We start from the raw sequence: 144,179 nt of genomic DNA, 5'->3' as shown, positions 1-144,179 counted from the left end.
GGTCCTCGGTGAAGTCTCAGGTTTAACCAGATGCTTGGTGTAAGCGAAGGGCTTAAGGTTTGCACCTTTGAATTTGTGACTAGCTGAAGAAAGGCTTTTCTGGTGGGATCCCTGAAGTCCTGGGCTTTGTCTTGGGTAAGAGTTAAAATTGGCTCAACCACTGCAGGGAGGTGCTATAGCAGAGGGTGAAAGTGAACAAGAAGGTTCACTTTATAGAGGTAGAATACAGCCTTGGGGATACTCAGTATCTGAGAGTAGTTTTAGGCTTGGAGAGAGCTTATCAAATCTGCCTGTTATTCTGGCCATGTGCTATTCCACTGCAGGGTAGGATCTGGTTCACATCACCTCGTCCCATCACCCACATCACCTGAACAATTCTTTTGAATTAAGCATTAGTCCTTTCACTGACAACAGGGGACTACAAACACGGCAAAGAGGTCCTGAGCAGGCATCGGGAAGGAATGGAATGAAAAATGGCAGGATTCATTCATAGAAAGGGCATATTTCAGATTGCTGAGTGGAATTACAGATTGGAAGACTGAAAACTAGGCATTTAGAATGTGTTTTAAATTAGTGCTTCAGAAAACATTTGCCTTCTAGGGAAGATAGACTTTGAACATTGTGAAATAGAAGTGAATTTGCCTTGGATGTGTTTGTTCATAATCGTTCTCTTTCTTTGTGTTAATAACTGAGGCTACTGCTGCTTAAGGCCTTGATCCCTTGCAGCCTGTCTTGTTCTCTCTCCTTGATCCTGCAGTGAAGTCATAATAATGCATTTTTGGTGATCTTATGATTATTTCCATGGCAACAGACTGATGTCCAAAGTATGGGATCACAACTTTTAGCGTGGGATCAAGCAAGAGGAAATAAAGTCCTTATTGAAATACACTTTGTCAATAAGATGAAAAGGAACTCATAAAAGATCCATTTATTTTATTATGTATTTCCTCCTCCAGCTGAGCACAAGTGCAAATGAAAAGCACTTCTTTTAAGGAGCTGTTTGCTTTTTACTTGTTTATGTTGATCAATAAAATGCTGGTTTGAGAGGAAACATGAACTGAAGAACTGCAGCTATAACATATACAAAAACTCACTCAAACTCCTGGTGGAAAATATTCCTTTGAAACAGAAGTCTGCTTTCTATTACCAGTAGACCTCTATAGAGCAAATACCATGACAGGTTGCTTGGCAGACCTTCCCTGTGAAAGATTACCTTTATGATTTATTTGTAGGACCCTTAGGAGCTTCCTGGTCCACCCCAGCTGTAGCTATGCCCCATTAGGCTCCCCTAGTCATGTTATTTCCCTCCTGCAACATCCCTAGCAATTGTTCTGCCTCCAGTCAGCCACAGCAGGAAAAGAGAAAACACTGCCCCAGAGCCCTGTTCTGCACGCTCTTGCATGTGCTTAGCAGAGAAAGCCATCTCCTGCCCTGCTTTGGAATACCTACCCTGAACCCAGGAGGTATTTTGGAGGGTATCATAGAGGCCAGGCAATATTAAAAGAATCCCATCTGCTACTGGCAGTCCAAAGGCATCAAACTTAGCAAATGAAGACTCTGCCAGGGTTACTTTGCTTTGTGTGTTCCCTTTCCCTAGAACCTGGGCTGGTTTGGAGAGGACGCTCCACAAACACTTCCTACGTATTTCCAAATAGGAGCAAGAAAGAGGTGAAAGCATATTCTGGTTTAGTAGTCCAATACTCCAAAAGATGCCCTTGATGCCAAGAGGTTGGCTGATTCGTCTTCTGTCACGCAGTGTTTCAGAGAGAGTCTCTTTCTGAACATGAGGCTATTTTCAGCCCTACTTCCTCCAAGACCTTGCTCTGATCAGCAAGGAAATTCCAAGTTAACTGTACTCCTGTGAAGTACATGCAGAGGAGATGCAGGTATGGCTGGCCAGCCTCTGGCTGAGATGAGGGGTGGAGAGGTGAGGATGGCTGAGTTTGGAGCATGAGTCCCAAACTGTCCCTTGTTATCAGCTTCTGAGGAGCCATCCTGAGCCATCCTTTGTTACTCAAAACCCTCTTTCTGACTTTTGCCAGCAGGCTAAGGCATCAGGTTCTCTCTTCTCATCCCACAGGCCTGATTCTCCTCTCACTTGCACTGAGGCATGCTGAAGCACTCCCCCTGAGGCCAATATATTGGTGTAAATGAGAAGAGAATCAAGCAGTGGGCAGACAGTTGTAGGCTTCAGGATCTGTTCTCCCTTTGGTGCCTGCTGTGATTTATGCACGGGACTCCTATTAGCACCAGTGAGACGAGAGATGCTTACACTGCTAAACAGGATTTTTTTTCTCAGCTGCCTGGAGCTACTCAGCGTAAGCATGTTGTGAAAGTGATTGGAGATTTAGGGGAAGGAATGCCAAAGAGAAATCAGAAAAACAGAACTAATTCTAAACTAAACAACTGTAAGAACTGGTGGGGGGGTGGGGAGTGTTTGCTGTTGTTTTTTCTTGAAACCTGGAGGGTTTTTTAACTAAATAACTGTTCTTAATAGTCCTGAACTTTTAGGGAGGCTTGGTGGGAGGGGATTCGCCCAGCCACTGGTAAGAGGGGAGGTAAAAGGACAAGGAAAGTTGAAAGTGGAAAAGCTGGAATCGCTTCTCTGCTTGTTTCCTTCGTTGCAGTTTGCCTCACAACAGTTAGACCTCTGTGGAAATGCAGCCCTTGCTGTTTTGCAAACCATGTTTTGCTCCTTTTTCCTTTTAACAGAAATGTAACTTTTGAGACAGCTTCAGAACCATTAGAATTAGGTTCTTCCTCTCTTCTGCATTCTCTGCAATGTCTTCAAAATTTCTAAGTCTTACAAACTTCTAGCCTCTTTAACAAAAGGCTTATTCTCTTGCCTTAGGATTTATGCATAAGGGCAAAGTTCCTCCTCGGCATTATAGGGCAGAATCTACTAGTTCTGCTATTATCCAAGTCCAGGCATGCCTACAAACTCAGCAAGAGTTAATCTTTATTAAGGAAAAGCATGTAGAACCCACACAGGCTCCACGGTCGCACTGTATTCTCCCGCTTACCATTTCCTTTATTGATTTGCCTGTCTAAATGACTACTTCTAAACTCTGTGGGTGTTTTCCAATTAGATAAAAGGCAATTCATGTCACCCTGCTGCATGCTGTATGCTCTTTAACAGGCATAACCAAGGCAGTGAACTGAGGAGTTCTCAGCAGAACAACCCAGTTTAATCAAGGTGGCCTCCTTCAGCGCTCCTTCATCCTCACAAGCAACGCTTCCTTTATTGGAACTGTTAAAGGAATGGGCTGTAGATACACCAACAGCAGTGGCTGCTCTTCATGGGCCAGCTATATGGTTAGAGAAGATGCATGAGCTTCCCTTTTCCAGGCTGTCTTGGGAAAGTGCTGCTTCTCCAAGGACAGCTTGGGTGTGATGGATGCAGAGCCTGGCTCCAGTAAAAGCTGACAGCAGCATCGCCCTTTCCAAAGGGGCTTATGTGCTGCTGCTGTGTGAGCTGAATCTGATAAACTCCTGAACAGTCAGAGCTGAGCAGATGTTTCCTGGGTGTTGTGCATCACAGATTGTCTTTTGTGGGAGAAGCATGTTTTCTTGCATCCCAGAGAGCTCCTGTGCTCCTCTTTCCAAAACTGTGCACAGCTGATGGACAGTCCTTTGGGCATGGCTGAAGATACCACAAAGGAAACAGAGGGTTTCAATCCCAAACTCTGTTTAGCTTAGCACTCTGCATCCTACCCTGCTTTGACCCTTTGAATTTCCCCTTCCTGCTGCCTTTCACACTCCTCATAGACCACCCAGCTGAAAGGCTTGAGGCAGATGTTTCCCTTCTCACCTTAACAGGGTCCCTGTGCTTCTTGCTTTACTATCCAGCACCCTGTCCCCACCACTCCTGTTGACTGACACATCCCACCTGATCTCCAGATAAGCCATGCATATCTCAGCCTGTTTGTAACCCTTGCGTAGGGCCGCTGGAGTCAATCTCTGGTAGGATGGAGCGAGCAACCAGCTGTTCCCTATGCATCAGGTAGAGCTCTGAGAGAGACATGGAAGGCATAATTGGCCCCATGTAGTTGTTATGAAGTGAGAAACATGGCTGGGTACACAGAATTTAATTGGCATTGCTTTCTACCTGTAGTCCTCTTGGAAGATACCATGGCTTCATGGAAACTGCGAATTGCTGTGTGGCTCTGAGCTAAAGGAAGGGGGATGTGTTTCTCTTTGTGTAATCCACGGTCTCATTTACTATCTGCTGTATGATAAAGTATATCCAGAAAGGGCTTTTAGCTTAAACTGTAGAGGGCAGAAGTGACAGAATGTAAACTCAGGTGCAGATACTGGGCAGAGCTGACATTTCTTTACCTGTGTATTCAGTTCTCTGTTCAGCGTGAGCAGAGCGCTCCTAGCAGCGTTCTCCTCCCATTCCCATGTGTTGGCCACGCTGAACACTGCAGCAGCTCTGCCGTCTGCTCCCCTACAGCCCCTTTTCAGAGTACATTGACCGGCTGCTTTCACAAGTCCCATTACTGCTGCCCCTCTTTGCAAGACTACTTTCATTCTTCCATCATGCACCATGCCCCGTAGGTGGGATGCGTCCAAGCCACAACTCCCGATCCTCGGAGGTGCTGCAATTTTCGCAGGAGACGGTGCTGGGATCTGGCTGGCAAAGCTTGCCCATTGGGAGCATTGAGGTACACTGCCAGTGAGAAAATGTACTGTGATATGTCCCTCCTCTCTCCATCACCACCAGAACCACCTGGCCAACCTGGAGCTTCCCATTGCAGGTACATTAATGCCATCTGGCTGCTGTAAGCAGAATGGGAGATGGCTCTGCTCTCCTTGCCTTTCTTCTGAGGTGTCAGTGGCCACTCTAATTCATGTCTGTCTTCTCTAGCCTGCCTGTTTTTCCATTAAACTTGTAGGAACTCAGTTACATTGGAGGCTCATATCCTCCTCTTTCAAATTTGGGTGCAATTAGCCATTGAGCTCAAAACATGGGAGGACTTCCAATTTTACACATTTACTGGACAGACAGCATGAATATATAAGCATACTAGTATTAGAAGGTTAAGTTAATAAATAGTAAAATGCCTGGAAATCTACAGTATGACTCTCATTATCTTAAATGTCATCATACAGTATTCTACTAATCTACAAAAAGTCATTATAAAAACATTCCAGTGAGGAAAAGTAGGCACAAACCCAGATAGTCCTGATAAATGCTATTTTTCAATTCTCTTTGGAGCATAAGCACAGAAGTAGAAACTAAACACCAAAAGGTAAAATGAGTAATATGTTACTCATGTCTCACATTGAGAGACTCTAAAATATGTGAAAAGGGGTATTTTAAGAGTAAAAAGTAATAGATGAGTTGTAAATACTTTGATGCAGTTTACATCTATTTCCTTCCCCAAATCAAGGTAGTTCAAAATGTGCCTTTAAATGCCTCTAGCTGTAAATCTCACAAGTCTACTGAAGAACTTTATTAATTTGAACTTCTTTAACCTTGCTTTACATCAGCTGAGAGATGCAAGTCTGCTCAGGAACGTGTAATCACCGCACCAGCACTGCATCGGAGGGCAGGATGAATAGAACTAAGGTTGCTATGGGTACTTTGCTTTTGGGTTTAAACATGCTTATCCCAGTAAGTCTTTGCCTTTGTAGTTTAGCACTGAACACACACACACTCACAGATTAACAGCTTACTCATGGCTGCAAGTGCAGCTATTACTGTCTCATGTATAATTCCCCGTATGCAGACAAGCTTTGTTTTTTCCAGGTTTTTAATTGCCTGGTGTTTTGCAGTAGGACATAAAGAGCAGGTGTTCAGCAACCATGTAGAAATAACTTGGTTTTCCCTTTTTTTCTTTATTTTTTTTAACTTTTTTTTTAATCTTTGGCTGAGAAATTTGGAAGAATGGATGGGAGATACATGAAGACTGGTGCTGCCTGGGTTTCTATGGATACTAGTGTAGACTATATATGTGCATACGGATATATAAAAATATATGTATGTTTATATATATAAAAATTAGAAGTAGTAGTCTGTGAATAAAGAGGTATAACTGGGATGGATTTGGGCAGTAGCAAATTGCAAAGCATTTTCTGTATGCAGGAAAGCAGTCTGATGCTGTGAGGATGTTAACTGGCTCAAGCCTCAAAGCTTCATCAAACAGCTGCATGGATCTGTTTGATGTTCACACCAGCACTTGGAGAGGTGTGCAGGGGACGAGGTAGGATGCACTGAAATACATGAAGCTGAAACCATCTTGGAAGGCCTGAAGTTGCCTCCTCCATCACTTGTCACAGAACCCCAGTCTTGCAGGCGGAGGCTTTGAATCCTGCTTTTTGCACCCCTTCAGGCTTAAGATGCTGGGGTGATGCTCTCATCTGCTGTTGAATAGGCACAAGGGTGAAACTCTTCATGTGTTGACTCCCTGGTTGCAAAATCCTTTAGTGAAGATTTCCACTACAGCCTCTATAGACAGAGCCAGGCACTTACTGAAGTAGCTGCCCCAGTCATCAGGAACAGTCTTTCCCAACTTTGGGGAGAGCTTTGCAGCCTGTTTTGGGTTACACCTTGCAAGGCTTCCTCTTGTTAGCCCGTCCCAAGTGAGTGGGGAGATTCAGAGCTATCCTAGGCATCTGTAGAGCTTCAGTCACTGCAGTGCAGGAGTAATCCTGGTCTTACTCCTGGGGTTCCTCTCTTGTATAATGGGAATGGTGGAAAACAGGTATGCCTGTTGGCATCCCTGCTCCTGGCAGCAGTGCTTGTCTGTTCTCCAGATTTAAGAGATGTGAAGAACCTAAGGGATCATCTTGTCCATCTGTTTGGCTGGTACATGATTGCCCCCTGCCGCGTGTTTTCAAGTGTTTTGTTTCAATTGATTCAAGTGGTGGGGCTTTTGTTACTTGTCTTGGGAGACAAAATACAACAGACCCACTTGTTGAGAAGCATTTCCTGATGCGTTGTCCACAGTTTTGCTGGTTCAATTACTCCTGCCACTTTGCAAGTACCAGTGCTAATTGCCATTGCCATGTTCATTTCTAAAACAATGCAGTGAGTCCTGAAGTCAGCTGGCATTTCAGGATTGTGACAAGTACAACAGGATGAATACTCATCCTGTGGGAAACTCTCCATTAAATACAGCATTCAATTGTAAATCAAAGTAAAGCATTGAGATGTAAATATTTCTTCTGAAATGAGGAGTTCTGGGGGAAAACCCAACCCAACCAAGCATTTAATCAAAATAAAATATTTCAAGTTCAAAACTATTTTAAAGAATTAAATAACCTTCAAAAGAATCTTTTTTTTTTTTTCATTTTGGTTGGCTGGTTTTCCATGTTAACTTTGGGTTTTTTTTGTATGGTTGCAATTCTTGGAGTCAGGGAAACATCTTTTCTCCTGGCTAATGTTTCCTTTTATTCAGATGTGTGATGGTGTTTCATCCTTTGGAGCATATTTGGTTTCTCTCTATCCCCTGAAGATAGAGATTACCTGAGGAACTGGGGTCCCTGCCTGCCACAGTCCCCTGCCAGAATCACTTTTTATACATGGACATAGATCTGTCTCTGTGACTTCAGAGCAGCCCCTCTGCTGTTCAGCCAAAAATCCAGGGAACATAAGTAATCCATGCTGCTGCTGTGCTGGTGGGCAAGGAAAAATTTGCCTGGAATTATCTGCAATTGCCACAGCTTCATAAACACCTCATTTTTTAGCCAACAGCTTCCTATGGAAAACAGTTTTCTTGGGAAACGAGTTGTGAGTAGATGTAGGGAGCGTTGCTGTGCAAGTGAGCAAGGAAATGATGGTTATGTTGGAGCACTGCTGGCAGGGCTAACTTACTTCTGGTTACTGGAGTTGCACTGATTTGTTCTTCTGCCTCTTCTCAGCTTGTGAGACCTTTTGGGAGATCTCTTTTTAATGGTAATGGTCACAAGTTATAAGAAGTGCCTTGAAACGAGATGGATTTTATGTACTCTCGCCTGTATTGTAAATGAGACACTTGTGGTATGAGTTGGTAAGTTGTTCTTTATAGAGTTTAATGGTTATTTCAGCTTCAGTGCGTTTTAATCATGCTTCCTCTGCCAAACATAGCAAATATTTCCATTCTTCACTCAGGTAACTCTCCCTTTTCCCCTGTGGCTCTCAGAAATGAAACAGAGCAACAGAATTATTTCAGTTCATCTCTATGGCTGTGTGTTTCTGCTCTTCACCAAAAGCACGGCATTGAAAAATCCATGTTGTTTTGAGAGACTATTTACTAGTACCCTAGCTGGCTGTTATCTGCAATGACTGTAAAACTGAAGTCCATCGGAGTGTTTAAGGCTGGAAGAAGGGAACCTGGGCAGAGAATTTTATTTCTTTAAACCCAGTTTTCAGTTCCCAGTCTTTTCAGACGAATAATGGGTAATTCTAAGCAGAAGAGCCAGGCCTCTCAGTGGTGTCAGCAGTGCTCAGCTCGGGTCTGGAGGCAGTAATTCCAGGGTTCTCCTCCTGATTCTCTCCCTGCTGCATGTCTTAGTCTGGGGCAAGTTTTTCGCTCTGTCTCCAGCGTCAGTTTTCCTTTTAGCATTCTTCTCCTGCAATCTGGTTCATGTGAGAGTTTGTGTTAGTAGCCTGCCCTCCCTAGGGCTGATATGCTTGCTCCAGTTCATGGTCCTTTGCTTTCTTTTGCCAGTACACACCAAGATAAATTGTGCCCATGGGGACAGAGGGTGAGCCCTGGGGAAGAGATGGGTGTGAAATGTGTCCGTGGCGGGTATCCTCAAATAATAATCACAGCACTCTGCTCCACAGTCACATTGTAATAACAGGCTTCCTTCATGGCAGGGTTGCAAACCCACCAAACCTTCACTTCTGTGGAGTCTTAGCAGGGGCTTTAATGGAAACTTGTGAGTGAGTCAGTCAGGAAAGGCAGTAATAACTGAGACTTAAAAACCCAAGAACTAAAACCCAAACAACCAAAGCCCAAAAGACAAGGAACAAGGGACAGGACAAGGGGAAAGGGCCCCAAGTTGCACCGGGGAGGTTTAGACTGGAGATTAGGAAAAACGTCTTCTTAGAAAGGGTTGTCAGTCATTGGAACAGGCTGCTCAGGGAAGTGGTGGAGTCACCATCCCTGTGGGTATTTAAAAGTCCTGTAGATGTGGTACTTAGGGAGATGGTTTAGTGATGGCCTTGGCAGTGCTGGGTTAACAGTTGGACTTGATGATCTTAAAGGTCTTTTCCAACCAAAACAATTCTATGACTCTATGATCTTACTGCTATATTATTATTTCCTTTGTGTGTCTTTGGTCTCCTATGAATAACTAACTGCAGGCTATCTTGAACTCTTCCGAGTTTGAGGCAAAGTTATAGTGTCTTTGGTATCAAATGGAGATTGTTTCCATTATAACAGGCTTTGTATTTGTTGGCATACACGCACTAAATAAAACAAAGTAAGCCCTGTTATGTAAAGATTCTTTGGAGGTTTATTCCATTTAGTTGAAACTTACAATTACCTAGTAAAGACAGGTTTGAAACATCAATGTGAAGAAATTTCTGCATGCAGTTTTGCTGTTAGCCTGGAAGACATTATATATATATATACTTTGTGTATGGGCTCCCTCTGGAGCTTCATCTTATTAAAAAACCCAAACCTTAAAGTGCTGTTAAAAGTTTGCATCAAAAGCATCGCACTTTGGTTTTGATGAAATAAAGGTATTTTACCTGTCATTGCAGCATTCAGCACAAATCTGTGCTTCGTGTATTTTAGGTATGCAATCAGAGTTTCACTATATTATTACAGTTGAGGAAAGGAGCCATTAGAATTCCCGTCTAGTCAGACATGAGAAGAGCCTGGTGTGAAAACTGTGCCACACAGCACAAGAATAATTAATTACAGTACTCTGAAGATGCAGAGTGCCGTGTAAATCCCAGGCATTCATCGCATCGTGTAGAGTCTCCTGTCTAATAACAGATTTGAGTTTGCTTTCAATGACTCACCATCAAAGGAAATCTTGTTTCTATGAATGTTTTCCCTGTCTTCCATATGTGTTCTATTAGAGTGTGAGCACACACAAAAAAGAACCATTTAATTTATTAAAATCTGCCTCTGCCTGGTGCAGACACTTTCACTGCTTTCCCCTGGGAAATTCCAGATCATCTTGGACAGAATTGCATGTCTGAAACCTAGCTGATGATGCTGAGATGTTTACTAGCTTTTCTTTATTAATACCAAAGTAAGCAATAAGATTTATGCTGGTTTTATCAGAGGGGAAGACGGTAAAAGTCATATTTCCTTGAACTGTATTATTGCTCTTTGAAGAGCTTACAAATAGTGTTATTCTTGGGAGTATTTTCTCCTTATTTTCATAAAATGGGAAATTATTGTACTTTAATGAGCTGCATTTTTTAAGGAAGGATCCTGTTTGATATCGGTAATCAAATACAGATTATGTACTGCAATATCTATCAGTCATCTGTACACTGTGCTGTCTTGACATGAGCAAAACTGTAGTTTTGTCCATCTCTCAATGCATCCTAGCTTATGGGCAAGGCATATCAGAGATTTTTGTCATTCTTCTGACCATTACTGTTCTCCAAAAGAGATTTGTAATTCCTTATGAGACTTAGAGGAATTTCTATTGTATGGAAGCATGACTGGATTTATTTCTATTTCTGTGTGAAGCTACGTCAGTATTTTCTTGCTTTGGTTCCTTTCCTCACTCCCCACTCTCCCAGCATGAGTGGCACCTTATGCCATTAGTTTACAGACAGTGATGTGCTTGGGGGTATTACTTACATCCTGTATTGAGTTTGTGACTGTCTGTGTGAGGGCATCTGGTAATAAGTGATTCTTCCTGTGGAGCTCAGGGAAGGAAGCCAAGATGTTCAGCTCTGGAAACAAAAACTGCCCAGTCATTTAACCTGAAAAATACCCAAACTCTCAAAGCCAGCAAAACTCTGTTAGCAGCAGAAGCTCTTTTGTCCTCCATGACTGACCCACAGAGCATCAGCACAACAGTACTGTGTGTAAGGGTCTCTCATCCTGGTCTGTTGCTTGGGGCACCATCACATCAGATCGGGTCTATCCTCCTCCTGAGGAACACTGGCCTGGCTGACTTTTCTGGGGGACAATGTCAGGGATGTTCATGCAGTTTAGAGTTCCTCTGAAGCAGTGTGCTCCAAGTGCATGTTCCATTACACCAGCGTTAATCTTCCTCATTTGTGCATTTTGCTTTTGCAGCTCCTCTTTCCTCATTAGGAAAGGCTGCTAGTGGTTATGGTAATCTTGCTGGTTTCTTTAATTCATTAGCTGGTGCAAGGCTAACAATATATGGATTTCTTAAAAATAATAAAGCCATTACTCTCAAGACTGTTATAAGCTGAATGACTTCTTCAGTTAATAACTCATGGGTTTGTTTGCCAGTTAAACATCCTGTTTTCATTGTAACATTTACTGCTTTTTGGAAAGTTTTAATTTCCCAGCAGTGTCTCTTAATTAAGCTCTCTGTACACCCTGCGTAACTTAAAGGGCAGCAGTAAGCAGCACATTGCACAACTTGTTTCAAATCAGTGCCCTTTAAAGCAGACACATTGCACTTAGTGTGGTAAAGGAAAGGTATGAGAGGCGCCATGGTCCAGTGAGGAAAATTGTTGTGTTGAGTGTTGTGACTATGACCCTACCTCAGGAACAAGGTTTGTTGAGATTGGTGAAATGTGAATTACTCTTCAGGCTAAAACCCATTCTGAAAGTTTGGGGCAAGGTGCACACAAGCATTTCTGCACCAGGTGTCCTTCCCTGGGTACAGTCATTTGGGGGGGATTGGAACCAGGTGATCTTCAGGTCCTTTCCAACCATAACTATTCTATGATGCTATGATTTTTCTTATGTGATGGGAAATGGCAAAAGGGGCTTCAGCCTGGCAGTGGCCACGTGGCTGAGGTCCCACAAGGCTGATGCTTTGGATGTGAAAGCAAAGTGCCTTCTCTGAGTGAGCACAGAGCAGAAGGTGGATTGCAGTAGAGGAAGAGGGGCAGGTACAGGATCAGCAATGTTAGCACATGAATCTATGGGCATCTAGCCAGGTCCCATAAATTGCAAAAGGTCTTGGTGACAGCTTGGGACTGGGCAGCTGCTGTCCCACTCTGAGCTCTGATCTCAGGTGGTTTATAAACAGATAAAACCCAAGGTTTGCCTTGGCCCTACACTGCTAAGAGGGTCTCTTTTTCCTTTGTCTGCTAGAGCTGCAGCTGATGCTGTGCCAAGGTGGCAGGAGAGCCCAGCTGATTTAAGGGAATGGGAGACAAGATTCTGTGACTATGACCTGATAGGTAGGGAGAAGCAATGGAGGGGTGAATGTCACTGTGTGGGCTCAGCTGTTTACTATTTGAAGTGTGAGACTGTGACTGAGGGACTTTTATGAAACTCGGGCTTCTTAAGCAGCCCTGGTGTATTGAAGGTATGACATTAGCTCAGGCCGTAGTCCCTTGTATTTCTGTGGTTTGGTTAGATAACAACAGTGCTTCTGATCTTTCATCTGGTTCCCTAAAACCCCACTGAAAGCTAACTGAAAGCTGTGCGATGGTGCTGCGCCTTTTTTTTCTCTCCCTCCCAATTAACTGGTGACTTGGTTAATTTTAAGGTCACTTGATGAAGAGATAGAAGTTCCCGGTAGTTTCATGAGAACGGGTGACTGGTTAGAGAAGATGAGGGTCCTGTGCATGCCCTGTGATGGGAAGAGCTTTGGGAAGCCTTGGGTCAGAACGTTCTGGAAACCAGGCTTCCGAGATTTGCCTGCTAATGGCTCTGTTTGCTTTGAATTTTAAATGCAGCAAATCAGTGGTGGCAGAATGGGGGTTGTTCCAATCATTTGGTTTACATGAGGAAATTATCCCTGCGAATGATGCATGAACGGGTTTATGGTCCAATCTGAGATAAGTCTGAGGCTCTAGAACACGCTGTACAGCCTAAAGACTTGGTGATTCATTGGAGTTTGACACCACCAGCAAACTTTCTGATTTATGAGAACATAAAATGTTAAATCATTTTTCTTCCCTCTTTATAATTGGCCATCCTGGGTCTCCTGTGGGGAAAGCCTATTTTACATTAAAACAAAATAAAATGAAATGTCAAAGTTATATTGAGGATGGCAAGATTTCTTTCTTTTTTCTGTTTAATTAACCAGAACATTGTTTTTACACTGAAAGATTTCTTGTACCCATTGCTGCCTTCTACAGATACTATTAGGGATACAGATACTATTTAGGGACTGTAGTGACAGGACAAGGGGTAACGGGTTAAAACTTAAACAGGGGAAGTTTAGATTGGATATAAGGAGGAAATTCTTTACTGTAAAGGTGGTGAGGCACTGGAATGGGTTGCCCAGGGAGGTTGTGAATGCTCCATCCCTGGCAGTGTTCAGGGCCAGGTTGGACAGAGCCTTGGGTGAGATGGTTTAGTGTGAGGTGTCCCTGCCCATGGCAGGGGGGTTGGAACCGGATGATCTTAAGGTCCTTTCCAACCCTAACTATTCTATGGTTCGATTCTATTCAGGGGGTGCTTGTATGAACCTGCAGCTTTTATTCTTTAGTTTGTATGCCGGAGAGTTGCATCTTGCAGAAACCTTCTAAGAAAGGGCTGGGGAAATCAAAGTTATTGGAGGTCTTACAGCCACAGAAGTATTTGAATCACTTTGCTGCATGGATGCAAGCCTACAAATATTCCCACTGACCCAAGTTTGTTCTGGGTAATATAAATGGCTGCTTTTGATAGATGGTCCTGTCTTTGCAGAGACCATGAGGCCAAGTCTTTTAGATCTCACATTTATGGCTTCCTTTTTTATTCCTGCTTGAGACTAATCCAAAGCCCAGTGAAGGAGAGAAGTTTTCCCTTCATGCGGCACTGGAAGGAAGATGTCGAAGGAGTGCTTTGACAGATTTTGGCAGTTTGTTTTTTATCAAAACTGAAAGGGCTTTGTGGTTTCTTTGAGGAGCAGGGAGGGACCAAATAAAAGACATTTTCCTTACAACTGTGAGGAATATGCCCTAAAGAGAGAGTGATGGAGCATCTAGCTCCTGACCAGGCAGAACAGCCCTGAATCTCTTCCCCCATGCTGTAGATAAGTGCCCAAAATATGCAGGGATCCTTCTGTGTTCTTTACATTGTCACTTGAAAGGTTGTTTTTTTCTGTATTAACAGACAGACAGACATTAAGTCAGTGTTTTTCATGTGGTCCAACTGATGTATATGGGATGTCTAGTGTGGCCGTTCTCCTCCAGCAGCAGTGGAGATCATCCTGAGCAGTGAGATTTCCCTCTGTTTTAAAGGATCAGCACTGAGCCCAGGGGTAATGTGCTTTCCACGGGAACCGTGGTCTAAAAACGAACAAGGAGTTTAATTGGCCTTTGGGGGTAGATGTCAGTGATGGTTTGTATCAAAGATCAGCCTCAGCCCTTTTCTGGTGTTATGTGTGGTGCCTTTGCTCTGGCTGCCACTGAAAAATCCCCACTTGATTATTTTCATGGGTGCATAACTCAGGTTGTTTTCTTGTGTGTTTTCAACCCTACTCCTTTCCTCCTTCTTGACTTCCAATGATAATTTGATTGTATAACTTCTTGCAAGTGAGTTTTCAAGTGTTCTGTTTGAGCTGTCAGGTCACAAAACAGCATTTGTATTATACGCAAACAATTAATTTGGGAGGTAAAATATGGAATAGGCATGCATGTGCAATATGTAAGTGTGTATACATACACATGTGCATAAAAACCTGTAGTTGTGCGTGTGTGTGTTCTTATTTGGAGACATGTAAGTTTGTGCGCACATAAAGATGTGTGTATGTAGGTAGATTCTTTTGCTTCAAGAGGGACAGGTCAGCTGCAATCTGTGGAATGATCTGATGATCCACAGGCTCTATGTTGGAAAGAAAAGCGTTACGAAACGATGAACCTGCATAATGAGAACACAACAAAATGACTTGAAAGATCCAATTGCTCAAAGTTTTAAGAGAATGTAGGGAAAAGCCTTATTACAGCTGCCTGCTTTTGCAGTTGCTGCCTTGGGCAGACAGACTGCAGAGCATTTTGGAAAAGAGAGACCAGCAGCAATGATGTGTTTTCAAGAACCTGCTTTAGAGCAAAAAGAACATGCATTGTAATGCAATATAATGCACTGAAATGCAGCATAATGCTGTTCTAACTGACTTAAAAAGGGGCATATTTCAATTAGGCTTACATGGAACTAAACACTGCCTCTGTTGAGCTGGATGGATACAAGGGGGCTTTTGCAGGAACAGAAAACATATGGCTGTCATTGCTCATGGTGTTAACATCGTGAGTGTTGTCAGGTCACAAGAGTCTCCAGGCATCCAAACATCATATCAAGTCTTGACCATTAAGGATGGAATAAATTTATGGCAGGAACATGAAGGGACAGTATCAAAACTGTCAAGGGACAGAAACATAAACACAAACCAGTAAATAGGATGGCCAAGGGAAGAGTTGGTCTTCTGCTCCTGGGAATAGGTCATCTGAGCAGTAGGTGATGTTGAGAAATTACTAAAAGACCATCAGTCTTCACTGAATTAGTGTCAGACACACTTTGTGTAAAATGACAAAAGACAAGATCTCAGAATGGAGACTTCCTGACTAATTTGTTATGTTTGAATCAAGCTGGCCTGAGAAACGTCATCCAAGACTAAATCACTGCTGAAAATGTCACATCAAGTTACCCATAGTCAACACGCTGAGCTCGTCTTAGGCACTGTATTACTGAGTATTTTCATCAGTCACCTCCAAGACAGGGTATAGCTGTTAAAGGCACAGATGACAGTAATCCATGAGGGACCTCCAGAATATTTTAAGGGCAAACATAAATTCTAAATGACAGGTTGAAGCTGCTGTCTGGATTCACCTAGGAAGCTATGCAATAGTGACAAGGCAAGATACTGCAGGTAGATAGGAGTAATCGACCATGCAAATCTGGGATGGTTAAGTCCTGTAGAAAATGAGTGACAGGGAACATGGAAGGTGCACAAAAATGAAAGAAAAAGGAAAGATGATTCTAGGATGCATAAATGTGAGGTAACTTGTTGCTCAGATGCTGCCAAACTACTTGCCAAGAGGGGTCTGCCCAGTCTGGGTACCTCAGATGTAGATGAAGTGTGGGGTGCTCATGGAAGAGCAAATGGAAAGATTAGAGATTCTAGGACACAACTGAATAGACAGCAGCTTCTCGGGAGAGAGGAAATGTGACAGGGTAGGGATGTGGTCAGTTTTTCAAATATTCAACATAATAGATATGATTTTGTGGCTAAGGTTTGGAATTAATTTGGAAAAGACTTGTCAAGTAATACAACCAATAGGTGTCTATAGCCAGGATTATGAGCAATTGAGGCATGTAGATTTGAAGTAACAAACATGAATGGAGAGTTAGTTTCAGGCTTTAAAACTATTTCTTTGAACTTGGCTTACTTTAAATATAAAGCCAGAAAACTGACTTGGCTTCCTGGGTAAACTTCCGTCATCCTGATGAACAGTTGCAATGATATTTGGATAATAAAAGAGAGAGGTTTACTAGGGTGATGCTTAATTGAGCTAAATCCACATATAATTGTTGCTATTATAGTGAAGTACTGTAGCATTTAGATGAAGTAAGCCACTTACAAGATTCTGCAAATGTTTAACTGTGTTGTTGCTTCTTCTTTAACTTACCCTGATGGGATGAGGAAATGGCTCCATTGAAATCCGTGGTGCTAGGCAACGGTTAAACATCATTTGGCATGCCAATATTAAGAAAGATTCGTGTTTTCTTTGATTTCCTTTTTAATAAATTATTCATTATTATTATAAGTGAATGGGCAGAGCTTAAAAATAAATCCAAAAACCAGCTAAGAAGAACAGGAGAACCTAATGTCAAATTGTTGGTAATCACAGGGCATGTCTTGTACAAGTCTGGAAAAACCAGACAGGTGTAGCCTTTGTCCTAAATCATCTTTTGCCACTCAGGTTTCTTATCAAAGGAGTGTTACACAGATTCGGGCTCTATTTAATGTAATATTTTTTTTCCCCAGCCTAATTTATTTGTGGCTTTAGGAAAACCTGTTGCCATTCAGGTGACAATTTAGCTAACACAGGTAAGTTGATGGGGAATGTCCTACACTGGTAGCGGCCAATTCACCTGGGAAGAGAAGAGTCAAGCTAGCATGTTTATCCATTCTCATGCTTTAAATGCTCTGGTTTTGGGTTTTATTTCCTTATCAGAAGTTGGTAAATGATTAAAGGAGGGGGATCAAATGGTGAAGTCCACACTTCACTTCTGTAGTCAGAATTTCTTTTCTGGGCATGATCTGGATTCTTTGGTTTTGTCTAATCCAGTCTGTGGTAAATGGAGATTGGCCCTGGTTTAAAACCACAATCTGTTTCTAGCATTTTGTTTATATTATTTTATTCTTCATAGGCTTCTTAGCTGAAGTTAAATGCTTTGGAAGTTACTGGAATGCTTCATTATGTTCTTCCACAGGAGAAAATGAAATAGTCCTAATCTCTCTGAGCAGTAGTTTTCTTTAAACCTCTTCCTTGCACTTTCTGTGCACTTCCATTAAACCATCCCTTTACCCTCTAAAAACTCTGTGATCTCATCCAACTGTCAGCTCAGAAAAGGAGAGAACAATGTTTGGCTCATTTCCTGAGAAAGGCAGATGGGGTTCTTGGCATCTGTTCATTCTTTATTTCTGAATACTGGGTCGGGCAGAGTTTTGAACAGTCTTTGCCTGTTTCTTTCTCCATGACTTGGGCAGCCTGAATTCTAGAACAGCTGGATCTTTAGTGAAAAATAAAGGTCAGGAAGCCCCTTGGGTCCTGGATCAGCAAATTCCTTTTTGAAGGCTTTCATGGCAGAGACTGACTGATTGCGGCTGACAGTGCAGAGCTTCATAAACCTTTCTTTCCAGGTGTTTCTGACAAATGTAAGGAAATATCCTCAGATATTGCTTTAGCCAAACAACTTGTCCTCTGGTTTCTTGCTGAAACCTCACTAAGATCTTATTATTCAGAACTCAGCAACTCCTGAGAGAAATAACTTCTGTAAATGGGACTGGGAATTTAGGTAATGCAGCAATATTTCTCTGAGTCCACTATTTACAGAGGAATAGAAGAAGAGTAAAAATGTGACTGAAGTAATGAAAAATATGGCAGGTGTTAGCTAACGAAAATGGAACGTTCTGTAAATTTGTCCATATTTTACACTAAAACAAAGACATCAGAGCTGGTTAGAACTTAGTCTGTAAGAGTAGTACCAACAGCAACCTCAGGTAGCCCTCTCTTTGTGCTTTAGGAGAACAAGAAGAAATTGTTTTTCAAAATATGAACTAATGTTGGGGGAGCTTTTTCGGGGCAATATGAATCACTGCAGCTTTTCTAAGGGCTTGTGCATCATCTGCAGATGTTTAAGATGGAAAAGCCTTATTCAGCCATGAACAAGCCATTACAGGTTTTATCCTCTGGAGTACAATTTGTAGTATGGTGCTCTCCTAGTATTGTATGCGCTCAATAATAAGGCTGCCTTATCTTTTTCTCAGGAGCCTGTTCAACTATCTAATAGGAGTTGCTATCAGGAAATACTTGATATATGGACCCTACTGTTTCCAAGAGCAATGCTGCAGCAGTGTATGGACAATCATTCTGTAGCGGGCTGGAGCTGGTCCTTCAGCACAGGGAGACTCAGTCTGAGCTTTGGGCTGCTTGAGTTCACAGGAAGGTTCTTGCCAGAGGAGAAAAGTTTTATACATCACTGCTTGATTGATTGCACCTCCAATTAATTCTGCACAACTGCTAAAAATGCATCTTCTCTCATGGAATATTCTGGTTAACTAGAGGACAGTGACTGATAGCTGGAGAAACTGGGCTGCTTCCAAAACTTGTCACAGGAGCCACAGTTTGCATGCTGCTCATTCCAGCCATTCCCCTACAGGACATGAAATATTTCCTCTCTGTGTATTTTTTTGTCATCTTTTGGGCATTTCCTGGCTATTGATATCTGCCTTTCCTCATGGCTCGAACGGGTTATAGGCACTTGGCTCTTTTAATTCTTCTTTATAGCTGAGTCCCTTCATCTAGTTTGTCTTGCTTGTCTTTGAACTCTGACCATTTTGCTGACAAAGAGCAAACACTGCGATCTATAAGCTGGGACTGAAGGGAGCTCAGCACATGGAGTCACTCTGGAGCTACAGAAGGAGGGATTTTTAGCTCCCTGATTGTTAAGCAGCAGCTGCAGTAAGGCTGAAATATATGTATTAATTTTACTGTGAGTATGCTCAGTTATGAGAATTTCAGCTCATCTCTAAAGTCAGTTATGGCAGTGCCTACAGAATACCAAGAAAGCAGGTTACATTGTTAGGGATATTTTATTACTTACTTCATCCCAACCACTAAACTAGTAAAGAAGTTTCTCCTCTGTAGTGCTTTCCCAGTATATGCTTATATATACCTCATATACGCCTTAGATATGCTTGTAATCTTTGTAGATGTTTGCAGAATACTTAGAATCTCTGGTGGCGAAGCATTTGCCCTATAGTTTACTTCATGAGGAAAGACCATAAGAGAAGGAACCTTCTGATAACCAGAGCAGAACCACCAATAAAGCCCATTTCTAAATGCCTTTACCTGGCCCATGGTTCCCCAGTTCTAGGGAGAAACACTGGAGATAGTTCTGTCCATCTGCTGGAAGTAGGGGTGTGTGCTGTGGCTCAGCTTTGCAGCCAAGACCCATCAGTAACCTACAGTCAAGGTCTGACCAGCATGCAGTTTTCGTGTCACCTGCTTAAGGGTGTGCAAGGTGTGACTATGTTAAGGATGGAGAGAGCAGAGGGCATATGCTGACTGCATATGTATCCTAGTATGAGGGGAATATTAACTAAAAGGACCTACTTTTTTCTTTGGTCAGAAGTTTCCAAGTTTGCCTTTTGATGTGAGGAACAAGATGAATAGCCGAACCACGTTTTCTCTAGTTTTTTTCTGTATGAACCTGAATTCAGACCACAGAATCCAACAGAGACTCTGTTAATTTATGCTAGTGAGTACAGAAGTTGAACCTCTGCCTGCACAGGCTTTTTCATGGTATCAACTCTAAATTAGTCCCAAACTGTCCTCTTTGCCTGTATTGCCATACACATTGGGTCTTTTGTAGCATGCTTAACAGAGATCTCTGGTGAGGAGATGGATTAAGAAGTCTGGCAACATACTGTTCATCAACACCTCCTAACCAAAGCTAATACACTAAACTAATAGGCAGTTCCGCTCACGGTGTCTGGTTAACCTTTGAGATGCTATCATTCCTTCTACCATGTGCGACTTCCTCTCCCAACAGCATTTTGTCTGTCAGGAAATGAGTAACCTCATTTGTCTTGAACATTCACGGTCTCAACCCGCTCCAGTTTGGTTAGCCTGATCCCTTGCAAACAAGAGGGCAGTTTCATGCTCTATATCTCCTCCTCTTATGTGTTACTGTGAATCTGTTGCCTGTTCCTTCACAAAATATATCTGCAATAGCTGCATTGCATAATTGAGGGCAACCTCTTGAGACAGTATTGCTATTTACAGCCATTGTTTCTCTTCACTGAGAATACCAAGAGCTATTTTCATGAACTAGATCAGTTCCCAGGGCTTCAAATTGTATTGTTTTACTTTTGTTTTCCTCTGTCTGTTGCTTTATATATGTGCAAATCTCTAATGTGTTTGACACCAGGTTTTAACAGTGCAGGCAGGCGTTCTGCTTTACGGTTTTCTGTTGAGCAAAATGTCAGAGGGTTAAACCCTACATTTCAATGGTATTTTCCTTAATTAGTGCTAAATATGGGTAGGGAGCTGATTCCAAGGTCTTTCAAATAAGCATTTTATTTTTATCGTTTCCCAATGCCTCTTTAAATGAAGGATAATGAGGATTAGCGGTTGCTTCTCACTAGGCAGCGTTTCGGTTCATGTCCATTAAGTCCTGTCTCAGTCTTGGACATATCTCTGGACAGGTAGAATACACAAGAAAAATGGATTTGATAAAACCAATTGTTAATTTGGTTGCACTGTCTGCAATATCCTGACTGTGTAAAGGAAGTGCCAGTAGCTGTCTAAGGGAGGTTTATTCTTCTGTGTGGCATGAACAAAGGTTGGAAATGTGCCTTTCCAGCCATGCTCTGATCTGTACATTAATTCCTGTGTGAGCTAAGCCATGCCAGTAGTTAGGAAAATGAATATCCTTGTATTGTTAGGGAAATCTTGGTAAAACTCACTGTCACACGTGGAACCCAAGTTTTCTCCCACCGCAGGCAAAGGCTGTTGAATGCCTACCTGCAGTCACCAAACCTCTTATTTAAAACTCCTTTGATTTCCCATGTCTGTTTTTACCATTGCAGACTTGTTTTGTTCATTTGGACACCTGGTTTGGGCCCAAGTCCTTTCCCTGCCTTACATCCTTGAGAAATTATCCTGCCATCCGTTAGGTCAGGTGTACTAGTGATGCTCCAGCAATGCTGTCCCACTACCAGGGGTTACCTCAGGCATCCCACAGGAGTTGGCTTTGCCTCTAAAAGGAGGCAATGAGAGATCCCCCAAACTAAAGCAATACGGTCAACTCAGTGCTGTCTTGACACTTTTCCAGTGGTTGCCAGACTGAATGTGGCTCATGGGGTCCTACAGAGTGTGTCGGATTCAAGAGGTCAGTCCCATTACCTGAGGTGAGCGCTCTGAATTACATCAGGTCTCTCTGGTGGTGTGGCTCTGTAATTCATCTGTGCATGAAGGCATCTGTCCTGGATTTTAACTTTTTCTGCGTAACTAAGGGAAAAAAGTGCATGCATTCAAAACCAGCTGATACAGTGAAGCGTTGACATGTTTTGGTACTTTAAAGAAGCACTGAGGTTTATTGTAGTGAAACAGGGGATTGTATTTGCATTTGATTCTGCAACTCTAATCTCATCAGAGTTAAGACAGCCAAGATGAACCTAAGGCAACTTCATATTTAACATATCATCTTTACGCAGCCATGCTTACCAACTCTGCTATATATTCCCAGGACAGCTCTGGCCTGTTTTTGTTTTTTAGTGTCTATTGGAGTGTTTCTGTTTTTAATATACAGGTCTGACTTTGAGCAGGAGACAAACAGGCTTTTTGTAAGTTTTTCATGCTGAGAACCACAATTAAAAGTAATTGCTCCTGTTTCCAAAGTAAAACATGCCTTGTAAGAAGTATACTGTTCACTAGTACCCAGGGGGACACTTATACTGTGTAGAGACAGTTTCCATATTTCACTGCGTAGGTGCTCCCGTTGCTCCCATCTACCTTTCTTAAAGCAGTTCCTCCTCAGAAATGACCAAAGCAATTGCCTGAAAAGAGCCAGTATAAAGGGAAGAGAAACACCGCATACCAGAAATAGAAAAATGAAATAAAAGTGATCATTGCATCAATCTAAAGGCATTTGTGCAAATTGCCTCATAAATACAAAGTGTAGACTGCTGTGATAAGTAGAGGCATTTTAAGGTTGAGATGTTTTATCTACAACTCTGATGCTAATTGTAAATTCAAAAGCTTATATTGATAAATGAATCTTGCCTTTCATTCGTTTAGGGGTTGCTTTTTTTTCTCATAAAATAAAGATGGAAATCTCATGAACTGAAGTTGTTTTACCTATAAACCATTTTAAAGAAAGAAGAATCAAGATAATACCTGAACTCGGAGGGGAGACACAGCACTGTAAAATGGATTGGAACCCAGTCCTGACCTGGTAAAAACAAGGCTTTCAGTTTTATTCTCAGGCTAAAGCCAAAACACAGCACTGCACCAGCTGCTAGGAAGAAAATGAACTCCATTCCATCTGAACAGGCCTAGATCAGAATATCCCACATTTGGAAACTGGAATTTTATGCCTGGAAAGGAAGAGACCTATAAACCAATGCAGGTTTAGATTATACAGAAAGAGCATGCCTGCCATATCTGCCAGCAGGATAACCTGCTGCTGTCCGCCAAGGAGAGCCAGGCAGGGAGGTTCTCCTTGTTCACCTGTCTCAGAGGGATGGGCAACAAAATGTGCATGAAAATGCAGGTGTGGGGCACATTTTTACTCTTTCCAAGTTATGAACTTTATAATTTTTGGGTAACTACCTCACAGGGAAGAACAACTGGACAGTTAATACTTTTGCTAACTACCTTAATGTTTATGTTCCCCAAAGTGCATGCTATGTGCAGTGTAGAAGTCAAGATTCTTGCTAAAGGATATGAAAAGGGAGCACAGAATCAGGTCCCTTTGCAAGCTTTTAAAATGATAACTAACTGGTGGGATTTGCACAGCATCATCATCACTTTCTGGCTTACTGAGTTGGACAAATGCATTTTCCAATTCCCTTAGGACTTTCTGAAGAGATAGTCCAGGCTTTTAGGAGGCCTGAGCCTCTATATGTAAAAGCCTGGTTTTCAGAGACTGTGTTCACATAACCATGGCCATAGCACTTTCAGAAGGACTTACAGGGCTGGAGATCTGGGCACTGGCAGGGTGCTTGAGAGCCCTTGTGCCCTGACATGCTGCTGTTTATGGATTTCATGCAGGATTTGGGGCAGTCACTTTGCCTCTGCATCGCAGTTACTCAATTGTAAAACGGGGACATCTGTCCTCCTCTCTTTCTCTGAGGACTTGTGAAAATAAAGGCATTAAAGATTGTGAAGCCATCTGTTGCTATGGTGATGAGGCTTATTTAGGCACCAAGGAACCAAGATTAGAAACTAATACATTTCCTTGTGCAACTTCTTTAGAATATGGATGGGTAGTGCTGACGTATAGGGTCTGGTTCTGCTGCCACTAATATGGTTCTTGATTCTCATCAGGGACAGCATCACTCTCCAGCAGATTACAAAAGACATATTTTGCTAAACTCCATTATTTCAAATGCCTCCAATTGGGTCAGTTGCATAATGCCTTCTGGTGGCCTGATATACCAGCTAAAAATGATGTGCTGGATTTTAACATGTGTAATAAATGCTAGATGCTTCTGTGCTTCTTGTCAGGTGTTTGGTACTAAGGGGAATGCAGTGAAAAAGTGGGAATTCAGCAGTAGGGAAGGCTTGCATAAATTCCTGTAGGTACTGGGAGGAAGAGAGGGGAAAGCATTAAGGGGAAGGGATTTCCTTGTTTCAGATCTGTGGGGGTCCTGTCACAGGGATGGATGAGACAGAGGACATGGAGCAAGGTGCTTAGGGAACCTGGAGTCAGTGGGATACTTGTGATACTGTGGGGAAGGCTGAGATAAATCCTTTTGATGCGGTGGTTTGGCCAAAAATGTATTCAGAATGGGGAGATTTAATGACCGCTTTGTTCAAATAGATAAATCATCTGGGTCAGCTATAAAATGTTTGCTTTTAAATGGCCTGTGACAATATGAAATACTTTCTCTAAATCTCATCATGAGAGAAGTCCCAGAGATCTATGTCCCACTTTCAGATGGACTAACTTAATATCTGTGAATGATTTGGTATATTTAAAATAGATTCCTCTTTTCACTGCACCTGAGATAAAAGTGTCATAATGCTATGTGAGGGTAGATTGGTGAATCATTCTGATTCTTATACTAAGGAATAAGCTATTCCTTTCCAGACTTTTTAGGCCCTATTTAATAATGTCTCTTTTTAAACCTGATGTGTTTTTCTCCCTGTGTATTTGTGTCTCTGGGTTATTCTAGCTTCTAATTCCCACCCGGATGCTTTTGTCTAGTGTTTTGTTCCTTTTTCCAGCTGCCCTGCAGCTCTGAGGTCTCTGATGCAGAAGGAGCATAGAAGCTGGTAAAAAAAAAATAGGGCAGCTAAATGGTTTTATGTTCCTGCTTGAACACCATGAGTTTTTCCTGGTCTTTAACCAAAGCAAATATAAGCGTGAATTGCAAAAGGCTGTGAAAAAAAGAAACCCAAGAAGCTTTCCTTGTTTTCTGTATTTTGCCAAGGCATTTTAGCCAGAAGCAATAGAAAAACAAACATCCAGGTGAGATGTTGAGTCTAATTGTTGAGAGCAAATTTCTTTACTTTTGTAGTTATCTGTGCATCACAGTTGGTTTTGTCAGTGATTTCCTTTAAAAACAGTAAATAGAACAAACTATGGAGAAAGCCAAAATAAATATTCTTCTTTACTGGTACCTAGCGTTTAGTAAATCATTTTGGGAGGAAGGATTCACGTTTCCTGCAGTTTATAATATTAGGTCGTGTAGTCATTCTTGGCTCTTTCAGTGATTAAGCTTAGGCTCACATTCTACTTTCTTGTACCTCTGAGTCACTGCAATGACTTGCACTTTTCATTTGTTTCTCTTGCCTGAAGTAAAAGCCAGTAATCATATGTAAATGCACGTCAGAAATTCTGCAGGTGCTACATGGAAAACTGGCTTATAAATTGAATTAAGGCACAGTTGGATGCTGCTGAAACATAAAACTAAAGGCTCCATTGCTGTGCACCATGACTTGGGGGGCATTTACCATTCAGATTCTCTCTTGAGTGGGGCTTGAAAACACAAGGGAAAGCAGCCTGGGATTCACTAACACACCTCGGGCTGGCTTTGCACCACTGCTCCTCCGTAAGGAAAACCTCGCTGTCTGCTCTTGGTGCTGATGGCTGGGCTATGAATGCCTTAACCTTCTCCTTGTCAGTGCCTCCTTGGTGAAGGGAGCAGAGTTTCTGGTGTTTTCCTTTCAGTCCACTGGCCTGGGTCTTGGGTTCACCAGGGGTATTTTCATTAAGGGGTGGCAAAGCTCTCTTCAGCCTTTCTGTATTTAGCAGGCTGTGTGCCCAGGGTTGCTGAGACAGGTGATATGGCCTTGCAAAAGCAGTTACAGCTTAGAGTAGTTCCTTTGTCACACACTTCTTATGTATGATTGATTGCTCTGTTACCTTCTGGGGCAGGGAGGGAATGAGCACAGAGTTATCAGCAAACAGTGTGCATCATCCTGGTGTTTCCTGTTCTGCTTCAAGCACCAATCCATGGACAGCAAGGCAGGTGTGTAAATGGCCCAGACCTTTTCTTCCTTGCCCAGTTTCAGTATTCTCCAGACCGTTTACTGCTCTCCAAGTTCTGTTTTTCTTTCCAAACTTCCACAAGTCTGCAGGGCAGGTTTCTATTTGCTATGCCTGGTATTGAGTAAAAAGCTTTCTGGGGTAAAAACCCTCTGGATCTTCACTGTACTTCCACACTGGAAATCAGATTTAAACATTGCATCTCCACTGCAAACTTAGGCTCTGCTTTAGAAACTGATTCACTGTAGTTCAAAGACCAATGGATGACATATGTGGCTAGGAAAGCAGATTTGCACCATGGTTCAAGCTTGATACAAGCAGCAGCTTAGCTGATTTGGAGGAAACAAGCCTTTGTTCCCTTTTCTTCCATTGTCTGCAGAGAGAATGGTTCATGAAAAATGACTGTGTTAAAGTTAGCTTTGCAGCTGATTGCTGTATCCCTGCCTGTAGCAATATCCTCTCATTTCAACCCTTGGTGATGGCAGTGAAGGATGCAGTGGGTCTGATGGTGGTCTTACTCAGATGTGCCTATGAAGGCAGGCTTCTTGCGGTGGTGTTATTATTTGTTTATAACAGTATCAGAACAAGAACAGAGCTTCTGGGGACAAATCGAGATAGCTGGATTATTTCTGTGGAATTCAGCTCATTCCTCGCTCTCCCTTATCCTGACCCAAAAGCAAACTTCCCAGATAAGGGACTGAGCCAGCTTGCCAGGTTGGTACTGCTACAAGAAGGTCACCATGGAAGTTGTATTACTCACCAGTCTTCAAGAGGAGGTTTGAGCTGTGAATACCAAGCAGGCAGAGGCATTTCTTGTAGCTGTGAAGAAGTTGTGGGGGAAAATGTAAATTTAAGCAACAACCTATCTGCATTGGTTAGCTAAGGGCAAAGGAGCACCCAAAGGAGTTTTAGGTGGTCCCATGGTGTGCCAGTTTAACGTGCACTAGACTTTGCTATCATGCAGCCAGTGCACCATGTACTAGAGGGACCCGTACCTAGGGCTGTGGTCTCTAAAAGTGAGGTGCAGCAGTGGTTGTCTTTAGTTCTGTCTTTAGTGTCACCTTCTCTGGCCAGCAAAGGAAGTTCCTTTAATTTACTTTGTATTTTCCAGAATAACTAAGCTGAGATTTCCTTACTGTCTGAATCAAGAACAACATTTTGCTTGGGTAAAATAAGTAAAAAGTCCCTTTATTAGACAAGGGGAGGGAAAGAGAGAGTGAGACTTTTTGTGCCTCACTGTATTCTCAAGAGAATTCCAACGATGCCGTGGTGTTCAGAAATCAATGAAAACTAGACAGGATTTCAATATTAAGAGGCAAGAATTTGCCTTCAGGCAAAGGATGATATTTACATAGTAACAAGAGTGACTCAAATTGTTAGGTGAATGTCTTAACTAGAATGCGAAATTCCTGTGTATCAGTGACCCTTTCCCTTAGTGGCAATGGGAAATATGCTAAGCTGGGTACGCGACTCTCCATCATCATCACTCACCACAGGAACTGACTGGAGAGAATTCATAAATAAGGAGTAGCAAATTGAGCTGCTGAACCAGATTTTATCACTACACAGGTAAAATCCCCATTGCTTTTTATGGAACTACTGAACTTTCTTTTTATTTTTTCTTCTTAACGTGAAAACCATACAAGAAGAGGGAGTCTCTTGTAGCAACTACTTTAGAAGCCATTAGATCCACTGCAATTTCACTTCTATAGTTTAAATTATATGAAAGAATGTGCTGGTTTATCTTCCTAACCATGTCTCTCCTCTGCCTAGAATCATAATTTTCAAAAGAGAATATCCAAAGGTAGAAAGGCAATGAAGTGCCTCTTTTTAAGCTCTGCTAGTTTATGGTACCCGAATGGAAGCAATTGCTTCCAACATAATGTTCTTTTCATAACTTTTTAAGCCAGGTTTCCTGCAGAGAATTTGTTTCAAATGCAGTTCTTCATCTTAACTTTTTATTATGAGGTTTCTCATTAGGTGGGTAAATCACCCTGAATAGGAGCCTGAACCCTTCAGCTAGCTACTAACCCTCTTGCTACAACCAACCAGTAGGTGAGGTTATTTCCAATTCCGTTACTTACACCTTTCCAGAAATCTTACAAATCTGCCATTTGTGAAAAAATACATCCAAAATCAAATCATTTCTTTTGTACTTTCTCCTTATTTTTCTTATTTATCTTGTTTTCCTTCTGTGTCTATGAATTGCCTGCTTATAGGACCTTGACAATATTCCTTACCACTACTGAACCTAGGCTTAAAATAAAAACACTGCTTTCATAAGGAATGCAAGGTGAAATAGATGACAACTTTCACTTTTAATTGCTTCTCTAATGCAAAGCGTCCAAGCAACTGTAGCACTTAAAACGCAGAGACTCAGGAGTTACGGTGTCTGCTGGAGTCACACAGAGTGAAGACACATGGCACAGAAACTGCCCCAATTTACATTGCCTCATCTGCAGTAATCCTCATTAGGTTTGGGTGAACTCAAAGAGGTACTTTTATAAGTCCACAAAAGGCTTCCTTACTCAAGATTTAAGTATACAACCTGATGATGAGTTGGCTTTCGGAGGCTTGTGCAATGGCAGGATTAGCCACCCTTAGGCAGGGATGATGAACATTTGACAGGTCCCCGGAAGGCAGCAATATGCAGTTTCTGATCATGTGGGGATCACTGTGCCTGAGGATCCTGCATTTTTTAGTGTGAATAAAAAATGAGGTGTTTTTCCTCATTTCTATCAGAGGAAATAAGGAACTGCACTTTTACCGGAAAGCAGTGGAGTGGAAGAAGTGTCTTAATCAGTTTCTGTGTGAAAATCTTTAAGACCTTGTTGCTGGACTGATACACCAATACTTTTCCCTATGTCTTTTCATGTACTCTGAGATTATTCCCAGGTGAGGAAACATCATATAACTGTGTAACTGTTCTGCTACCTGCAATCACTTCAGCTTTTAGGTTAAGATAATGTTCTGGGAAACGTACCTACTTGCATGGATTTCTTCAAGTTTTATTTCAACAGGGACCTGGCTTTGTTTTCTAAAAGCTTCTAGATAAGCTAAAGCCAGCTTACCTTGTCTCTCTGCCTCCTTAAGGAGTACGACTGGCTGTGGATGCTATAAATCTTGTTTTCAGAAGCCGTAGAATAAATCAACCCTGACCGACTTTCCAGTATTTCTTCTGTGGCTTGTTCTGGTGTTTGGTGAGGATTTCTGCCTGCATTATTCAAGTTAAATTCGGCATAACCTTAATTCACTGCTCTAAATTGGGTTTGAAGATATCTTTGTATTATTTTTCACCATAACACATCAAAGTTTAACCTCTCTAAAAAGAAAAACCTCTTTTAATAATCAGCACTTAATTGTGGTTTAATCTTGACCCTGTTATTTCCTCTGCTGTTCTATCATAGGCAAGCTCCTAACCTCTGCCTTCTTTGGGTTACCCACTTAAAAACAGTTATCTAAATAGCAACCTACTTATATTGTTAAGGATCAATTAATTTATTAACTAATTAACTGAAAGCATTCTGAAAATATAAAGTGCTATGGATGTAATTTTCCTCATTAACAGTGCTTCAAAACTGTTAATGCTAAAATATTCATTGGCAAAATCTAGTGAAAGAATAGTACATGAATTCCAAATAGGAAATTGTGTTAAATGGATAGACGTGGAGGCATTTGCAGCATTGGAAGTGGAAAGGTCCTGAGTCTGGGCTTCCATCCTGCAGCTGGAGTCAGGGAAAATGCCCTTTGCCCATAGTGAGGTACTAGACCCTCAGACTGTGGTGAGAAGGGTATCGATAGCTGGGAGTGATTTGCAGTATAGTTCTGTATGATGTAAAGATGTTAAAGTTGGTTCCTGCCTTACGGTCTGTTTGAAACCCTTCCCTATGGCTTTCCAGAGTCCTTTCCCTCATCCTTTATGGGTTGCCTGTTTAACAGCAGGAAAGGATGAGCAGGAAGTAAGATCCGTTTCTCAGTATTAATTGCTCCAATACTTGGTGCCTCCTTCAGAGTTTGCTTCTGCTCAGAGGGTGCTTTCTCCTATGTTGTGTTAACGGGCTCTTAGCACAGGAGCAAGGCCCTGGGTGATGAGGAAGATGTCATGCCTTGATCAGCAGCTTCTGTGCCTGCTGGACACCTTTGCTCTGAGCTGAACGCTGTGTTCGCCCCTCTGCATTCCTGATCTGTGTGGTTTGTGTGCTGTAGTTCTCGTCACGTTATTATGCAAAGCTTGGTAAATGCTGATGCTTTCCCTGCCCTTGGATTACTTTTCCTATGTTACTTCTGCGACCTCCGGCTGAGGCACAGCCTCTGAATACCTCATATACCGATTTGCTGTTGTTTACATCAGAAATAGGATGCTCTAACTTGTTATCCACAACTATCTAGGTTATGAAAACATATATTCAGCAAATACACCCTCTTTGTTTTGTTACTTTTCTGCCTTCTGTTCTTTTCAGCACCTCAGTGTAGCTCAGGCTGACCCAGCCTAAAAAGAGCAGCTTATTCCTGGCAGGTTTCAACACTCCCATCAAAGCTCCGAAGTTCCTAATCCTGGTGTCTGTGCAGCCTCTTTGCATACCCACAGGGCCATGCTCACTACAAAACGCCTCTTTGTTGCTTTCCTTCAGAAGCAGGTGAGAGCCAAGGTGTGTCACCAGGCAGTGGGAGCACTGGTTTTATTTCTTACCTGGTTGGAGGACTCACTTCTATGGGGCAAAAGTGATTGCCACATGAGCCGTTGCATGCTATTTGAGGCCAAGACCCAGATGCTTTTTCCAAGGTGCTAAATATTGCTAACATTAATAAAAAACCTTCTTTTTTTAACCCCAGTATGTGTCACACTTCCATGATCACGAAGAAAACATAAGATGCCTTAGTTTTACCTCCAGATAAATTTAATGAGGTAAGGGACAGCATGGACCTCATCTAATTTATCTCCGGTAAAACATAAGTGGCAATGGCATGAAAGCAGGTGTGTTTTGCTTAACAGTATATGTTTGCAACAGAAGATGCATTTGCATGTAAAATGCATTGCCAAGCTTGATCAAAACCCAGTATTGGCAGCAGTGATAAGATGCATTATTATCAGTCATGTGGCATGGCTTGTCAATCATAGAGGAATCGCTGCTATATTCCCCACAGCTTTCGCAGACACAAGGTCAAGGTAGAGTCGGCTCCTTCGCAGCACCAAAAGCTCTGTGTTTGCTCTTATTTGCTAACTATACAAGAAGTAGAATTTCTGATTTTCTGAGCATCTCAGTCCTAGAACAAAAGCTGAACTTTTATCTGCACTTTGTATGCCATGTAGTGCAGTTGCTGCCTGCTGCTGCAGCTGAGCTCCCCTGTGCTGCAAACAACAGATGTTCTACCTTTCCCCTTAAATCATGCTGGTAGGGATAGAGACCCTGATTCTGCTCTTGCACTCATTGTGAGAGAAGGGCACAGGAAAAACACTCTGTCTTTAGAAAGTGCTACCTGCTTTATTAATCTTAAACTTACTTCTGTGTATTGGATGACTAAAATTCCCTCCTTTTTTTAGGTTAAAATAAACCCTAACAGTGTACAAACACAAAGAGCTAGCAAACAGCAGGAACCGTTCTACCTTTGCAGCATTATCTTCTTAGCCATTTCTTTAAGTTAAGCAAACAATCCAGGTTGCAAATAGCATGGACTAAAGTGATTTGAGGAAGAAGAATTAATTGTGCTTAGGGACAGGTGCTCTGATCACTTCATCCTTACATACACCAATAGGATGTGGAAGTATTGTGAAGTGCTCATTCCCATGGCAGTCTAGGTGAGCAGCATGGGAGCTGGTTGCCCTGCACCAGCACCTGAGGAGCCACTGTCTGCTTTCCCAGAGCTGTAGCTATATGGAGAGGGACTCAGATCTCTAAAACCACATCCCGTGTAGCAAACAAAATAAACCCCCACCATCTTGAATGCAATTTCTTTTGAAATGGGAACGAGAGAACAGAGCTAACCCTCTTCAGCCTGCTCCTGTCACTGCAGTAGGACTCTGGTATTAGTTTCATAAGGCTGTTCAGACATATAAGCACCCTTTCCTTTACAACCTCTCAAATTACTCCACTGGAGGAGATTTCCTGTACAAAGAGATACTCCCAAATCCCCCAGCCAAGGAGCCCAGTGGATTAAAAAGAATGAACAGAGATAACTCCTCTGCCTTAAGGCAGCTGGATATTTAGCCTATTACTTCTCTTTTTTTTTAAAACCTTATCTTCCCAAAGCTCTCCTTTCCCCCTCCCCTACCCCTCTTGCCATGTGAAAAGCTCACTAAGACTCAGGTACCTGGAAACCTCCAGGTTGCGCTGCCCCAGCCTCCAAGAACGGCAGCAAGAATCAATGTTTTTCCTCCTCGGACCAGAATCCGGCCCTTTTCAATCTCAACTCTTCATGCAAACTTTTCTGTCTCTCCTGCTGTCTGTAATAATGTTAATTGGGGCTGAGCACATAGAGCCAGGCAGGGTACAGCGGAGCTGTAACGTGCTCGTTATTTAAGGCTCACTAATAACTGCAGCAGCTCTGTCTTGGGTTGCCAGTTTTTAGATTTGTGTGCCGAAACATCTTGAACAAAACGTTAGTAAGAGCATTTCTGCAGCGTCCTGCTGACTGAATCCAAGGTGCTGCCGCTTTTGCCATCTGCCTGCGAGCTCACAGGGGTAATTATAGCGCGGCTCACAAGTGCTGGAACGAGAGGGATGGCAAATGCCTTTTCCTCCCTTTTGAAGGTAATTTTCATTTTCTCATCTCATTCGAAACTGCTTATGATTATCAGCTGCAGGTGTAAGAGCCACACTGAAGGCAGGCGTGTGTACACACCCAGGGAGCAAGATATCAACTCCTAGAGTGTCCAGAAGAGCTTAGGTACTAATCTTGGCACTTTAAAATTAAATGCAGTGCTGGAGAAAATTCCCTCATTATTCCTGCTCCTATACTTGTGCATTGAATCTTAATGTCTCTCTTATTAGTATGACAATGTAAAAAAGAAACCCAAAACCCACCCCCTGATTTTGCTGAGCATCACTGGAATAACACACGTTATAAAAGCTGAGAGTCATTTGGAGTTTGCAGAAACTTCCATGGGTTCCTAGTTTTTGTGTTACTTACAAGTGGTTTCAAACCCTTGCAGGGTTAAAAAGGGTTGTGAATAGCAGAGTGGTAACTGAAGTAGATGTTATTAACAGCCTTCCTCAGGTTGCTGCAGGCATTTCATTTAGGTGCCATTCAGAACACTGGTCATGTTCTCTGTAGTCAGTGGAGCAAAGAAGCAAGTCTGGAAGCTGATCCAGAAGACATAGATCGGGTGTGTGTATTCCCTGCACAGTTGCTATGGGATGTATAGCAGTGCATAGCATCCTTGACCATGAGTCTGGTACTGATGGTGTGTCCTTCCACAAGGCCAAAGGGAGAGCGGTGACTGCTGGTCACAGCCACAGTGAGGTTAAGCGAGATGAAAGGTAAAACCAGCACCATGTGATGAACAGTTTCATGTCGTGCACAAAAGCCTCTGAGGAACTGGTGTCCTGGAACTGAATTTTGTTTGGAAAGTGATTAAAGGCCTTGTAATTTAAACAGTGGCTACCTTGGAGGAGGAGGTTGGGGCTGGCTTGGCACAGGGACCAGGCTTTGAGTTTGCCACCTTTCTGGCTCTGATGCCTGGCCAGGACGTGAAAGGGATTACTGTGAGAGACTCCCTTGGGCCTCTGATGTCCCTTGTTTCTTCTTTAGAAGGGGGAATCTTTGCCCGAGCTGCATGTTCTCCTAAATGTGACTGTTTGAACTACTTCCTAGGCTGGTTAACCTCATGAGATTGGAAAGATAAGGTCTGTGCAGGGAAAGGCTCTGCACCTTCCACTAGACCAGGTTGCTCAAAGCTCCATCCAACCTGGCCTTGAACACTTCCAGGGATGGAGCACCCTGGCAACATCTTCTGTCCTCGTCCTATTCTGTGCCTGTTAGTAGACTGATACAGATGGCTAATACAAGTGGAGCTCCTCCAGCAGTGTTTCTTTAGTGAGGGCAACTACTTGGATACCCAACTGCCTTGCACAGACTGGAGGACTTCCCTCATCCTGAGCTCCGCTGTTATGTGAGAGGTAGCTGAAATTAGCCAGCGGGGTCAAAAGTTATTGAGGAACATATATAGAGTGTGATCGCGTGTTTCCATAGGAACCAGCTAAAAATACATCTATAGGAATAGTCAGCATTTATTGTGATGAATTATTATGTAAGTAGTTTTTTCCGCAGTCGGAGCATTGCAGGTGCTTGTTAATGATTTGTGGTGGAATTTACAGACAAGTTTACAAGTCATCCTATGTGCAATCGTGTGCCTATTATACCGTCTGCCTTCTCTCCTGCTGACTAAAATGGGAAATTAACCGAGCATCCTTTCTTCAAGACTTGAAAACATCCAGAAGATTAAATATAGCCTGAGGCTTAAAACAGTCTTCACCTGGTAAGGCAGGATTTTGTACTGACAGTCATATAAATGTGAGTGGTGTAGCCACATAACTGTAAGAGCTGCATGTGGAGAGGAAGGCTCGGAGGCCTGCACATCATGGAGTGTGCTATATTGCACCACGGTAACTTGTATTTCCAAGTAATGAGTTGCTGCAGACCAGGAAATTGCCACCAAATGCAATATTCAAACTGTAAATACATTCTTACCTCGGGATAAACATTCTTAGGATAGCAGGTTTCTGTGGAGCAGTGTTTTAGGTTGGAGGAGAGGAGACAAAGAAGTATTTGACCATGAGATGACATATATTACAACATCATACAACCTCTATGACTAAGATGAATTTCTGTGCTTGTAACTACTTTTGTCTATGTTTCCAGAAGCGCGTTAGGAATTTTCTGTTGTGCCAACCAAAGGATGGGACTGGGTGATGCATTCTTGGGAGATAAATCACTGAAAACAGCTGGTTTAAACAATGGTGTAACAATTTCTAGCACTGGACTTCTCCAAACCATTCTCTAACCTGTTATAATATTTTGTCTCAATTTACTGGAATTTATTTTCTAAATAACTGGAAGCTTGTTGGGTTTTTTTGTCCTGATTTTTTATCTTAAGTTTCTTTCAAAATCACATCAGGGTTTGAATTGGAATGCTTAGCACCAGGAGGCTTTTGTTTTGCTTTGTTTTCAGTTCAGATTTTAACTATAAGATGATGTAAGACTGCATATGTAATAGTGAAATTTGCACAGTGTACATAAAACTATACTATGCATATTGTTCTAAAGAGGGAGGAAGAAAGGGTCCATATGTCTTCTAAGCCTTACGAAACAGCATTGCTGCTGGACAAAGTTTGAGTTGTGAACATTAGCAAATGATGAATAACTGACAGACCCAGAGTTAATCATCAAAGCTACTATTTAAATTAAAAATGAATGCAGGAATTCAACATGCTGTCTGCGGACAATTCATTGAGAGAAAAGAGAAAAGGGTGAAATTAATCAAATAAATAATTCATTGTAAATCATGAGGCTCTAATTATAACAAGGTGTTAAAAAATGGATCAGCTTCTGGAAGCAAGGCTGAGTTCTATGCATACGTATCACCACAAATGCAGCTGTCTCAGTATGATCCCTGTTTTAATTGCTTTTGGTTCAGGGCAGTAGTTAGGTAGAGCAATGGAAATAAAGGCAGTGACTTACTCCGTTTCTTAAAAGCTGTGTTGTTTGTTCCTTTTGGCAAAGCACCCTAAGCTGGTGGTTCTGCAGTGTGAGAAAGACCAGCCTACCCTTCCCAAAGCTTGAAAGCAGAAGTCTGCATGGTTTTCTGGCCTTCTCTGTCACCAACTCAGAGGTCTGTCCCTCTCTTTTCTGAGGGTCTGGTTATTAAAGAGGTGTCAAGCAGACCTTTCCTAGCTCTCTTTTGTCCATCAGAAAGCAGCACTCAGCCCTCACCATTGCAAAACCTGTACCAGTAAATAGGCAGATCCAGTGTTTATTACTGGGTGTTTAGGTCTCACCTTCCCCCTCACTAGCAGAAGGAGGACTTCTTTCCCAAGTTTTGTGGGTCCGCTCTCATGGTTCTCATTTGTGTTACATGGGCAAGGACACACTTGCAGAGGTCCTTGTTTAGTTCCCACTACGATATGGACTAGCAGCAGCTGTTGTGAGAAGATGAGGGCATTTATCATGAAATATCTGTATAGATTTTGAGCAAAACATCTTTTATTGCCTTGAAGACTTTTAGGCAATAAAATATGCAGGCAGGCTAGAAATCCCACGTGCAAAAATAGCTGGTGTGTGAACTGGAGCATCCACTTAACTGCACATCCTGCTTTTCCCAGAGAGCTAAGAAGTCCCTGTCCTGTCAAAACTGGTGTGACACCTGGATGTTTGAGATGCTCTGTGGTGGTAGGTTCAGTACTTTTGACTATCTGCCCTGTCCAGTCCTTTAGGCACCAGAGCTAGCCGAAGATGCTACTTTTCTCTGCAGCCAAATAATAAAGCAGAATGTAACTGGTGTACAGAACCTGTAAGAGGGTTGAAAAGTGAGATGGAAGAGCAGGAAGAAGATGAGTATAAAGAGGATTAAAGTTGCCTTTATGTCAGCCGTGCCGTATCATGTTAGGAAAGATAAAATCCTCAAAATAATACAATCTCACAGATGTATTTACATCAGCATTTTGTCCTCTGAAAATACATTAGCAGCAGCTTTTGCACTGTCCTAGCAAAAGCTGCAGTAGCAGAAAATTGCTTCCCATTAGTATACAGTAAGGCTTCCATTTCTTCCCCTTAAATTTCAGATGCCCAAATACTACATAATAGTTCCCAATGCGCCGGTGACTCTGGGATTTTCCTAATGTTAGCAATTTTGAATGCACTCACAATGTTTTTGCCATGGTGATATGAAAGCAATCAGTACTGCAGAACAAGGGAAAAGGAAGGGAAAGACCAACCTTAATGTGTTAGTCAGCCTCGAAACGTCATAAAATTCAGATTACCACATGCTGAATGCAAATGTGGTAGAAATGTTCAGAAACCGCAATCAAATAGCTTTGAATGTCAAATGAAATTACTTTGGGAATCTTCTAAGCCCTCTTCTTAAAGCACACTGGAACAGAAATCCCCTTCTTTCATTTGATTAGTCCAAAAGGCTATAGGATACATTATTAGATCTAGAAAACATGACCGGAGTCTTAGTCATTAGCATCACTGAACACACAAATCCCATTAGGTCCTTATTTTTTTCCTTGCTCTGTATCTTCTGACTGGAACATGATCAGTGAACCTTTACAATAAAAACATACCTGAAATTCACTCACACTTAGTTATAAATCATTTCCTGTGAGGGTGCTGAGGCACTGGAATGGGTTGCCCAGGGAGGTTGTGAATGCTCCATCCCTGACAGTGTCCAAGACCAGGTTGGACGAAGCCTTGGGTGAGATGGTTTAGTGTGAGGTGTCCCCCATGGCAGGGGGTTGGAACTGGATGATCTTAAGGTCCTTTCCAACCCAAACTGTTCTATGATTCTATAATTCTATTTATTTTTTAAAGAAGATCCCCTGAGAGGTTTGCAGTTGCTCAATTATAGTGTGACAGCAAAATTAAAAAGTACATATTATTAGTTATTTTTGAGAGCTGTGGATAAATATGTATTGTTCCCAGTAAGGTGATGAGAATCTTTGGTCAGCAAACTCACCCGCAGTAGTAAAAATCATCTTCGGCAACAGAGCTTTGATGTAGTTAAATGACAGAAGCGGGCGCTCAGTCTGCCCTGAATGACTGGTGGAGCACTATGCACGTTTTGCTTTTCTTGATCTGGGAAAATGGTAACAGAAGGTGAAGACAATTGTGCAAAGACATTGGTATGAATAGTAATAACAGACCTCCGACCACAGAAAGCCCCAGTTTAAGAAAGGATTTCTGGCTATGTCTTAGTTCTATTAAATGTAATCAGATTTAATCATGAGCTTAAAATTAAGTATGCAGTTAAGCAGTCTCCCATCTCGGGAATCCTTGGGTCTGCAGCAAATCCCTGCTTCCCTCTCGTGGCCTCTGTTTGAAAGGGGTTGAACAGAGGGTTGAAATGGCTGTGTTGGTTCATGTGGCACAGTATCTTACACTAGATGGGTATATGGGAAGCATTTAGTCCTCTTTGCTGGTAAACTCTTCCCTCCTCCAGTGGTTTGAGGTCCTGGTAAAATCAGCCTGATGTGCTGATTTTGTGTTTAAGAGCCTTTGGTGGATTTATCTATTAACCAATTAATTAATTGGTTGATTGGTTGATTTTCCCCTCCATGATTTTTTCCTGATCAGTCGCTGCAGTTGTGGGGTTTTAGCATTCAACAGGTTTGGTAACAACTCCTGCAGCTGAGCTCTGCATTCTGAAAACTATGTTTGATGCCTACTAGTCCCTGTACTAGTAAAACAAAACCTGCAATTGCTTCCTGTTCTCTCAATGCCCTCCATGATTTTGTCCCCTCCTCTTATTCTCCATCTCCATTACCTCTTCTTTCAGATTGAGGAATCGCCATGCATTAGTTGTTCCTTGCTTGAAAGCTGTGTCAAACCTTTGATCATCTTTATCATGCTTCTTTGTGTCTCTTCTAGCTCAACTTGTGTTCTTTCTGAGATGAGGGGAGCTGAACTGAAGATGCAGGCATAACGATGGTGTTCAGTTTTGTCCTCTCTTTCTTAATAATAGCTAACATTCTACTTGCCTTTTTGACAACTACTGAGCACCGAGGGGGCATGTTCACAGTGCTATCTATTATAACTCCAACATCTCTGTCTGGAGTGGTAATAGCTAGTTCAGAGTCCATCACTAGATCTTTAAAGTTAGCACTCTTTTTCCTTTCCTCATGTACATTACTTTTTATTGTTGCTTTCACACCTGACAGAATGTGGTATTGACCCCTTTAGTGCAGAGTGTTATTTGTGAGTTGCTTTCTGTGTTTGGCACATGCATCAGGCCACAGTCTGAACAGAGTAAAAAGCATCTTGGCTTTGAGGACTCCAGTGGAGCCACGGCCCTTTGCGTTGACAGAGGAGGTTTCTGTTATTTGGAGTCCATTTAACTTCTTGGGTTACATGACATGTGCCATAATTGAATAAAAAAATGGAAAAACTGGTCTGTGTGATGGACAAAATGGGAAGATATTTTGGTTTATCTCGGATTCCCTCAGGTATTCTCACTAGGTAAGAAGCGTTGTCTCTTTTGGTTACAATATCCATGGCGTACTGTCCCCAGCTGCAGCTTTTACATCTGTGTGGGGTATTCTGTGTATCAGCTGGTGTTGAAGGAAGTGGGTTGAACAGTAGCTTCAGGTCAAACCCTGCAGCTGTTGGTCATATAAGGGTAAATGAATACACCTTCTGGAACAAATCTCCAGGGTACACATTTTCTCTACATTTAGGTCACTCTTAAATATTTGTCTCTGGGAGGATGACTTAAAGAAGTCTGACATTGTTATAGAATCATAGAATGGTTTGGGTTGGAAGGGACCTGAAAAATCAACCAGTTCTAAACCCCTGCCACGGGCAGGGACCCCTTCCACTAGAGCAGCTTGCTCCAAGCCCCTGTGTCCAACCTGACCTTGAACACTGCCAGGGATGGGGCAGTCACAGCTTCTCTGGGCACCCTGTGCCAGCGCCTCAGCACCCTCACAGGGAAGAGCTTCTGCCTAAGAGCTCATCTCAGTCTCCCCTCTGGCAGGTTAAAGCCATTCCCCTTGGCCTGTCCCTACAGGCCCTTGTCCAAAGCCCCTCTCCAGGTTTCCTGCAGCCCCTTTAGGCACTGGAGCTGCTCTCAGGTCTCCCCTTCAGGAGCCTTCTTTTCTCCAGGCTGACCCAGCCCAGCTCTCTCAGCCTGGCTGCAGAGCAGAGCTGCTCCAGCTCTCACAGCATCCCCATGGCCTCCTCTGGACTTGCTTCAGCAGTTCCACATCCCCCTTGTGCTGCTGCCCCAGAGCTGGATCAGGACTGCAGGGGGGTCTCTGGGCTGGGGAGGTGGAGCTCCACATGCTGCAGCTGGTCACTGGCAAAGGGCAACACCCCTGTTTCCTCTGCCTGTCCTTCCTACAGAGCCTGTGTCCTTCCATTCCAACACTCCAATCATAACAGCCATTTCACTACATCCTTGTGATGCCCGTAAGATCATAGCCCTGCAGACACACACGTCAGGATGCTGTTAAGAATCTAATTTCTGTGCTGTCTTGTGTGTGGATTCTTTATTGAAGAACCTTATTTTTGGCTTAACCCACTTCAGTTTCATCTGCATTTGTCTTGAGACTGTGACTATAATAATAATTAGCCATAGTTTCTATGGAGTATTTATATAAATGTTAGTGATGGGCTCTTTACACAACTGTTTCTGTTTGTGGAAGAACAGTCCATATCTTCAGGAGCGAGACATTATGTACTCTTAGCAAAAGGTATTATTATTACCCCCAGCTGCAAACCAAATGCAGTGATTTATGCAACACTCTTTTTTACATTTGCTAACAACAGTATTAGGATGAAAAGGAAAAATAATAGCCATCAGAAATGAGCCTGTATCTATCTGAAGATGCTACTGATTTGTTTTGCAGTTTATTTGTACTCAGGAGTCAGGTTCTGCGTGTGGAAAAAGCTGAAATCAGCGCTTTTCTCTCCCACCAGGATTTTTGTGTATGTTGAAATTAGGGCAGCAGATTATGCCTCCAATTTTAGGCAATTTTCTGGGTAAAGTTGCAAGTACAGATAGGTTTCTGCAATAGCTGACATCTGCTCAAACATGCAGATACTTGTTTTGGCACTGTAACAGTTGCAGAAAATGTGGTTTTGCTTCAATTTTGAAACTCGTCAGAGCAATAATTAGATTAATGATTATTGATTCCTATTTGCTAGTGCCATAGATTCCAAAGTCAAGTATTTGCTGCTTTATTTGCAGGCCATTTTCTCTAGCCCAAAGTGGTTGCTTCTGAAACCTGTGGTATTTCTGCAAGATGGAGCTCTTATTCAATAGCCTGCTCCTGGTTTTGCTTAACATTTTCAAGCACTCTGTCATTAATGTTGGGGTTCTTCATGCTTGTGATGAAAATATGATCCCTTGCTCTTTCTTCATAACCTTTGGCATTTTGCACCGTTCCCGTAGCTGTGAGCATCTTGTGCAGTTCCCTCTTTCTTACAGATCTATCTTTCTCCAGAAGCTCTCTCTCTCTCATTAGAATCTGTTTTGAACAGCAAGGAGGACCTGAAAAGCATCGCAGCAAAGGGTAAAGGCAAACAGAGAAATGTCAGTGACAAGCACAGCTCTGGAAAACTAGAAACAAAGTTGGGAGTTAAGGTCATTTGCGATGGCAAGGAAAAAATACCTTTTCTCACCCCTGAGTCTGGCACTGGGTGTTTTAGCTTATGGGATCTCCAGAGGTCCCTTCACACCTCAGCTGTTCTGTGATCCTGTTGCTCGTGTTGACTTTAAGTTGTCCTTAAATGGCTCATTAAAAGAAACTGGGCTTTTAGAGAGGGAAAGCAGAAGTTTGTGTGACTGCCAATGGTTATAATACACTACCAAGTAAATGGTTCAGTCTCCCAAATGTGCTTTTTTTGTCTCTTCTCTAAACTTCATCCTTTTTCAGAGGACTTTCTTTTCCCTTTTTATTTACTCTTTTGACAAGTAAGGGAAGGCTTTCAGTAGAAGCTGAAACTCATTTCCTCTGCTCTAGGGGAAGAATAAACTTTGTCTGATGATAGCCAATTTCAGGTCTATTAAAAATATAATTCAAATAGCAGTATTGTTCAGTAATAGAGGGTAACTTACTCTTACCTTTGCTCTCAGCTAACTTATTCCAAGTCTGGAGAAAGGAAAGTGTTAAAGTCCTATTTCAGGTGCATTTTATTTTCCTTAGCTCAAAACCTACCAGCTCCCTGTTTCAGCTGTCAGTGTTTACTGGAATGGTCACCTCCACAAAGGCAAGTGTTCAGCTTTTCAACGTGCTCTTTGCAAAATGCTTCAGGTATATTCACTGATTCAGCCTTTCGGCATCCCCGTGATGGAGATGAGCTGGTATATATTGCACATTAATAGCCGAGGGAGTTAATAATTCAGCCACACAGCCATTTTATTTAAGCTTTATTCCTTTGACTTCTAATTAATGTAACAGCCACACTACGCTTCCCTGGTAGGGAAAGTGATTTAATGAAGAGCTTTATTCCAGGAAATACGTTGCTCCCCTGCTGCTGATCAGGAGAGCTCTGTCTGGTGGCTTTCTGAATCATTGCAGCCAAAAAAGATGGATTTTACTCCAAGACAAACTTTGGAAGGCACATTTGAGGCTTGATTGGCAGAAGCAAAGGCTTTGGCAGAGTTGGTGTTAAATGAGGGCAGCAGTTGGTTAAAGTGCCTGAAGCACTGTCAGTCACTTACTAAAGATGTGCTCATGGAACAAGACAATATGCTGGTAGTAATGCACATGAGTAATCTTCCCTCTTGCTCTCTCCTCCCAGTCCAGTGTTGGATTATTCAGAAGCTTTGTCTTCTGCAGAAGATAATCCGCACCTCTGGTTTTCTTTCTCTGCAAGGAAGCATTTGGGTTGTAGAAAAGAAACATCCTGATAGTGGGTCTGAGAGAAGTGAGTGTGGTCTCCTGGGCAAAATTAAGTCTCTTGCAATGGTTCAAAGCATCCTTAAGATTATTCTAGTATCTTCCAGGTCGACATTGGCCCCAAGCAGCTGCTCAGCAGCTGGAGAATCACAGTCATGAGCTGCTGCTGACATCTGTCTACAGCATCCCCACAGGGAGGAAGAATGATATGGAGCTGGTGTCACTGGTTTTGCAGTGCATGAATTCCCTGTGCAAGGGAAATGTCTGGTTTGTCAGCTGGTGTGGCTTTATGGCTCCCCTGTGCTACTGTGGAGGTACATCAGAGCCAAGTTCTGTGCTGAAATAAAGCAGAGGATGGCTGCTACTCCTTGTAAGGGCACAGCTAACTCTTTCCACCCATTTCAATCCTTGATCAAAGTCAAGAAGGCTGCCCAGTTGTTACCACATTTTGCACCCTCTGTAGAGAGATGTGGCTGAGAAACTTCTCCAGGTTTCCTTACAGGAAGCTTGGACCACCTGTGAAGGATGTATTAGAGTGCTCAGATTTGATCTGCCGCATCCCTGTTACTTGTAAGAAGTGCTGGTCAGATGTGGGGTTACACAGATGTTTGTATGGGGTGGTGATGGTGGGGCAGGAAGGCAGAGACCTGTATGGCTTCCTTGATGGCCAGACCCCAACTTTTTCTGCTGTGGCAAGTATTTCAGACACTAAATCAAAATCTGAATACTTCCCTGCCTGCTTTTATCACAGAATGCTGGCAGGGCACTTTCTGATGTCAGTGCCATCTCAGCTCATAGGATGCAAATTGTCACTCTCTGCTACATAGTGATGTCTCTCAGGGGACCTATTTCACATTAAAACACTGGCTTCTGCTCTCAGTGACCCCAGTAGAAACGTAGGATAAATTTTATATTGTCAACAGCAATTATACATGCCATTCAGGGCACAAGTTATGGATGCAGGTCCTGCTCAGAAGTTGATTCAATGCTCTGATGATTAGAAGGTGTTTTTTACTGCCCAGTACAGATATATCCTAATTTCTTCACTTTTGGCATGGACTTGCTCCTTTCCTTTGGATTCATATTCTCATTTTGTGGTGCAAACCCAAACTTGCCTATGAATGCAAAATATGACCTGACCATGCTTGTTTCCATGTGTTGTCTTGGATTTGAGCAGACTGTCCATTATTAACCGTGACCTTTAGAGTTTTGTTTTTCACCTGGTCGCGTTCATTTTGGTGGCACATTGGGCAAGTTAACACTGTTTTGGATGGCTCTGATTTTACCCATAGATAGGGAAAAAAGCTATCTAGACTCTTTCAAAGTCTGGTTTTTTTTTCCAGTTAATTTAAAAGCAAATGGCCCCTTCTTAAAAAAAGAATAACTACTAAATGTTAACAACAAAGAAACTTGAAGCAAAGCAACACTGCAAAATGAGACTCGTGAAAAAAGGAATAGGTGCAAAACAAGCCAAAAACCTGTTTCAGGTGTGTTGATGCTCTGATAGCCCTCCTTGCTTTTGTGCCAGCCAAGGTTGCTACCAAACTGTAAGAGACCACTGAATAAACCCCTAAACACAGCGACCGCTCTCACTATATCACAACTACAGAAACAGGGCACTAAGTAAGTTTATGCTGATTCACGGGGGCCATTTCTAGAACGTTTAATAGCCCTTAAAATTTCTCATTTCTAACCTGTCATGGGCTTGCCTCATGACTGCTCATTTTGCTGTGTTATAAGAGCCCATAGAAAATCAGATATATGGCTTAAGACCTCACCAAAACCGTCATTCCTATTTAAGACAGCAATAGCCACATGCTGTCTAAGCCCAGAGAGCCCTTTCTTTCTACAACTACTGCAGCAACATAGCAACACATTGCATGGCTTGAAATGCTTCTGGTCTAATTAGGATTGCTTACAAAATTCCGTGTAAAAATTATATGAAAAGATCACTGGAAAGAACAAGTAACAGGAGTCTAATTTCCAGTTCTGGGTACCTCACAAATGAGAAAGGCATCTTTAAAATATGGATTCCGTTGATAAGATCATTGAATAGCTGCAGTGATTACATAGGCTCTGAACCCAATCAGGGGCTGCTGCTATGATTCACAGAAAAAGGAGGGTTTAAGCTGTCTGATGCATTTCCAGTCTGGTGACTCCAAGTGTCTGGTTCCTGTCCAAGAGCACATGAGCAGAGCACCTGTGGTGACAAAGAGCTCAAGAGTGCACATAACTTCAGGCACGTTAATTATCCCCTTCTTTAAAGAGCATTACTCACTTGAGGGAAGTGTCCTTGAACTGAAGGACATTCAGATATGTGCTGCTGGATCAGAAGTACCCAGTATATTACAGGATTATAGGTGTGAAATAAGGACTCCTTTAGAGTTGTTTTAGATACGTGGCTAAAAACATGATCTCCTCTTAGCTGGCTCAGTAGTCAGTGGAGAAAGTGGGAAACTAGCTTATAAAAATCACTCCTGTTGGGATATTAAACAGCTGTTAAAAACTTAATTGATTAAAGGTTCAGTGCAGTACCCAAGAAAGGTGGTAAAAGGCTTAAATATCTGCTTCTCAATGGGTTGACAACTCAACAGAAAAGCCAGCTGGTGGGAAGCTGCATTCACAGAGTGTACAGGTTTTGCCGTTAAAGAAATACGTTATCAAGTATATCAGCAAATTAACCTGACAAGTGGGGATTATTTCTCTGTCTTGGCTTTCCATGCCTTGCTTGGTACCTCTGGGGGTCCTCCATTCCAGCTGGAGCGAAATGCAGGTACAGAGGGATGGGGAGGCTGAGGAAAGGCTTTAGGATGAGCAGAGCACTCCTCTGGATGAGCATTTGGGGCATAAACTGAATGTGCTCTAAGGGATGCATTTATCTTGGCTTTATCTTTTGGGTGGGGTGGGGAAAGGGTTTCAGGTTCAATTGCCCCTCAGTGAAGCCTATGGCAGTACTCTGGGAATCCAGCAGTAGGATCCATTATTCTTTTTTCAAATAGCCGAATGGGACTTTGCACTGTTCCTCTTGGAGTCAATGGGCCACCCTTTGAACCATATCAGAGGTTGACTCCCTGTGACTGTAGATGTGGTATGTTAAGTCAGTTTGGAAGCTCTAGGTTTAAAATTGTGTCCTTAAGCCTTATTCCTACAAGGAGATGTTCTCTGGTACAAACCTCTGCTTACCTGGGGTGGTAGGACGTAGCTGATGTTCTGGATGAGCCCAGGACTCTGCCCTCTGTATTTAAGTGGGAGTTTCAAACTGATGAAAACACAAAGCAAATGCACAATTTGCATAGGTGGCTGAGTGTGTAACACCTGCAGGGCTAGAGACTGAGGGGAAGATTTCACAAGGTCCCTTAAAATACCGTCCTCTAGCTCCTTGTATTTACGCTTTCCATCATGACTCAGTCATCTTGTCCTCCATGAAGACCCTCAGGCCTTTTTCCCCTTCTGTCATCACTGACTAATGAGTTCTCAGCCTGGAGAAAAAACTTCTTCTTCCTACCCTCTAAGTGCAAGGCAGTGCCACTTTTGTGCTATGCCATTTTGATTCCATTTCCACTACTCCTATTGAACGTCTCAGGTTCTTCCCACGCAATATGCTAATACTCATCTTTACTGGTGACATGCCTCAGCAAATGTTGTAGCTCAGTCCTGCTTTTAACTCAAGTCGTTATACAAAAACATGAGATGTGAGTGATTCCCACTGATTTTGAAGCTACAGCCACAGTCAGCTCCGTTTTGCCCAAAAACTTCCTTTTTCAAACCAGGACCAATGCACTCCTTGCACTAATCCTTGTCGTCTCCTGCTTAATACTTTCCATTGGCATTTCATCAAGTGCTTTTCTCATGTCAAGCTTGGTGAAGGCCCTGTGTTCCTTTCATCCAGCAAATCACCTGTCAAACTAGAAGAGTAAACTTATTTTGTCTTCCAAACCATGCCCTCAGTTGTTAGCTCTTCCGTGGGCTGTTTTCTTTGCTGCTGCTACAGGCACTATACACAGGCCCAAATGTCTCATGGCAAGAAACTCAATCACTCGTGTAAAAAAATCCCTCAGTGATTTTTAAAGTATTAATGGTGGTGTCTTTTCATCCCTTTTAAAAAGCCAGTTTCTTTCCTCATATAGCCTAGTGAAGCTTCACCATCAAATCCACGTTGCAGGAAGACCAGAAGTCACGATCCTCCAGAACAGAAATAATGTTTTAGGAAACGAGAGCCTAGTTCTCTCATTCTTCAAATTTTAAGCTTTATTTAGGCTTCCAAATGAAGTGGGTTTCATCATTGTCTATTGCTACCACGTGGATATTTGTCTGCATCTAAGTGCCCCAACTAGAAGGGCATTAGTTGACTATCCAGTTAAAAGACACCCAGTTGTGAAATAGTCAAGGTTTTATGTTATATTTATCTTGTATTTTGATAGGGTTTAAAGTGAAACATGGAGGCAGAAGTGAGTTTGAAATTTCATCTGCCCAAGCTACGCTTGGTGTTATCTAGGGCTGTACATGCTGTCTGCCTGAACTCCTAAATTCATTCTTTATTGCAAACGAATGAATGTTAACACTACCTTTTGTTTCAGTCCTGCCATTTCAGCAAATTCACCCCTCTGAATCACTAACTGAGCTCAACAAAAGGTTTTTACCTGCTGGTAACTTTCCATCTGAGAGATTTAAAGCGCCAGATGACCTTAGCTCTAGCTCAATGATGCTACTAAATTCTCACCTTAAATCTCACATGCAGAAAGCTCTTGTGAGATCACATGAATGAGACTGTTGCATTAGTCGTCCTGCAAGAGGGATACTAATTTCAGTAAGTTCACTGTATTCAGACTGAAGTCTGATCCATGACAGGACACTTCATATTCAATATGATGTGGTTTCTTCACTTTGGTGTTTTCACTAGTTATATTGGTGTTATTGTAACTTATATCCCCTTTGTGCATTCCCCAGTGTCTTTGCTGCTTTTGTTAAACTGGGATCATCTACAATAAACCCCCCACTATTAGTTTATTCAAGAGATCTCTTCTGTTCATAGTTCCTCTTCAAGCTAACTGCATGCTTTTGAAGCACAGTGTCCATGCCCTGCCCTCTGAATTATAAAACTAATTTAGCGTGATTGACATTTTGCATGTGGAAATTTATGCAAGGATCTACTTGTGAAGAGTTTAAATACACCAGCTGAAACATTGATGAATTATGAATGATTATAAGTGGGTTTATTTATTCATTGTTTTTATTTTGTTTCACCCCTTTTTCTGGCTTCCCTTAGCCCAGTAATATCCAGATGGCTTGGAAGAGAGATTTTTGTGTGTGTGTGTTGATCTTGAAGAAAACCAGTGCTGTTGACTAGATTTGGGGATTAAAATGAATTTATCTAGGGATTAAGAACCCCATATGCCAGTTTTAGTGGGTGTTATGAAATAGGAATCAGCTAGCTACAGAATTCCTAATACACTTTTATGTACGTTTATAGCCTAAATCATCTTAGTATCTGAGCTCTTCAGCAACTTGAATGTACCTACAACACCCATGTGAGTTAAAAGGGTTATCTCCTGATTCTCTTAACAGGATAACTGAAGTGCAGAAAGATTAAATGTCTGAATCAGAGCCACTGAGACATCTGCAGCACACTTAGAGTGAAAAGAGCCAGAGAACTCTCTGGGTTCCAAGCCATTGCCTTGAACAGAAAGTTATTTCTCCCTCCTTGCATAATAGCCTTACCAACACACCTCCTAAATGCTCTGTGCAGTGCAGCTGCTGGGACAGAGCAGAGCAGGGAGGCAGGCACTTGTCCTTCCTCTTTTCAGATCTGTAACTCTGGTTATGGCATCTTTTGCTGGGAGATCACAGGATGCTTTACAGACCTGAACTGTGTATCCCAGCCCTTTTGGTAATTACAGGACATTTATAAGTACAGTTATCAATGTTTTATAGTTGGGGAAAAGGGAAGATGAAGTGCATGGTAAGAGTACGTATTGCTGTAAAATGAATCTGTGCATGAGTCAGGAATTGACTTTTGCTTTCCTGAGACTGTCCCACACTTCATGCACAGGACCCAGCCCCATCTCTGGTGACACCCCATCTCACCAGTCACATCAAGGAAACAGCAGCGATGCTCAGCACCACAGCAGGGATCTTGCAGTTAATTAGGATTTGCAGATGCTTTAACAGAGTAGATTTTTAAGTAACATTGGAGAATCTGTTTTAGACACAAGCTCAGGGAACTGTGGCAGCCCTGCTTTCTCTGTACGACTTAACTCATCTGCCACAGCCTCCTGTTAGAAGTGCCATGTGTGCCACACCAGCTTGTATGACAACCTTATTTCCATGTTTCAGAAGCATGGAAACTTACCTACGTGCATCACATTTGTGCAGTGAAAATACCATTTGTATTCTGTGCTGAACAAATCCACATGTGCTTATTCTGGTGTCCTTTTTGATGTTCTAAATTCCAGGAAACACTACAAGGAAAGGTTTGGAGTCCCAAAACATCAGTAGATGTGATCTTCTGGTGCTGAGGAAAGATGCGTGCTTCGGCATGGATTCTTTTGTAGTCAGCCTTTCTTATCATCATTACCTGTCCTCTTGCTATTTAAATGTTTATCCCCGGAGGGATGGGGAGGAGAATTGAAAGAATGTAACTCCCACGGGTTGAGATAAGAGCAGTCCAGTAACTAAGGTATAACACAAACCACTGCTGCTGCCACCAATAATAATAATGATAAGGGGAATAACAAGGGGAGAGAATACAGCCGCTCACCACCCACCGACTGATACCCAGCCTGACCCGAGCAGTGATCTAGCCCTGCTGGGTAACTGCCCCCAGTTCTACATCCTGGGCATGACATGCTGTGGTATGGAATACCTCTTTGGTCAGTTTGGGTCAGGTGTCCTGTCTCTGCTCCCTCCCTGCTTCCCCTCCTCCCTGGCAGAGCATGAGACTCACAAAGTCCTTGGTCAGACTAAACATTACTGAGCAGCAACTAAAACCATCGGTGTTATCAGCGCTGTTCCCAGGCTGAGATTCAAAACCACAGCACTGCACCAGCTACTGAGGAGAAAAACGACTGCTGCTGCTGAACCCAGGACAGTTGCTCTCCCTTTTTTTTTTCCCGATCTCTGTTGCACTTTCCTAGACCTTCAGCTCTAATAATCATATAAAATCATTTTGGTGCATACCACTGGCTTATTCAGTGGCTCCGTTTTAGGGCTCTTTTTCAGCCCTAAGCTGCTGGCCAGTATCTTCCATAGATCAGTGGAGAGAACCCTGAATTATTGTGCGTACCTGAAAGAGCATGTCTGGTGGTTTCTTGAGGGTCTTTCTTCACCGTGGGCTGGGGAGCATAGAAGAAGAAGCTATTGCTCCTGAGTTTCAGCCACCAGTTGGAGTACTTCTCCATGTCCCGCAAGTCTGGTTTTCCCTCTCTCCTGACAGCCCCGGCTCTATTTTCCACTTCACCCTGCTTCAGAACAGGGCAATGAGAGACCTCATTTTTGATATTGTTTTCCACCAGTTTGGTCCCACAAAGCTGGAGCTGGCCCTGGCTTTTCTTAGGTTCTTGCCAGTCATGGCTGTCCCAACCTCTTCTGTGTCCCCATATTACTTAGAAAGGGCTTCCCTCTCTTGCGGCACAGTGCTCGGAGCACAACATGGGCTGGCTTCTGCAGCACCCTGCTCCACCCTCCAAATCCCACCACCCCATAGGATGAAGCCTATGCACCTTTTTCCCTCCAGTAAGAGCAACCAGCATTCAGTGCTCCAAAACAGCTGTGCAGGCAGAATTAGCTGTCTGCTGACACCTTTAGAGCAGTGGTGCAGTGGTGTGGGACCCCGCAAGATGCAGTTTCTCCCTCCACTGGACTTGGCTATGTGGGCTGTGCTACAGAAGGATGGGGTTTGAATATTGTGGATGAGCAACCTGATCCTTGTGATAGACACAAGCCTCTGCCCTACCGGTGGTGCATGAGGTGACCGAGGCCATGTTTTGAGGTTTCACCAGGCTTGTGTGTGCAAACTTTGCACTTTCAAGCTTTCTGGCTTTCCTGGTTGTTGACAGTGGTGTTCCTAAAGCTTGTTTCAGCTTTAATGTACTGGCATTTATTTACAATTCCACCTCGACCAAGTTTTATTCTTTTGCAGGTAAAATACATTGTTCATGAAAGCCAGGGGCTAATAGTAGAGCAGAGCTAAGCCTAGTGAAAGGGGGTGTTATGCCACCGCATGACTCTGCTAATGCATCTTTAGTCCAGGGCTGCAGTACCCCCGCCACGTTTTAAAGTGCAGGAAGATAAGCGTACACTGTACCCTGGAGAGCCTTAGTCTATAAATGTAATTCAGAAACATGGGAAACAGTGCTCTGGATCTGATGGCCTTTCTCGACACAATTACAGAAGCAGCGTGAGGTGCTGAGCATTTGCAGCGAGGGTGCACAGAGCAAACGGGAAGTCGGATGCACGGGCTGTTAATTCAAGCCTAGATAAGCTTCTGACTAAGAGGGTTTTAATTTGCTTTTTACTCTAATATGTTGCTTGTATGATAGCAGTTACCCTGGGAAGACATATTACAACCTATGCTCATCTGGAGAGCCCTGTTTAATGACAAGGGTACCTCTCACTTTTGAATGGGCCTCTAGAGACTTCAAAGATAGGAATCTAAAAAAGCATTGAGTATCAAAGTGGTTTTATTTCACTGCAGATGAAGACACTTTAATCTGGAAAAATTGTGCATGGTTTGCAATGAAATGAAAGAAGCAACGTGAAAAAGAATGTTTTCTTTCAAGAGGGAGACAGAAAAGGCATTCAATCCCCCAGTGCCACATTTGTGTCTGTCTTTGTCCTTTCAGGGTCACTTCCAGGAAGGTACCAGGAGCCTCTTGAGCACTCAGTGTCCTCAGACTCTTGCTGATATGAATGGGAATTGAGGACTTTGGAGGAGAGGTTTAATTACAGGGGGCACAGAGAGTAGAACACGTGCTTGAGCTGCAACCCACAGATGCACCTGACAGAGTGTTAGATCCCAGCAGCAGAACAAACCAGGTGAGGTTTGGCTGGTTACTAACAACCTCCCAAATGCAAGAATAAATCATTCCTCTAGCTACCTGCTGAGACCCCCTCAATAATTAGGGCCTGCAATATAGTCTGGAAATCAATAATGGTGAAGAACTAAAGGGAGAGGATGGGCACAGAGAGCATCCGCAGATGTGCCCTTACTGGGAACATGCAATCTTCATCACATCAGGCGTGTAAAATCAAGGGGAGCTTTTCCTCTGTTTTCGTATCAGGCTGGTGCATGTGACAAGCTGAGCTTACCTGGTAAATTTGGCTTTTTGTTTCCTAAGGACAGAGAAGCAGTTTGTGTGAATGGACAGATGGGGAAATCTTGCTTTTTCCAAGATGGTTCCCTTTGATCCTACTTGTTGGAAATAGCTAGGCATTATCCTAGCAATGAGCTAAGACACCATCTCAGGAGAAGGCTTTGGGGTAGGCAGATGTTGCAGAATTGCCAGCTCTTGCTAGAATCCTTTGATCTACATGTGTGTGCAAAGGGGTGTTCATATAGCTGGATAGCAGCTCTTTGCTGTAGCATCAAGGGAGAAATGCACTGCTCCTGCTCTTTGTATATTTATGAGTCTTTCTCTTTAGTACTGATACTATGAGGAATTTTTGCTCCCCCAACTTTGTATTCAGCAAATAACGTGAGGAATAAGATGCTTTTGGTTCTTTTGCATTTGGATAGAGTGAAGTTCTCAGGCCTGATTACCTTTGAAGTGTTTATCAGTAGCAGATGCTGGATCCAGTAGTACTGGGCTTTAATGCTCTTCTCCCAAAGGTACAGTGTAGCTGCCAGCACCGTGTGTGTTTAACCAGGCACTTTGACAAAGAGCTGACATGGTGCTCCCCAGGGAGAATTTCACCATCAGCCCCAAGGGTTGCTGTTGCTCTGCAGTTAACTGTAAGGACTGTGGTCCTTTCAGGTGCCGCTATCAAGCGTGGCAGCTCTCATGCCCTTCAGTGTGGCAAAGCCTTCCTCAGGAATACTGATTCCTGTGGACAGGGAGGTCTCTTTTGCCTAAAGTAACAACAGGCATGAGCTAAGGCGAGCAGAAGCCCCATGCGTCCCTCAGCATGAACAAAGCCCAAGGGCCACGTTCAGAGCCTCTTCAGAAACACTGAACTCAGAGGGGCTGTGTTTGTCTTGTACGCTGTTTTAAAGCGTCCAGGTTTGGGTGATGCTTTAAAGGGGTTTCTGCAAGAGAAGCTGAACCTGCTGACTCTTGCCCTTCTTCAGCTGCATCGGTCATTCTTCAGGGCTCCCCAGACATAGGGGTTCATGCTGTTTGTACTGGCTGTTGCTGTTCCTACACAGTGTATGCCCTGAGCCCGTGCTGGTAATACAGGTGCAAAGGAGAAAGGATGTGGCTGTTGCTGGGCTTAAGCCTCCTCTCAAACTTACTCACAGCCAGGGAAAGGATACTCCTGCCTCCAAGAACTTCCTCTGTGCATTTTTGCTTTAATCAGATTTCACCCTAAAGATTATTCACCTTTTGCTCTGCTGGGGTAATCCTGGTGTTTAGCAATGAAATATGCTGTTCTGGGCTGTTCCTAATTAATATATTTTAGTGTGTCAATAACTAATGTGGAAATCAGGAAGAGTAATGCTGTGGAGGTTTCAGCCTGAGATCTGCTGCCTGGCAACGGTGGATGCACATATCCATTATATCAGGAAATTAGAAACTGGAGCAAGAACTGATCTGTCTGACATTTTGTAAGATGATATAAATGGGCCCACTCAACAAACACTAGATTTATGTGAGGATATGAATGATACGTGTCTGGGGAAAAGATATTAACTCTCTTACGAGGGTGCAGTTAATACCCGACATCAGTTAAGTATAGTTCATTAAAGCCTCTGGGTAGTCTTATTTTTGGACTAGAGCAGAGGAGCAACCTACAAGGACTGACAGAGGGGTTATCTTGGTAATAATCTCCACTTTTGCATGTAGCATCTCTCATAGGAAGGGCTAAGTGTAGTAGCATCTAGACTGTAATGACAATAACCTTTTCAGCTGGATGGACTGCAGTGAAAGGTGACAGTGGCTTATTATGTTCAAAGTAGTTTCATCAGATGGGTATATTGAGATATGCCAGTCATGATAGTAGTGCTGATATGATAATGCTTGGTTTATACACTCACTCCCCATCCCCAGAGGGGTAGCTTTGCCTCTCCCATGTTCATGGGATGTAGCTTTATCTAAAATACTTCATGTGTACAGGTGGAGTGACTGAAGCTGGAGAAGATTATGGTACTTTTAGAGATAAGGAGATGACATTTGCTTGCTGCTTCTTGCTCTGACAAAAATATTCTTTTATATATTGAGAGACACAGTGTTTCAATGGAATCAGTTTGAATGTTGTTTTCTTGAATAAGACTAGTTTTCTCTGCCTTTTGCATCCCAAGTGTAATGCACTAACTGCTGCTAGGAAATAAAGCATTCAGTAAGGTAAGGTGTTAATAGCTATTGCAATGCTATGCTTATCCCCAGGTAGTGATGTGGCTGGCAGGCAAAGAGACAGGAAAAACAAATTCCTTCAGCACACCTGGAAGAAAAAGGGTAAAGCTTGGTAAGGAGCTTGAGTTTGCAGGGTAACTTCTGAGTTCAGCTGCCAAAACTAGCTCCACACTTGCATTTTGACATTAAAACCAACTCCTCCTAAAAGCTGCTCCTCTTTGTTCTTATTCTGGTCTTCCTTGTGAGATCTTCTGTGGCTCCTCATCCTTGTTTAATCTGTGTCACAGTTGCTCCTGTGCCATGAACCATGTGGGCTTTGGGGTGCAGAGGGCAGCAAGGAGACTGAGCACCGCTGAAGGCAGCGGGGACCAAAGGCTCCCTGCAGGATGCTGGAGGGTGTCAGGAGGGAGACGGAAGAGGATGGGCTGCCTGCTTGTGGCTAACAAGAGAGAATAGAGAAACACTGCTTAGGAGAGAAACACGGTTTTAAGTCTTGAGATATACTCACTTTCACCAAGTAGCTGGCTGAAACTGCAGGTCTTTAAGTGGGATGGTTTTTCTAAGCTACTTTTTACTCCTTTGTTTGAACTAGAAGCTTAATCAGCGCTTGGCATTTCCAGCACTGGCGCTTCAACCTGCAGACCCTGTTTGTAGGAGAGAAAAAGGAAGCTTTGCTGCTCTGGAATCTCTGCAGAGATTACATCCTCCTCCTCCTCAGATCCCACCTGAGAGATCACTGGAAGGATGCTGACCAAGAGCTGTCCATGCAGCCCATGGTGAAGCCCTGTGGAGGAGCAATGCTGCCAGGCACTTCTGCTCTAATGCTGTGCCATTGCTGCCTGCTTTTTCCTTACTCGCCACCTCCTTCCTTTTCCCTTCTCCCCACAGTGTGGAGCCTCAGTCTTGCTTGCTCTGTGCGCATAACAGCTTCAGGTTTCCATTGCTCAACACAGCCTGAAGTATGTTGGGTTTCTGGCAGTGTATTTCAGTTAATCCTTGCTCATATCTGCAGTTTTCTATTTCAGAGCCGCTCGGAGTAGTAAGTCATGCCAAATACCACACAATGAGAGAAAACTGGAAATGCTGACTTACTGAAGGGATTATTTCCCATGGGCCGTTCATACCATCATTCACGGTGTTTGAGTTTTCTGCTTCCCACAACTGTCCCCAAAGCTTTTGGGATCCTCAGTTATCTTTCTGTAGTAATTGTTCCGCTTTGTGGATTTGGATCTTTCCCATTACCTGTGTTTACTGGACAAACAATTGTACTCCACATCCAAAGGCAAGAAATAATCTGTGAAAGTTTTTAGACTTGAGGGGTATATTGAGAAGAGCATAAAAGCTAAGCTGGTGTATATAATGTGAGTCAAAGCAGAGCCATTTCCAAATAAACCCAGCTCTGAACATCCCTATTAGCAATGTTTCTGCACTTTCATCAAATAGACTAGACTATTCAAAGAGCTGGCAGTAATACAGTCAGCTTCAAAAGTATATGATTTCATGGTATGACCTGCTTTGTTATACTGCACCCAGTGCAGTTCTTTGTCAGGCCGTGCTGTGCCTCATTCACAGCAGCTCTCTGCTCCGGTGGCACAGAAGATACACGAGAACTGTGTTTCTGGGTGCCTGGTTGTGGCAGTGCCCTTGTTTTCAGGACAGCTCTGGCTCAGATTTCTGCTATGGGGCCTTGAAGTGGTGGTGCTGGAAAACAAAGAGTCTGTGGGGCTGCACTGCCCTCCCAGAGCACAGGGAGCTTGCAGCTTCCTGAAGCTGGAGGATTTTAACCTTTCTTTCCTGGCAGCTTTTCTGCTGGTCCTGCCTGATGTTGCTTTTCCGGTTTCTTGGCTGCTGTCTCTGTGATAGACTCTGATGGTTCCCTTGCCGAAGTGCTGTCTCTCACACTACAGGAGGGTAATCTGCGCAGGCTTTGTTGGGCTGGGTTGAGGCAGACGGACTCTGTCGCTCCCTGACGTCTCTGCTCCAGGATTAGCCTCGGCTGCTGCTGTTACTTGTCACCACCTGAGGTCTCACAGAAACCCGAGCTCTTTATCCGTCCTATCTACGATTACATTAAGCAGCATCGCTCCCCAGAGGATGACGGACCAGAAGTGAGCAAATAAGACAGCAAAGAGTAGACAGTGAACTAAGTTATCACTTCCATTTATACTTGTAACAAGATGAGTTAAGAAAGGCAGACTTAATAGCAAATCTCTCTGAAGCTTCTTCTGAAACATCTTTGCTGTGAGGCTGGGAGAGAGTTCTAAGGCTGGTGGTGTGATTGAACAGTGTGCTGCTGAAGGGCAGCTCATTAGTGAAGCAACAGTGTTTTGGCTGTTATGGTAGGTTCAGTCACAGATTGTGAAACACTAGGAGATGTGATCATCTCCCAGTCTGTTTTTCAAAGCACTTCATTTTCTTCAGGCTGGTTAAATATGTAACGTCAGGGTTTATTCCAGTTCCCATTGATATCCCATATCCCCACACAATGGATATATAACAATTTATTAGCCCCCAAACCAATTTGTGCAAACATTTCATCTCCCTCCATTTCATGTATGTGTTGCCTTTTTCCTCCTGCTTGCATTAACTGCACATCTATTAATGCTCCTTAACAAAAGGCAAGAAATAGCTTTTGAAGGCTTGACATTGGAGGCAGGAACTTTGAATGACATAAAATGAACACTGTGATTTGTTTCAATGATTACATTATTTCCAGATTAGTTTTTCAGTTTATCTATCTGAACCAATAAAAAATTACTGCACCTAAACCCCCATAAAATAAATGAGCATGAAAATATGATACATTCATTAAAAGACCCCCAGATCTTTATATCTCCATCAAAACACTGTGCAGCTATGCTGAGTATAATAAGTTCACCACCTTACTCTGCATTACCAGGTTTCTTCTTATTGTTTTAAGCTTTCACCATGTGAACCAGTATTCACCTAGATTGGCCCCTATGTAACAACAGAATCCACATGATGACTACTTGGCAGATGGCCTGTATCCCTTTGTGGTGTTCTTACATTTCTCATCTGGTTCCACTGTATATCTTGGGGGTCTTGACAAGCCTTGGAATCAAAAATAAGAGTGTTTGACAGCAAAACCCTTTGCTATTGAATGCATAAAGCAGAAAAAGACTTGACAAAAAGGATCTGTGTCCCCTTTTCCTGTGTTACAGATAGGGTCATTGAGACATGGCCAAATGGTTCAACCTTAGTCACCCAGGAGGCAAACAGCAGAGCCAGGATGAAGACACAAGTATCCTGAGCTCTGATTTAACCCAGTTCCCAGTGGTCAACACTGCCTTTGAAGCCCTGTCATCTGGAGAATGTTGTTTGTTCTCTTACTCAGCAAGTAGCAGACCCAGCTAGAGATCTGTGAGAGCAATCCTACTGGAGACAATGAGGAAGGTTTACCTGGGTCTTATTTTCTTCCCTTAGTGATAAAAACAAAACCATCGATCCCCCTCTTTCAAAAGAGAGTTAACATATGGAAGTGTTAAAGGGTTCCAGCTTATGCAAGGAGCAAAAGATAGATGAGCCAAGAACGGGCAATGAATTACATGTAGGTGGTAGGTGTCCTGCTCATAGTATTGTAGCTTTGAGGATCAGGAAATTCTTGTCCTGCATATGTGTGCTGATTCACTGAGAAAACTGTGCAATGTTAAATCACTGTGTCGTGTTTCTTACCCACGCCAGGGTTAGAAAGGAGGCTGCAAACTGGGTTGCCAACACCGCACAAGTGGGATTTTATAGCTGTGAAATCTGCCTGTTTTAAACACCCATTCAAATCTATCTTCACTTGAAAGAAGTCTGAGATGGAGGATATGCCAGGGGAAGGATCACCCTGCTGCTGGCTGTGCTTTACACCCCTGCTTCCCTCATCATCTTCTTCAGGCAGCCATCTGGGAGCAGGCCACACATCAAGTGAACCTTTGGGGTGACCCTAAAGAGAACATAGAATCATAGAATAGTTAGGGTTGGAAAGGACCTTAAGATCATCCAGTTCCAACCCCCTGCCATGGGCAGGGGCACTTCACACTAACAATGGACTATTAACTGGTCCACTGTAACTGGACACAACATCCATATATCTTTATGTATTCTTTCACAAACTAAGAAACAATCACCAAGCACCCACAGCACTAGAGCTTGTATAGCAACACTGTTGTGTCTGGCATTTCATTGCAGAATTCTTTAGCATTACCATAAAAGTAATAGCAGGTGATGCCCACAATATGCAGTAGACAATCTCCTTTGATACCTTTTAAAGTAGAATCACAGAGAGGGATTTTCACTACTGTCACAACCCACGCAGCTCTCGTGATGCTCAGTGTCATTTTGTTCTCGAGAGGAAATAGCATGATTGAAGAGAATGACACCGTCGTGATGTCTTCAGTTTTTTCTTCTTTGGGTATCAAGATTTAAATGAAATTCTAGTAGCAGAACCTGCAGTCAGGAACTTGCCCAGCACAACAGAGAAGCTGCATTTTGACTGCAGAACTGAAGATTTGTTGCACACGGGCCTCAGATTTCAGTAGGTTTTGGGTTTTGTTTTTTTTTTCTCAGAAACATTCACATGAATAACATGTTAATGTTGAATAACATGTTGAATAAGAATGTGTATTCTCACATACACGTTAGGTCACGGGTAAGAGTCTTGATGGGTAACATACATAATGCAAGATGTGCATGAAGGCTACCTACTTTGGCAGAGTTGGGTTGGGTACAACTAGTCTGCTACAAGGCATTTGGCATTGAAGATACTGATTAGAATATTGCCAACCTCAGCAGAGACAGCTGTTTAACGTGGGATGACAGAGGCATCCTTCTAAGTTTTCAAAGTCTTAATATTCCCAAAGCCTACATTGGAAAAGGTGTCTCCACTCTTCTATCTTGCTGTTATTGCTAACAGAATTGTTAAGGATTTGATGGGCACCAAGACTGCTCTCTTTCAAGACAACACATATGTGTCACTGAGATAGATGTGACGTGATTTGCATTATCCCCTCTGGGCAGGCTTGGACTGGCAGATTGCTCTGGTCCAAGCAGGGGTTTCCGAAGCAGCTCATGTAGAAGATACTGCATTGGCCACTTCCATGACCTTTTGCTGTCTGTTTCATAAGGAGCTCATTGGCATTCTGTTGCTGGTCTTGCAGCCTCAAGTAGAAGTTGACCCCCCCCAAAAAAAAAACCTTGGGGTTTTTGAAATAAAATTCTAACTTATATTTCAGGTCTTATTCTTCACCTCAAGTAAATGCATATTAATAGCATGAATATTGTATGTTTGGACAATGATGTCACAGCTGAAATCTGCACACACAATACAAACCAACTGTGCTGAGATAGGTGGATGATTATTACTTCTTTATTTTCCTTTTCATTATCCTTTTGAATTAAAAACACCTTGCAAAGCCATTATGCTTGCTTTAAACAGCTCTCTATGTTGAAGATGCCTCTGCCTCTTCTCCTCTTTTTTTCTTTGCTTAGATAAGAGTTCTAATTTTGTGTGATTTCCAAGCTCTACTTTCCTTATTGTTTCACATTTGTACAATGTCCTGCTCATAAATTCAACATGTACAGACTCTATTTTGTTTCTCAAGTGCATGTAGGCCAAAAAGTAGCAGGAACCTTTTCTAAAAGCTATATTTACAGCTTCAGTGGCAAGCACTCTCCTCCTACTCTGGAAAGCTGTGAAAAGCTGTCAAGATGTGAGCGTGCATAACAATGCTCCTGACGCTGGAGCTGATTTATTTTTTAACCATGGCTTCATTTTGTCACTTAGAAAAAATACAAGGGAAAGAAACTCTTCCGAAAAAATCAAGCAAAACACAGACTTCAGGACTTAAAATTTCAGCATCTCAAATGGCATCATCCTGTTCTGCAGTGCTGCGTAGAATGGACATAGGTATAACAGGACCAAGAAAGACCAGTTGTGTCTGGCTCTAATTCCTTGCTTTTTCAGTTCCAAAATGACCAGGAATGTTCCCTCTGCATGTACCTGATGACCTCCAGAATCCATCTTACTAGCCACAAGACTCACTTGAGCTCAAAAGTGAAAAAGGACCTCAATATGTGCCATAGGAAGGAAAGAAAGGCAGTGGATGTCATCAGTGTTACAGACCCCTGCAGTGGCATTAGGTGTGCTTGCTAAAAGTGAACAGTATGCCATAATACAAAGGAAAGCCAGTAACTTGTTTACCCCCTGTTGGTTTCTCACCAATATGACCCAGGAAGGAAATACCCTGTCCCCTCCTTAATTTAATGATGGGTTTCACCCTGTACGTCAGCTAGGCACCTTTGACAATGTGAGGCTAGTAACTGCACTCTGATGCTCCTGCTCCTACTAGACATTATTTTACCATGGGCTGATCCAAAATGTTAACTCAGTGCAACCATTGGCTATGGTTACAGCATATTTGGAGTTGGGCTGTAATTGAATAATCCTGTTAGAGCCAGTGAGAGTTCTTATGGAATAAGGTGTCATTAAATCAGACTAAAGGCATTTGAATGTGGCTCTGTGCCATCTGGATGAATGACAAAAGTAATTCAGTCCTGTATATGCAACATTTACTTGCAATGTAGCGTTTGCATTTTCTGCAGTGTTTTCTGCACTCAGGGTAGATAAATGCATGTCCTTGTGCTAAGGGGAAATATCAAGGTACAAGAAACAATCAATTTATTCTTTTTTTTTCCTTTTGCATCGGAACTGAAGCAGAATATCCAATGGAAATTGGATAATAGAGAACAAAAATAATAGATCCTTGGGCTACAGTCCTAGGTTAGCTTCTCCATTTAATGGTCTTAAACTACTAGTGATATTAAGGCTGAATCCTTTAAAAACCCATCTGATCTCAAAAAGCAGCTAGTATGAAATGTAGATAGGAGCATATGTCTAATACCGAGCTTCTGTCAAGTAGCTGCAGGTGTGATGCCTGTTTCCTGCAGATGTCTGTGATAACCGTTTCTCTCTTGTGCCATGTGCTAGACAACCTTCAGGTGACTTTTTTTGTCCCACAAAACTCACGTTTGTTTATGAAGGATTTGGGGCATTTTAATGGGAAGTGCTGCTTTGATTTTCCAAAGGCATCGCTGTCTAAAACAAAACTTATGCTTATTAGATGAGATAGCTTTCATTGGCTCAGTGAGCTTTCAGGCTGGTACCTGGCCTTTCAACTGGGGTTAAGCACCCTTAATACTTTTGCCCGGTTTGTTTTAATATCTCCTTCCCTGGTCTGTCAGTGATTGATTTCTTAGGTGTCTATTGCGTGCATTGAAGACAGGCCTGCCATCAGGCTCTTCCCCTCGTGCTTTTATTTACTCTTACCCTCCTCTTGGGTTTCCCCACTCTGGAGTTGGCCAGAGCTGGGTGTGCAGCACAGGAACTGAGAAACAGGCAAAAATGCAGAAGGTCAAGAAGGAAACACAACATCAACAAATGGTAGCTGCTACCTTCTTTGCTAGACAAATGATGGGTAGGGAAGAAGGCTCATGGGAGGGTGAAGAAGAATTAGATTCAGGTGTTAGGGAGATGGAAAATAATTGTCTGAGCAATGCAGAAGGTAGGGAGCGATTAGAAGTGGGGTAAGAAAGAGTAAGAGCAGTAAAGGCTGAAAGAGATGAAGGAGCAAGAAGGGCAAAGGGACAACAATTTCAAGTGAAGAAAAGACACGAGAAAGAAGGATATTCAGAGGCATATTTTCAGTTTTTCCTACCCAGTGCAAGAGAAAACTGGTTCTGAAAAAGTTTGTACTGGAAGAGGATGAAGAAAGGGGACACAAGATGGGAGTAGGAGGAGGAAACAGGTTTTCCACTGTCAGTTTTCTGTAGACCTGGCACATAAAATACCTTTTGCTAATCTGGAGAGCAGGTACAGGTTGTGTTGACAAGTGTCATTGTTTGTTTTCAGCAGATTAACGTGTTTGCCATGGTAGGCAGGCATGTCTGCTTGGGAGTCTGTTACAGAGACATTTACTCAACATCCCTTGTCCCCCCTGTCCTTCATGTTGTCAGCGGGTTACATCTTCAGCAAGGGCATCTTGTTGTTCTAGACCCTAATTACAAAGCGTGGAACATTTTAGAACCGACTTAACCGCTGCAAATGAACATCACACGAGACTGGTGCCTTCCTATGTGCAGCTCTCCAGGCACTTCGGTGTGGTCCATTGAAGGCTCTGCCAGTTGGTGTAAGAAAAGATACAGCCATCAGACAAAAAAATGCAGGCCACAGAGAGCTGGGTACTGACCCATCAGGTTGATGGATTAGCAAGAAAGCACACAGAGATATTTCCAGGTGACCGTCCCACTGAATCACTTGTAAGAAACATAATAATTTATTGGTAGCTTATATTCACTGTAATGAAAGAGACTCCAGTTCTTCTTAGGGTGCACAGAGGAGGATGCTTGTGTGAAAGGTGCAAGAAACATATCCACAGTCAGTTAAGGATAAGCCCCTCTGTAGAGCTTTCCTTCTGAATCACAGCAGCAGCAGTTCATGTCCTGCTGCACAATCTCTGACGGTTTGTGTACACATGGCTTAGCTTTGCTAGGGCAGCAAGGGATTAATATCTTGGCACCCTTTTAACAGGCAAAAGTCTGAATAACAGTTGATCCTTTCCTTCTATTTCTGGTCAATGTTCTTGTGTTAGTGTGAAAGTCAGTGTGCTTTGTGTACAGCAGTCAGTAGTGTGGCCCTGTTATTCATGTTCTGCTAGTCCATTAATGGAGAACAGCACTGAATGTAGGATGCCTGTGTGACCAAAAACTGGCCCTGGCTAATACTCTGTGCATTGCTTCTTAACAACAAATAGCTGTCAGTCAAGAAATGAGCAAACCAGATACAGATACACTGGCTTTTCTTCTCAATTTACAGATATTAAGAGGGAGTTTTGCTCTTTTTTTCCTCATGCAGCTTCCATTTTGTTGCACAGCTTGAAATGTTGAGGTTTCTATATGGGAAGTACTGATTTTCTGAGGCTGATATAGAATCTTCTGGAACTTGTTTTGGGGCATGGACACTGCATCATCCATCAGGGAAATTCAGCTAAACTCAGGCCTCAAATCTGTCTTAGCTCACAAATGAAAAAATATCAGTGGACCTACTCCCCAACAGCAGGCATATATTTGCCTCATGGAACTTCTGAGCAGTGGATAGACTTGAGAAATGGGTATGCCACAGGGAGGAAAGGACCAATATATTTCCTAGTTGGAAGCTTTGTTGTAAGTATGGGCATACTTTATAAAATCTCATGCATTTTAGAATAATATACACCACCTTCAGCAGTGGTTTTATGAATAAAGGAGAACGATAATAACTCTAAAGCCTCTCTAGCTTGTTATGGACCAGTTAGCAGCATCTGGAGATTGAAAGGATTTATTGCAGCGGCCTCTCTCCTTTACTCCTCAAATTCTACAGTTGCTCTAACTTCAATGCTAACTCCCCATGTGTCAGCTAAGTACCCTAACCTTCAACAGGGACGAATCTGTGTCTGAAACTCACGTTGTATAACACATGTGTTTCGGCATACAGTGACAACTGACACGATACACATTTTCAGGTCATTACCTCTTGGTTATCAGCACAAGCAGAAAATTAGGGCCACTACATGGAACACTTGGGCCTTTAGTGCTTAATGCTGGTTGAACTGGCTTAACACTTGCTGAGCTGGCTTAACGCTTGCTGAGCTTGTGTATGGAAATAAAACTGTTTGGTAACCTCCATCTGGAATATGTCTTTTCCTCTTGGACAATGACCCGGTCACTGCTGTTTCTAACCTCTAGGTCTGAATGATTGTTTTCTTTGGTGCGAAACAGAACATTCCCCACACTTGCCAAGGGGACCTTGGCTTCTTGTTTTACAATTATTATATTAAACAGTTGGGCATGGTGTCCAGCCAGAGTAGAATCTGGTTTTAAGGGAAGGGATGCCCTAAGGAGAGTTTCCCAGTGCTGGTGTAATGTAACAAGGGAAGTATTCCAACCAATCTCGAAGAATAGGTTGGAATACCTCCAACCTATAGGTATTAATGATACCTATTATCTCTACTATGATCATATTACCTATTACTATGACACCTTTTAGAAGTATTCCAGTAAATTGGAATAGATTCAAATCTATTTTTAGATTTACTTTACTCTACTTTAGATTTACTTTACTTTGTAAAGTCTTTTTAGGAGCTCTATGACCTAGTATCAAAAGAGCTGACCAACAGGACCCCAGCAAGGACTGCGTGTTCCCAGAGCATGTAATTGAAGATCATGGATGCTTCAGTTTGTAAAGTATTTCTTCCAGTCATTGCTGTTCAGTGCATGGCTACACAAATGCATCTGTTTTCTGTCCTTACTTCTTCATAAGTGCCTGTTAGTTTCTGGTGTATTGGTAGCAGAAAACTCAGCCTATCGAAGTCACAGTGTGTGCCCAGTCACAAGTGAGTCACAAGTCCCTACAGTACTGCTTAGAACACCTTCTGCGTATGTTTCTCACATGAAGATCACAAATGGGCTTCACTTGTGAGATGACAACAAGAACCTCTTCTTTGGTCTGTCTTCATTATATGTCACGTAGTAAAGAGCTGAGCTAATGTACTCCTCCCCCCTTCCTGGATGCTTTACCCTCTGCTGGTATGTCTCCTGTTTTTCAGTTCTTCATGTGCCAAAGAGAACAGCTCGCTTCTGACAGTGAAATCACATTTGCAGGGATTGACAAAAGAAAACAGTTGTCCTTATCTAGTTCCTGAAGACACCAGCTGCACAAAAATGTGCCGCCTTCTCTACTGTGCTTCTCAGTTGTCCTGTCTTACCTTGTTGATGGGTTCTCTCTCCTTCCTCCCACCCCTTTCCTCCTGTCCCTGCCATGGGACGGGGAGGAACAGGTCAGAAAGATGTACGATTTGCTATTTTCAGCCCAGAGGGAGAACAGAGCAAATCAGGAAAGCAGATTTTTTTGTCACACACAAAACAGACTGGAACCGTACCATAGTCAATGTGCTTAAATAGCATTTTGGTGAAGGAGAGGAATCAGATTAGGGAAGGAAAGCATTCATGTCTTAAGCTCAGTTAAGGAGTCTGGTAGAGGTGGGAGCTTTCCTTACATAGGTTCCTCCTCTGCAGACGGCATGGGGTGCACCAGAAAAGCAAAAGCATCATGTGATGGAAACAGGTTATTCGAGATGTCAGAGTGAGGCCCTAGTTCTCCTTCTGCACAGATGTGAACCAACTAATGCTACCTTGAGAGTGACAGCCAATGTGAGGGAGATGTTCAGACCTGAAAGTGAAGCGTAATCCCCACTTTGAGAAGAAGATATTTATGTAGACTAGCCATAAAGGGTGCTGTGGTTGAACCGAAGCTATGCTGTTATCTGAAACGTTGCCTTCAGCTGTCTCAGAGATGTTAAGGCAGTGACTGAGACCAGCAATGACCCTCTTTCAAATACAATCTGAGGATGAAGGCTTGCACTAGGAGAAGGAGCGTAGGTGCAGGGAGACTGAGAAGAATGCAGGGAAAGGAACTGAGTTAAAACTAAAGCAGGGACTGGAGAGTATAAAGAGCAGATTAAGAGACTCAAAAGACAGGGAAGCACAAGGAGACACCGGACAGATACAGAATAAGTAAAACCAGATTTGATAAGGTATTTTAGAACAGAAACAATGGGCATTTCCTAAATTCCTATCCCCAGGCTCTCCAGTCTGTAATTTTTTGTAATTTAAGTAATGATTTTTTATGATGGGCAGGTAGTTGCAAACACAAACCCTGGTTTCTAAATATCTGTGTGATTTGTGATTAACTTTCCTTCAGGTTCTGTAGTCTTTCTTTTGTTCCCTCCTCCCAGTTCCTACCTTCTTCCCTTTCTTGCCTGAAAGAACCTCTCTGTGTTACCTAGTTTCTGAGCAGTATGAACAAGAAACAAGCTGTTTATCTATCATTATAAATAGCAGAATAGCCAAAAACCTTCGTAAGATCCAATGACTTGACATTTTGTTACAGGTATATATAACCTATGTGTAATTTCTCCCTGCCAGCAGAAGGAATATATGAACCATTAGTCCTTACTGTTCCTCTACAGTTGTAATTTAAATTCTTCCTTGTAAAAGTCTATTACACTAAAAGTAGAAAGAGATACAGAGGAATTTCACCCACTTCTAGCAAAGTGAACAGTAGTTAAACACGGATTTCCCTAAAGCAAACAAGTATTTGCAAGCTTACTGTTGGATTGCCTGTGCAGAAACAGCCTAGCATCTAGTATTCCTGGGCAGCTAATCCTTGTCCTGTGGGAGATACGGATAAATCAGTATCATTATGACCATCTTACAGGTGGCTAAGCTGAAACAAAGCTTTCACTCCTCGGAGACCATAGATACAGTTGGTGTTGTAGATACAGAGTCTTTGACTGTGCTGCAGTACCTGTTTTAAATCCTGAGGAGGGCTAGAGCGTATGTGATGTAAATGCAGAAGAGTTTTGTGCAAGAAAGCTTGTACAGCGTGGTTCACCTGGCTTAGAGATGAGCAAGAATTAGAGAAAAAATATAGTTTCTGAGCATGAGTCTTTTTTTCATTTTTTTTTTATTAACATGAAACTGTAAAATCAATTTTCAGATGGTTTAGTCATTATTTTGGAGGAATAGAGATTTCTTTTCAGTCTCTTTCATTAAGCCCCTTTACTGTCCTTGCTACAAATTATGACCTTTTTCAGGCTGTCATAATAACTCTCTTTATGAGCTAATATTTCTTCCCATGCACATGTAAAATATATTTACTTATATGTTTTATAGACTGGACCATGAGCCTGTGAATCATTTCGTATTCCTAGTGTTGTCTTGAACTCTCTGTAGTGTCTTGGGCGAATCATGTTGCTAAAGATTGTTGTATCCGTGTGGTTTTTGTGGGGAGGTGGATCTGTGGAAAGAGCAGGCTTTTGCTAGAGAAGGTCTGAAAAAAATAGATTGGCCTTTTATTTGCATAAGTGTTCATTACACTCATGAGGGGATTGTCTTTGATCCTAATTCTATGAGCTTAAGCATGGTGATGGAGATTCCTTAATCATGATAGAGCTGCTGTAACAGTGATGTCCACGTCATTGTCTTCTGAAAGGCTTAAGGAAGCCCTGTTTCAGGAAAGATTACTGTTAAGATGTTGTTGTGTATGTAAGCCCCAGAAACAGGACATGTTTTATATGGATGAGGTGGGAGACTGGGTGTTGGCTGCCCACTCTGTATGCAAATCTGAATTGGAGAATAATGTTTGGCCTGTAGAATTTTACTTGGAATTAACAGCCAAATATGGCATCAGGGAAGCATACTGAGAGGAAATTTTTTATTAGACATATGCTATGTGTGTGTTTGTGCATACGTATTCTATGGTAGTGTTATATAGAAATTTTATATATTAGTTAGATGTGGATGCGAAGGATGCTTCTTTGAAAGGTTTGATTTCCTGGGTGCTGGGAGATGGAGAATGGTTCAAATTACAAAAAGAACATACAGTAACAGCAAACCAAATTGACAGTTAAAAAAACCCCATCAAATTTCCAGCACATTAGCAAAGCATTATGTTTCTCATTATGGACAGACTATAGGAACAGAGCAATGAAAAGATGGCTAATTACAGATACTCAAACAGAGCACTTTGTGCAGATTGGATCGGATAATGAAATTAATCAAGTGTATGTGTTGAATTAGCCCTCAAAGGTCAAAGAAAAATAAGCAGGACACGTGTGAAGCTCTGATCTTCCCCCCAAAAAAGCAAGTACACCGTACAAATTAATGTCTGCGTCCAGACACTTTGTTAGCAGTTGACAAGACTTTCACACACGCTTATGTCTCCCTAGGTGTATTAAATATCCCTTTTTCAGAAAGACATTATGGAGCTGGGAAAGAAGCATGTCATCCCTTACAAAGGACGTTTGGAAGTCAACCAAAGAGACCTTGTTATCAGTCTTTTGGATAAAATGCTTAATCCTCCCCTCACCGCCCTGTCTATTAAGAGAAAGGCAACATGACAGTGAACTTGGCAGAGTATCGAATCTGAATGTGTGTGAGGCTGTAACACCCCCAACAGCTAAACTACTTCTGTTGCTGAGAAGCCAGCAGAACTCTCTCCTCCATTTGTACCTATGGGGAGCTTAAAAAGTTTTTAGGCTAACGTGCTTTTTGGCTTTTGTCACTGACTCAGAAAGTGTCTTCTGCCTTAATTTGATTAGAAAGACAAAGGGAAGACTTTTTGTAACTTCTCAAATTATATATCTTGCACATATAATTTTATATCTTTTCTCAAAAGAGTCTCTGCTAATGCAAAAGACCTCTATTTTCTCACAGAGTGCTTTACGAAAGTCAAGTTACTATAACAACCAAGTGCACCTTTTCAGTCCAGTAGCCATGCTCTTATGCTAGTTTTGCTCTCTCTTTTAGAATCATAGCATCACTTAGGTTGGAAAGGACATTTAAGATCGTTGAGTCCAACTGTTAACCCAGCACTGCCAAGTCCAACATTAAACCATGTGCCTAAGCACCACGTCCTACAGGTCTTCTAAAACCCTCCAGGGATGGTGGCTCCATCACTGCCCTGGGCAACCTATTCCAAAAGGCTGGATAACAGATAGTAACCTCACAGGTGCACACCAGGTTTGCATAGACTTAAAAAGGCTCGCAGTCTGGACATATAGTTGAGAAACACCCAACATTATGCAGACACACACCTGTTTTCATCTCTGCAACTGCAGTTGCAGAAGAAGTGAAGTGAAGCAAGAACAGAAGAAGAAATTTGGCTTCATTGTTTCTGTACCAAAATAAATACCTGCTTTCCTTTTAACATGATCCTTCTGAAAAGCCAATGGAGAATATTAACTAGGATCATCACTGGAAGAACTGCATTATTTACCTGTTGTGGTGGCTGGGATCCCTCTGTGCCTCTCCTTTCCCCTTCTGCACTATGGCTGCTGGCAGCTGACAGAAGAGGCGCTTTCAGACAACTCTATATGCTAGAGGACTGAGGCACTTTCCAAACCAAGGCATGGGCAAAATTGTGTAAATTACTTGCCCCCATTTTCCTCACAAATTGCTCTCTGAAGTCCTTAAATGTAACTGAGAATTTGACCCTTTAACTCATGTAAGAAAGCATAGTGTAGAACCGTACAACCAATGTGCTTGCTAAGCACTGTGTTACTGCTTTAACTTTATACTTCGCTGTCTGAAAAAAATTCCAATAGTCTTAGAATTGCATTGTCAAAGAAATAAAAAACAAGAAAGAAAAATAGCACAGATGAATGCACACAAAAAGCCAAAGCATGCAACTGAGCCTTGATCCTCTCCGCTTCCATCTGTTCTCCCCAAGTAGATTATTACAGTGTGGGCTCTCCACTTAAAGTGCTGCTGCTTGTGAAAGGAAACAAGCTGGGGTAAGCTATTAAGAAAATAACACTATTTTGGTTTGAAGGCTACAGCGAGGGGGGGAAATAACTTCATTTAGGTCACTCAGAGATTCTTAAAACTGGAGCTGGTCTTCCCTGCTCTATTAAATAAGCAAACCCCAACCTTTGTGCAGAAACCGGTCAGAACTTCAGATGGAAAGCTTTTTGATGTATGCCCTAATGATTGGTTTGGAAGTTGGTGAGGGCAGCAGGAGTGAAAATACAGGGGAAAAATTCTGTCCTCTGGGGCTGGAGTGTGTTGGGGTGAGTCTGCTGCAAGCAGTGGTTATGGTAAAGGAACTTTGTCTTTGGTGTCCTAAAGGACAGGTCAAGGCTTGAAAAGCTGAAGTTCCTTTATATGTGCATTGGAACATTTACAGTGAGTTATTCCGTGTTGTTCTATGTCCCTTTGTCACCCAGGACTTTGGCTTTCTTTTGTAGCTGTGAGCAGGGGATTTGGAGGGGGCATCACAGGTGAAAGAATGAAAAGCTAAGAGTTGGGAAAGGAGAGCCAGGACTTGATCTTTTTGTGCTGGGCCACAGCTAGTGGTGTGAAAGAGAAGCCTGTTGCGAGGTCAGTCTCATGAGAGCATGCTTCGTAGATAAGCAAACCAGAAGCAAATAATCTGTTGCATTTACGATTTTAGGTCTGTAAATGTACTGCATTTCCTATCGGATTAGCTGTGGGTGCAGAGCAGGGCTTAGCTTAAATGGGTGAGGGTGCTGAGGCACTGGAGTGGGTTGCCTAGGGAAGCTGTGAATGCTCCATCCCTGGTAGTGTTCAAGACCAGGTTGGACAGAGCCTTGGACGACATGGTTTAGTGTGAGGTGTCCCTGCCCATGGCAGGGGGTTGGAACTGGATGATCTTAAGGTCCTTTCCAATCCTAACTATCCTATGATTCTATGAATTTGAATGGGGCTAGGAGTTCACTTCATTAGGTGGATTAGTGTTTGCCACTCTGAAAGCTTTCTTTAAAAATTCAGTGAGACTCAAACTCATTCTTTCTTTGCTCAAGATTTTGGTTTGATGACTGAAAAAAAAAAAAAAGAAAGAGAAAAATCCATTTCATGCCCAAATTTGAACAGTGAGAACATTCTGGCAAGGCACAGAGCGAGGTAAGGTTTAAATAATCCGGTTGAAACTTGGTTAGATATTGTATGCAGTGCAGTTATTCTCAGCTGACTTTGGTTTTGTTTCACTTTAAGTTATGTTTTAGTGTACTGGAGGGTCAGATTTGTAAACTGCTCCTACTTAAAGGAATGAAATGGAAAAGGGAGAGGTTTTCGAATTGATTGTCATCCTCATGGTACACCCTTCTGCAAATCTGGCAAATATTTTGGTCTTTAAATGACAGTCTCTCCTTAAAAATCTGTCTTTAAAGATATGTTTCAAAGGCACAGAGGTTATAGCTCTTTCTTTAAACAAAGCAAATGTATTCAGTGCTTAATCTATTGCTTACTAAAGCATTATAGACTCCAGACTGTTGTACAGTCCAGAGTCCTATAGACTCTGGAGCAGGGTAGATCTAGGCAGTCTCCCAGGTGGGAGTGACCTGTGCCGCAAACTGGGCTTGGCAACCTTTTGAGACCACATGGATGGGCAAAGGCAGCTGTTGCCCAGGGTCTGAGCCTTCCCAGGTTCTCTTTAATGCGCTTACAGGGTGCAGCCGCAAAGGCTAAAGCTGCTGATGTGGGTTTCGATCAGTTCTTGCACTTTAATACCCCCAAATTATGGTTTAACCCAAACCAAAATAAAAATCCCAGAGTTTCAGCCCTGTGTACAGCTGAGGAAGAAAGAAAACCCCGATAGCTTTGCTATATGTATTAGATGGTTAATTGTTCCATTTAGTGCTTGGTTGGTAACAAAAGCAGACACACATGGTAATAAGGCTGTGTTTTCACTGTTACAAGACAGTTTGGGACCTTTTGAATATGCAGTGTGCAGTGGTATATTAAATGAAATTGTAGTTCTGTATTCGACAATTTGGCTTTGTTAGAGTAACACAATTTGATTTTATTGTAGCAGTGAAGAGGGAAACATTTTGGTAATCATTTGCTTTCATTATCCATTTATATTGCTTCTTCCTACTCAATATTTTATTTTTATTTTTTAAACAAAAGAGAAAGCTTTTACAACCAAAGAGGCTGATAAAACGTAAAGAAAGAAATCCCAGTCTGATTAGTTCTGTTTTCAGTGATATTCATCAAAGAGAATGTTGGCACAATAACACAACTTTAATATCCATTAACTCTCCACATATTCCCAGATATTTTACCAGAAAACCCGAAATGTATTTTAAAATCTGCATGATAGTAAATAGTTATTGTGCTTGCGATTCTCTCAGGATGTGTGAGAGAGATGGTTTGGAAGGAATGATGTTATCTTTTATTAGGTCAACTGGTATAACTGGTAAAAGAAATGAGAAGCAGCATGTATGAGATTGTGCTTGGTTTTTACCACCTCTATCAGTCTTGTCTAATAAAACTATTGTTTCCTTCTTCAAGTATTTTCCTCAGTGCCATCCTCAGCTTAAAATACCTTTTTGTTGGTGGTCTGCTTAACCACTGCCTTCTCTGTATTCTTCCTCTAACCTGCGGGTAGGGGATGCACTAAGAGCAAATTAAATGTCCTTTTGGTTATCTAGACTTGCACAGCAAATTTACCTGGGACCATGCCTCATACCCCTGATGGGAGATATCTGTGTAGTGCCCTGGTCCACACTTCATGTGCCTGATGGTGGGTCCCACCTGCTCTCAAGGAAGGAGACATTGCAAGTGGGACTTAGATCGGTGGCTGTGCTTCCTTTGCTTCCTTCTAAAGGAGAGAATATCTGCATTTCAGTATCCAACCTGAACCTACATTTCAATATCCCACCTTAGTGCTTTGAGTTGCTCTTTTTGCAACGCAGGCATGGTTAGTTCCAGCTCTTAGCTGTGGTCGGTCATTAAATAAGATGGTGTTATTAAGCTAATTAAAAAAAAACAAAAGTCTAGCAGGAGAACAGAGTGCAGACTTCTGCAGGCTGTAAAATTAACCGTAAGTGAGTGAGGAAGGGAAAGAGCAAATTAAGAAACCGGTTGCCATTGTTCAGTCACCGTGCTCAGCTTTCCTCGCTGTTGCTCAGATGGATCATTACATGCTTTGGGAAGTTGAGCTGACTTGTCGCATCAGAACAACGCAGAACCTTGCTGAGGAGATCACACAGTGTTTCCCAAAGCATGTGAAGGAATTGCTAGCTTGTGAATCACAAAAGCAGTTTAATTAGTCCCAAGAGGCAGTGGAATCAGAAAAACTGAGATCACTGCCTCGTCATATTTGCTGCCTTCTTGTGATTTTCAGATGAGGTTCTGATGATGAATGTTTTCTAACGCCCGGAGCTCAGGGCCCCAATAGCTAATAACAACCCTGGCTTAACAGCATCCGGTGCCTGCAGTCCCATGAAGATCAGTCAGGTACCAGTACTTACGCCATGTGTCAGTATTGTCTTAGTTGCAGAGAGGCTTCAGCTGGAAGATTCTGTAGCCAGCTGGGAAAGGTCTGAATGAAAGTGGAAGTCCTGGTAGTCCAGCAATAGCCAAACAGTAGCCAAACCAACTGGTTGTTCCTAGGTACAGTTTTATGTTCTTTTTTGAGGTGTAGGTTTTGGTTTTAAGCCGTGTGGGTATGAACTCTTCTCACAGTGCTTTTCTAATGGGGTCTGTTCCTACATTGTGGAGATCACTGGAAGCTTTGCTTTGGTGTCAGTGAACTTGATTTCTTATAGATGGGAGCATGTATATGGGATGAATGCACACCATCACTCTTGTATACTTCTAGATCTTATCATACTCCCTGTCCCATTCCCAGATTTTGTTTTCCTTGGAGTTTAGTGTTTGAAGCAATGCAAATTAGCTGCCTGCAACAATCCAGGGATCCTGAATGTAAAGGTTTCCCTCGTGTGGGATCATTTGAACAGGGATTATAGGGATAGGCCTGTTGATGGATGGCATTCTGAGAACTCCCCAGCCTGAGACAAAGTTAAGAGCTTTAGTATAGTAACAGTTGTCTTGCTATCTGCTACAAAAGCAAATATGAACTCCTGTAGTGGCTATTTCAGTCTTTGCAGATCTGTGTGGCCTGATTAACCAGTTGTTGACAGCAGTTTTATGTGCTAGTTACTTTGAGTCCCTCGAGTCAATGCACATAACTCAATGGAACCATGTACTACTGGAACAAAAGCTTTGATGTTGTCCAAGATACAAGGTTATCTTCTTAATCCCATAGCTTACAGCTGTCAACCCAAACCCAATGGTGTTGTTCTTCATGTTTTACATCGGGGCAGAAGCTTCTCAGAATGGTGTCCCTAAAGTGAGCATTTTCAACCAGGAATACCTAGAGTGAGGCATTGTATAAATACTCCATTTTTCACCAGCAATGGAGAAAACAAAGTGACTGGGGAAATCAATGGGAATTGCTGGAAGTTCTGTGTTTTTTTAAGTTGGGTTATTTGGTTACTTATATATGGATTTATGTGCTTGTCATTAAGCACCGAAGTACGGAATGCTTGGCCTCAGGTACTTTGTGATTTCTCTTCTATTTGTCTTGATTAGGGGACGTTTGTTGCAGATCCCTTGCAGGAAAGTGACAAAAATCTTCATTCTCCACACTGGTGAGAAAGAAATATTTGCATTAACAGCTTGATGATTAAAGAGTTTTATTAGTTTTAAAGGTGAAAGAGGACCTCAGAGATAGAGAGGGAACAGTAGGGAGAGAAAAAAAAAGGCAAGAAGGGATGAAAGACAAACCTGAAAATTATATATCACAAACAGATCATAAACCAAGAGCAACACGAGTGTTTCTCATTTAAGTTTTGTGTTTGATCATGAATTAAAGGCTTTGGAATCAAAAGAATCTGCCTTTTTATTGTTTGGTAGTTTTATTTTTAAGGCTGAGAAAATCAGCCACCTGTTAATGGCAGGGTGATTCCTGACCAACATTCACAGGTGATGTTTTCAAGGAAAACCAGGCTTCTGAAAAGATGTTTGGAGAACTTTGCACCCCACTTTACATCTCTCAGTCATTGCCTTTGTTATGGATAAAATGCTCTCTGGACTGGAACACGGAGCAGGGGCACCCACTAAGATGACATTACTTTGAGGAATGCTGCCTGCTGAAGCTCACTGGCTCCCTGAATCAGCACTTGGCACACCTCGAATGAGCAAAAAGCAGCAAGTAATGGTTCATTGGAAAACCTGCACTCTGATGCACCAATAGCTTTGCTAGATAGGATGATTGTCTATGCTGTGCATTTGATACAATACAACGACCAGGGCATTATCACAGCATCTTTGCTCTTACTGTAACAGAGGGTAAGCGGCTCTTTTATAATGATATTTGTCTGTTAAGTGTTCCAGAAGGGTGATCTGTCTTGCCAGTGCATGAAGTTGTGACAATAACATAGTCTTCAGGCATTAATCCTGCAGTTTTATATGCCAATAAACCTAATTTCTAGGCCATTAAAAAATGTAGAACTTTTAATGGCTGTGAATATCTAACTAAAAGTCATTCAGCCCCACATTCCATTGTCAACGAGATGCCATCCTGACTTCCCTGCATCAGATTGGGACCCAAACCTAACTGCTAAGGTTTTACATGTGCTGAGGAGAATTGCAGCAGGACCTGTTTGATCACTAAAGCAAGACACGACTGTGATGTACCCTTAATCTTTGATTCCTGACACAATATTGGCAAATGCACAGGTCGTAGCAAGGGAGAAGCACATGAGGTGTTAGTGAGAGGAGTGTGAGGGGTTGGCTCTTCACAGCTGCTTCTCTGCAGCTCTGATTTGTCATCCCTCTGTAACATTGCAAATGAGGTAGTAGAAAAATTGGGGTGAATCTCAGGGGTTCTCCATCATGTTGCACTGCCTGCATTGCTCTGCTTGCTTCTCCCTAATCTAAAAGATACTGCTTTTGTGCGTTTTCCACTGGTTTCTTTCTTGAACTTGGAAGTAGATGTTTGCTTTTCCAGTGCTCACGTCTGGCTTGCTGCTGACCCTTCTGTCAGACCCTATGATTTTAGCTTAATTGCTTCTGCCAACAAGGCAGCCAATTTGCACTTTCCAGGTGATGACCTTGCAGAAGACACCACGAAAAGCAATGCTAGCAGCAAAAGTGGCAAAAGAAAAGAAAAACAATCGTGTCGATGACACTTTGAAATGCCTCAGAAAGACTTAAAGGACCATCTGGTCTTTTCAGTGTGTTAACAAATAAGTTTAATGGGCAGTAGTCAGAGTCAGTCAAACAGTGAATTGAGACAATGGTTATCTCCAAACAGCTCGTTTACTGTACCTTATATCTTCGAGGCAGTGATGCTTCTGAGAGGGTCTGCGAGTGGCTGCCATTTATCTAGACAGATGAACTCATTTACAGGAAGAGGAAAGGCGGAGAGACAAAGATTGACACTTCTACAGCGTGGTTTGAAGCTGTAGTGCAAAAGCCCAGGGTCCCTACTGTCCATGGGATGCTCATCTGCTGAGGTGAGAGAAACACTAAATGGATCTAGAGAAAAAGAGTTGTAAAGGGCAGATAAAGGACTGTGTGCCTGTGAATTTCTATGTAAGGATCAAAAGAGGGTGAGTACCAGAGGACTGCTGACATGCCATGTCGTGTCAGTCACCCCTGAAAGTAAGATCAATTGGTAGCAGACCTACTTTGAAGGGGTCTTCCTGGCTTAGTATGAATCAGGATAGAGCAGGTGCCAGGCTGTAGGTGTGGGTTAGGTGTGTAGATGCTGTGGGGCACGTCTGAGCCTGCAAGACAGGTCTATCTGATAAAGATGGGGAAAGACATTCAGAGGAGGATGGGGTGAGGCAGGAAACCTAAAGAAAGCATAGGAAAAGGATGGAGGGAGAAGTGTTGAAGGAAAGATGCAAACCTGCTGGCAAGGAACAGTCGGCAGGGATTTTGCATGTTTGCAGTGATTTATCTGAGTCATTTGCAGTGTTTCTCTAGATTGTTTCTGCAGTGTTCAAAACTTTTACTTGTTTCTCTACTTTGTTTTTTCTTAGCAATTTATGGCCCGATCATTCAGGTTTCGTTCAGGTAAATTTCCCTTTCAGCCTCAAATTAGTGGAGGTTTTGCCTGAGTAATGGCTAAATTACTTGGTTCTTCAAGCTATTATTTTAAGTATTGTAAAGCTATTATTCATCAGCATCAGTTCGTGTATGTACCCAAGTTGTGCCTTACCTGAATTTAAAAAGGACACTGGGAAACTGGGAGCCAAAGCCTATAGAGCATGAGACAAAGGTCCACTTCTCATGGGACTTTGAGCACTGCCAAAGTGCAGGGATTTCTAAGGAATACCTTCCAATGCTAAACAAAATACAGTTAATTTTAAACTAATTTCTAATGTTAATAAAAGTACTGGCATTTCAGTGAAAAAAATATCGTGCTAAATAGAGTGAAATGGTATTTGCTTTAGTTTTTTAGTAGTTTCCCAGCTGATACAGAATGGAAAAAGTACTTTAACTCGTGAACACGTACATTCAAACTTTGCCTGTGATTCAAGTTATAAATGCTGAGGGCATCTGAGGTGACTTTTGGTGGGGTTTAAAAAAAATTCAGAACCTTTCTTTAACTGCTTTATCATTGTGAAGCTTTACTTTGCTTCGCTGCCCTCTTGGATGTCTCCGTTTCTGCTGCCCTTAGCATGTGAAGTTCTCCTCTTGACTGTGTCCTTTGCTGAACTTTTCAACTGTGCCACTGGCATCGAAATACATTTCAGATTCCCCTGTGACTCTCTGCCAGCAAACATCCTCCTATGCTCACCTTGTATCAAGGGCTTGAATATCTCTCCATGGGTTGTATGGCTCAACCTAGAGGCTCTCTAATTTAGACTACCTTGTTACTTTTGGCTTTTGAATGAAGACTTTGCCTTTTTCCCTCGTTTTTCTCTCAGTCTTTCGTATCTGTGTTCATTTGCCTCAAACCTGAGTTAAGTGTCCTGTAACTTATCCGTACCTACTTTAGAAACTAAAAAAACCCCTCTGATGTTACATCTGCTGTGCGATTGGCAGGGACACCCTTGCACCCTGTGTGTCTGGAAAAACAACTGAGGACTTTTTTGCCTGACACTTTAGATGCTTGTGCTTCAGGAGAAGGGAATCTGCTTCCTGGCTCAGAAGCTCCTTGCTAAGTGCAGGGACTTTGTGTTTGCTTATTTATTTTCATTGTTTGGTACCATCTGGAGGTGATTTGTTTTGTGGGAAAAGGAAAAAAGGATAAATCTTTGCAATGACAGAGGACCATAGGAGCTTTGGTTACTACCCAAAATATTTTGAGAGCTGATAAAAGCAGCCAACATGCCATTTCTTGATGCTATTTCTCCTCTTCACATATACATGCAGAGCTGATTCAGTGCTTGTGCCTGAATAAAGGAGTTTTTCACTGTCACCGGCCTTAGCATACTGCTCTGATACACGTGCCTGTGAAATGCCTTTCATGCCTCATCTGTTACCTAAATAAGAAGTGAAAGCAGTTCACACCTCGTTTACATTTGCCCTGGTTTATGGAACAGCATAGATGCAGTTCCACTGCAAGTAAGGAAATGAGGTCACCAACACCCTCCCCTCTCCTTGGATTGCATCCACATGGCCTGATCCTCTCAATTCACTAAACTGGAAATGAATCTGTTTGTCTGAAGCAAGTTACCATGAGACGCCAGCATCCTCAGCGTGTGGCAGTCATCGATGTTTTACAGAGGTGTAAGCTGTCCACGCTGAAAATAAAAGCATAAGCTATGCATTTCCATGAGTTACCTGAACCCACGATGATCCCTCCTGCACTGCACAGAATGTAATCAAGGTGAATAAATGGGAAAACTTACTAAACTGATCTGGAAATGAAACCAGAAGAACAGGATAAAGAAATCTGTGCATCGGCGATACCCCCTCCTAGGCTGAGTTTGGAGCAGACAAATCTGGGCTCTGGGGATCCTGGGTGCTGGGTCAGATCCAGCACCTGCAGACAACTGCAGAGTGTTTAACTCCAGAGCCTGGGTCCTTCCTGCCTTCTGTTTTGCCCCAGACTAGAGCAGTGCAAAATCCTACCTTTCTGTCTCAATGGGCTTTTAGTTTTAGTTTTTGAACCGATTTTGTGGTGTGTGTTGCTGTGTAAGAGAGGACAGGGAAGAGCTGAAAATACAGTTATACAAATTCAATGCTTCTCTTCTTTCATCATCTGAGTCCAAGTGTTGAGAATAGGTTGGAAATGTGAAGCTCACAAGGTGCCATCTGCATTTGTCATGTCACTAATGTTTCAGAAGACACAAACTGAACATACTAGCTTTCTTCAGGGGTACCGTTGTTTGCGTTCTAGTGCTCTGTGTTTGTTATGGGATCAGGATGCCTTGGCTTCACTTCACTTCCCATAATGCTGGAGGTAAAAAAAATAGCTGTGTGTATGTGAGCAGTCGGATTTGAGTGCTGCTGTGAATGAAGAGAGACACACATTGCATTAGCATGGCTATTCTGCTCATACTTTCACAGGAGAAGATGGAGCATGATATGCAGGTGCCTTTTTCTTTCTGTTGCCTACAAAAGAATTCTAAGGTGCATGGGTGGGTCCCAGATTAGGTGAGGTGAATCTGTTTCTTTGTCTGTCTGCTAATGGAAGGAAGACATTAGGATAAAGAACAAAATCTCATGTTTCCCTGTGTCGTGGTTTAAGCCCAGCCTGTCACTCAGAAACCACACAGCTGTTCCCTCACTCCCCCCCCCCACTTCCTCCCCCTGCTCCTGGAGGGATGGGGAGGAGAATTGAAAGAATCTGACTCCCAGGGGTTGAGATAAGAGCAGTCCAGTAACTAAGGTATAACACAAACCACTGCTGCTACCACCAATGATAATAATGATAAGGGAAATAACAAGGGGAGAGAATACAGCTGCTCACCACCCGCCGACTGATACCCAGCCCGACCGAGCAGTGATCTGGATCTTTTGGGTAGCTGCCCCCAGTTTCTATAGTGGGCATGACGTGCTGTGGTATGGAATACCTCTTTGGTCAGTTTGGGTCAGGTGTCCTGTCTCTGCTTCCTCCCGGCTTCCCCTCCTCCCTGGCAGAGCATGAGGCTCACAAAGTCCTTGGTCAGACTAAACATTACTGAGCAGCAACTAAAACCATCGGTGTTATCAGCGCTGTTCCCAGGCTGAGGTTCAAAACCACAGCACTGCACCAGCTACTGAGCAGGAGGAAAATGACTGCTGCTGCTGAACCCAGGACACCCTGAGAAGAGGCAGTGCAGGCTGTGGTCACATCATCTTAATGCCCTGCACTAGAGATGCTAATGGTCCTCAGTTCATCGGATAACTGCAAGAAAGGCAGATCAGGAATGCCAGCCGATAAGCAAAGAAGAAAACAAAATAAAGCTGTCTTGGCTCCCACCATGTGACAGCAGAAATATTATTGGCCAAGTGGAAAAAGACAAAATCTGTTCAGGAAGAAATGCTATTTCCAAGCTTTATAAGAGGAATCACAAACATTGAGAATAAACAAACTGGAGACTATAAAATATTGGTTGTTTCCCTTTTAGTTTTTGCAAGAATGACTAGAGGGGATGTGCTGGACCTGCTGGAGATCTGTGAGACTGTGAGGTGCTGAAATGCTTGTCTTACAAGGCTCTAGGCTTAAATCATTATATGAACAAAAAGCTTAATGAGTAGGTTTCTTCCAATGGCCAGCTCTTTGGCTCAGTTCTCTATGGTGCTGTGTGCCCTCAGACACCAGTGAAGGTGCCTGTGATGATTCACAGGGTCCCTTTCTTTGTGCTCAGGTTTAATGAGATGGAAACAAGTATTCAATCTGTTTTATCATTCAAAGATGCACCTGGCAGTAGCGTAGATGCTTTTCTTTCTCTGAGCAATGACACATTTTTTTCCTTCTTACTGTGTGCCTGTTGTCCCTGCAGCTCTGTGAGGTGTCTGACCCATGCTACATAGACACTGCCAGACCTCAGGAAGTAGGTACAGTGTCTAGTTTTACAGTGAGAAATTCAATCATCTCTCAAAGTACTCATGTGGGCTGGAGTATTTTGTGGGCTGAAAAGAGGTGGAAAAAAAACCCTCTCTATTTAATTCGCAGAGACTAGGTTTATTAACTTCTGAGGTCCTGATATAAGCATGCAGGCTGGTAGGCTGTCATTTCTGTATGTGTTTCGATCATCTCTTAAAGACCAAACACTGTTGATGGCCAGCACACTAAGGCCTCCACAGGCTTTTGTAACCCGGTGCCTGCAATAAACCAAGAGAGCTAGTGGGAAGTGTATGTTAGCAGGCAAATGGTCCTGCTGGTACCAAACATGGCACAGGGTCATCTTTCTGAAGGAGGGGCAATAAATAGAACTCATACTACAGACCTCTTGACTTCTCTTTGGATTTTTCATTTGTCTAATATTCATAGGAATTCAGGTCTCACAAGAGCCAGGTCAAACAAACCACGTATGGTGAGATCTCTTTGCTTTCCTTCCATTGTGTTGGTCTGTTCACAAACTCTTGACAGACTGTATATTTGGAGTTTCGGGTCAATTTAAACCAGCCAAGCAGTTAGGTAACATTTTTCCTGGCCTGACAGCAGAGTCCTACCGGTGATCTAAATTGTAAAGATCAATGTCATGCAAGAGCATGTTTTTCAGGTTAGTGTAAAGGTCAGAAGTAAGTATCCTAGAAGAGTTCATGTTGGTCTCTGGCAAAAGGTTTCTTGGGTTTAGCCCTGTAGTTTCCAGTGCTGATCTGAAGTGTGCCAGATGAGTGTGCCAGAGGCTTGGAGCAGAGTGAAGTATGGCTTGCACAGGACCTTTCCATACTCAGAGCTTCTGAGCCCTACAAATAATCAGACTTCAGATCCAGATTTACTGAGAGAACACATAAAGGCCTTTCAGAGCAGTTTTGTACCACCACGCCTCTACCACAGACTAAGCTGGTAGCACCACACATGCTAAACTAGCAACTGCTGTGGAGCGGAAAAGAAGAGAGAAAAGAGGGATAAGGGGAAAAGCATGGCAAAGAGCTTTTCCTAAGTGATAACAGGACAAACGAAGAAGATTGGAGATACGAAAGAGCTAGAAAAGGATAAGGGGAAGCCTGTGCTGCTTAGCTAGGGGCAAATGACTGATTTTTCCTAGCAGAGCAACGCTTCTCTGGAACAATGAAATACTTGCATGGACTTCTGCATTGTGTCGACTCTTGAACAGCTCAAACTGCAGTAAGGCCCTCTTTTAAGTTACAGACGTCAGTGAAGAATTTTAAGCCTGATGTGAAACATGAGTCCTGACGTCTGGGTTACCTGGCCAGTATTCCCTTTCTCCTGCTTAGATTGGCCTTTCCAGAGGAACCACTATGTACTTGATCTGAGAACATTTTCATGTTCTCCAGCAAAACTGTGAAGGCACGTGGCAACACTGCTAGGAAATTCCACTTGGGTTCCATTTATACTCTACCCTAACCCAGGGGCAGAAGTTGTGCTGCCCATGAGGGATGGTTGAGAAAGAAGAAAGCTCTTAAACACACAGAAGTTCACAAAATCTGGGTTGTTTTTCAACCAATCTGGAACTTCCTGATCTCGCACCAAGGGATATGGAGATACTCATGAGCAGAGAAAGTCAGGGGCCTGAAGAGCTGCTTTGTTTTTTCCATCTGTCCTCCTTTTCTCAGTATCTGTATCTCATGTAGGCAGATCCCAACTGAATTGCGAAATGTCGCATCCCTTATCACAGCACTATTTAGATGAACATCTTAAGATGCCAGAATATTCAGTAGCAGACCCCTCAGTGAAAATGCAGCGTGCTCCATCAGGATCTTGGCTGTTCTTGCATGTGTCAAGTGTTTTTTCAGAAAGATACTGCTTTATTTTTGGCTTTGTTTGGAAGCCCATGGAAGTGTTAACAATTTATTCGCAGTGTGAGACAAACAGATATTAATAGAATTTTAATGACGGCTTCTCAACAGGATTTGAAATTTTTGTTGGTTTTGTTAATCGAGTGTTGTCTATGTTCCTGTTAATACCGTGTGAGCCAGAAATGTGGACATCACAGGACGAGTGTGGCAACAACTGAACCGCATTGCCAGGGACAGCGAGAAAGCAGAAAGGAGGAAACTTCAGCTGGACACTACCAGATGCTCTGTCACCACCAAAGCCAAAGCAGTTATGTCCAGATTCCCTTACAAATTGTCACATAATGGCGTGACCAGACTTGGGGGCACGTGAAATGTATCTTCACGTATTGCTCCAAGGTGGAAGGGGCTTTCCTGTTTTGGGTTCATCTTATGTCTCTCTTTAAATAATTGCTTCCCAGTTCTCCCTTTCTCATACATATAATTTAAACCAGCTGCTACCTGCTGATACTCTCTTAAAAGCCTGCGTGTTCAAGTACACAGGGACACGGTTTCAGGCCTCTAGCTTGCCATCCTTACACCTCAGTGACCTTAATAATGCCTCTGCCTACTGAAGTGATAAAGAGAGGATGTACCTCAGTTGGCCTCTGCTCTCTGAAGTGAAGTATTGAAGCTTTTACTTTGTTAGTGAGAAAAGCCTTGCTATGCACTCTCTCATCTCTGACCCCATATTTTGTTACTGTAATCTTTTTTTGGGCCAGCACTAGCTTTCATGCCAGCTTTTTTGTGGGGAGAACACGAGGTATCTGTGGAAGGTGACTTCCCAAAGGCTGAATGCCCTTCCCTGATGAAAGGCTCCCTTCATTAGTGGACAACAACATAATGGTCAACTATCACCAAGTGTGTGTTACCAACCTGCTAACCATCTCAATGCAAAAAGGATGCTGGTGACTTTTACTCTATTAGCCCGTAAGGCAGCTCTATAATTAGTAATTTCCATTTCAACACAGCACACTGCTGAAGGGCAGAGCTTCAGGTGCAGTTCCTTTCCTAATGAGCACTGATAGCTCCATCTCATCTAAATTTTTGTCCCTTTATAATGTTTTCATGACCTGCTTTTAGTGTAGAGTATGGCTCAGTCGCATTTCTTTGCCCTCTGTAGTTAGTTGAGCTAGTTCCGTGGCTCTCACCCAGTCCTTTGCTTGTAAAGTGAGCACATGGAATGCCATAGGATGTTGAAGGAGATGGGGATAAGCACTCATCCAGGGGCCCAGGAAAGGAACATAAAAATTGGCAGCAGTGATTGGGTACGATATATAGGACTGGGATATGTCAGGACTAATTAACTTAAATCTTGATGTGTATCAAAGCAAAGACCTGTAATTGAAGTAATTTTCCCCCTTTATCTCTGGACAGATTTCTCACATCTGCCACTGTCACCTCCACTTGCCCTGTTGTTAGACTTGGGCTTTCAGTGTGGTGGTTAGAGGGAATCAAAGCCCTCCTACAAGGCTTTTAAAGGATCTTACTTTCACCTAAATACTAACAATGCTGCAAATAGTTTAGTAATCTCTTCAGGAAACCAACTAAGCTGCTAGGTTGAATTCAGAGAAAGGCTTTGCTGAAGACAACAGAAAATTTAGGATCCCTCCCTCCAATGCTCAAGGGCCTCAGGGTATGAAGCCATCACTGCAAAATACTGTAGTGATATCATAAAGGGAAAAACAATCACTGCAGCTCCAGCCTGGTTTGCTCTAACAGCTTCCATTTCATTTTGTTACCTTTAATCTTGGAGGGCAGGGCAAGTTCACTGCTCACATCTAGCAGGAGCTGCCTCTAACAGGACAGTTTGGTTTGATTCCTGACACTGCCCACTAGCAAATGGAAAGAGCAAAAAGAGGATTCGGTGGTTATGAGGGAGCCTGTGTTTGCAGAAACCCTTCCTTCTCCTCTCCAGTTATTATTGCTTTCACTCAGTAGGATGGCATCTTATTTTACCAAGATGTCTGTGGGGTAGCTGACTACTTTTATGGTCTTTTATGCACATTCACCTCCATCAGGACAGCAGAAGCTGTGAGATGTTTCAGTTGCAACTTGGGTGAAGTGAGTTCTAGTCATGCGAGATGAGACACATACCCCTTTTCCCCACTGGATTCCAACAGTCACCTTGGAACGCTCATGCTATGGACACCGTGATCCCATCGGCAGCGTGTGAGATGCAGCCACTTTCCCCTAGTCTTTGGTGCTCCTGTCCCCTACCCGCTGGTTTCATTTATTATGCAGGAATCATGGGTAATTGCCCAGTCTTTCCAGGCTCCCGTGTGCATCACCTTACCTTTCAGATTTAATTTTGAAGTGATTTCTTTAAAAAAATCTATTTTCTTTTCCTGTTTTCCCTCTTTTTGTTTTTATTTTTCTCTCTCTGTGTGTCTTATGTGCTGAATATTAAACAGGAAAACCAAGATGTATATCATCTGGAGCTGAGCCGGAGCACAGGTGCACCTACCAGGCAGTGAGCGAAAACAAACCAATTCATTTAAAAGCCTTTGATTCACCCTTGTGAGCACATACTTTATTCGACAGCTGGAGGTGACACCTTGAGCCAGCCTAGTTGTGCACGCAGTTTGGAATGGAGATGTTTGCTTGGCTCCTGCATGCTGTGAAGTTTTGCCACGGCTCTGCTCAGAGTTGTTTGGTGCAGGCGCTTTGCTGAGGATGCTGAGGTGGGGGGAGGATGAGGAAGGGATGAGGGAAGAAAAGAGTGAGAAAGGAAAGAAAATAACATGAAAAGCAAAGGGTATCTCAAATATTTATAAGTATACTTCTTTCCCAAATTTTCTAGCCTCATTCCTATTGATTATAGGCAAAGTTTCCATTAATTTTGCAGGCCTGTGGTTCTGGCATGCACTAAAATGACTCCTATAAGGCTTAGGGTGGAGCTGCCTCTTCTGGTTTTGCTCTAGCTTGCCACGTATCCTTTGAAGGTCACTTCACACCCTTTGCTTCTTCCCCTTGTTCCTTTGTCTCCTAAGACTGTAAGCTCCTCTTGAGACAAAACACTGTCTCTAAGTGTTTTGATACGCGGATTGGCTCCACAACTCACTAAAGTTGTAAAGTAGGTATGCTTTATTCAGCTCTGAGGCACATGGGGGATCGCTCCTCCAAAGGCATGCGCAACGACTAGGGGTGAAAAGTTCAGGCTCGAGGAAGAGTCATTTACTTCATCTTGAGACCCTCGCCCACGACCACCAGGAGGCACTGCGCAAGCGCAAAGGACTTTTTAGCTCATTATACTACGAAGTGGGGATAGGACATGAATATGTATAGGTGTGTTGTGTAACCTCATGCATATGTATAACTTTAGAGGATAAATGTAGAGGGAAATGACTCTGAGGTGCGCATGCCTTTGGAGGAGCGATCCCCCATACGCCTCAGCACTGAATAAAGCATACCTACTTTACAACTTTAACGTGTTGTGGAGTCAATCCGCGTATCAGTTTGAGTCATATCTCCCCCACAGGAACTGGTGAGCCCTCTGGTACTGGTGGTATGCGGGTGGAATCTGCTCACCATGTCATGCCTGGGAGAGAGCAGGAGGAATGTGGATTGTCCCAGCACCCATATCTGTGGCCTCACCCCAGGATTACTGTATGGATTACTGTAAATCCATAGTTGGATTTAGTCCACTTGATTTTGGAGATGGAGCCAGAGGGCAGCAGCCCTGACTTCTTTCTCCATCCAGGATGCTGTAAGTGCACAGCTAAGAAATGAAAGGTTAGAAGTGCACTGGGTCCCACTTCACTTCTGCTGCAGCTTCCACGCTGCAGGCTGTGAAATGATGTGTATATGTGGAAAAACACCCCACATCAGGCTGTATGCTTATAGGCTCTGAGCTGTTATTCCCCAGGAGCAAGACCTTGGAGTTCTGACAGATCCTGCAAAACATAAGCTCATTTTTTGGTGAAAGTGCTAATTTCTTGGTTGGAAAAACAAATAAAATATTAGGAATTGCCAAGAATGTGTTAGGGAACAAAACAGAAAATAACCTTGGTTCACTCCTGTCTTTAATACAATACGCATTTCTCATCTCATTGTCTCAGGAAGAGTGTAGTGGAACTAGAAAGGATTCAGAGGCACTGGGGGTGGATGGTAAAAGATATGTAATGACTAAATAAACTAGGACTCCTCAGCCTGGAACAGAGATGACAGGCTCTTGAAAGGCATGGATAAGGCAGATGAAAATGGACTGTGTGTTGTTTGTGCAGTGGGAGAGCCAAGGTGCAAGGAGCAGGGCTAGCAAGAGCCAGGCTTAAAGCAAACAAGACATGGTGGGTGAGTGCTCATGCAGTGGGCAGCAGCACCTCTGTGACTGAGGAAGTCACAGATGCTGACATTTCACAGGGAGTTTAAAGGGAGATGAGTTTATCCCATTCCCTAGTGGCTGCAGCTCCAAGATGGTAACAGTGCTTGCTCCAAAGCAGCAATGAGTGGCTGTGAGGTGAGCCAGAGATCTGTGATGCTGGGCATATTCTGAGCTATTGCTTCCCCTGAGGAAGCAGGGCTACCAAAATGAGCACTGCTTGGTTTGAGTAGTGATAGCTAACCCTTTTACCAAAATCTTCACACTGAACGCCGTGGGTGTTAAATAATTACAGGAACAGTCAGAATAAGATAATTCCCTAAGGCAGAAAGAGGAAGCAGAAAGGAATAAAAACCAGAGTGCCATATTAAGACAGGCAAGGCAAACCTGGAATACATTTCTGTGTGTATGAGCAAGATGTATTAATGGAGTTCTTGCCATGCTGCCTGGCAGGACAGTAACTCATGCGTTCCATAACCTGCTGTGCCAGTCCTGGACCCAGCTCATGGACAGTGAAAAGCCAGGAGAGAGACACTGGTTTGAAAAGGCCCTTGATGAATGGGTTAATAGGGAAAACCACAACCCACTTGCAAGGGAGGACAAAACAGCACGATAAAAGAGAACCTAGAGAAGGGAAAGCTGTATTTCTATCTAGGAAGACACTAAAAGCAGTCAGGAAAAAATTCCAGTGGATGCCTTTTCTTGGGAAGGATTTTTCACGCTTTAAAGAAATCAAACAATGTTTTCTTGCAGATCCAAAATGTGAGAGTGCTTTTCAAACACTTGCGTAGGAGGAACAGAAAAGCACAGAATCTGGCATGAGAAGAAGAGCCTATAGCCTTCCCATTTCTGTTCTCTGGCTTGGTCCCACTGGGAAAAGTGACAGCTCCAGGCACCTGACCAACAGGGATTACCTGGTAGTGCTTAACCGGCTTGATAACTATCACTAAATCTGAGTCAGTTTTATCTATATAACTCAGCCTTTTTTTGTGCAATAATCTTTCTGCATGAGTTGCTTTTCCAAGATGGTTGGTGGAATGAAATTGGATGCCTTTTCACTTGTACATCTGCTACTACTGTTTTTATTTACTTGAGCTGCTGAATTGTTGTGCAGCTTACAATACAGACAGTGTTTTTATTGGGGGTTTGGAGAATAAATGTCACATCTAGGGAGATAAGCAGAGAAGCAGAGGGAGCCAGTGGACATTCTTCCAAATTAGCAAGTAAGACATGAATGATTTACATGACTTTGGAAGATCCACATGCCAATGCACTGCCACTGCAGAGCATGAATGTGCAGAATACCCTTCTGAAACCTGCTCAGAGATGTTGTTGCCTTCCAGCTTTGGAAGTTGACTGATACCCATAATGATGATAGAAGCCAGGACCATCTCAACTGACTTTGCTGTAATGACTGACTTTAACAAATCATTAATGTCCTTGGCGTGTATCTCTGTTACCTACAAGTACAGATACCTATGAAATGCTGGTGGAGGACCCTGCCAGAGTTTTCCTTCCTGACATTGGTATAGTCCACATTACCATGAGGTTATTTTGAACATACAAGCAGGGGGGTAGGACAGAATTCTGCTCTGGGAGTCGTTTTTGCAAGTGATAAATTGAACTTCTGTGCCATAAGGAAACCGTATGTTTACTAGAAAGCTTCCCAAACATCCACGTGCATCATAAGAATGGGAGACATGCTGTTCAAATGGAAGTGTTCTTGGTAAAGAAAAGATTAGTAACTTGTGAAAGAACAGATAAAGTTGTATTTTAATTGCTACAAAGGGATTTATTCTTGAACTGGGATTGTCAGTACTTGCTACTTGGTTGTTGAGCAGTGTAGCATTGTATGACAATAGACAATGTTGAATAATTTTGACCGCCAGCAGATCTGTAGCTCTCTAGGACTGAGAACTATCAACCAGGTTTTGAACTTCCCTTGGAACCGCTTGAGAATGTATGGATAGACCTGGTAAGAGCTGAATAGATGTAATCCATCTGTCTGACTGCTGCCTAGCAAGGCCTGGGAGGAGATATTGGTGACCTGCTGAGAGCAGCAAAGATAAGGAAGTAAGTGCATGGTGATTTCAAGAAAATCAGGGTGGTAGTTTTGAAAGCAACCCTCCCCCATTGAAATATGCCCAGTTGCCCAGAAAGAGCTGATGTAGATCTCAGAATGAACTCATACAAAACACACTGCGTTTGTTTGGGTAATCATGTCAATTATTAGCCAACAACGGGCATGAGCAAAGTAATGTGCTCAATGGGATCTGAACCAAAGTGGTCCAGTGAGTACCTATAGAAACCATACGGGCAATAGAGGCACAGCACAGACTGCAGATGCTGCTGAAAGCATCCTCTTGCCATCTGGCTAGGATGAGCTTGCTCCAGAGAATAGATGGTAGTAACAGAGCATTTTCACAGCTTAGGGGCTGTGCCTGGCTGTCAGCACTGTGTGAAGATGAAGAAAATCCTGCAGAACTGATGTAGCTTTTGAAGCTTACCGGGAGATAGCAACAAAAACTGCTGACAGATGCAAAGCAGATCCAAGGCAGCCTTTCCAAGAGCAAGTCCCACACCAGAGAACAGGTTTTTCAGCAGGTCAACAATGTCAAACCTAAATAGATACTTAACAGAACATAAGAGAAAAATAAGCACATTACAGAGGAAATGTGTTGATGCTGTACCAGAGTTCCTATGCAACGTGCTGACCAAAGATCACCCTGTGGAAACTGAACTCCAGGTTATCTCAGAAGCAAGGAGACTCCTGTATCATCCTACATGTATTTAGTGACTCAGATGATAGCTGGAAATCAGTCATAACCCACGCACATATCCTTGAGCTCTCCCTGCATTCATGTCTCAGTATCTCTGAAAGCTGAAACACAGTCCTAATCAGGACACTGTTAATGTGATGTAATGGACTGTATAAAAGTAGCGTATTCTCTTGGCAAGGCTGTACTTGAAGCCCTTGAAAGCAAGTAACCCTAACATTTAGGCAGAGAGAATGCAGCTGTCACCTGCCCTTTCTCAAGCTTGGCAAACACTGGTTTCAGCTAATGTTTTCACACCAGTAATCCTAGTCCAAAAGGGGTGAAATAGCCACCAGGCTTGTGCCACAGGAATCCTGCTTGTTCTGTCCTGTTTCTGTTGTGTTCTCAGTGCAAACTGTCAAGAGTTTGAAGGTAAACCCCACTATTCGATTTCTGCCTCCTGTTTTGGATCCACGAAGCCATGGCTGGATAAGTGATGCTAACAGGAGTTTGTGTGGTTGATAGACATTTGTGTTGCCATCACCCAAAGCAGTCCAGGCATCTGGAGCTCCCCACCAAAACAGTGACTGCATGTGCATTAGGAATGGTCTCAGGTGCCCAGAGCCAAAGAAACCACAAATCTGAACCAAGCAAAGATTCATTACAATGAGGAGAATGTTTTGCAGTATCATCTCAACAGAGCTTCTGAAGAGGAGAATTAGGATATTAGAAACAATCGTTTTTTCAAGGTAGCTTACAGCAAGTCTAACATGTTTTCATTAAGGAAAAGGATGTACTTACTTTCCTAATGCTGAAAAAATTGGTTTTGCTTCTAGGTCCTTAATTGCCGTAGGAATCTTAGTTTGAGAATAGATACAAAAAAGGTGTCATCATAAAATACATTTGTCAGAATTCAGGGGGGTACTGCTATTAAGAATGTAATCACATCTACTCAGCTGCTGGTGAGCAAAGATTGTTATAATTAATGGGAGTCTATAGACAGAGAGACCTGAATAGTAAAACCAAGACAAACATCTCAGGTGGCACCAACAGCACCTATCTTTCCATGGTTCCTTGGCTTTGAGGAGAACTCGGGATAACCCAGCAAGTTCTCATGGCTTATTGTGGGACATTGGTGGTAGCCTGTTACAGACTAGAGCTGGGTGAAACGTTTAGTAAAGTGGAAAGAAATTCCTGGCTGGAGTTGAACTAAAATAGAAATCTGATAAGAGCTTTGTGCAACCAGAATAACATCGTGTGACTCGGGATGAGACATTTTATTGTTGTTTTGTTTCAGTATTGCTGTTCTCCTGTAAACCTTTTCACCTCTTGGTAAAAGTTGTTATGGTTTTTAAACAAAGAATGCAGTTGTACAGTGAAAATGCAAAGTTTTAATGAGAGGATGCTCTGGGTAGGGTTTCCTCAGGATTTTCTCTCTCTCCCTGTCTCCCTCCTTCCCCCCTGAAGTGATGAAATGCAGAACAGGAGATGGTGGCTGAGGCAGCCGGTCAACAGCAAATCCTTCCAAGCCTCTTCTACAGAAGGGAATTCTTTGCTGCCTTTGATCACAGGGAGGAAGTGGCCAGAACAGAAGTGAGTCCTGCCTGTGTGTGGCTGAGGTTCAATGTTCCTGCAAGCCCTTTGATTTCTAGTGTGAGGTGTTCCCCCGCTGAGGCTCCTCTGACCTCCCCAGCAAGCACAACCTTCACTGCTGCATTACCAAATACTTTCCTGGGGTCATTTCTGCAGTGACTCTGATGACAGGCAAGCCATCACTATGGTAGAGTGAGTTGTGGCGCTTGAGAAGAAAAAGCCCTGAAGTGACAGCACGAGGGTGTATATCCTTCCCTGGCTGTGTGTTTCTGCTTTATGGAGCTCTAAGAAATCACTTTTCCTCCTTTTTGAGGAGATAAGTAAAAAGTCTTTTATATTATTCTTTTTTTTTTTTTTTCAGATCAAACTAACTCTCCAACTTCTACCAGATGAATTGGGGTGAAGAGAAAGACTAAATAAGGCTCCTGATTTTCCTATGCTCCCCATGCACAGAAAGATGGACAAGCCTGGATGTGAAGAGAAAGATTCCTGCTCATTGTGCATCCTAAAGGTCAGTGCTTCTTGCACTACATCACACACTCAACATAAAAAGGACATGGAACTGTTGGAACAAGTCCAGAGGAGGCCATGAGGATGAACAGGGGCTGGAGCACCTCCTGTATGAAGACAGGCTGAGAAAGTTGGGGCTGCTCAGCCTGGAGAAGAGAAGCTGTGTGGAGACCTCAGAGCAGCTTCCAGTGTCTGAAGGGGGCTACAAGGATGCTGGGGAGGGACTCTTCATTAGGGACTGTAGTGACAGGACAAGGGGTAAGGGGTTCAAACTGAAACAGGGGAAGTTTAGATTGGATATAAGGAGGAAATTCTTTCCTGTTAGGGTGGTGAGGCACTGGAATGGGTTGCCCAGGGAGGTTGTGAATGCTCCATCCCTGGTGGTGTTCAAGGTCAGGTTGGACAGAGCCTTGGGTGCCATGGTTTAGTGTGAGGTGTCCCTGCCCATGGCAGGGGGGTTGGAACTGGATGATCTTAAGGTCCTTTCCAACCCTAACTATTCTATGGTTCTATTTTATGATTCAGGTGCTCAAACAGCTCACACAAAGCCAGGAGACAGGCTGAGGTCAGACAATTTAGATTTCCAAGGCTCCAAAAATCAACTTTCTGAGCAGATCTGGGCTTAAGTTTGAGCTCACTGGGAAAATAAAGTTCCCCTGCAAAAGCCCTGCATGCGATGTAAGACCTGTCTCATGGTCTCAAATGCAGGAGTTGGGAAGCAGTTCTGCTGCCAGATTTTGGCCATGTTTGATTCAAGCTAAACTGGATTTGGTTTTTATTTCAGCCCTGCGGAAGCAAATGTAAAACCCTGCTGAACCTGTCGGCCTGGTGCTGCAGCTTCCAGGGTCTCTTCTGCGTGCATCTGTCGAGTGCAGCGCTGAACGACTGCCAGGTAACACTGAAACACATTGCTCCTTATGAAAGATCCTGTCATGCCATTAAATGCTTAGGGAGAAATGCGTTATAGGGAGAAATAATTATCTAACTGGTTATGTGTAACTGAAAGTAAGTTCTATCAGCACATCTTTGAAATCATAAGAACATTCTCTCCTCCTTTGAAGGTATTTTAGGGTTAGGATGGAAAATGGAGGTATAAGCCAACTTAACACTGTATTATCTTCTGTGTGGCTAGCCCTGCTACCCTTCAACTTGCATGCTGACGTCTGCACCTTCCCTTTCCTTCCTCATACAAACAGGGGATCTGTGCAAAAGCTCTTGTCTGAAGAGCCACCTTCAGTGAGGGCAGTTACATACAACCTCCACATAACCCTATGACTAACCTCTTGTCCCAGGGTTCATATTCATACACTCCATTTCTCTGTGGGGCACATGGGACATATCCTTGAAGCACGTGGGACATATCCTTGAAGCTGGTGCCATTAGGCGTGCTGCGCTCAGCACATAGACAATGTGCTCATTGACAGCAGCTGAAGGGCTGGACCCCTATTTAAAACCAGCTTTTTCCACTCTGAATTCCTGGACATCTTTTTTTAACCAACTGCTTAGAAACGGGTGTAGCTGAAAGAAATAAATAAATGCATAAAGTCAGGAATATTATAGGATGTGGCTCTGTTTCCATGGAAACCTGATCTTTCTCTTATCTGGTTCTTTTTTTCCCCCTCTGTTAGCCAATTTAACCTCTGTCCTTCTATTAAAACTCCTCCTCATTAAGCACAAGGTTGCAGGGTTCTTGCAGGAGAAGTGTGGGCAGGAAAATATCAGCCTTTGCATCTGTTTGGTGCATTAAGGGAAAAAAGCATCTGAGCTGTAGGGAAGAATGTGGAGGAGGGTGAAGGTAGAGGGAAATATAATCGTATTAAAAATACAGATCAGGTTGGATAATCACTCCCTAAATTGGTAGCAGGCATGCAATCCGTCAGTCAGTATCCTTTCTTCCTGCAGTTGTCCCACTCCGCGTTATATTAAGGGATGCTCTGTCACTTAGGTGTACAACAGAGTGCGGTCTGAAGTGATGTGACATGATACCAGTTACACGTTGGTATGTGACCAGTCACATTGAAAAACAGGATTTGCTGTCTGGCTGGCTTGATGGGGTGGTGTTGGAGGGGAGTTGGGTACTGTGGCAGCTCTCTGTCTCTTTCTCATTTTCATTTCTGAGTCACTTTCTCCGCCGCGGTGACAGGGCTTTCACATTGAGAACTGCCAATGAGGGATATGATTCTTTTCTGCTAATTAATTCATACTCTGAAATGCACCTGAATGACAATGGAAGCTTCTGAGCTATTCCTGAGTGCTTTCTATTGGGCTGAGTTGCTCGTTCTGTGATAAATTTGGGCACAGCTTTTCCCCTGTCTGCACTGCTGCTAACGTAAGTGGTGATTTTTTAAGTGCTGACCTGAGCCTGCCTTGGGAGCAATAACACCGTTTTTCTCTCTCCCTCTTTTTGGTGACTGCTGAATAATGCAGTGTGCTTCGGTGGCAGGGTGCTGAACTTCCACTGAGGGCAGCAGTGCGAGTGCCCAAGTCAAGAGAGATTACAGGAAGTTACATCAATATTCCTGCATTTTTGTCACCTGTGGTTTTTAAGCATGACTTGGTGAAGGTCTTGTTTCACTAAGCTCCAGGTTGGTCCTGATCTCGGTGTATTCCTGCAGGCCTTGCGAAGCTGTAATTTCTTGGGCATGGAGAAGTGTGACCATGGGGAGGGTGTGAAAGCTTAAAGGAGGAAAATCCTTTGTTGAGTTTCTAAAGCATTAGTCAAGTGTGTATATAGATATTACTTATAGTGAATGTTATGATACTAATTGCGTGTCTGAGAGAAAGATACACACTAATGTGTCAAATAGTGTCTTCCTTTCCCCCTCCTTCCATGCTCCCAACAACTGTAATTCCTCCTTTATATTGCCTGGTTTCAGGACATGGCTTCCACGTGAGTTTAACCCAGTCAGTTCTGAAAATGCGTTTTGGAGTGGGGCGGATCATATCTCCTTCTTCCCAGAGCTCCACGCCTGCACTGCCTTCGTTGGCAGCAGGGACCTGCAGTGCCTCCTCTTCCTCATTGCAGCGCTGCTGTCCTCTTCCTTCCGCGGCTTCATTCAGTGTCTGGGTACCTGGTGGCCATGGCCAAGGCCAGCCACAGAGTTATGGCCACACTTCTGACTTGCTCATGGAGCAGCAGTAAAACTGCTTTACGTGTTGTCAAGGTGCTAATCAGGCATCAAGTGAGGATCTTGGCTGTGCTGCAGCCCCTTTTCTCACCCTAAGTCTTCAGCAGAGCTTTGTGTCAGGGAAGTGAGATGTAAGACTGACTGAGTGAGTTGTATTTAGTCATCATGGCTCGGTGTTGTATGTGCTTTGCGATTCCAGGGGCCTCATTTGAAGCAGCCAGGTTGGATTTCCAACCAGTCTTCCAAGCTATGGCCCAATCGCTGGCCATCTATCAGCGTGTCCAACCCTGAGAAGGAAGGGCTGGACATCTGTTAAGCAGGCTGTTTTGGTGGGCTGGAAGCAATTCTTGCCACCTTTATATGCAGCTGCCTCTCTTTCCAGGGTGTTTCTTCCCCTGTCATATAAATGGTACCTGTCATAAGGCTAAAATGCCTCTGTCACATGCTTTTTACCCTCTGTGTGACAAGGTCCTACTTGTTCCAGAGACTTATGACTGGATCTGTGCTCATTATGTGATAGGATCTGTCAGTCGTATAATGGTAAGGCAGAATTCCCTTTGTGATAAGGCAGAAGGTCAAGCTGACCTGGGAGATGATGAGTTAGGAAGAGTGATAGGTTGACATGAACCGCATATCCAAACAGTTGGATGTAAGTGAATCAGACCACTCACAAGCTCTCTCATGAAAGCAAGTTATGATGCTTGTCTGGGATAAGGAGAAGCAGAGAAAGTCTCCATTTCCAGAAATGATCTCCAGAGTCATTCCATTCCCACAGAGACATTGGTTTAATTAAATGAATCTGATTATATCTTGGATAAAGTTGGTGGGAGTAGGGAATGGGAAAGGGGAATTCCCATGGGAAACATCAAGCTAATCTTGATTCAGAGTCTTTTCTTTACCTATCTTCTGGTAATCCCAGGGTGCCTTTGCTCTTGCACTGGACTTACTTGCAGAAGACTTCTCTTGAGAAGAGATCTCTCAAGAGAAGATCCTGAGATCTTTCTTCAAGGAGAAATCTTTGCTACAGGAGTGTGCCGTGCTACCAGCAAGGTGCCAAGTTACACATTTATGGCTACAAAGGCCAGAAGGAACAATTTATCTTGTCTGATATAACACAGGATTTCACCCACTAATTCCTGCCTGAAGCCCACAGCTTCTATTTGAGCTAGGTGATGTTTTCTGTATACCCTGCATTTGTGCTGTATTTCCCACCTCGGGATTGTCTCACGTGCTATGGATGTGCCTTCAGCAGGGAGCAGCTGCAATGCTCTCCCCCCCTGCCCTCAGGTACTCACAGCATCTGATAGAGGACTGCTGACCCCAGGGCTGTGGTGCAGGGAGCTGGGGGATGCTCCGGTGCGGTGCTGGGACTAGGGAATTGCAGGAATTGCAGTTTGGGAACCAAAGTTGTGGGAATCTATTAGGAGTAGTCTGGTCCAGTGGGAGATAGACTGAGTGGTCAAATGTACATCAGGTAACCACCGACTGCCCTCCAGGCTGTTATAGAGTTTGGAGGGATTTATGAGGACAGCTCTGGGGTTTGTTTCTTGTTCTCTGTTTGCTGTCATTCAGCTTCTTAGAGTGGAGATCCCTTTTGTTGAAAGCCTACCTATTCAAGTATGCATCCAGATGCACACTACAGTAAAGCAGCTCTGAATACTGAGCTAGTAATTCTACTGAAATACATACCTGAGATGACAGCTTACACATGTCAGAAAACCACAGGTATATTTAACACAGTAGTCAGTTGGATAAACTCATGACAAAAATACACCTCTTTAATCTGATAGCTATCAATAGCATACATCTATTTTTATTCCTGTCTTGGTTCCAAATCTTCAGGTGTCCTGGATGAGCCTTTGTATTAATCAAAATGGTGGTTGCCATCTTTCCTGGAAAACAGGATGAGCACAGGGTCCTCTGTTGTCAATTGCTCCCTGCTTTCTTCTAGTGCTGCCAGTTCTTCCCTTGGAGGGGTGTTTGCTATGGAGTAAATGAGCAGAGGAGTGAGATGAAGTCGTTGGCAAAAATATAGGGAAAAAAAAAGTTAATTTTAGCTTTGATAAGCAAGTGACTGCCATAGACAAAGAACTGCCCTGCTGTGCCAGCAGCTGCTTCACCCCAAAGGGCTGCGTGGAGGTTCAGTGGGTTGGATGCATGTAAGTTTAATGCAGGTTGCATCAGAGTGTAATGCAATAGTGTCACACTCTTGGTAGGGTCTTCTGCATTGTAGGTGGCCCTAGGCAGGCTCACTTGGCCAGCACAAGTATTAATTTAGCAAGCTATGGCTCAGGCTGGTAGCAAACAGGATCACAAGGTGCAGTGTTGGAAGGTTGTGAGGCTGTTGGTTTTGCTGGAGCAGGACTCTGGCAGGACGTTAGACCGCCTGTGCTGCTTGCTGAAATGCTGAGTGGCATTCCTTGTGCTGGTTGTTAAAGGCATTTTCCTACCTGATCCCAGATCAGAGGAGATAAAGGAAAACGTGGATGAGAATCAATCTGCATGTTTCAGGCCAGACAGAAAACCTTCCTCTTTTAAATTCTGCATCATGGTTTCACTTTGAAGTAGTTCTCTGTTTTCAGAAGTGACCTCTTCTGTTCTAAAGGTGTGAAGGAAGCTTGGAAATAGGAACCTTAAAGCTGAAAAACACATTTCAAGGAGCCCCACATAAAATCCCATGATATCAGAGGATGCGATCAGTGGCTTCTGAATACTCTGTACCCACTGTCACAATGCACTGTTGCCTTTTCATAGGTAGTATTTTACTGCCTTTATACTTTCTTTTCCCGGCAGTCTTCCCTGTTGCCTTTTGCCTTTTTTTGTTTCACTAGACAATGCCAAGAGACAGAAAACAAGAGCTCTAATATGCAGCATCTGCTGGAATATATTATCAAATTAAAAAAGATCAGTACCACAATAGCTACCTTATGTCATAAACTTGAGGATTCTGTGTTGTGTTGACTTCATTATAATTACTCCAGGTGGAGTTAATGATGTTTGGTGTGCCGAAGATCTGGTGGTTTCAAATGGCTGAGCAAACCTTAAATAGACAAATGGAGATGAATGTCCTGGGTCCCTCAATATCCCCCATTCAGGAGAGAAACTTCTGCCCCTCATCTTTGAAGTCTCTGCAGCAGTTGGTATCTTGGCACAGAATTGTTCGATATTGCTGGCACGTATATAAAACCTGTCTCTCCATAGCAACAAGAGATGCTCATGGTAACAAATGCAGCTAAGCCATATATATGCACATTTTATTCTGCTGCTCCTTACTCAGTTTGCCTTAAGTGACTTTTCCTTTCATAGTCAGTTTAAAGCTACCATATAGACTTCTAGGGAGTACTAGTACCAAGACACAGTTAAGCTTTGCAAGATTGAGATGAATTTGGCAATTACCCTTACCATGCATTGCCTTGAATGGTGCAAGAAGGACTATGGGAAGGTGACCATTTCTCAGTGGAAAGCAGTTGGAGTACTGTGACAGCTTAGATGTCTATGCTTTGTTCAAAATCCCGGTCACACTTCTGGCTCCAAAGTCCTTTTTAAGCACCTCCTAAGTTCATTGGAAATTACTCTGTCCCGTGGAAGAAATTTTTCTCCTTCTTAGTAGCTGGTGCAGTGCTGTGTTTTCAGCTTTGGTCTGAGAACAACTCTGATAACACACCGATGGTTTTAGTTGTTGCTAAGTGATGTTTACTCTTACCAAGGACTTTTCAGTCTCATGCTCTGCCATTGGGGAGGGCACGGGAAGCTGGGAGGAAGCAGAGACAGGACTCCTAACCCAAACTAGCCAAAGGGGTATTCCATACCACAGCACGTCACGGCCAGTATAGAAAGTGGGGGGGAGTTATCTGGAAGGCCCAAATCACTGCTTGGGTCGTGCTGGATATTGGTCAGTGGGTGGTGAGCAGTTGTATTGTGGATCACTTGTGTTTATTGTTTTATTTTCCTTTTCCCCTTTTAGTTTTATATTCTCTCCCCTTGTTATTTCCCTTTTCATTATTATTACTGGTGGTAGCAGTAGTGATTTGTGTTATACCTTAGTTACTGGACTGCTCTTATCTCAACCCCTGGGGTTTACATTCTTTCCATTCTCTTCCCCATCCCTCTAGGAGCAGTGAGGAAGAAAGGGGGAAGTGAGTGAGAGGCTGCATGGTTCTAAGTTACTGTCTGGGCTTAAACCACAACACTATTTTATTCCCATTTTAACAAGAAAAGGTGGTCATGGACTTAATTAAATAGGAGACAAATAAAGATATGAGATAATGAATACAGGAGAAAAAAGAGAAGGGCAGGACTGTAGCAGCAGTTTCACCCACTTTGCCTAGTAATGCACATACCTTTTTCAATTCTAAAAATGACAACTCTAAGAGTTACTCAGTTATGTCATTCAGTGCTTTCACTATGTTGCTTTCAAGCTCTATGCAGCAGAGTCTAAATTGCTCCAAGCCCCATCAAACCTGGCCTTGAACTCTTTCAGGGATGGAGCAGACACAGCTTCTCTGGGCACCCTGTGCCAGGGCACCACCACCCTCACAGGCACCCTCACTTCATCCTAATATGTAAACTAAATCTCCCCTCTGCCAGTTTAAAGCCATTCCCCCTTCTCTTGTCACTACCTGTCCTTGGAAAAAGTCCCTCTCCAGGTTAATTGTTGGCCCTTGTAGATGTTGGAAGACTGTTATAAGGTCTCCCTGAGCCTTCTCTTCTCTCTGTGTGTGACTGTAAAGCACAGCTTTCTATCCTGCACATTTGTGCCCAAAATAGTGGGGTTGTGGCACAACATGTGACCATATGTTGGGAAAATGTGTTTTAAAGGGGGCTCCATCCGCTCAGCATGTTCCTCAAACCATCCTCTGTGACATCCTCTGCTCCCCCATACCAGAGGCTTTGTTACTACAGCTTTAACTCTGCAGCAGGCAAACCTTTAAAGCAGCTTCACCATCTCAGCTGCCAAGAGACCTTACTATATTCATCCAGATCATTATACCCTACGCAACTGTGTAACCTACTTAATTTTTCCTTAATGACTGCTTTCTAACGTCCCTCCCAAATTGACTCACTCTGCAGCTGAAAACAGGAGAGCAAGCAGAGGCTGAGAGTGATGTGGAAGCCTCTGACCTCCCTTTGTAGTCTCATCTGTGCTCAGGAGAGAGCCAGGGAAGGTCACAGGGAGCACAGGGCTAATAACAAGAGGCTTGAGGACACTGCCCATACAGCTCAGTCACCAGGTGCCTTTTTTTCCAGCTCAGAGCGCTTGGTGCTCAGAACGTCCTCTGCTTCTGCCATTTACACACACATGAATGAAGGTTGCTCACACATATCCAAAAACCCTGGATATTCATTGACACCAACCAATCTGCAGAACAGAGCTGAGATTTTTCCCTGCTTTTTCCCAATATATCTGGAGCATCATTAGACCCAGCGAAAGACAGTAACATATTGCAAGCAACTGAATTATGATTATGCTTGTAATAACAGCAGAGACATCTGTCAGTGCTGAGCAACAGGTATGTCAGCCCTCCTTGTTTCTTCTCCTTAAGCAGAATTACAACGGTGGGCGAAATGAAGGAGGATGAGGTAATTGCACTTGTCTCTAACCTTACACTAGAAAGTCAAGCATTACTCCTATAGTTCTTCACTGCAGCAACACAGATAGAGATGCTCTCATGTGTCATAGCAGCCTTGTGTAGATTCAAACCCAGAGAACAGCCAGGAGTATTTTTATCATATATTTTAGTAGCATAAAAATCAAGCATTTTCCAATATAATACAGTATAATACAATATAGCAGAATATAACAGAATATAAATATAATAAAATAAATATAATATATAAATTGCGTATTTTGATGTGGAATAGCAATCTATGGTTGTAGGTAGCATGAAGAATCCAGTCTAGACAGCACTGCCTGTGGAGACAATGACATGACTTTGATGTTCAAGGTTAGGTTTGAATACTGATGTGTATAAGGACCTTAAAGTGTAATAGGAAGAAGAGAAGAGGTTTCACCTCAGCTCTGTTTTAAAAAGCTAAACTATTCCTAAATGCTCCAGTCCCATGAAGAATGCAAGAGCTGAGGGTTCATTGTGGTAAACACACAATTCATGAGAAGGTATTTAGCAAAATAAGGAGTAATTGTGTTAAATTTCTGTTTGGAGCTCAATTTTACCTGTTCTTAAATTGCACCATGATACAGATGCAAAAAAACCCCAGTATTTTCCTCTGAAGGAGTAATTTCACTTAAGCTATGAAATAATTAGATGCTTAAAGCAGTTATAACACCAACCAGTCATTCAGAAGCAGTATCTCCAGACTAAATGCTTTCTTGGACAAATACCTGCTGAGCTGGGGTACCTTCACACCCTGACCACGTTGCAGTGCTCTTGATCAGCACACCGGACATCTTTCACTGGCTCATCACTGCACTCAGAATCCCCCATCACTGCACTCGGAATCCTCTAACAAGTACATTTTAGTTATTCCTTTTCTTAACTTTTTAATAAGTGTCATTGTGGTAATTCCCTACATTCCCAAAAAACCCTCATTTTCTTTTCTGAATACCTAGCTGGATGCATACTGTCATGTAGCAAATGTTAGTGCTGATGGACAGCTTGGGCACTTTCTTTGAAGCTAGCAATTTCATTGTCTGAAGCTCATGCTGGTATCTGAGACTTACATTTTAAAGTCTGGAATCCCAAAATACCAGCAGTATGAAGTGAATGTGGCCATGGCAATTCAAAATAATTGGGAGAAAGGGAAGAAAACAGAAGAGTGGAGCATATGTAGCAATAGATCTTTAAAACCCAAATGCCAAGAGAAAGAACTAAGGAGTTTTTCCTTTCACTTCGAGTAACCAAGAAGGAAGAAAGCTGCTGCACCGCAGAGAGCTAGAAAGAGGTGAAAAAGGTGCTGCTTAATGCATAGCCGTGCCCTGGGGTTTGTGCCCGGATCTCACAGACGCATTGCAAAGGACAGGAATTCATCTGCTTCCAGAGCAGCTGCTGTCAAAGCAGGAGTGCGGGCAGCAGGGAGAGGCGTTTCTAGAAAGGCAAGTCCAAAAGTTGCTCTGTTGTGGCTCCTGCTGCTGTGTTTTGGAAGCCTCCCCAGGAGCCTCTGTGATGGGCACGAAAAGAAAACCAGAGAGAGACTGGGTTTTGTCCTTGCAGGACTTGGGCACAGGAGGCCAGGCTCACTCAGGAGCAAGCTGTTAAGCTACTGAGCCTTTCACATCTGGTTATCGCGGAGCTGAAAGGACTGATGTTAGTGCTGCGCCTTGAAGACAGATTTAACAGCCTTCAGCAGCCTCATCATTTCACACAGGACGCTGTGCTAAGGCAGGTCAAGCATTCTAAATGCCAGGTTCCTGGCACAAGCAATTTCCTGGATGCATTCACCCGCTCAGAACCCAGCTCCCCTTTCTGGTAATGCTGTTACCCTGGTTATAAGCAAAGCTATCTGCAGATAAGGTGGGCTGCTCTCTAAAAGCCACTTGCAGGATTGGGCCCAAGGGTCTAATGTTCTTAGATTTTCATTGCAATTTGAGGCAGTGGAAATGAAGCTTTTTACCCTTTCAAAGGTGAAAAAGAAAGGAAGAAAGAAAGAACGATGAATGTCTACCTCTGCGTCCTCTGTGTCTGAGCCGTGAGAGAATGTGGTTGTTCCATGGAGTATGTATAGAACCACAAGGCATCTGTTTGTCAAGTGGCATGCACATCCACTGTCCTGCCAGACAGGAAACAGCTCTTTTATGCCGTTAGGTCAGGAGCAATAAGCATAGGAATTTAGGGAGTGAAGATGGCTCCTGGTGAGCGAGTGATGTGTCTCAGGGTTTGCCTGCTGCCTGCAGTCCTTGTGCCTTTTCTTCCTCCTTTCTTTTCTGTGTCTGTGCACATGCAGTCTTGCTTTCATCAAACACAGATTTCCTTGATGTTTATGCAGCATCCATGTGTATTTCTATCAAGTCAGTTGCAATCAAATGGAACATGCCAAGCTTCCCAAAGCAAATACAAGCTGCCTGCTTGTAGAGATGTCTACATAGAACATAACATAGAAGCCTAATCTCATCTCAGTACTTTCCTTGGGAATGATTAATGCTCACTCATCTGAGTCCAACTTTCTGGAGCCCATATTACAGTGTTCCTTCCTAATTATGCTCAAAAACTACTCATATGTGGCATTTCTATAGAAGGAACATACTAATGTCTTTTGTCACCCAACACATGGTAAAAGTGTTTCAGTTCCCAGGAGAAATGGTCTGTCTCTGGAGGGGAGTTACAGCCACGCAAGTCCAACTGCATATGTTCTCTGCAGTATGCTTCACTCTCCTGAAAGTGAAATGAAACCAGCTCCAAGAGGATTATTTCTTCCTGCCTTAAAGGGGAAAAACCAAACCGAAACAAAAGACAAAGTCCTGGTAGAAAAATAGGAAGAGAAGGAACAGAAAGATGGCCGTTATTAACAGCATGCATGTATACTTGCCAAAGGGAAAGGAAGTGGAAACTGGGCTAAAGGAATGTATCAGCCTCCTTGGACTTTGGTGGCAGAGCGGGAGATGCATGGTAGTTTTGCCATAGGGTTTGATGGGGTGGGTGTCTGAGGTAAGCCAACCCAACCAGATCATGCTGTAGGATGTGCACAGTGGAGCACTGGTCCAGGGGAGCTGCTGGTCCAGGGGAAGCCCCTTTTGGTAAGGAAGGTTCAGTGCTGCTATACAGTATGCCAGCCTCATGCCTCTCTATTAACTTCTCTGCCTTTTCTCGCTCTGTGCAGCTCCCAAAACGGAGCTCCACACAGCAGTTGGGCAGTACAGACAAATGCACAGCAATAATTAATCAAGTCCTTCAGTGAAATCCTCCGATATGTGTCCCCTGATTTTACCAAATGCCAGGCTTCTTAATTGTTACTTGTTTTTTTAATAAATATTTAATATTTATTATAAATTTCACCATATATAACTTCATAAAGTATAAATTTTAATAAATATTTGATAAATATTACCTTTTTAATAAAACTTGTTATTTCCAACATTACCTGTTTAAAAAGAGAAGGGTTCTGCAGTACCCAGACATTAGTATAGAAGAGACGCAGCCTTTTCTGCCTGTCAGCTAACCTCTGTCGCTCACTGACCCTCGAAAGGCCTTCCCATCCTTACCTTGCCCTCTAAAATGCACAAAGTTATCAGGAGGCTATTCAAACCAGACTGCAGTGCTTGTGGATGTGGGGCAGGAGTGTTTTTACAGCAGGGGGGTTGGAACTAGATGATTGTAAGGTCCTTTCCAACCTTAACTCTTCCATGATTCTATGATTCTGTGCTACTTTAGGGGTAGATCCATGCGCCTTGGCCTGTTCAGCAGGCCCTGTTTAGCTCTTTGAGTGTTTTGGCTCTTTATGGAACCATTTTTGTATATCTTAAACCTCCACCCAACTCTCACAGTTTTCAGACACTGCCCAAAAGGTGTTGTTATCCCCCTCCATGCCAAAAACATTTTCCTTCCGAGACTCCACTAAAATAAAGGACAAGTCTGAGCCATTTCAGCAGCTGAAAAAAAACCCACTTCCAAATTATGCAGATTTATCAAAAGTTGCTTTTATTTCTACCAAACTTCTTGGAAGGGATAAGATCAACAGAAAACAATCTAACGAGGTATCTTTTCTGTGTGGGTAGCTCAGGGGTTTAAAAATCACATCAAGGTTTGATTTATGATAGCGAAGGTGAGGAGTCTGAGCAAATTGTCTCGATAGGGAATCATTAGAGGACATTCAGAGCTACCACTGGGGTCTTCTTTTACCTGTGTTTTCTGATAACATTTCAGAAATGCTCAAGAGACAGGAGGAGCTCCAATGCTGCATCTATTAACGGATCCAACAGGCTCTGGCTAAAGTATTATGTATTATTTTTGTTACACTATTGCCTAAATGTCAAATGATTCACAGCTGTTACAGAAAGAGAGGTACAATCTTTTCACTCACAGCATCTTTCCTACATTACAGGAACTTAAACCAGACATTTTGCAATCTGGGTTGCTGCTGAGGTGCAATTCCTACCCCCAAATAGTTGCTGTTTTGCCAAGTTGTTGTCCATCATGTTGCGTGTCACATCATGCATCTTACATCGGACTGTGCCACATAGAATCATAGAATGGTTTGGGTTGGAAAGGACCTTAAGGTCATGCAGTTCCAACCCCCCCGACATGGTATCATTAAGAACTTCCTGCCACGTTCAATCTCCCAGTTGGTGATGCTTTTCCCTGGGGAGCATCAGTTGCAGATACAACTGTGTTATTTAATATATCCAGGCACCTGGAGGCTACTGAAGGGCTTGCTGAGTAACAAACGGATGAACGCTTGTTGGGTGCTGCTGTCCCTGTGGTGTGCTGCATGGCAGGAAGAAGGTGGGAACAGAGGGCTTGGATTCCAGCTTGAAGTCCTGGGGACTGAACTTTCATAGCGCCACAGAATCAACTGGGTTGGAAAAGACCTTTAAGATCAGCAAGTCCAACCTTTACCCAGAACAACCAAGCTCTCTAATTTTATACTCCATCACCTATTGTGCAGCTCTCAGAGGAAAAAGAATAAAAGTAGATTATCCACTTTGTAGAAGCAGGAAGTATATTTACCTGCTGCTGATGTTGTAACTTTTGCTACTTCTTGTGTGGCTAGCCATCCATTCTTGCCAATTACCAATGCGGTGCTTTGACAATAGCGGAATGAGATTCACAGCTCCGCAGTCACAGCTTGAGGCTTTGAAAATGAACATTCCTAGCGTGCTTCTCGGCTTCCTTTTTATAGAAAACCTGGCACATACAATTATATACTTTTTAACAAATGCTCCTTCTGCATCTCCAGCTTCCAAGTTTGCTTTGTGATCCTAAGGGAGTATCTTCGCCCTGCTAAACTTCCCCAAAATAAGATGAGAGGGAAATTATGTCCTCTCATAAGCAGGAGTTGCTAACAGAGGTTACTAAATGAAGCTATCAGTCATCTGAGTCACTCTCTGAAAAATACTGTTAATTTTAAAGTCTTATTGTTATTTCTGGCATTGCCAACTGCATCTAACCCAAGACAAAAGCTTTCCTAGCTGAAAGTTTTTGTTTCTTGGTAAAAAATGAAACATGAGCAGAGAACAAGCCTTAAGGCAAAGAGAAACAGCTCACTCTCCTTAAAAGTACAGTAACTCCTGTTGAAGAGGAGGTGATAAGCGACCCAGTACTGATGGTCTTACAGTGCTGCAGGTAACAAGACGCTATGGCCAGTGTCTCTCTCAGGGCTGTTTGTGTCTCATGTATATCTTGTGTCAATTTTAGAATGCCCAGTGCATATTTAGTTCAAGTTTTAGCTGAGTGCCAAGTGAATTTTAGGTGTGTGTTATTTGTTAAATCAGCTAACAGGAGGTGGCTGGGGGACTGTTGTGTTTTGGTTTGATTCTGGTTTTGATGAGGACACAGAGGAGCAAATCCTCTCCCTCTGTTTCTGGCAGTGCTGCTGTTGTGGCTGTGTGGCTGCGGGGCAGGGTGATCCCTCATCTTTATTTTTGTTTATTAGTATTATATTAATTAAGTTAAAATAATAAATAGATTAAATAAGTCTAATTAAATAAAAAATAAATTAATTAAATAATATTTATTATTCCTTCCTGCTCCCCAAGATCTCATGCTTCTTCCCTTTCCTGTGTCCTCCCAGTATCAGGCTGGGACACAGTTAGGGGACCTGGCTTCCTCCAGTCACAGCCTCGCCAGTGGGGGCTGAGCCCATCTCTCCTCCTCAAGAGACGTTTCTCCTTCCCAGGAGAAGCAAATGGTGTTTGTCAGTGGTGACAAGGCAGGTTTCCCAGCTAAACTGAAGCAAACCTCGTCAAACCTTCGTTTAAGAAAATGGGGTTGTAAGGTAAGAGCAAGTCTTCACCTAGGTCCTGCTTATTTAAGACCTTTCACTCTGGGAAGAGGCAGAGGAAAAGCCTGCCTTCTTCAATCCCTCCAGCGAGGTCTTCCTTGTTCTCCATCTTCCTTGCTTTCTCCAAGACATCCCTCTTTACAGAGGTAACTTTATCTGACCAAATTTTATCCAGACAAAGCCCTTTAACTTTTAGCTTCCTAGATGGGACCGGATGCCCAAGATAAATGCATTGAGATCCTCAGGAGTTCTCTGAGACAGGGTTTTACATTGTAAGTTTAGGAAGTCTTGTTTTCCAACATCCTGCTATTGTATTTAGCCAATATAGTCCTACAGTCAATAGTTGAATGGCATGGTTTTCACAAATGATTACAGATAAGAGCTATTTCCATCGTTACTTCCTTTTGTCATTGACAATACCAGATCAAGGTAATAACATCTGATCTGGCCAATATCTATCAGAACTGGAGGTTATAATCAGAGAAATAAATAGAATTTGCTTCACCTAGAATTGCAAAATATCACTCAAATAATGAGGTGCTTGGGCATGCATTTATCTATCCTTGCTTATGAAGAAATAGCTATTGATAGAATTGTATTGATGTGCCAGATTGTTTGAAGAAATCCTAGACATAAATAGCTCTCTAAGGCAGAAGAATATGAACAATCAGTCCTTTAGAAAACCGAGTTAAAATACATCCCTTGCCTAGTTTAAAGGCATATTCTGCAGTTCTAATTCACACAGAACTGTTACTGTCATCGTGCTCCCCCTGATAATAGACAGGAAACCATAATTCCTTCTTTTACTGAGCGTTACAAATCTGAATACTTTAACAATATGACTGTGAGGTTGGTATGGACAAGTTTTAATTCAGTAGTTAAATGTTAGAGTTGATAGAGAAACTGAATTTAGGTAAATGTTACATGCTTATGAAGTTTCTCATATTCAGGTTTTAAAATAGAATGCTTTATTCCTTTTCTTTTTTAATATATATTGGACTATATTACTCAGGAAATTTTTATATGAATTGCTGCCCTTTTTCTGTCACTGAGACTGACAATATGGATAATATCTAAGGTTTTTTTACTATTTATCTCTGTGTTCTTTTTTACATGTTTGCTTTTTTCAGCTGTGGGACTCAACTGTGAAAGTGAGATTGTTTGTCTGGGTTTTCCAGTTTCTTTCTCCTTTTGTTACTCTGTCTTTTCAGTCTCACTGAACTCTGATGATTCAGAAGACAGGGGGGAAATCAGTTCTGTTCACTCAAATGCTTATAGTTACAAAAGAAGAAGATAGAATGAGATGCCTTGAGAATCTAGAAACCCACTGAAACCTGATTGCTTGTTGAGTTTGATACGTTATCCCATCCAAAAATCAACCCAACTCAACCAACCAACCAACCAACCAACAACAAACCCACCAAGAAACTAAACCAGCATTTCTCAGCCAAATCTTGTTCTTGACACAATCTCATTTTCTAAAGGAAAAATTCCCAGATGATGGTTTTCAACCACAGCAGTTACTAGTTGTGGGAATGACAGAAGAATTGGAACAGTGGAGCTTCAAACTGTTGCTCTTTTCCTTGGGGCAGCCTTGAAAGAATATGTTCACCCACTTTCCTAGGGTGAGTGAACAGGTTTCTTTTGCAGATGACTGAAGTATAATCCCTTTTTCATTGACATCAGTCCTTATGATAACTGCCTTGATCCTCAACTCCCCTGTAGGCATTTGCAAATATGAAGGGTGAGTAGAAAATACTACCAGACAGGGCAAATGGTCAAAAAATTATGTATCACTGACAACTGGCATGTATTGTTGCTGTGTTTACTGAGCTATAAGCAGTGGACAAGCCATGGACAGCTGTGATCACAGTTAATGACTTTCAACAAGCTGAGGGGAGTCTGTTCACTTTCAAAATCATGTGTTGCTACATATATCTGTATCTACCAGTACCTGCAAACTGCAGTTTCTCAGGCAATATTACACTAGCTAAAGAGAGAGATGAAAGCATCCTTTGCTAGTAATCAGTCCTTGGGCATGACAATCAGATCGGATTAAATAATTAATCTGCAATAAGGGCATCTAAACAGGAAGGCACTGTCAGTTTGAGGGGATGGGTTCCATTTGCTAATGCTGGGAAAATGTTTTCATTGTGAAAGAAAAACTAACCTTGAGATGAAAGCTGTCTAAAATGTAGATTTATGAGGACAGACTCTGGCTCAGCGTGTAGCAACTAAACTCAGTGCAATTTACAGTCCCGCAGTCATGATTAGATTTCTCATATAGAGCATTGGAAATCAAAAGTTTCTATTTGGGGAATTTTTCCACATCACATTGCATCTTCAGGAGCTCAAAGGCATCTAAATCACACATGCTGTGGATTTCTTTGATAAGCCAAGAAAAGCATGGGCTTCAGAAAGCGGCTGATCAATGATGCAGCTTCTGCCAGCCCTGCACTGAAATGGGTGAGCTTCCCTGCAACTGGATGGGGCTGAGTTTCCCATGTTTCTAATGCCTGCTCTCCTGCAGGCTGCCACCATCTCCTCTCTCAGCCTGTCAGCACAGCCTGTTTGTGGGTGGGTAGCTGCCACTATGTGATCTGCTCTTCTCCTTCTTCCCCTTATGTGTCTGTGCCCTTAGGGACCACTGAAAATGGTACCTGATGGCTTGCAAGCCTATGGGTGCATGTGTGTGTGTGTGTACAAGTATATATATATATATAATACATATATATATATATGCAAGTCCATAAAACATCATAGGGATATATGCCAACACCCAGGCAGCCAAAATGAGTGATGACTAAGCTCTGTTCCTCTCTGTTATCAGGCTAACGTCACAGCAAGACCTAAGTACCTAGAGGCAGATTGAAGTCTTCCGGGATTTAAAACCACCCTGAATGCTGAAATGCCAATGAGTGTCTGATGTTGACAGGCTTGAAAAAATCCTGCCAGATGTTGGTTTATGCATCTAGATACTAAAATCTGCCCCAAAATTACTGTGGTCCTGCTCTGTCTCCCACATGTCAGTTTTCTCACCGTTCTTTGGTCATACCAGTGATAGTGTTGGCTCAAAAGGAGTGCTAGAGGTAGTGGGGTCAGGTGTACACCAGGTTTTATGGGAGACAGACCAAGTGGGGACCAGACTGCTATCACTGACTTGCAGTGAGAAAGATGTAACCCAGAGCTAGGCTTTAAGATCTCTGTGGTTTTGCACAATGTATAAATGAAGGGATGAAGGGAGATAATTTTTAAAATGTCTTTTATTTCTGTTAGTTTTAAGGAAAAAATATCTGGAATTTCAGGTCTTGTCCCCACAGTTTAATTGTGGAAGCATTGCTTGAGTACTGACTTTTTAGCATTCAGATCTCATAGAGCTGTTAAAATAGATGTTAGCAGAAATACCATATGAAAACTCCAAGCAATTCAGCAAATATCTGTATTTAACACAGGCAGGACAAAAAGCATTTCCCATCTGCCTGGATTCCATCTTTGGATAATGCTTTCTACATGCTGAAGTCAAAGAGCCACACGCTGTCTGTTACGGATAGGGAGCTGTATTTAAAACCATTGGTTTGTGTAAGTAGACAGAGACTTGTCATTAGTGACATTTGTTCTAGAAGTGCAAAGCCAGTTATGTAAACCTCCAATTCATAACTTAATTAAGCTCTTATTTCACTTTGAATTGTTTCAAGTAAAAGAAACTTGGTATCTGACTTGCAGTCTGAGGTGTTTAGTTTTCCAGGTCATACTATAAAGGTTCTGCTCTGAAAAAGACCGAAAAGCACGCAGAGAGGACTGAAACCATCGGGATCAATGCAGGGAGACACTAACCCGATCAGAGACATTTAGCAATCTTCTAAGGCACTTATCTGTATTTTTTGGAGGATACAAGCAGCTAAAATTGTCCCTAAGCTACTTAGGCTTGATAGTCCTGCACTTACTGAAACCTCTAACAGACTTAAGGCAAGGGAGGGAGCTGCTGAGATTTCGCTGCTCGGAGCTGCTCCTGATAAAGCCAGCCTCTGTGCTCCAGAGGACTGGGGCAGACTCCTTCCCCCAGGCTGGAGCTGATCTTGCAAATACCTCTCTGAGGCTCTTAAGGCATTTTGGTTCTTGTGTGTTTTGATTGTCTGATCCAAACCCCTACGTGAGTGCCCACATACCTTGGAGGATTTATATAGTGGATGGTTTGGCTTGTACCCAAGACCTTCCTCTGAATATTAAAACCACTAATGGGGGGAAGTATTTGTTAACACTAAATATGAAACTTTTCAAGGTGTCTTTATAAACGTAGAGGGAGAGGAAATACTTTCCTCTGTCCTTTGTGGATTATCTTTCAGATACTGTAAGAAATATTCTGTGGGCTCCCAGAAATTAGGAGGAAACACATTGGCAGTATCATTTAGGAATCGATATTTTTAGCCTAAGTTGTTCCTTTTGAAAACGTGCTCATTTAGTTTAAGAAATACTACATGTGTAACTACATCCAAGAGTGATCATCATGCCTTCTCTCAGCCCATGTTTGCTTTGGTAACTGCACATGTAACACAAAACTACTTACATTAAGTTCTTATACTGGGACGCTTTTAGCCCAGACTGTTTGGCAGATGCTAGCACTTTGCAGTTGTTACTGGGTGTTTTGCCCGCATTGTAACAGCCCCTAGCATGTGCTTCTGTCATTAGGAATATTGACTTATGTTTACCATCTTGGCTTCAAATACACACCACAGGATTTTCCATGTTTCTTTGTAACAGTAGGCAGAACAGGGAACTTTGAGGCTGCCAAAGAAGAATCTGCAAACACAGACCAATGTCACGGCAATTCTTATCTAGAATTTAACTATTGGTCCCTATAGGGTTGTTTTTTTTTGCCCTGGGATAAACCATGTGAGAATACCTGAGCTGGTTCTTTGAATCCATAGCAGGAACCTAGGAAGAGGGTGGCTTCTTACAGAGAAACACAGGCTATGACTAACTTGAGAGAGCCAGGAAACATTTTGCTTTCTGTTTTGAGATACTCTTTGACTGTAGTCATACCTCTGTTGGTGCAGTGGCTCTGGAATGCAACACAACTGGTCCTGTGAAAGCAAAACTTGCTTCAGAACCAGTGCCATGACAGGGCCTTGTGTCCATTGATGCAGTATATTCTACTATTGTGTGAACAAAAAAAGCTAAAGCATCACAACCAACCAATAAAAAAAGCACTCTGCAGAAACATCACAATGCATAAAAAATAACTCCAGGCCCATGTATGCAAAACTTAATTATGCAGGCTTCAAATCTCATCAGAGTCATTGTTGAACTGCTCTTTCCAGAAACCAGGCTGGCTCTTGAAGCATGTCGTATCTATCATTTATTTTAAAAGCATTTTAAATGCAGTCAAATGTTTAAACTTCAAAGAAAATTTGGTTTCTTTGACCTGGGCTAAGTTTGCTATGAGGATTCTGTTGTGCTGCTATTTAGACAGATGGTCTACAAATACAAATATGAATGAAAGAAGACTCGAGCCCACAGATAACATTAACATAAACTGGCATTGCTTTCTTAAAGCTCATGGGGGCAGATTTGCCTTAGTAGAACAGTTTGCTCTAGTCTAGGTTTGAAAACATGATTCAACATGGACAACATCCTTGTCAGAAAACTGGGGATTTTGGTTCTGGATAGGCTTGAGTACTTGCTAGAGAAGTAAGCAGTCACCCAATTCAGGAGTCTGTGCTGACACTTGGGGCTGTTTCTCTTCACCAAACCCCAGAGGCATTCATGGACACTGCACGCTCAACGCAGTCCCAAGGAACTGTTCTGGATAGATGTTCTAAATGTTTTTAACACGTTGTCATTCAGTGTCCACACATTTTAGAAGCACGCTTGTTCTGAGACATAACCAACCAGCCCAAAGAATCCTGTGTGGAAATCATTGTCTTTAAGTCTGAGATACTCCAGGATGTAATGACATCCTTCTTTTATTCCTGGTTAAAAAAGAGAAGGGATAATGCTACCCCTTCCACTATCAGGAGCATCAACCCATTGCTCGCTCTTTATACTGAAAGCTAAGAACTGGTTTTATGTATCTCCAGTCCTGTCCATGCTTGAATAACATCGGTGTTGAAGTAAGGGTGATGGTAACACTGGCTGTGCAGAAGTGTTGTGGTGTGTCAGGGTGTCACTCCTGCTAATAACCTCTCTGCCTTAGTCCCTTTTTTCTCTGTTGTTTAAGGTAATGTTTTCAGAAAGGATATTTTAAACCCAGCTCTTTGGGGTTTTTAATGCTCTGCAGCAAATAACAACAAAGGGTGCAGAGCCTGGCATCCTTGTAAATGTTGTTAGAGTGCTGCACAAGGAATTTGGCTGTCTGAATCCCATTAAGGTATACGGGAACCATATGGCCAGATCCCTAGGTACCACTTTAAAAATGTAAGTGATTCTGTCTGAAGCAGAGCACAGGATTTCCACAGTGCTGTTCAGTGTTCTTAACCTGTCTCAGGTTTTTATTTCCTGCATTTAACTCATGGAAATTGCTGCAGGAAAAGAGTTATCCTGGAGTCTCGGTTCTGGGTCACATCCTGCTTCCCACTGCTTTAGTTTTCCCACTGCTGACTGTGTGGAGATGTCATCTGCAGAAGTTCTTCTAACAATGTGCCATTCGGGGCACTGTAAACGCACAGCCTGGCTCTGTGCTAAACTTTATTTATTTAATGTCTTGGATTCATTTATGCACCCCTTGAAGAGCTGAGGCAGGTAAATGTCTACCAATAGAGGAATCTTCTTTGCATGCTGAGAAGACTTCTGAAATGCAAGCCTCCCAGTTTCCCTGCGGTTCCTTTGACTACAGTGTGTTATTTAAAGCTTTTCTTTTAGAAGTAAGAACCAACTTTTAGAAAGGTTAATGTGAGGAAGAGGGAAAAAAGCCCTTTAGACCTGGAAATGACAGGAGATGCTCCCATGCCTGATTTCTGTAATGTGAGCAAAAGCACAAAAGAAGCTCTCAGGGAAAACGGAGGAACTGGGTTTTGATAAGTTAAAATACATAGTGAATTCTTTTTGCACGCTTGCAGAGCTATAGGGATCCCCTGCAACACACACGTGTGTCTTGCAAGGTATATACACTCTGGCTACCAAAGCATCTCCCTGCTGGTTCTGCTTATCCTACTACTATACTGTGTAGTATTGCACAATCTGACAGGAAAAGCTTTAACTAAGGAAAGCATAAGAAAAAAAGACAAGAAAATGGGAGGAAAGGATAAGAGACAGCATATAGGCAGAGAGGATGGCTGGCACATACTGCATCTGCCCCTTTTTGCTACTTATTCCTTCACTGCACTCCTATGGGCTACGTGGCAATTAGGTTCGGAATGTATTTGCAGCTGATAAGGGGAGATGTTTTTCCATTCAGATGGAAGTCTTTCCATTGCACTTGAATACTTTAAAGCAGCTTCAGAGCTGCGTCTGACGTAGCTGGCCCCTGCTTTTCATGCTGGAAGCTCAAGTGGTCTTTGCTGCTTCCTCCATCATTCAGGCAGCTGCTCGTGTGCAAAAGGTGTCTGTGTGCTATGGCAAAAATTAGATAGCACTAACTCCTTGTGATCATGCCACAGAGATCCTTTTGTCTGTACCTGAGAATTAGGAGGGCATAAACAGCTTTGTGCTTCCTCAAAATAAAGGCTGGAACTGAATTTTTAACGCAAGGTTCATTATAAACCTGTGTTTGTGGGTCACTGCCTGTATGTAAGACTGTTGGCAAATAAGTATTGGTGTTCTGTGTTCAGATGTGACCCTTACACACATGATTTTTCAGGTGAAAGCAGGGTCTACCTGGCATTTAACTGATAATGATCCGAACAGGGACAAAAAGAGGGCAAAAAATACATTTCTCTGATTCTCTGAGTTCCTTTGAGTGTCTCCTGGATGTAATGATAGCCTCACTGGTGTGTAAGAATCAAAAAACATGCCAGAGACCTCCAGAGACATCACTTCATCCCCTGCCAATCTGAACAAAGCTTTGTGTTTGCAGTTTCTGGATACAGCACAGATTTATGTCCCTCTCTGCTCTCTCTCCCACTGGCTGTCTTTTTATTCCAGTCATTGGTGCCAACCCAGCTAAATTCCTGCTTGACACAGCCGAAACTCCGTTGCAACAGCAAGCTCTCAGAAATGCCCCAGATGATGGACAAATACCCCAATTCTCTCAGCATCTGTGCTAACCTTGAAACCCTACCTGGTAGGCACAGTGCAATCAAAAACTAATCAGTGAAATCAAGCTGGGATTTGGTCTTGGGAGCTAATGGGAGGAGAAAAAAAGATGACTGTGCAAATACAGTCTGGCTTTCATAAGGGGAGATGCACAAAGCCATTCTTAATCATCAGCATCTCCACAGAGCAGTGATAGGAGGACCTGGCAAAGCCTGTCAGCATCTGTGTTCATCTAGTTCCTATGTGACGGGCAAGCTCCCGTCCTATTTCATTCACAGGATTGTTTTCAAGGTTTCAGGCAGAACTGTGCCTGTGTTGCTTTAGAGCGTTCCTTTACTGCTGTGTTAAAGTTGAGGCATGTCGGAGGGCACGCGGGGCTGGGAGGCAGCGCGGGGCGAAGGATGCTCGGGCAGCCTGGCTGCAAGAGGAAGCAGTGCGACAGGGAGAGAATAACTTGAGCTACAACCTACGCAGTCTGTGTGATTTTCCTCTCCCTCCTCTGCTGCTCTTTCAGCAAGGAAAGGGGGAAAAAAGGCAGGGGGGGGGGGAGAAGAAGGAAAAGGCTGCAATGTGTCACAAAGGAACAGACTGGCAGACATCTGCCTCTTGCCTTATTTATTTATTTCCTTAAAAAAAAACCATAGGAAAGGGTACAGAGCCAACTCTTCACTCCAGAGCCCCCATTCCCTTAACAAACCAAATGGTGGCTGTTGGCAGGGTATTGACAGCTTGTTAATGAAGGAATTCTTGACAAAATGACAACCTGTGTGGGATGCAGTGTGAAGCCGAATCCTCCCACAAACCAGTACTAAGTAATTAGGAGGTGGTGAAAATAGCAACTAACTACTGTTGGGGAGAAGAGGGAGGGGAGGAAAAAGCTCCTAAATTAATTATAAAAGCAGTTCTGATTTGAAAAGTATCCCTCTCTCCTTTCCCTGAGAAGACTCATTTTCCCTGAACTCTCGATTTCATCCTCCAAGCGTCTCTTAGCCAGCCAAAGGGAGCATCTCAAAAGACTGAGCCTCACCACTGTGAATACAGGGCCTTTTTCTCTGCAAACACAATAAAGCAAATGAAGTACTAATGAAAGTCAACCCACATTCACCACCACTGCACTAGCATCAGGTGTTGGGGCAGCTGTAGCAAACCCCATGACTTATGGTGAAATTGCATTTCAGTTTGGCTCTCTGGGAAGATGCCGTTCTCCACCCTGTCTTGAACATGAGCTCATGATAATTCAGCCAAATGGTTCATTAAAAACAACTGAGCAAAGCAGTTAGGACAAGAAGGAGAATGATGTGTTCCTTTTTAAACAGGGAAAGTTCAGGTTAGATATAAGGAAGGAGTTCTTTACTGTGAGGCTGGTGAGGCACTGGAACAGGCTACCCAAGGAAGTTGTGAATGCCCCATCCCTGGCAGTGTTCAAGGCCAGGTTGGAGAGAGTCTTGGGTGACACGGTTTAGTGTGAGGTGTCCCTGCCCATGGCAGGGGGTTGGAACTAGCTGATCATTAAGGTCCTTTCCAACCCAAACCATTCTATGATTCTATGAAATGTTGATTATTTTTTATCCCCCAGAATTTTGAGAAATTTAGCTAAATTTGTTGTTTTTCTACTTTTACTCTGTCTGGTCTTTTCCCACCTTTTACAGCTTCTGGAAGTGACATTTACTTTCTACAATTATAGATTCAGATAAGCAACACAGACCAAAACGAGCATTGCATATTCCCATTTTAAAGTAATGTGGCGAAATGAAGAACTTATAGACTCAAAACTGCATTCATACAGCTTATATGCATTTTCAATTCTTCATGACTTCTTTGTTTTGAATGAGCAAAAGAACCTTGCTACCTTTTATTACTCATGTGAGTTTGTTCCCATTTGTGGCTTTTGTAGTTGAGCTCTGTTAAAACATTACAAGAGCTACAAAATAAATGATTGCTTGGGGAGTTATTCATTTGTTCATCAAAAGGATGGATAATAAGAGATCTATACATTTAATTATATGAAATATTTTTGGAAGGAATAGAGTTGGACTTGGTTGTGGTTCACTGTGGGAGGTCAAGTATAGACATAAGAAAGAACACTTTAAAGGTTAAGGGCTTCACTTTACAGAGAGCTGTCAAGACATCTAATGTTTCAATAACCTGCTGTACCAGTGAGAGGTAAAAGCCAGGTCAGGGATAGTTTGCTCTTTCCAAGGATGCTAACAGAGCTATGGAAATATTGTTTATGCAGAGAGCAGGGAACCTTGGTTTGCCTGTATCATGTGCCTGAAATGACTGATTTTTTGTTCCCAATGACTTCTCACCCCACTCAGTTTTCAAAGAAAGCCAGCCGGGGTTTGATGTTGGATAATTGCGTTACTCAGTAGCATCGGCAGGATAAGGACAAGCCGTAAATGTATGGTTTATAATTTGGATAGTCACCATTTTCTGTGATGTGAAGAAGCACAGCAATACTGATGATGAAATTTGGACCCATAGAAATGTATGAATGCACATTAGCATTGGCTCATAAGGATCTTGCTTTACACAGATTTAAAAGCAGGACTGCAGGTCAGTCATTTCGGTTTCATTTCTGGCAGCTGAGTTAAATCTTTTGAATGTGTTATGACACTAGGATTGAGAAAGTATGATGGAAAGCTAGTATGCAGGGTGCATGGTGAATCAGCGCGCTGGTTTTGCTGAAAACACAGGTTGCGAGCTCCCTTCTTTTTAGGAGGGATTATTCCATGACCTGGCCCTCAGTACAGGTCCACAGGATGCTACCAACTAAAGAAAAATGTATCCAAATAGAAAGCAAACAAGGCTTGTCAGGTGATGCCTATATTCAAAAAGAAAAAAGTTATTCACAGCACTTACTAAATCTGGATTACAGTGGAGAGGATAATCCTTCCTTCATGCAAGTGTCTACTAGCTGCTGTAATAAACCTTTCCACAAACAGGAAAGATGCGCACCACCTTTGTGTTTGCGCTGCCAGTTTAGGGCTGCCTTGGTGATACTGAGTTAGGAGAAGCTCAGTTATAATGAATAGTACTTCTTGTGTGACCATGCTCTTAGGGTCAGGCTCAGTGCTTGCGGACTGAGGGGCAAATATGAATGTTCTCAGCCCTCAGGGGGATGGTGATACCTGTCCTGTTCATAGACCTTGACCTCCCACTTCTGGTCCCTGTGGAGGAAGTGGAACCAGCATCAGTTTCAGTGGTAAAAGCTCTCTTGCAGAGTGGGTACGAGGTCGTGCTCATCGCTGCGCAGAAGGTGACTGGGAGTGGGGCTCTGACGTGCTAAATAAAGCACATTTTTTATGTCAAGTCAAGCGCTTTACAGGCTCAGCCTCAGCGTGCTCAGTCTTTTGTTGTATCAAACTGTCAGTGAGGAGCCATATACCAGAGAATCTCTTCTTGCTCCTGGGTCTTATTTGTCCAAAAGCAATCTGAAATGCAAGTAAAATCCCAGTAACCGCAGGAGCGGAACGGTTGGAACGCTGTCAGCAGAGACAGACGTGTGCAGGCAGCGTGCTAAACTCACTTGCATGGGGTTTGTTCAGCTGCTAAACAACAAAAAAGGGGTGTGATGAGAACTCTCTCACCCTTTCAGTTATTTTAATAAATCTGTGCATTTCTTGTGCTAACTAAGATAAAGGGGAAGGCTTTTCAAAGCCTTACAAAGTCTACCTGTTAGTACCCCTTTACATGTGAGCTCCTGTTATGCTCAAGTACTCAGAAAGGCATCCAAAGTGCAGCGCAATAATGATATTCTTCAAAGATCTTTCTCTTGCCTTATGGATGAGGGAATGTATTATCACCTTGAATTTCGAACCCATGCTGTTGGTTTCCATGTGGAGTAGCAATAACGAGCTGAAACAGAAGCGCTTTAAACAGGCTCACTCTTGTGACACTGCAAAATTAAGTTTAATATTTGCAAATTGGTTATGTGCACTCACATTCTGTCAGATCACTGGTAAATATTATGATTCCTACAGAGCTACTGGGCAGCCACATTTCTTTCTTGTTTCTTGGAATCAGTCAGAATTGAGAGGTACTGAACCCTTGACAATTTGGGGAGTGAAACTGCTCAAATAGGTGCCAAGGGAACTGCGTTTCAGAGGGTGAATTTGAAAGCCTTGACCTGAGCTCTGTCCTGGAATAAATCAAGAAAATGTAGTTACTGCGTGTAACGTTTATCCCACCCATTCAGCACCTGATCCCGAGTTGTCCTAAGTTTCTCTTTGTCACAGCTCCAATCAGCGAGTTCTCTTCTTGAAGGCTGTCAACCAAGTGTCTGAACCCGAGCCTGCAATCTGAGCCTGTTTAGGTCTCATCATTTCTGTACAGCAGGTAAGCAAAAGAGCAGCAATCAGGAAGCAGCCTTCTTTCCCTCAGCATCCTGGCTAGAATTGTTCAGGGACTTTCCAAGCAGGGCATTTGTGATTTTTAGACCAGAACTCTGCTTCCTCTGTTTTCATTGTATGAGCTAGGAAATGCCGTGCTTGCATGGGTGCTGGCACTTGGCAGAATCACTGCTTTCTCATAAAACAATTGCATTCCCACCAGTCTTTACCCATTGCAGCAACTGGTGATGGCTGAGCAGGCTGTAACCTGGGATCTCTCCTCCCTGTACCATAACTTACTTAACCGCTCCCCACCACACCACCTCGGTGATGTCTGTGACTCTGATGTCTGATGTCTGCCTGGTCCTTGGCAGGGACTGTGCCAGCAGTCCCGGTGCTAGCCATAATACCATGAAGCAAAGCTCTGCCTTGGTGTAAGTAGGTTTTGCTATAGCACATATATGTTGAGGGAAGATTCAGAGGAAGGAAGCTGCATCTGCAGCAAAAATGTACCTGTCATAGAATCCTTGAATCCCAGACTGGTTTGGGTTGGAAGGAACCTTAAAGCGCCTCCAGTTCCAACCCCCTGACATGGGCACAGACAAACTTCACTAGAGGAGATTGCTCCAAGCCCTGTCCAACCTGGCCTTGAACACTGCCAGGGATGGGGCAGCCACACTGGGCACCCTGTGCAGTGTCTGTCATATGTGACAGTGTGTGACAATGCCACACACGCGGCAACACATTACAGACCTTCCAGAAGAGCAATGGCACTGCGTCAAATTGCCATTACACCTTCAAAAGAATTTACACAAAAAAGAGCTAACTAGGGTTAGTAAATAAAAATGAGAAAGTGAACAGCAAGGCCAAAGAAACTGTCCAAGGAGCCTGCAATTAAACCACGGGAACATCTGAGGCCCAGGCACGTATTCAGCTCGCTTTGTCAGACCCTGATTATTATTTAGAGTGACATGTATGTTGGCCGGTTCACTTTATTTATTCGCTTTAATCATCTCACAGTTCCTTCCACTCCAGGGCATTGCTGGTGGACAGGAGATTTATAATTTGGAGTAATCCTGAGCCTGGAAATGGGGGAATTGCTACAGCTCTTGCACGAGTGTCATTTCGTATCAGGAGATTCTCTGATTTAGACCAGTGGACAGAAACAGAGCTCGTTTAGCAGGCAGTAATATATAATTGGGAAACTATATGTTGCTGCACTGTCATTAGGACAAAAACTAGGGCTAGGAGGGGTTTCTCTACCTCAGTCACAGGCTGTCAATATTCCCAGCAGCATTATTAGTATTATTGAGAATCTCTCGTAAAGCACTGCGAGTTTACACAGAGGTAATTTACACCAGATAGTTAGGATGCCTAAAAGCATATACGGAAGGGTAGATGCTAGTAGTGCTAAGTACCCGATTGTATTACATTGCAACACTGTTCTAAGGGGATTAGAGCGTTTTCTGTCACTGCCGATTGCATGGCAACAAAATGAAGAGGTTTTTACACATTGCTGTGTCTTACTGATTCTGAAATCTAGATTGCGCCTTAAAATTAGCCTGATCCTGCATAATCTAGGTGACACTGTCCAGCAAAATGTGATGCAAGTAACATGCCACAAGAGGCTGGCTCTTACGTTTTACATACACTGTGCTGTTCGCACATGTAACTGGTTTTGTAAAGCTCCTACAGGTAAAGTACTGACATTGCTTCTACCAACATGCAGGTTTGCAAGACAGCGCTGCCATATGCAGCCACATTGAGCTGTTTTTATTGATTGTGTCTAATCATAAGGCAGTCTTTTCTCCTTAGAGTAAGGGAATTATATCTTATCATGATATTGAGTATTGCTCCACTTTGTGAACTGTGAAAATATCTGATATTGCCAAATCTGTTCTTCTGCTTACACAGTCAAGTTTTAATTTCAGTTCTGTATGCTGTGATACTTGCTTTTTGTCCAGTAGGAAGATGTAGTTCTCTGTGTTGTATGTAAATTCAGCATAAGCTTAGATTTAGATTGGATCTTGAGTCACACAGCAGCCCAAGTTGGTGTCAATCATGCAAGGATGCTGAGGGAAGGCAGCATGAGGAAGCATCAGTGCCCTGCAGTAGGGAGAGTATGGAATGCACTTCTTCCCACATGTATCTGAAGGAGGCCTATAAGGATGCTGGGGAGGGACTCTTCATTAGGGACTGCAGTGATAGGACAAGGGGTAACGGGTTCAAACTGAAACAGGGGAAGTTTAGATTGGATATAAAGAAGTTCTTTCCTGTTAGGGTGGTGAGGCACTGGAATGGGTTGCCCAGGGAAGTTGGGAATGCTCCATCCCTGGCAGTGTTCAAGGCCAGGTCAGACAGAGCCTTGGGTGAGATGGTTTAGTGTGAGGTGTCCCTGCCCATGGCAGGGGGTTGGAACTGAATGATCTTAAGGTCCTTTCCAACCCAAACCATTCTGTGATTCTATGTGAGCAGTCAAAGGCTGTGAAAGCCTTTATGCTCCTACCTCCTGCTCCTTCCTTAAGCACTCAAATGAAATACAAGCAAAATGTGGTGTTGCGCCTAACAGAAAGATTTTGCCAGGTCAGGCATGAGGCTGATGCACTCCAGGGCTAAGGTTTCCTGAAGAGCAGAAGCACAGAGATCCAGGGTCATCACTAAGTGGGCCAGTCAATACTGAATCAATTTTTCACCATTCATTCCCAGGAAGAAAAGGGATGTCTAAGTTAATCATTCCTTATAGAAAATAAACAGGCACCTTGTCAGCCCACGACAAAAATCATTCACTGATGCCAAGATAATGTTTCTAAACAACTGACTGGATCAAAGGTGGAATTTAATTGATTATGTGCTAAATATTCCCTCTCTCCCTGTCTCTGACACAACGCTCATACACAGGGAGTGAGAATACCCAGACAGTGGGACGAGCAATTTCCTTCTTGTTGCCATAGAAATTTCAGTGCCGAGGCTGGATCGCTTCTAGGGACACAGGGTTTGGGTCTTTTGATTCTTTTTCACTTACATGATGTACATCAGAAGCAGCTCTGCTGAACTCAAGTGACTGTAGAACTGGTGTAAAGGAGGGAAGAGTCAGTGCTGTGATGTTAGTGATTCGTCCCTTATTTGTCATTTCTGAACTAAGCGAAAGGAATGATCGGGTTTTTCACAGCAAGTCTGTTGTGGCCAAGTTCAGAGTCCTGGTGGGCTCTTACAGGTTGTTAGGATTTTTGTTAATCGCTGGTGAAGTCTTTGGTGCAGAGGTTGAGTTCTGCTCAGATTCACAGTACAGATCTATCCTTCGCAGCAGGATTTATGTATGGATGTGCTAAGACAAAGCTAAGAGGGGAAACAAGAAGCATTTGAGCAAAGCGACCTGTTTGGAGTCAAAGGCAGATCAAAGGCAGGGCAGGAGCAGATCTCCTGTCTCTCCAGCTTCCATCTTATTCGACAATGCCCGTGAGGATGGCAGTGCAGCAGGTAACAAGAAGGCAACGCTCCATTAGCCGGTTTGCTTGTACCAATATGCATTTGTCAGATCTAGTTTGCAGGCTAAGATCCAACTGGGCATCCCAATACAGCATATGACTATGACATCCAGCTGTGGGCTGTTGCTGTTGTGTTGAATTAATCAGAGCTTGGCTCCCCGTGCTCTTTGTAGGAAGGGAGATCCGAGGGACTTGGAAACAGATGAGACTGAGCTGCTTTTATGCTAGGCATGGGTATTTGTAACAGGGCATTTGACCCTTGCTCAGGGCACACACAGCTCTACAAGTCTCTGCCCACCTCCTGCAACAAGCCACTTCTACTACTTGCCCAGGAGGGGAACTCAGTTGGGCAGCTGAGAGGAAGATGATTTGATGGAGATGTTCTGGTCCTGAGACTCCCTTTAGGTCCAGCCGTGCTATCAGGAGGTTTTGCTGGCTTGCACACAGCCCTGGCACAGCAAGGATGTGACCTGCTGGTATACAGTTTCCAGCCCAGGCTTGGACAAGTGCACCATCAACATCACGTATCTGCCAGGGCCCTGTGCCTTCACCCTTGCCTGGAAAAGCTCATTGTAATGTATACAGCAAAATGCCTGGGAACAGCTGTGTTGGGGGATCTGCAAATTCCAAGGCTGGCACTGTGGTTTGTACATGCAATTGTGTACACGTTGTTTCAAATGTGTTCCTCTGGGCTCGTTCCTGGCCTCCAGCATGGGGAGTGTGGAGTGCAATAGAGCTCCTGGGACGTGCTGTTGGTTGTGCACTGGAAGCGTTCACCTCGGAGGGTAAAGAGGCATGTGATGCACAGCAAGATGTAAGATGCTGCTTCTCTGAGCAGCATTAGTTCCCTTCTGTAAGCTGATTAGGCTGACTGGATGGCAGTAGTAGGAATGCAAACTGCCACTGCAGGAACCTTAAATGGATAACAGGCAAGTTGAGGTCCATCTCAGTGGTCTACAAAAGACAGGTTTTCCAGTGAAAGGCCCTTACCATTCAGCTCTTCTACAGCAAGACTTTCCTTCCCATTCAGGTCTTTACATTCACAGGGAGGAAGATCTGCCACATTATATCTTTCCTTCAGTTTTGTGCTGTAGTATAGGAATCTCTAACCTCAGGGCAGGGGTGGTGTTAGGCACCAGTGTTAATAATTGCCTCTAGAATATAGAAAAGCAGTTCTGCAACATCTGCACTCTGCTCTTGCCTAGTATTTTCAGAGAATTAATGGATGAATGTCTGTCAATAATACTGCTGGTAGATAGATACTAATGCAATTCAAAGGCATTAAGACACTGTCACCTCGAATGAGCTGTATATTCCATAGCAGTTTCACCGGGAGCTCTATGGACCGTCACATTTGGACCCTCTGTAAATACAGCAGCTCCATGACTCATGTGGTTTTTTTCCCCTATTTGAACTCAAAGAAAAATTAATCTGGCCCATCTGCAGCTGGCCTGGGTTGGAAAATGTGATTGCCTTCCAGACGCCAGCCATCCATGCTCCAGGGATGACAGCCTTTCCACGTGCTAATTAACCGAGGACAGAAGAAACCATCATAAAGCATTCCCATCGCCGTGCCTGCAGAATTCAATTCCGTAAATGCGGAATTAAAGCAATTTGGGGAGAAATAATGTTGTGAAGTGTCACAGAAGATTTGCCACTGCCAGTGCTTTGAAAGGAGCTACGCTTGTAACCGTGCGCTGAATATGATCCTGGGATGTAATATTCACTTGTTTAGTGACTTCTTTGTTCTGCCAAAAAAGCCCAGCAGAACTGGGGCTCCACAAAACATCTATAGAGTTCAGATTAAAAGCTTGACCAGAGAATTACAGTGATAGGGACTGGAAGTATCTCAGGTATGGACCTTTGATGTCTACTCTATTCTCTGTTAAACCAAGTCACTGAGAGTCATTAAGGCTCTTCAAAAGTAAGATATGCCAGAAGAAATGGCAGAGGCAGGAGGCTCAGATGCTAAATAAGGAAATCTAAATGAGCAATATCTTGAACTCCACAGATTTATGTTATACCAGCTGCCTGAAAGAGACAAGTGTTAGCTATTCGAGGGGCATCACATGCAATGGCCTTACATATTAAGAATACTGTGACACACTGGTAACTGCTGCATGCGAATGTGGAAGGTGATGAATGTCCGAAAGGACTCCTCAGTGATGGCTGCACTTTTGTCATCTCTTACCTTTTACCAAAAAGCTTATAATATGCACTATTTTCCACTAAACCCTGGAGAAGTGTTAGAAGAATCTTTGATTGCACAAGAAAGAAAGAAAACTGTGTGCGTGTGGGGAGCCTAAAAACATCATGCCCCATCCAGAAGATGTATGAAAAGAATCCAGCATTTAACCTTTACCTCAAGAACTGTCCTTGAATAAAAGTGAAACCAACTCCTTAGCTGCAGGACTTCCCATCACTTTCCATGCATTCCCCTTCACACCCACCCTGATTTTCCAACAGAAATCTGTGTCCTGACGAGTGCTTCCAGGGCTGTTCCAAATCCCAGTAGTCAGTCAGAGTCTCTCAATTGCCTGTAGTGGTGTTTGGATCAGTGCTGTGATCATTAATAGCAAGTTAGAAATGGCCACTTCAGTGTCTGAGTACCCTAAAAAACTCCTTATAGCATGTTTTCTGCTGCAGCAAGCCTAACCAGTGTCTGCTCTACTTTTGTCTGTACCACTGAGCACAATAGGTCTGCATGAGCAGTGTGGAAAAAGCAGTAAGGAAAATGCCTTCTGCTTTTCTGTCTTCCAGCTATCTCCTTTATGTAGGTATGCCTGCATCCCTGTCAGTCGAATGGTAATGAATTAGAATTCAGCTTCCCCTGAGTAATCTGTACTGAACAGTTAAAAAAATAGACTAGTTTTAAAGGAATGACAGAGCCAAAGAGCAAAAGCAGTCCCAGAAGCTTTGTATCCACTTTACTGGTGACTCAAATCCAGGGGTCCAGCTGATTCAGAGTTTGCCATGATTTCCATCCTTGTAGCTCCCGGATCCTTGGGATTGTGTTATTAAACAACTTTCTGTTTCATGGCTATGCTGGTAGTTGAGTGTGTGCTGCCTCCACAACGGCAAAGACATAAAGGGTAGGGAATTTCAGATGGAATTTGGAGTGTTAGTGCTTGCTGATAGAGTGAGCCAGAGCACTCCACAAATACATCACAGCAGAGTCAGCAACCCATGGAAGCTGGCAGAAAGGAGGCAAATCTTTAATGATAATCAGCAAGACCAGTGAAGGGCTGGGAGCTACATCCACATAATCTGCAGGCAGGTACCTGTGAGAGGGGAGGCCGAGGTGGAGGACTTGGTGGCTGTTGGGAGTTTGTGGATCTCAAGCCTTATGCTGCTACAAGGCACCACAGATCAGCTGAACAGCAGTGTCTTGCTTACTTTCTGGTTCCTGCTGGGTTTCTACTGGGAAATCTGGTAAACACAATCCAAGCAGCCTCCTATGAAAGACAACAATGGAAACCCTAAAGGTTAATCTCTTCAACCATTTACTTCTATTGTTGTTTCTAGCGCTGTGATCCTGGAAATTGTAATGAAATCATGCACTGCAAACCGGCTCCTCTGCAGTTGTCTCAGGACCTGGGATGCTATCAGGGTCTGTTGAGACAGGATTTACTGTGCAAAGTAAAAGACTTGTACATGGCAGGGAAGCCTGAACCCAGTGCACACATGCAGGGAAAGAGTGATAGTGTCAGAGTCTGGCTCTATGCCTCAAATGGTGGTCTTCTGGTTTCTGAAACAAGGGAGCTCAGCGGCCAGGTTGGACCGTGCTGGACTTACACCAACCCCTATGTCCAGTTTCCTTCCCACAGAAACCAGTCATGAAAGACAGACAAGATCTCATTTAGGGACTGGAATGACTTTGGCAAATATTTCGAGCTGGGAACTGGCAAGAAATTTGTAGGTAACATTACTCATAGTAGCAGCTTATTCTGTGGATGGTAAAGGTGCACATATAGCGCAGTTGTTAGTGCAGCTGACACTGAAGATGCACAGCTTGGTTTGCTCCATGTCAGCTAGCTCGTGTGCTAACACTGCTAGATCCATTTAATAGGCTATGGCAACTTCTTGTGGATTTTATTTACTACATAATCCTCATTTCCTACCGGGAAAGGAGCCCTGAAAGAGTATCAGGCTTCTGTCTGTCTACTTGTGATGATAGCAGGTTCATACTTCTGTGTTGGTATTCTTTCCTAACAAAAAGACACTAACCTTTATTTGACTACAACTCAGTTGCAACTTGATTCCTCCAGCAATAGTTTAAACCATTTGTAATGGAAGTGAAGCCTAGATAAGATGTGAAGATGAGAGCTGTATGAGCATGTAAGGCCCATGTTTCATTAGCAAGATGCATTTTCATGGTGCAGCACAGAGGCTGGTGTGGCATAAGGTGCCAAGCTCTGTGTCCCACAAAGACCACGCTGGTATCAGGGATGAGACCTTTGTCTCTCCTGTAAACTGGTGTGTTTCCAGTTCCATTGTTCTTAGCAATAGGCTGTTCCCACAGAAAGAAAACTCTTCTCATTGACAAATACCTACCCAAATCCTTTAGAATAGTTCTAAAGTGTGACCAGCTCCAAGTTCAATAAATGGTGCTTCCCATAGTTACTGGTAGAATTTGCCGCAGATGAGTGGTCTTCCATAAGAGATATTGTGCATTTATTTAGTATGGGACTTAAAAGAGAGATTTGCAAAGGCATAAAGTGAAAGCAGTGTCTAATTTCTGTCATCAGATGAAGGTTTTTATGTAACTGACCTTTGTGCCCTTGTACATTGATGTTTCGTGTTCATAGGGCTGACCCTCTGTGTTGGTGTGGTAGTGCCAGCCAATCCAGCAATAAGTTAATTAATTACATGTCTTTTACCTTGCTATGTATGGGGCTCTATTTGGCATTTATGTGATACTGAGGAAGGTTTTTAATTAGGCTGTGCCACCTCCACAGTTGAGCTGTGACAGTCTGGATCTGTTTGATCAAGAGAAGGAGCAAAATACGCCTGAGGTAACCAGTGCTTGGAGTGGATCCACCCTGATTTGTTTGTGTTTTGAACCTGGTGGTTCATCATGCACCCAGCAGACACTGAGCACTGTCAGTGGATTATTTATGTAACACATAATTTATACCTCTGCCTCAAGACATGGTCAGTTTAAACTCTGCCGGCCACATTGAGCAGCCAAGGGGATGTTAATGGGGCTGAACTCAAGGTGTATGCCAAAAGAAATCAATGCAATTAAACAGTGTGAGTATATTCTTTAAAGAGTCATACTGCCTTACCAGTACATGCAACACGAACCTTGCTTTGAAGTTGAGGAGCAGCTGAGCAGACCCTTCAAAATGTACAAGCTGACACCAGGATGCATTGCCCCTCAGGACAGAAAACTCCTTTAGCAGCTTGTGCAGCTAACCAGCTTCCTCCTTTTGGAAGCTGGCCTTGGGTAAACGCCCTCATTTCTCATTGCTGAGAGGTACTTTGGCCAGCAGATCTAACACTGGCGATTGCTCTGGGGTGCCGTGAGTGCTTTCTTAACGCAGACTAAGCAGGCAGATAGACTGCTTGATCTGGAGATCCGTGCTGTGACTCTGATTTCCCCCTCATCTATTCGAAAGCAGATGAGTTTATTGGAAGTCAGGGTTAGGTTTGCTTTTCTGTGTATGTTCAATGATGTGGGTTTAGTATGCTATTCATAAGTGCCAGAGTGTTTTGTCTAGCATTAAGAAAGCAACCAAAGGAGAAAAGCCCAACTGCATTAACATGCAGTGTGTGTAGGTGAGCAAGAGATCTGATTACCTTTCTCCTCTATTTCTGGATGAAAATGTGGTTATAATGGAAATAAAATGACTTGCTAATGACTTCGGTAATGCAGTCTCTCTTAGAAGGGTATTCAGACAGCGGTATGACATAGTTGAGTAGTAAGTGAAGTTGTGGCTTTTGGCACTTACTACCCCATTTTAGCCACTGGTTTCCATTTCTGTGTTTTCAAAGTGCCAGAGCAGTAACTGCAGTCTCAGCTCCCAGCGAGAGCCCGAGCTCAGGCTCAGGAGCCCATGGCAATATTCCCTTTGGCTTCAGCAGGGCTCTAATTCCTCCTCCACTCTCCAGTTCCTGGGATCGCTAAATGGCCCCATAAAATGTTTTAAAGCTTTTAAGTGCAAAACAAGACATAATTAAAACTAGGCTGAGAACTGACTCTTAGAATGTGTGTGCACACTGGGCATGTAAATGACTGAATAGGTAGCAGTGCAAATATAAAGCTTGTAAGGGCACATTGCTAATTGTGTTCCTTTGCTGGCTTTCTTACCTGTAAATGAGATACTTAGATTGGAAGAACAGCTCTGGCATCTGTTAGCTTTCTTTTAAACTTCAGGCACACACATGCACTTCTTGCACTTATTGAACCTACCAACCTGATTGCACCTCAGCAACATCCCTGCCAAAGCTTGTTTGTCACTCCAAAGCAGTTTTGTGAGTGCCTTGAGCAAGTGATATGTGTATTAAATTTGTCTGAGTTCTTGCTAAGGGTCTAGAGAGAAGCAGCAGCTGGGGAAGGTGGCACTGTTCACCGCCACAGCTGAAACGAAGGCAAGCCTTACACAAGGTGATGAAAGTTTTCATTTAGAGCACAGGGATATGTTATAGATTCCTGATGCCTCTGGGGACTTCTGTCGAGTGATTGCTAACGGGAAGACCCTTTACAAAAGATCGGTTGTTTAGAGTCACTCCCACACTAGCACAAAGCTTTCTTGTAGCATGCAAACCCCTTTGTTGAGCGGAGCCACTTCACAGAGGAAGTGCATCAGCTCTAACTGGACTTTTCCCACTGGATGCTTGTCTTTTGCCCATGTTGCTGGCTGCAGGCTGGCCTGCCTGTTCCTTCAGTAGGGAAAATGTTTTCACGTGCAGCGTGGAGTACATTCCCAGACCATTCGTTTTGCCTGTGTGCCCCTCACTCTGTGGATGTTTTCCAGTAAAGGAGGCAGGAGGCTAGAGGCTGAGCAGGAAAATGGGCTGGATGTCAGGGAGAAAAGGGGCACATCTGTGGCCCTAAAAGCTTGCAGAAAGGACGAACAAGAAGCCATCTACACTAGTGAATGCTACGTACATACATGCGTAGGCAACAGGAGCTGCAGGTGTCGCATAGCATAAAAATGGAGTACCTGGAAGACCTTCCGTGCAGAAATACGTGCTGGCCCATCCTTATTCTCTTGTATTAGCCTATTCTTATATAATTATCTCACATACATATAATCCTAATATTATCCTAATCCCTATATAATCCTAATATTAGCCTATTATGCTCTAACACCAAAGGCAAAAGGGGAAAGGACCTTATGCTTTTGTTGCTGTTGCACATGTCTGAGGGTGTTAAAGATGCATGTTTAAACACTGCTATCCTACAACTGTGTGCCTGATTCTGGCAGATGCCTCTGCAGTATCCATGGAATAAAGATGCAGAGCAGGTCAGCCTCTACTCACTTTGGAAACAAAAGGCAGAGTTAAGGCAGACCACATCTTTTGCAGAAGGCAGTGAGTGATTCAGCTCTATCACACGCTTCTTTATTATTCTCTTTCCTTCTCCTGAGGTTCTTTATGGTTTCAGCTCTGCGGTCTCTCATTCAGCCATAGTGTATTGTCTGTAAAGCCTCCTATTAGTATGGATTTTTAGCAATACAGTGAGCACCCTGGAGGGTGAAATGAAATGTAGGTGACGACAGAGTGCTGAAATTCAGAATTACAGTTTCAATTACCTAACTACAAACATGGATCAGGGGCATATTCCTAAATCCTCTGTTCCATCTGGGTCTCAGTGACTTCAAACTCACATATTATTTCCTTGGACAGTTGAAACCAGTCTTATTTCTGCCCATGGTCCATTTATTTTCGTGGGACAGCTGCTAAAGATGTTAAGTCTGGGAGACACTAAGAATTGCTTTAGAAACATGAGCTAATATCACTGTTGGGAAATGATCTTCTGCCATCTCACACTCAGCATCTCCAAATGATGTCTGGTGCAAGGCCAGAGGCTGAAATTAAACAGTACGCTGCAGGTGCTTAAATAACCCAAATTCATTTTGGATGGTTTCTCCAGGAGTATAAAACTGTGCATGATGAGCCAGCCACTTCTGAGACCTGCGGGCACTGCTAGATGATAATCTTATAATAATAGATATGAAATATAATGAGTTGTTATTATAAATGTTGACCTAACGGTATGAGTGAAGATACCAGCTCTAGGAAATCTGTGCACATCTGAGAGAACTTGTTCTGGTTTGTATGGTATTGAAGATACCACGTGGCTAGGCTGAAATGGGTGGGAATTACAGAGTTTGGTCCATGCCAAAAAATGAACAAGCAGTAAGAAAAGTATCGGCTCAAATACTCGCGTGGTAAGGCTGGTATAAATACTGAATCAGGGCGAGAAGCACATCAAAGCATCCCATTTCAGTGATGTAAAGGTAGTTCTTTAGAACAAAGACTTCGGAGCAATTCTCCAGCTTGTCTCTTGCAGCGAAAAGCACAAACCTGCCAATTATATGGGAAATATCCCACCAGGTTGTGCAAATTCTGATAGAGTGACCTGGCAGAAAGTCAAGGACGGTGTCAGATGTTGGCTGTAGCCTTTCAACAAGTGCCACATTATCAGTAACCACATAGGTCGAGCTATTAGACCTTAAGGTGAAGTGAGAATGTCCTGCATTCATGCTATTATTTCAGGTTGTTAAGAGTTTTTAGAGAATATGTGGTAGAGCTGAATGGAGATTCAGCTCTTTCCGGTATGCTGCTCATTACAGAAATGGGGATTGACAGGGAAAGAACGTATCAAGCTAGTTAGAAATTGCTGAAAGGGTTGTGAACGGCAGGAGAGGACTTCAGCAGGCATAAACTGGCACAGCTCAGCTCAACTCGGTGGACGACGCCTGTTTTAAATCTGCTGAGATTCCAGCTCATTATATAGAAACCTGCATCCATTTATCGACCATAGCACGAAAAGGTTAAAGTTAAGATAACAGAGTGAAGAAGCAGTAGATAATACTACCTTCTTCCTTTTCTTTTCAAGTGTCGAAGTCAGACGACCTTTAAATATGACATGGTGTTTAGGGTACTAGAAATGTCTACAGTGTTGCAAAATAAATCCAATATATTATTAGGAAGATATTATAATTATGTTTCTTTTTATGACAATTTCATTTTTAGCTACACTTTGACAAGAGCCAGCACACAAAGTTGATGTGTCTGACAATTGGAAAGAAAAAAGGCAACAAGAGACATCTCCGCAGCTATAAGCTCTTAGGCACATATTCATAACAGTGCCCCGGCCCTATTTCAGACCCAGCTCAGATTTTCCCTTGTTAGCTTTTTACTCCAAATAGCTCAAACTAAAAGTTGAATTCCATATAAAAATAGCAAAAAAGTGGTCTTTCTTCTTTCTGCAAAGAGGGGAGCTGCGCTGGAGGCTCAGTGGTGCTCAGCAGCAAGGGTCTGGCCACAGCAGAGCTATTTTGTGATCGACATTTCCACTGCCTGTTTCCATTGCTGCATCTCCCGAACACAGCGATCAGAGAAGAGTCAAGCTCTGAAACAAAAACCAGAATTAAAAAGAGAGAGTTTTGTGGCGTTGTAAACTCTTTTGCAACTTTATTCGGGAGCAAAGCTGACAGGCTGATATGGCCCTGACGTTTTGATGCGTTTTCTGATAGAGTTCAATAAGACAAAGGCCCAGACACACATGGGTGGGTTTAGTTTCTGCCTGGAACCAGAATAAATCAGGAGCAGTGGCATTACATCAAAGCCACGCCGGTGTAAGCAGAATTGAAACAAGATTCATTTAGCAGTGCGATGCTATGAAAGATGTTATTTTGCATCACCCTGCTCACAGAAATGAATCTGTTCCCTTCTCGTTGTAATGCCACAGGGAAAGCTGTTTGTGATCCGTGGCTAAAGACTTCCTAATGTCAAACTCTGTTGTCTGCTGGTTATGATTTTAACCCTTCAAGCTGAAGTTTTCCATGCCGGCTCTCTGGCTCCGGTTTAATGTTTTTATGAGGAATGCTGTAGGAGGAGGTGAGTCAGCCATTTCTCAGGATGCAGTCTGCAGAAAACCTATTGGTTTGCCCCTGCTAGAAATTGAAACAGCCTCCCCCTGCTCCCCAGCTTTTTCATTTTAAAAATCAACATCCCTGGTGGCACATATAAGTTAAAGGTGTAAGGTTAAGCCTGCAAGAGTTATGAGATGCTGTTCGCAGCCTCTGTGAATACTAATTGTTTGGCTGCTAATCATTCCTCGCATCCCTGGTTTGCCAAATAGCTGCTTTCTCAGTATTCCATTTGAGTCGGGCCCCTCTGTGGCTGTGGGGCTGTGTTTAGGGCATCCACACCAAACCCTGCTCCCGGTGTGCAATGGTTGCTTCTTCCCAAAGGCCCGATGAGGGTTTTCAGGTTGTGCTTAAATGGCTGTGAGTATTAACCAGTTAGTGCTTGTGAGGGCTTAGAGAGGTGAGGAATGCATCAGCCTAATGCTGGAGAATGGAGGTCTGAAAGCAGAGGCTGTGTCAGTTTTTAAAGTATGAAATGTCTTTTTGAGTATCTGCTAATGTGAGACATCCCATCAGGCCTGACACCGCAGGCTCTTTGCTTCGTGCACCTTACAGAAATATGTCCAGTTGTATTAACTATGGGGGATCAAGGGTTCTGCAAACTGATGCTGTGCATCTTAAAAACAGATACCCAGAATGTAAATATACCCATCATACACACACTGACCACTAGCTAACCCAGCAACATGACCGGCATCACGCAGAAATGATTTGAGACATGCAAAGTAGGTGCAATTGCTCTCCCATTCCCTGGATGGGTGAATGCAGGTTTTACAGGCTTGTGGTTTCCTGGTGAGACTTGGGATAGCAAGTCCAGTTGTTGGGTGCCGTTTCCTTTCGTGAACCTATGGTCCAAAGTTATTGTCCTCTTATTTATTACTTATTTGCTTGAAGCCTTCTTAAGATGGGGAACAGTTCATCTCTTGCTGTTCAGTAAGCGTGCTGCTTAAAAGCCTGTCCTTACCGTGGTTGTGTAGAAAAAAACCCCAATTTTCTATGTACGAAGAAAGATGCAATTCTAGTTTTCATGTTAATATTCCACATCTGATGCTTCTGAAAGGCATCCAATAGCATAGGTCTTGTTTTGGTGTACTGTAATTACAAACTTGCTCTTTATGATGAAGTTCTCCAAGTGATTTATATCCCTGTGCTCGTATATACGGATATATGTACATATATAATGGAAGGTATATTTCATCCTTTGCAAAAAGTGAATGTAGCTTTTGGACCCAAATACTCACTGATTAGAGCTCTAAAAAATGAGGTTTCTTTTTTTCCTCTTCTTCTCTTGGACTACTCTTGGAGTCAAGAGACTCCTGGAGTCTTTCTTAGGTGAGAAGTGGTTTCTATGAACAGGGATTCATTTAACCTACTACATTCAAGTGATAGGTAGTAAAAACTGGTACCATATGCAGACATCCTTATTGCACTATTTGAACAAAACTTGCCTGTTTCTTGGGGGGGATTAGCTATCTTTCCTCCTGTTGTTCAGTAGGAATACTATTTTTTTTTAGTATTCTGACATAAATGATCATATTGTTGGACGAAAAGCAATAGGGCTTTAATTAAAGAATGAATTTTGTAGGATGAAATTTGTACAGCAAATATATTCCTGTTAAACACTGAAACTATTGAATATTTGAGCTGTAACAAAGTGTATTTTTCACTTGGATGCTGTGTCCTATTACAGTTAGATAAAACCAGCAGTAACCTCGGTTTCTTCACAGTATGTTTTCATAACAGATAAAATTTATGTATTGCTGGAAAATATTGCAAGTAGGAAATCTATTGAGTTGTCAGTACAATAAGCATCGTGAGCATCAAGTCTGAGGCTTTTGGCAATTACGTATGAAATTAATGTGCCAGAACTCAGTGCAAGGCCTGATTGAAGATTGAGGTGATAGTTATCTTACATACAGTTGATGGCAGGCACTCTCATCTTCCCATGAATTTCTCCTACACACTTGCTAGCACAATACCCATGTCAGGATAACCAGGCTGGGGTTGGGATGACTCTGGTGTACCATGCAGAAGATAAGGATGAGACCCCATTACACATTCATGGACAGCTGCTTTTTGCAATGGTTTCATACCTTTTTGGAGTCAGCAGTTGCATCATACTAAGAAGTCCATCACAGGGTTTCAAGATGAGGCAAACCTGCATTGGAGCCACGCTTCCCCTCCCTCTGATTTGAAACTACAAGGTCTTTGGTTTAAGGTAGCTACTGGCTGCAGGTGTAACCATCTATAGCAAAGATGGGAGGAAAAAGCAGATTATGTGCATGGCTAATTCGGGCAGATGCCTTCTTCAGTCAGAACATGCCTGTATATACACACATATTCATGGTCTGGCACATCCAGCAATACAAAGCGTAATGCGCAGCATCAGTTGCCCAGATTACATCTTGTTATGCCAGATGCCCAATATAAAACTGGTCCCTTATCCAAATGGGTCCTGTCAATCTAACAAGGGTGTTGGGAAGAGAATAACAGGTAAGTAAACATGGAACATGGTAGCATGCAGGGGGGTGTGAGCTCGATCTCAGATCCTCCACCAAATTCACACTCCTTGTGGCTGCAGGCATTATGGATGTGCTCTGCACTGCTCCAGAACAAAGTGGGTGAACAAGCAAGTAGGGCAGATGCCCCACACAATGCCAAGCCAGCCTTGGTTTCAGGGCGGTCTGCAGAAGAGCTAATGATTGCAAAGTGCTGTAATCCACTGGATGCATTGTAGAACAGAACACATTAATATTACTGATGTGAAGTAATAAAGCATCTTTTTGCCTTTCTGCTCTTTGAGGATACATCCCTGAGGGACAGGATGACAGGGCCCTTATTAAACTGGCAGCACGCATTTTGAGATGAGGAATTGCACATTTGATTCTAGCATTTGTATAAAGAAAACAGCAATCTTTGAGAGGTCCTCAGACATGGGAGAGAAAGGGGGCAGTCTCTGATATTATTACAAATGGGCCATTCATATTAAATGAAATAAAAAAGAATGGAAGTTATCACTGCAATTCCATCTGACAGGATTTTCCTTTAGAGAAAATGATGTGGCTTGACACAATGTAACCTGACATAATGTGATGGGATGTTATAAATGAGAGGTACCATGGGTAGTTGTAATGTATAATTTGACACACTACCTGTGCTATGCATGAGCTGGCAGACAGTGTTCTGTGAATCGCTGAGTACCCACACTGCTTTCAAATGGCGAGCTTCCCATGTCATGGTGCACAGAAGTAAGCTAGCGGTTGTTTTGGGGGTGCAGCCATAGACTGAATACCTGTAGGTATACAGGCGCTCTTATTCTGAGGTTTGGGCTGATGCACAGGCACAGGTGCTGAACTGAGAAGCCATAAAACACAATTTCTGCTGCTATGATAGGTGTAGGAATAGAGCCATGCGGCTTTTGTTTCCTGCCATGAGCTTGTGGAATGCCAGGCTGCTCTGAACGCTCCAGCACCACTCAGCTGGCTGGGGTATGATGAAGTGCAAAGATTAACTTTGAGTCAGTGAGCCCAGGTCCCCATGCTCTGGTGGTTCCAGCAGTCCCCAGTTCAATAAGAGTGTGTTGTTGAAAGTCCATGAGTTTTGGGTAAGTACTGCCTTTTAACTGGGGAAAGCAAGGGAGCGGTCGGGTGTAGTCATTTCTGCTTTCCCTGCCAGCTTCGGCATTGCTGAGAATGGGACCAATCCTTTATTATTGTTTACAATGAGCCCAAGAGAGAAATATCTCAATAGCTATGAGCAGGAAAAGAAGAGAGGAGAGAAAAACTGTCTGTGTCCTGTGGAGCCCTTCTTTCTTACTTCAGGCAGAAAGAGAGCTCGGCTGGATCAGACAGAATGTCCAATATTCAATTTAGTGTATGAAGAACTGTTTCTTAAAATAGGAATTATCATAGAATCATAGAATCATAGAATCGTTAGGGTTGGAAAGGACCTTAAGATCATCCAGTTCCAACCCCCCTGCCATGGGCAGGGACACCTTACGCTAAACCATCTCACCCAAGGCCTTGTCCAACCTGGTCTTGAACACCACCAGGGATGGAGCATTCACAACCTCCCTGGGCAACCCATTCCAGTGCCTCACCACCCTCACAGTAAAGAATTTCCTCCTTATATCCAATCTAAACTTCCCCTGTTTAAGTTTTAACCCCTTACCCCTTGTCCTGTCACTACAGTCCCTAATAAAGAGTCCATCCCCAGCATCCCTATAGCCCCCCTTCAGACACTGGAAGCTGCTCTGAGGTCTCCACACAGTCTTCTCTTCTCCAGGCTGAACAGCCCCAACTTTCTCAGCCTGTCTTCATATGGGAGGTGCTCCAGTCCCCTGATCATCCTCATGGCCTCCTCTGGACTTGTTCCAACAGCTCCATGTCCTTTTTATGTTGAGGACACCAGAACTGCACACAGTGCTTCAGGTGAGGTCTCACAAGAGCAGAGCGGGGTTTCTATGCTGGATTGCAAAAGAGCTAATTATTATTGTTACACAAAGTACATAAGTGATGCTTTTTTTTGCTGCCTCTGTGCAAAGCACTTAAACAAAAACCCCACAAATCTCTCCCTGTGCTTGCCTCTTCATAAATGTGTCTGGGTGCTCTATATGTGTAGTTTAATTCATAAGTGCATTTTTCCCATTCTCTGGAGAGTAAGTGCAATTACAAGTTTTAAACTTGTAATTATGAAGCTTCATTATTGAATAAACCAATGATTATTTCGATACAAATATTTTCAAAGCCAACAAAGCATGAAAGAAATGACAATGTTCGTTTCCTCACTGCCTTGTCCAGTGCCGAGTGCCTGGATTTCAGCCCATCCTGCAATGTTGTGCGTTCTAATGCAGCCTATGGCAGGGGCTGTTGCGCAGGCAGAGCTATGGAGAGCCAGGAGCAGACTAAGTCTAAGTCACCTAAGTTTTGATAGGTGCAGTTGTGTGGGTTTAGTGGCCAATCTAAATGCTCTCAAGTTTTGGTGACGCTCAGCTGGCCCTGGGTTCATGAAAGTGATGGGGCCCAATGGGAGAGAGGCTTTTCAACACCTTTCTCCCTCTCACCCTTATCTTTTAGCTCTTGTTAGGGATGAGGTGTATTTGATTTCTGAGGCAAATGGATGAAGCCCTGTTTTTGAGCTTGCTTACGCTACACTTGGCCTAGCACTTTCCATCGTTTCCACCTTTTATTGCTTTGACTCTGTTAACTGCTGGCAAAACCAGAGACTAATAAGATTTAGTGCCTTTGCCCAACTGGCTGTTGTGCTGTAGGAGCACTGCACACACAGAGGCACGGCTCCTGCTGAGCAGAGCCCTCTGCCAAGGATCCAGCAGAGGATTTGGAAAGAGACTGCCCGCAGCATGGGCGAATATTATGGCAGAATCAGAAGGAAAGCTGCTTTGTTTTGAACCAGTTTGAAGATCCACAGAAACTGCTCTTTCTCCAGAACTAAGACAAGGGCCTTGGGTCGATGCAGGCATCCTCACCTCCAGGTAATGCCCAGCAAAATCAGTCTTGACAAAGGGTAAATACACTCAGTGGGGAGAAATACAAATGTCACGTGTGAAATCAGGTCAAAACCAGCAAAAGCTTTTGGTGAGGAGTAGGTCAGAAATGTTAAAATGGCTGATTTTGTGAAGCTGAATTAATGCATTTCCCATTTCCTGCTCCTGTGGGTTGTGTGTCACCTTGGCAGAGGATTATCTGATTTTGCAGGGACAGTGAGTACCAATTCACCTGCCGTGAGTGACTGAGGCTGGGTAGGCTTCCACTTGTTTGCCATGATGGCAATTCAGGATCTAGGTATTTGGAATTAGAACCATCTGGAATTGAAAGCTGCCTAGAAAGGCTGGACTCTGAGTTGTATCCAGGGTACATCGGTGTAACATAAGAAGAAAACATTAAGAGAAGGGATGAGAGCTGACACAGTCATTATCCCATTCTGGGAAGGAGGTAGCTTTTCAACCTTCAATAGGAAACCATGAAAAATGAGCAACATACCAAAGTGAAAATGCCTACAATGCGAGTTTCCTGTAGGTTCATTTGATACCAAAATGCCAGCATCAGGACCTGTTGACAATAAGTTTTAGAAGCTTTAAAACAAGAACATTAAGTAAAGTTGAACTTCTGTCTTATGTTGTCCTTGACTTTGATATAATGCAGCAGGGGAGAGAAGTAATACCGTGTTTTGTAGTCATTAAAGTAATTGTTTCTATTGTTCTTCAGGAAGATTACAAATATCAGTGTAATTAAAACAGTTATGCTTTTTAAAAGTTCAGGCTGATGTTATCTATTGTAACTTGTAGAATCTGACAGAGAAGCAAGAGATGCTGAAAGCTCATTCTTTGTCTTAACGTTACCTGTAAAGCTTCTTTGTTTCAGGTATTACCAGTCTGCACTTTCATGGTGTTCTCAGCCCTATTCTGTAAAATTCTGTACAGGTTTTAAGGATGCTCCCTGGATTCCTTTGTATAATTATATTGCGTGTATGCTGCACCATATTCTCCCTATCCCAGTAACTCACTGAAATGGAGAGTGGGATTCAGCTCCCATGGAAGTGAACAGCCAGATTCAGTTCTGAGCATGTACCACCAGTGGTCTGACAGAGGAGTCAGCTGGGGATGAGGAATGGCAGCAAAGCTTCAGCTTCTCTTTTAGTGACCAGAGAAGCTCGGTCAGATCTGCAGGGGTCAGCAGGAGGTGTGGGGGTAAGGATTCTGCTCTACTGTGGAAACTCTGTTTTCTTCACATGTGGGTGTAAAAGGCACAGGATGGAAGGTATTCAACTTGTTACGTGAAAAAAGCTCACAGCAAGGATTTGTTTCAGTCAAGTCAGAGTGCCTTTGGAAAAAATAAATGCCCAAATGGTGTGAAAACACGCTGGAAAAGCTCATGTTAACAGAAGAGATTTTGTCTATGGGGTTTTTTCTTTGTCTTTCTTTCCCCCCCCCCCCCCCCCCAATGGAAATTAATATGTATAAAACCCATTAATCCTTGCTTAATGGTGTAAAAAGATGCAAAGTCTTTCCTATTAAGTATTCATGAACACTGACACTGAAGAAAGGAAAAACGCTTGCTTTGTACAGTGCATTGTATTTTGTGTCTGATCAAAGGGCGTAACACCATGAGAACCTGAGCAAAGGGCTGTTATGGCTGTTGCCTACTTGCTGTCGTCTCTGAGGCAGAGCTGCTGTGGCACGGGCTCTCCTAATCCACCAAGTCTTCTGGCTTGATGTATCGCATTACTGGTTGGCATAAGAGGAGCAATCCCAGCTGATAGACAGGCACATCAGCTGCTTCCAGAGTCCATACATGACTATGCCCTGCCAATGTCAGTGACATCAAACTGAACCTCAATTCAGTACACGCTTTATACCTCAGGCTTTCTGAATGTCTTCTAGAGGTGGATATTGCTTTTGCAGTTCTGGTGTTTTAAGGGCGATAGAGAGAGGTTAAGTGATTCACATCAGGTTAAGTCTAGAAGCTAGGAAAAGAATTCAGTTATTTCACTAAATCTTTCATCTACAAAACCTCATTTTTTTGCATAAAACATGAACCAAGAAAGGCATTACTTTTTGGTCTCAAAGTAATGTATTCCCATTTAGTGAGGGGGAAATATCAAAATCTGCCTTTTGCAGCTATTTGACTGACAGGCTTCTGCTGCGTTTTTAAGAAGTTTTATAACACTGGTGTTTGATAAACTAGTGTGGATGTGTGTATACATATATACACACACACATTGCTTTCCCTGCATGCAGATTTCCTGCACATGGAGGTTCTGTTCTGTAAAGAATCAAACAACTGAAACACTTAAACAATGCTGAGGGAGCCCTACCACTACCCAGGGGACATAATGCAATTGAATGTAAAACTGTTACAATAGGTATAGATAATCAGACCTTCTGCATTGCATTGGTGGCTGTTTCCTCATGATTTTATGGGTTTGCTTCAAGTTGGGTTGCAGTAAGTTGACTAAAATACCACAACCACATAGGTGACACTTGAGGAAACACAAAGAAGACGAAGGCAGTTTGTACCCTGAGTCTCTTAGTACCCCAATAATACTTTTACTTAAAACCCCAGGTCCTAGAGGTGTATAATTGTGACAGCCTCAGCATTAAGAACATAACAGATTCTACCCTCATAGCCATGGAAGAAACTTCAATAACGCAAATGCCAGTGAGTTAAAGAATTGGGAGATGGATAAAAGGAATCTTGTTTTGTTGTGGTAGAAGAATGTGATTCTTACTGCTAACACCGAGATGAACCCTGGAAATACTTCCCTAGGATATTGCTACTGATCCACTGTAAGCAACAGATGTTTTGTGGTGGGGTGGGCAACATCTCTGATGTAAGAGAGCAGAAAAGTCCTGTGAGAAACTGTGCTGCAGACATCGGTAGGTGAAAATTGTACCTGAAACCTGTAAAATGAAGAGTCCTCCCCACATTACCGTCATAGCTCACTAATGCTAAAGCAAAACCTCAGCAGCTGGTATATACGTATGTCTAAATAGTGCAAGAAAGAAGACTTGGAATGATTTCACAGTTTTCTTTTGCAGAAGGAGAAGCTTTTGTTCTCTTCAGAATCACTGCTTTCAGCTCGGCTTTTAAGGGTTGCCAGGAATATGCACACCAAATCCCCAAGCCTCATGGTCAGGGATTAAGCTGAATGACCAGAGTCTGATCTCTATATCGTAACTGTAGTTCAAGGAAACATTCAGGCTCTTGAAATAAAGGTGTCAGGACGGGGAGAGCACAGTCCTCCTAAAGTTCAGACCTGGCTGGCTACGAGGGAGATCACTGTCAGCTTTATGCAGCCTGTTTCTTTCCATCTTGCTGCCCGAAATGATGCACGCTTTGTCTGCAGGGTCTTCCTAGCACAGTGAGCCCATTTCATCCAGTGCCTGCTGACTGATGGCTGCTCCACCTGCGCTTCCTTAAACAAGTCACAGAGTGGCTGGCGGTGGTCTAATGGCACCCAGTTGACAAGAGATAGTTTAGGGACTCATTCTCTGTCCTGGGAATAAAGTGGGATTATTGAACTATCATTTTCTTTCCCCCCCTGAGGTGATGGTTTTATTCATGGGCAGCAGGAGAAAAGACAAAGCAAGCTAAACTAGATTAAGGGATTTCCTCTTATTCCCACCTCTTATTTTCATTTGTTCTTGTTGTTTCCCCCCCTGCAGGGCCTGGAACTGCTTTACCTTATAGTTAACCTTTGAAAGAGAAATGCAGGAATGTGAATCCTTTTTTCCTGCTCTGAGGGGAGACTGGAAATGCAAGGTTATAGAAAGCAGAGGGAAATAAGGATGTTAAGGGCAGTTGCCACTTATGGAGGAGCCTGCATGCAGGCTGCAGGCACAGAGGGTGCACAGCTATGAGTGAGGCGTGTAAAGACTCATTTTGAAGTGTGTCAGAATGGCACGGGCATTGCCACAGCTCATCCTCCCTGTACAGAACCAGTGTGCTGCATGAGGAGCTGCTTGAGAGGAAGGCACATAAGGAAGTAACTCTGCCTTTCTTCAGTTGTTTTGTCAGGGTATGAAAAATGCTCTTTAGGTTTTCCTCCGTGTCTGGGAAAGCTGAAAGCTACCTGTCCTGTTGGGAATGACACTCCGGGTTTTGGGTTTGGATGGTTAGTTGGTTTTGGGGGAAAGAAGAGAGCTGTGAGACCAAATAAAACCATGGGAGGAGGTACTCTGTGTCCTCATAGTTAGGGTATTTGCCTGGGAATTCTGGTGTTCTGCTCCCTCAAAGCATGAGGTATTTTCTCTCCTGATTAGTTTGTATAAAATGCGAGCTTGACATTTCACACTATAGTGCAGGTAATCACGGGAGAGCTGAACAGGGACCTTTGTTTATCCAGAGCTGCCGTTTTGATGGAATATTCTCCACCTAAGTCTTGCTTTGCAACCATAAATCCTATACTAAGCCTGACGCCAGATGGTTTTTCTAGGCTAGAGCAAGATACATTTGTTAAGAAACTTGCATGTGTATGTAGTTTTAAATATACCAGTTAAAAAGCTAGATGTTTCAGGCATTTTAAAGGGAAGAACACTGCTTCCCCATTCCTGGAGGCTGCAAAAAAACAGTTTGGAATGCTGAGATCTGCACAGAATTCCCTGCATGTAGCTGAGCCCTGCTTGCTTGGAGGCAACATCCATCTCTTGGATGGAACAACAGGGAAAGAAAAGGAGCTCTATTTCTCCTGCTGTCAAAGAGGAAAACTCAAGTCAGAACAAAGGGCCTGTGGTCACCACCTGTGGAAAAGTGGCCACTGAAATGGGTGCCATAAATGTGGTCCCCTAAGTGTGTCTGGGTATCCAGTTTGCAGCAGTTCCCACATCATTCCTGTGCTTTGGGGAACCTTGACCTCTGCATCCTTTTTCAGGCACCTAAGCTGACATTTTGCTTTGTGAAAGCCAGGTTGCAAACCTAACAAACATTAACTTCTCTATTCCTTTTCCTCCTGCTCTCAATGTCATGGATGTCCATCCAGGCCAATCTTCATTGCCACCTGCAAAATCAAATAGCTACCTGTATTCTGTAACAGAGCATTCAGGACATCAGCAGCCAGGTGCTTCCTGGTTAAAGGAATTTCCAGTGGAGTCTGAGGGGTTTGTTGTAATTGTTCTGGGGGCAGGACTGGGCCTCGGCTGTGGCTGGGTTTCAGGTTTCCAGCCTTCCAAGGGCTGTAATGCAACAGCCTTGTGAAATGCACGATGAGGCTGCTCTCTTAAAAGAGCTCTATTAAAGGAGATTATCCTGCACATGGCAGGGTGGAGTGCCACAACTTATGGTCCTCCGCTGTGGAAATAGATAGTAAAACAATAGGAACTGAAGAGGCTTCACTGTCTGGTAAAGCTTAGCAGGTTTCACCTATGTTCCCACCTCTGCTGGATGCAGCAATTAAAAAGTCATGAAACGGTCCAGACACAGAACATTAAACAGAGCTTTGAAGACGTCGCTTTAAGTGTCTGTCAGTTGTCATCTCTAACAACCCAAAAGCAAAAGGAAGGTGGTGACCCTTTGGTATTCGGCTGCAGAACAGGCTTGAAGGTTTTTAGGGTTCGTGTCAGCCCCATGGAACACAGCACTTCCATTTCTGTGCACCCTCCCTCTGTGTTTAACCCTTTGCCTGCTGCAAATGCTACCCAGCATTCCCAGCTCTTTCTGTGAACTGATCAGCACAGATAAGGGCTGGTGGGGGTTCAGGGCACTGGTAACAACTTCCCTCAGCATGATGAAATCATGGCTTCCTCATGGTTTCATCATGCACCATCATGACTTCATCGTACATCATCATGGCTTCACCAGGCATCATCATGCTTAGTAATGGATTTTATATTTCCTCAGCAGACCCGTGGCTCTAGCTCCTGAACTGCTGCTTATTCTTTGCAGCATTCGCTCGAAGGGAAAAGGATTTGTGTGAGTCACTGTGGCTCTTTGCTTTCAGAATTGAAATGAAAGCCCAGTGTTCTCTCTCCTCTTTTGTTCCACC

The sequence above is a fragment of the Pezoporus wallicus genome, unplaced genomic scaffold, assembly GCF_028554395.1.
Source record: "Pezoporus wallicus isolate ANWC-B61680 ecotype Strahan unplaced genomic scaffold, APGP_CSIRO_Pwel_v1 scaffold_11491, whole genome shotgun sequence".
Lineage (NCBI taxonomy): Eukaryota > Metazoa > Chordata > Aves > Psittaciformes > Psittacidae > Pezoporus > Pezoporus wallicus.
The sequence above is the reverse complement of the archived record's forward strand: the minus strand, read 5'-3'. Positions refer to the sequence as shown.